Here is a 144,179-nt window from a genome sequence, read left to right on the forward strand (position 1 = left end):
TTCCTTCTCTTGTGTTTCCTGCCTAGAGAAGTTCCTTTAGCATTTGTTGTAGAGCTTGTTTGGTGGTGCTGAATTCTCTTAGCTTTTGCTTGTCTGTAAAACTTTTGATTTCTCCGTCGAATCTGAATGAGATCCTTGCCAGGTAGAGTAATCTTGGTTGTAGCTTCTTACCTTTCATCACTTTAAATATATCTTCCCACTCCCTTTTGGCTTATAGAGTTTCTGCTGAGAAATCAGCTGTTAACCTTATGGGAGTTCCCTTGTATGTTATTTGTCATTTTTCCCTTGTAGCTTTCAATAATTTTTCTTTGTCTTTAATTTTTGTCATTTTGATTACTATGTGTCACGGTGTGTTTCTCCTTGGGTTTATCCTGCCTGGGACCCTCTGCACTTCCTAGACTTGGGTGGCTATTTCCTTTCCCATGTTAGGGAAGTTTTTGACTATAATCTCTTCAAATATTTTCTCGGGTCCTTTCTCTCTCTCTTCTCCTTCTGGGACCCCTATAATGCGAATGTTGTTGTGTTTAATGTTGTCTCAGAGGTCTCTTAGGCTGTCTTCATTTCTTTTCATTCTTTTTTCTTTATTCTGTTCTGCGGCAGTGAATTCCACCATTCTGTCTTCCAGGTCACTTATCCGTTCTTCTGCCTCAGTTATTCTGCTATTGATTCCTTCTAGTGTAGTTTTCATTTCAGTTATTGTATTTTTCATCTCTGTTTATTTGTTCTTTAATTCTTCTAGGTGTTTGTTAAACATTTCTTGCATCTTCTCGATCTTTGCCTCCATTCTTTTTCTGAGGTCCTGGATCATCTTCACTACCATTATTCTGAATTCTTTTTCTGGAAGGTTGCCTGTCTCCACTTCATTTAGTTGTTTTTCTGGGGTTTTATCTTGTTCCTTCATTTGGTACAAAGTCCTCTGCCTTTTCATCTTGTCTATCTTTCTGTGAATGTGGTTTTCCTTCCACAGACTGAAGAATTGTAGTTCTTGCTTCTGCTGCCTGCCCTCTGGTGGATGAGGCTATCTAAGAGGCTTGTGCAAGGTTCCTGATGGGAGGGACTGGTGGTGGGTAGAGCTGGGTGTTGCTCTGGTGAGCAGAGCTCAGTAAAACTTTAATCTGCTTGTCTGCTGATGGGTGGGGCTGGGTTCCCTCCCTATTGGTTGTTTTCCCTGAGGCGACCCAGCACTGGAGCCTACCCAGCTCTTTGGTGGGGCTAATGGTGGACTCTGGGAGTGCTCATGCCAAGGAGAACATTCCAGAACTTCTGCTTCCAGTGTCCTTGTCCCTATGGTGAGCCACAGCCACCCCCACCTCTGCAGGAGACCCTCCAACACTAGCAGGTAAGTCTGGTTCAGTCTCCTATGGAGTCACTGCTCCTTCCCCTGGGTCCTGATGTGCACAATACTTTGTGTGTGCCTCCAAGAGTAGAGTCTGTTTACCCCAGTCCTGTCGAAGTCCTGCAATCAAATCCCACTAGCCTTCAAAGTCTGATTCTCTGGGAATTCCTCCTCCCGTTGCCAGACCCACAGGTTGGGAAGCATGACGTGGGGCTCAGAATCTTCACTCTAATGGGTGGACTTCTGTGATATAAGTGTTCTCCAGTTTGAGTCACCCAACCAGCAGTTATGGGATTTGATTTTATTGTGATTGCGCCCCTCCTACTGTCTCATTGTGGCTTCTCCTTTGTCTTTGGATGTGGGGTATCTTTTTTGGTGAGTTCCAGTGTCTTCCTGTCGATGATTGTTCAGCAGTTAGTTGTGATTCCGGTGCTCTTGCAAGAGGGAGTCTGGAGGTTTTTTTCTTACTTCACTTTTCTCAACTACTTGAATATCTTATAATAATCATATATCAATTTTATGAAAACAAACATCACTGTGCTACTGTGCTATTTTAAAGTGATGAGCAGCATATGAAAATAAAAGAAATAAAAGAAGTATTGCAATTAGCCAACAGGATTAAAAGGGAGGCCCTAACGGTTACAATCCCTCCTGGTAAGATCAAGCCTCTTCCAGACTTGCCACCTCTCTGGAAAAGATCAAAGGGGGACCCAGTGCTCTACATGCTCCTGGTGAGACCACCACTCCACCTCCCCCTATAATCTCCATTATCAACCACTATATACTACATAAGACACCATTTTCAAGAAGAGCCTACATTTAAAACTGACCATTTGTTCCCAGCCAAGAGATCATAGGGACTCATCATGCTCTAAATGCCTATTCATCTCAATCATCACAAAAAGTTCAAACCACCTAGATCATCCATTATCACTCACATTCTTTTTTTTAATATTTTTAAAATTTATTTTATTGCAGTATAGTTGATTTACAATGTTGTGTTAATTTCTGCTATACAGTAAAGTGTGTGTATATATGATAATATAATATAATATGAAAAAGAATGTATACGTATATATATTCTTTTTCATTATGGTTTATCACAGGATATTGAATATAGTTCCCTGTGCTATACAGGAGGACCTTGTTGTTTATCCAATCTATATATAATAGTTTACATCTGCTAATCCCAAACTCCAAACCCATCCCTCCCCCACCCTGCCCCCCTTTGGCAACCACAAGTCTATTCTCTCTACCTGATCACTCACATTCTTTTGCACATGGAAATGAATTCCTACATCCCCTAATCTGGCTCAATCTACCACCCCTCCCCAACACTCCCAAACCCTTCTCTCCTGTTCTCTGCAAAATCCCCAATGTCCTCAAATTCTCCAAAATCTCCCTTGAACTTCTTGCTTTATCAAAATCTTGGCTCCCCTCTGAGGATCCTGCTTCCTGTACAGCCTTCTCAAGTGGTGGCCATTTTTTCTCATGCCTGACATACAACTGAACACAGAGGTGGTGTATGTGTCCTTGCTCCTCCTTGGCACTTTCTGTCCGTGGGTCCTCCTTAAACCCCCTGACCAGCTCCTTTCAGTCAGTTTGCTATCAGACTCTAGCACCTACTACACCTCGTTATTGCAGTTACCTACCCTCCTCCTGTTCAAGTTCCCTTATTCATTGATGATTTTAGCTCATGGTTCACTGTCTTCCTCACAACTGCTCATGTCATCATTCTTGGAGATTTCAAAATCTATGTGGAGTCTACATACATATATTGTCTACATTGTAAACAATCCATGTAATACTCTGGCCTCTCAGTTGCTTGACTTCTACTCAAAGATCTTGTCCTCTTACCAATCCCAGCCACCCATGCCCACACTCATTTCCTAGCCCTTGTCATTACAAATTATCATATCACCTTTAAAATCTTAGTTTTAAGCACACCACTCTCCTCTCTCTATCTAATTCCCTCTAATAATACCACTCCAAAAATCCTCCCAACCATTTTTTTGCTCTCCACCACCTCCCTCATATCCTCATTTCCATGTTTATCCTACTTAGATTTCACAGTCCACTATTATAATCACTCCTAGCATCTATCCTCAACTCCCCAACTCCCTCTCCCACCATCATACTTACGTAGAAACACCTGAACTAAGGTTAAGTTCAACTCTCCATCTTCTCTACATCTGCATCCTGGCATCTGAACCTAGATGGAGTTAAGTTTCATTTTAAGCTTCATGACCTCAAATTGTAAGTGGGCTCTCATGCTCCCTAGAAATCACTCCCAAAACTTTGTCTCTTACTTGGAACTCTTTCCTGAATTCCACGCTCATATAGCTAACTACCTACTATACTGGACATCTTCACTTGAATGCCTAACAGGCATCTCAAATTTAATTTGTCCAAACTCAAACCATGATTTCCCCCTAAACTGACTCTTCTACATTCACCAGCTCAGTTGTTGCTAACTTCGTCCTTCCAGTTCCTCAAGCCAAACACCTTGGACTCATCTTTGATCCATTTCTTTATCTAGGCCTCACTCTCTATTCATCAGCAAAGCTTTTTTTCTTAACATCTTTATTGGAGTATAATTGCTTTATAATGGTGTGTTAGTTTCTGCTGTATAACAAAGTGAATCAGCTATACATATACATATATCCCCATATCTCCACCCTCTTGTGTCTCCCTCCCACCCTCCCTATCCCACCCCTCTAGGTGGACACAAAGCACCAAGCTGATCTCCCTGTGCTATGAGGCTTCAGCAAAGTTTTTGACTCTACCTTCAACATATATTCATAGCCAGATAACTTCTCACTACCACTACTGTTGCCACCCTGGCCCAAGCTCCAATTATCTCTTGCCTAGACTATCACAATATCCTCCCGTTATGAGTTAAATGTGTCCCCCCAAAAATGTCGAAGTCTCAACATTCACTACCTCAGAATGTGATCTTAGTTGAAAACAGAGTCATTGCAGATATAATTCGATAAGTTAAGATGAGGTCATACTGGAGCAAGATGGGCCCTTAATCCAATATGGCTGGTGTTCTCATAAGTAAAGGAGAGAGACACAGAGAGAAGGTGGCCATGTGAGGGTAGAGACATACAGGGAGAAAGCCATATGATGAGAGAGGCCCAGATGGAAGTGCTGCAGCTGCCAGGCAAGGAAATCCAAGGTTCAACAGCCACCACCAGAAGCTAGGAAGAGGCAAGAAAAGGTTCTAACCAGAGTATCAGAAGGAATATGGCCCTGCTGACACCTTGATTTCAGACTTCTAGCTTCCAGATCTGTGAAACAATAAATTTGTATTGTTTTAAGCCACCCAGTTTGTGGCACTTTTTAATAGCTCTAGGAAACTAATATGTCTCTTAACTGGTTTCCCTGTTTCTACCTTTGACTGCCCACTGTCTACTTTCAACCCAGTAGCTGGAACAATCCTACTAAACCTTTAAGTCAGATCATGTCTCTCATCTGTTCAAAACTCCGCAATGGCTGCACTTTTCATTCAGAGGAAAAGCCTATAAGTAAAAGGTCTATAATTTCCTATAAAATCTGGTCCTCTTCTATTAATTTGGTCCCTTCTCTTACTCTCCCCCTCATTCACTCACTTCAGCCACATGGGCCTACTTTGCTGCCCCTCAAACTTCTGCACAGGTTTCCATCAGGTCTTTTCACTCAGTGTTCTCTGTTGCATCAAGAGCACACACCCAGTGCAAGTTCTCAAAGGCTCTCCTAGCTTTAAGCTGAGTGTGGCCCATATACGCCTTTTGGCTTATCATTTATACAACTTTATATAAACAGATGTAGACAGGCTGGTATTGGGGGAAAAAACACAGTGTTACAAACTACCTATCTGGGAAGGCTATATAGTTTAACGGTTAAGTAAGTAAGACTTAGTGTCCAACAGACCTAAGTTAAGTGACCAAATCACTTAAAGGTGTAAAAAGAAAAACGACCAATCTTATTTTTAAAAATCACTCTCCCCTTGACCCCAGGCCTCTGTTCTCTTATCTGTAAAGTAGGACAAAAACAGTGTTAATCATACTGTTAAACCAGATGATGCATGCAAGGTGCTTGCTACATAGTAAGCATTCAGTATCAGATATTATTATTATTAACCAATGAAATTTAAAAGAAGCTTGACATATGAAAGGATGCTCAACATCACTAATCATTAGATAAATGCAAATCAAAACTACAATGAGGTATCACTTCACACCAGTCAGAATGGCCATCATCAAAAAATCTACAAACAATAAATGCTGGAGAGGGTGTGGAGAAAAGGGAACCCTCTTGCACTGCTGGTGGCAATGTAAATTGATACAACCACTACGGAGAACAGTATGGAGGTTCCTTAAAAAAGTAAAAATGGAACTACCATATGACCCAGCAATCCCACTCCTGGGCATATACCCTGAGAAAACCATAATTCAAAAAGAGTCATGTACCACAATGTTCACTGCAGCTCTATTTACAATAGCCAGGACATGGAAGCAACCTAAGTGTCCATCGACAGATGAATGGATAAAGAAGATGTGGCACATATATACAATGGAATATTAGCCATAAAAAGAAACAAAATTGAGTTATTTGTAGTGAGGTGGATGGACCTAGAGACTGTCATACAGAGTGAAGTAAGTCAGAAAGAGAAAAACAAATACCATATGCTAACACATATATATGGAATCTAAAAAAAAATGGTTCTGAAGAAACTAGGGGCAGGACAAGAATAAAGATGGAGATGTAGAGAATGGACTTGAGGACACAGGGAGGGGAAGGGTAAGCTGGGAAGAAGTGAGAGCGTGGCATGGACATATATACACTACCAAATGTAAAATAGATATCTAGTGGGAAGCAGCCACATAGCACAGGGAGATCAGCTTGGTGCTTTGTAACCACCTAGAGGGGTGGGATAGGGAGGGTGGGAGGGAGACGCAAGAGGGAGGAGATATGGGGATATATGTATATGTATAGCTGATTCACTTTGTTATACAGCAGAAACTAGCACACCACTGTAAAGCAATTATACTCCAATAAAGATGTTAAAATAAATAAATAAATAATAAAAGACGTTTGAGTACTGAGATACCAAGAGTAATTATGTTGAGGTAGAACCCAGAAGAAGCTAGCTTGACATTTGAGTGGACAAAGTTTCCTTTAGTACAAGTTTGGGCTTAAAACTTCTTAACAAAATTCACATCAAACATTTGTGCAGCCCTAGGATTTCACTAAATACAGACAGGAAATGATGTTGTTTGTTTAGGTCTCTCTCACTGCTAACACTCTCTGTGTCTCAGTGATGTATGCATCATAGCAACAGTGAACTGACTCAGTCTTGAGTCTGCAATGGGCTTGCTTCATGGGAAAAGTTCCCCTAGCAAGTACTGCCACCCCCAAACACCTCCTCAAATAAACCCAGATCCTGCCCACCTCCCACGCACCCCAAAATCAGGATTGATTTGGTTTTCAAAGGAAAAAACCTTTGCCTTTTTCTCAAAAACCATCAAACACACAAAAGAATATTTTTAATCTATAAAAATAAAAACTGGTCTCATAACTCCAAAGGGAGCATGACAGGACAAATGACAAGGGAGTTGTGACAATTTCATCTCTGTGGAAGTGTGAGAAAATTGTAGTGACAACCAACAGAGCCTCAGTAGGGTTCATGCTACTACCTAGGGCAAAGAGGTAGAATTAGTCTTAAATAGAAAAGCCAGAATTTTGACAGCCATGATGTAGACAACAGTAGATTCCACATCTTACAATTCTAAAAGTAAAGTAAACAGACATAAGATAAATGAAAAGGATACCAGGATACCATGTTGGTGTTTTAAAAAATGGTTGAAGGTTTATTTGATTTTTTATTATTATTTTTTTTAGATTTCAAAAAATGTTACAATATTTTATTTTCAGAACTTTGTATGGTCTTTGATAGGAGTGTGCCCTCTAGTGCCTACAGCAATGACTTGCAAGTGAACAGGGACCTAAGTCCAACACACTAACTGGAGGATTTTCAAATTTTCCTCTAAAGGTGAAAAAAAAGGAAATTGATCTATCTGATGTTAACCTTAAAAAATCACCCGCCTGAGGGACCTTCAAGATGGCAGAGGAGTTAAGACGTGGAGATCACCTTCCTCCGCACAAATACATCAAAAATACATCTACATGTGGAACAACTCCTACAGAACACGTACTGAACGCTGGCAGAAAACCTCAGACTTCCCAAAAGGCAAGAAACTCCCCCACTTACTTGGCCGTGTGGCTGACAGGGTCTTCGTGCTCCAGCCGGGTGTCAGGCCTGAGCCTCTGAGGTGGGAGAGCCAAGCTCAGGATATTAGACCACCGGAGACCTCCTGGCCCCACGTAATATCAATCAGGGAGAGCTCTCCCAGAGATCTCCGTCTCAACGCTAAGACCCAGCTCCACTCAACGACGAGCAAGCTACAGTGCTGGACACCTGATGCTAAACAACTAGCAAGACAGGAGCACAACCCCACCCATTAGCAGGAGAGGCTGCCTAAAATCATAATAAGGTCACAGACACCCCAAAACACACCACTGGGCGCAGTCCTTCCCACCAGAAAGACAAGATCCAACTTCATCCATGTGAACACAGGCAAGAGTCCCCTACACCAGGAAGCCTACACAACCCACTGAACCAAACTTAGCCACTGGGGACAGACACCAAAAACAACGGGAACTACAAACCTGAAGCCTGCAAAAAGGAGATCCCAAACACAGTAAGTTTAGCAAAATGAAAACACAGAGAAACACACAGCAGATGAAGGAGCAAGGTAAAAACCCACCAGACCAAACAAATGAACAGGAAATAGGCAGTCTCCCTGAAAAAGAATTCACAGTAATGAGAGTAAAGATGATCTAAAATCTTGGAAATAGAATGGAGAAAATATAAGGAACATTTAACAAGGACCTAGAAGAACTAAAGAGCAAACAAACAATGATGAACAACACAATAGATGAAATTAAAACTTATCTAGAAGGAATCAACAGCAGAATAACTGAGGCAGAAGAACGGATAAGTGACATGGAAGATAAAATAGTGGAAATAACTACTGCAGAGCAGAATAAAGAAAAAAGAATGAAAAGAATTGAGGACAATCTCAGAGACCTCTGGGACAACATTAAATCCATGAACATTCAAATTATAGGGGTCCCAGAAGAAGAAGAGAAAAAGAAAGGGACTGAGAAAATATTTGAAGAGATTATAGTTGAAAACTTCCCTAATATGGGAAAGGAAATAGTTAATCAAGTTCAGGAAGCACAGAGAGTCCCATACAGGATAAATCCAAGGAGAAACACACCAAGACACATATTAATCAAACTATCAAAAATTAAATACAAAGAAAAACTATTAAAAGCAGCAAGGGAAAAGCAACAAATAACATACAAGGGAATCCCCATAAGGTTAACAGCTGATCCTTCAGCAGAAACTGTGCAAGCAAAAAGGGAGTGGCAGGACATATTTAAAGTGATGAAAGGGAAAAACCTACAACCAAGATTACCCAGCAAGGATCTCATTCAGATTCGACGGAGAAATTAAAACCTTTACAGACAAGCAAAAGCTAAGAGAATTCAGCACCACCAAACCAGCTTTACAACAAATGCTAAAGGAACTTTTCTAGGCAGGAAACACAAGAGAAGGAAAAGACCTACAATAACAAACCCAAAACAATTAAGAAAATGGTAAGAGGAACATACATATTAATAATTACCTTAAACGTGAAAGGATTAAATGCTCCAACCAAAAGACATAGACTGGCTGAATGGATACAAAAACAAGACCCATATAAATGCTGTCTACAAGAGACCCACTTCAGACCTAGGGACACATACAGACTGAAAGTGAGGGGATGGAAAAAGACATTCCATGCAAATGGAAATCAAAAGAAAGCTGGAGTAGCAATTCTCATATCAGATAAATTAGACTTTAAAATAAAGACTATTACAAGAGACAAAGAAGGACACTACATAATGATCAAGGGATCAATCCAAGAAGAAGATATAACAACTGTAAATATTTATGCACCCAACATAGGAGCACCTCAATACATAAGGCTAATGCTAACAGCCATAAAACGGGAAAGCAACAATAACACAATCACAGTAGGGGACGTTAACACCCCACTTTCACCAATGTGCAGATCATCCAAAATGAAAATAAATAAGGAAACACAAGCTTTAAATGACACATTAAACAAGATGGACTTAATTGATATTTATAGGACATTCTATCCAAAAACAACAGAATACACTTTCTTCTCAAGTGCTCATGGAACATTCTCCAGGATAGATCATATCTTGGGTCACAAATCAACCTTGGTAAATTTAAGAAATTTGAAATTGTATCAAGTATCTTCCAACCACAATGCTATGAGACTAGATATCAATTACAGGAAAAAAAACTGTAAAAAATACAAACACGTGGAGGCTAAACAATATGCTACTAAATAACGAAGAGATCAGTGAAGAAATAAAAGAGGAAATCAAAAAATACCTAGAAACAAATGACAATGAAAATACAATGGCCCAAAACCTATGGGATGCAAGTCAGTTCTAAGAGGGAGGTTTATAGCACTACAGTCCTACCTCAAGAAACAAGAAACATCTCAAATAAACAACCTAACCTTACACCTAAAGCAATTAGAGAAAGAAGAACAAAATAAACCAAAGTTAGCAGAAGGAAAGAAATCAGAAAGATCAGAAATAAATGAAAAAGAAATGAAGAAAAAAATAGCAAAGATCAATAAAACTAAAATCTGGTTCTTTGAGAAGATAAACAAAATTGATAAACCATTAGCCAGACTCATTAAGGAAAAAAGGGGGGGGAGACTCAAATCAACAGAATTAGAAATGAAAAAGGCAAAGTAACAACTGACACTGCAGAAATATGAAGGCTCATAAGAGACTACCACAAGCAACTCTATGCCAATAAAATGGACAACCTGGAAGAAATGGACACATTCTTAGAAATGCACAACCTTCCAAGACTGAACCAGGAAGAAACAGAAAATATGAACAGACCAATCACAAGCACTGAAATTGAAACTGTGATTAAAAATCTTCCAACAAACAAAAGCCCAGGACCAGACTGGCTTCACAGGCGAGTTCTATCAAACATTTAGAGAAGTGCTAACACCTATCCTTCTCAAACTCTTCCAAAATATAGCAGAGGGAGGAACACTCCCAAACTCATTCTATGAGGCCACCATCACTCTGATACCAAAACCAGACAAAGATGTCACAAAGAAAGAAAACTACAGGCCACTATCACTGATGAACATAGATGCAAAAATCCTCAACAAAATACTAGCAAACAGAATCCAACAGCACATTAAAAGGATCATACACCATGATCAAGTGGGGTTTATCCTGGGAATGCAAGGATTCTTCAATATATGCAAATCAATCAATGTGATACACCATATTAACAACCTGAAAAAGAAAAACCATATGATCATCTCAATAGATGCAGAAAAAGCTTTTGACAAAATTCAACACCCATTTATGATAAAAACCCACCAGAAAGTAGGCATAGAGGGAACTTACCTCAACATAATAAAAGCCATATATGACCAACCCACAGCCAACATTGTTCTCAATGGTGAAAAACTGAAACCATTTCCTCTAAGATCAGGAACAAGACAAGGTTGCTCACTCTCAGAAGCCCGACACACCTCACAGATGCTCTCTTCGTCCTGCTTGGGCTCAGGCCCCCTCATCAAGCTTTCCCCTGCATAGATGCCCTCCTCACACTGCTAGGGATCTGACACCCCACACCATGCAACTCACATGTGTGGACACTCTCCTCACCTTGTTCCAGCTCTGACTCTCCATGCCGGGCCACCCACACACAAGAAGACCCTCCTCACCTTGTTTAGGCTCTGTAAAAGCTTGAGTTGTTCCTGCCACCCCGCCAAAAAAAAACATTAATTGAAGTCCTAGCCCATAGTACCTCAGAACATCACAGATATAATTAGTTAAGATGAAGCCATATTGGAGTAGGATGGGCTCCTAATCCAACATAACTGATGCCCTTATAAGAAGATGTCCATATAAATAGAGACACGTACAGGGAGGATGTCACGTGATGATGAAGGCAGAGATTGGAGTTATGCAGTTGAAAGCCAAGGAATATCATAAAGATTGCTGGCAAATCATCAGAAGGCAGGAAAAGACAGAGAAGGTTTCCCCTGCAGATTCAGAGGGAGCATGGCCCTACTGATACCTTGATTTCAGACTTCCTGCCTCCAGAACTGAGACAATAAACTTCTGTTTATTGTCTCCAGCCACATGGTTTTCAGAACTCTGTTAAGGCATTTCTAGAACACTAATACCAATTTGGGTATTGGGAAGTGGGGTACTGTACTGCTGTAACCAATACCTTAAAATGTGGAACTGTACCTTAAAATTTGGAATTGGGTAATGGGTAGACACTGGAAGGTACTTTTGGTGAGGTCCAAATAGAAATGAGAAAAAAAGTTGTTGGACACTAGAAGAAAGGTGACCCTTATTACAACGTGGCAAAGTACTTGGCTGAATTATCTTCTACTGTTGGGAAGAAAGTAGAACTTGTAAGCAATGAACTTAGATAGTTAGCTAAGGAAATTTCCAAGCAAAGTGTGGAAGGTACAGCCTGGTTTCTCCTTACTGCTTATACTAAGAAGAGAGAAGAAAGAGATAAATTAATGAATGAATTGTTAAGCAAAAAGGAACCAGAACTTGAAGATATGAAATATTCTCAGCCTAACTATATTGCAAAAAATGAGAAAGGTTGCTCTGGAGAGAACAACAAAGGTGTGGCTGGACAACCTTTAATAAAGAGCTTACAAGTATGACGTCAGGATCCAATCAACCATCTCAGCAGAAGCTAGGAATAGAGATGTAGTAATCCAGTAAAGATCTGTGGAGAGCCCTCTTTTCTAATGGCTTGGACTTCTGTGAATTGCAGGGACGCTTACAGAGTTTTTGAGAGTTTTACACCTCAGAAACACTACCAACCTGGACTGGAAGGAACAAACAGGGACAAAATGAAGGAAGAATAACTGGAAGAGCCATGGATGCAGACACCTGGGCCAAACTTGTGGTTTTAGAGGGCAGAGCCACCAGTTCCTTCTAGAGGCCAGAGCCACTGCCCAGGCATGAGTGCATAGGGCCATCATCAAGGCATGAGGATGTGGAGCTGCTACTCAGGGCTAGGGGACGGGGCCACCACCAGAATCCGAGTGGGGCTACCGTCAGGGTTCCAGAGGACAGGGTCACTGTGTAGGCCTGAGAGGGTGGGATCTCTGCCCAGAGATCAGGGGGCAAAGTTGCCACCCAGGATGGAGGCAGGCTGCCAGCCAGGGCCAATGGGACTGGCCATGTTCTGGGCTCCAGAGAGTAGGGCTCCCTCCTGAGTCCAGGCGTTGGGGTCTCTGGACAGGGCTAAGAGGTACAGACCTCCTCCTGTCCCGAGGGCAGAGCCTCCTTCTGGGTTCCAGAGGGAGGGGCTACCTCCTCTGATGCAGAGGGCAGCATAGCTGCCCAGGTCTGAGGGGGCAGAACTTCCACCCAGGGCTCAAGGACACCACCAAGAGCCAGAGGGCCAGGCCATCTCTACTGCCAGATGGTGGGGCTGAGGAGGTGGGCCAGTGGACAGAGCCACAGAGAATTATTCTAAAGCTATTAATCATAATGGAATTTGCCCTGTTGTGTTACAAACTGCTTTAAACCAGTGACAGCTTTTTTCTTTCCAGTTTCTCCCTTTGGGAATGGAAATGTTTATCCTATGTCTGCCTCACTATTATATCTTGAAAGCAGATAACTGTTTTCTAGGTTTCACAGATCCATAGCTGGAGAGGAATTTTGCCCCAGGATGGACCATGTCTTACCCATACCTAATTTAGATGATACTTACATGAGATTTGGGGCATAAGAGTTGATGCTAAAATGGGTTAAGACTTTGGGGGCTATTGGAATGGGGTAAATGTATTTTGCATGTGGGGAGGACGTGAATTTGGGGGGAAGGCAAAGGGCAGATCATTATTGGTTGAATTGCGTCCCCAGAAAAGTATATATTGAAGTCTTCACCCCCAGTGTCTCAGGATGTGACCTTACTTTGAAATAGCATCACTGCAGATACAATTAGTTAAAATAAGGTCATACTAGGGTAGAGTGGGTCCCTAATCCACTATGACTGGTGTCCTTATAAGAAGACAAGCACGTGAAGACAGAGACACGCCAGAATTCCATGTGACAATGAAAGCAGAGATTGGAGTTATGCTGCTGCAAGTCAAGGAACACCAAAGATTACCTACAAACATCAGAAGCTAGGAACAGTCAAGGAAGGATTCCTCTACAGGTTTCAGAGGGAGCATGGCCCCGCCAACCCTGTGATTTCAGGCTTGTAGCCCCTAAGACTCTGAGACAACAAATTTCTATTGTTTTAAGCCATCCAGTTCGTGGTACTTTGTTACAGCAGCCCAAGAAAACTAATACAGACTCTGATACTCCATGCTGTCCCACACATTGCTAATCCCCCATCCTACTCATGCTCTGAATCTCCATGCTAGATCACCCTTCCATGTAAATACCCTCATTGACCGGCTTGGCCTCTGACACTCCACACTGAGCTGCTTGTAAATTGCTCATAAATGTGGATGCCTTCCTCTCTCCTCCTGGATTCTGATTCTTTACACCAAACCAACCCCCACAGAAAAACAACCTTTTCACTCTTCTCAGGCTCTGACTCCACTCCAGGCTGCCTTCATCTGTGGTTTTCTACCTTACCACAGTTGAGTATCCCCACCCAGAGCCGCTCTTCTGCATGGACACCTACCTTGCTCTGTCCCATCTATTTACTTTAGGAATAAATTTTTATAGAAGAGATGGGAAGCGAAGGAAAGGAAGGGGTAAAAGAAGAGTCAGACTTGGTTTTAAGCAATAACATATGAAAGATGAAATCAAAGTCTCTTTCACATTCCTTCATGATCTCATTCACCTCCCTTTTTCCCCAGGGGACTACTATCCTAAATTTTTCTCTTTTTCATGCAGGATTTTATACTACTACTACATAACTGGTTATCCATAAACATGATTCAAACTTCAAATAAATTATATCATTCTGCAGCTTACTGAGTTTTGCTCAACATTATGTTTTTAAAGTACATGTTGTTAATATATGTAGTTCCGAGTCTTTCACTTAAGCTACTGTATAGGCATGAGTACAGCATAATTGTTATTTATCAAATCTCCTGTTGATAGGCATTTAGTAAGTCCCACATTATAACTGTGGATTTGTCTTTTTCTCCATTCATCTCTATCATTCTTGTTTCATGTATTTTGAGGCTCTGTTTTTTGGTACATGTACATTTTGGAATCATTATGTTTCCTGGTGGTTTGATCCTTTTATCATTATGTAATGTGCCTCTTTGTATCTAGCAAGTGAAGTCTAATTTATCTGATATAAATATGGGCACTCTTGCTTTTTTTTTTTTTTTTTTTGCAGTATGCGGGCCTCTCACTGTTGTGGCCTCTCCCGTTGCGGAGCACAGGCTTGGGATGCGCAGGCTCAGCGGCCATGGCTCACGGGCCCAGCCGCTCCGCGGCATGTGGGATCTTCCCGGACCGGGGCATGAACCCTTATCCCCTGCATCGGCAGGCGGACTCTCAACCATTGCGCCACCAGGGAAGCACCACTCTTGCTTTTTTTAAATTAATATTTGCTTCAATACTTTTTTCCATTATTGTATATTCAACCTACTTATGTCATTGTATTTGAAGTGCATCTCTTATAGACGGCATATAGTTGGACAATATTTTTAATCCACTCTGCCAATCTCTGTCTTTTAATTAGTTTATTTTTCTAGTTTTTTTACTGAAGTATAGTTGACATACTATATTAGCTTCAAGTGTACAATATAGTGATTCAACATTATATACATTGCAAATTGATTACCACATCCCTGTGATTATTTTACAATATTTTAAAATATTTTATTATTTTAAAATATCTTTTAAAATTAGTATCTTCATTTTCTTTGTATAAACACCAGAATTTGAATTGCTGGATCATATGGTAGTTCTACTTTTTTTTTTTAAATGTTCAGCCTTCTTTTTAATTTATTTATTTTTTTATTTTTGGCTGTGTTGAGTCTTCGTTTCTATGCGAGGGCTTTCTCTAGTTGTGGCAAGCGGGGGCCACTCTTCATCGCGGTGCGCGGGCCTCTCACTGTCGTGGCCTCTCTTGTTGCGGAGCACAGGCTCCAGACGCGCAGGCTCAGTAGTTGTGGCTCAAGGGCCTAGTTGCTCCGCGGCATGTGGGATCCTCCCAGACCAGGGCACGAACCCGTGTCCCCTGCATTGGCAGGCAGATTCTCAACCACTGCGCCACCAGGGAAGCCCCTGGTAGTTCTACTTTTAATTTTTTGAGGAACCTCCAAATTGTTTTCCATAGTGGCTGCACCAGTTTACATTCCCTCCAACAGTGCATGAAGGTTTCCTTTCCCCCACACCCTTGTGAACACTTGATTTTGTTGTCTTTTTGGTGATAGTCACTCTGACAGGTGTGAGGTGATATCTCATTGTGGTTTTGATTTGCATTTCCTGATGATTAACGATGTTGAGCATCTTTTCATGTGTCTTTTGGCTCTCTGTTTGTCTTCTTTGGAAGTGTCTATTCAGGTCCTCTGCCCATTTTTCATTAGATTGTTTGGGTTTTTTTAAATATTGAGTTGTGTGAGTTCTTTACATACTTTGGATACTGACCCCTTATCAGACATATCACTTGCAAATATCTTCTCCCATTCAGTAGGTTGCCTTTTCATTTTGTTGATGGTTTCCTTCACTATGAAAGAGTTTTTTTAATCCAGTCCACTTGTTTATTTTTGATTTTGTTTCCCTTGCCTGAGGAGACATATCCAAAGAAATATTGCTAAGACCAATGTCCAAGAGCATACTATACTGCCTATCTTTTCTTCTAGGGATTTTATGGTTTCAGGTCTTACATTTAAGTCTTTAATCCATTTTGAGTTCATTTTTGTATAATGATTTAAGCAAGTGGTCCAGTTTCATTGTTTTGTAGGTAACTGTCTGGTTTTCCCAACACCATCTATTGAGGAGACTGTTTTTTCCCTAATTACTATGTTTAGATCATTTATATTTAAGGTAATCATTGCTATGTTAGGGTTTAAGTCTGTTATTTTATTATTTGTTTTCTGTTTGTTTCCTCTGTTTCTCATTACTCTGTCTTCTATTGCCTTCTTGTGGGTTACTTGAACATTTTTAGGAGTCCATTTTGATTTATTTATAATGTTTTTAAATATGTCACTTTGTATACTTTTCTTAATGATTGCTCTAGGAACTACAATATACATAGGTAACTTACCAAAGCCTAATTTGAGTGAAGCATAGGAACCTTACTTCCATTTATGTCCCTTTACACTGCCCACTTTTTAAATATAACTGTCTTAAATAGTTCCTTTACATACATAACCACCACATCAGATGGTGTTATAATTTTTACTTTAACCATCAAATATGATTTAAGAAACTCATGAAAAATAGGATAGTCTATTATATTTATCCCTATTTTTACCCATTTTGATGTTCTTCTTTCCTTTCTAAAGTTCCAAGTCTTCTTCTAATTTCTTTTCTGATTAGAGAACTCCTTTAGCCATTCTTTAAGGATAAGTTTGCTAGCATAAAATTCTTAGTCTTACTTCATCTAAAAATGTCTTTTTCTTCATTCCTGAAGGATATTTTTACTAGCCATAGAATTCACAGTTAACAATTCATTTCTTTCAGCACTTGAAAAATGCTGTGCCACTTCCTCCCGCCCTCCGCGGTTTCAGATGATAAATACTCTGTCATGCACATTGGTGTTCCCCTATAAGTAATGTGCCATTTATCTCTGGCTGCGTTCAAGAATTTTCTTGTAATTAATTTTCATAAATTTAATTATGATGTGTTTTGGGTTTATCTTTGCGGGGGGGATTGCTCCACTTCTTGAATCCATAGGTTTATGTCTTTCACCAAATTTGGGATGTCTCCACCCAATATTTCTTTAAATATTCTATCAGCAACACTATCTTCCTCCTCTGATGGCATAAATGTTAGATCTTTTGTTATAGTACCACAGGTTCTTTGAGATCTGTTCATTTTTTTAAACTCTATTTTGTCTCTATGGTTCAGATTGGGTGAATTCTATTGATCTGTCTTTAAACTCACTGATTTTATCCTTTGTCATTTTCACTCTGTTATTGAGGCCATCCAACAAGTGGGTTTTTAAATTTTCCTGTTATCATATTTTTCAGTCAGTCCTATAATTTCCATTTAGTCCTTTTTTTTAGCTTCTATTTCTTTGCTGTGATTTTTCTATTTATTGTTTCTTTCAAGAAAATATGTAATGGCTTATTGAAGCATTTTTTGATGAATGCTTTAAAATTCTTATCAGATAATTCCAACATCTGATTCATCTCACTGTTGGCATCATATTCAAGTTGTGATTTTCCTGGTTCTCAGTATGATGAGAAATTTTCTATTTAAACCTGGACATTTTAAGTACTATAAGATCTGAATCCTGTTTATATCTTTTGCTTCCGGAGGTTTCCTCTGACACTGCTCTAGCAAGGGAATGGGGGTGAATGAGGGAGGGAGCACTGACTCATTAATGTCAGGGTTGGGTGGGGAGTGTCCTGAATGTCCACTAGGCCTCCCATGCCACCACTCCAGCAGAAAATGAGAAAAGTGCCTTGTTACTGCCAAGTGGTGGTGGAAGTCCACGTCTCCTATGTGGCCTCCACTGCCACTAAGGTGGAGGAAGAGGAGGTTAAGGGGGAAGAGGGAAAGAAGATTGTTACTGCCCAGTGAGGGTAAAAGTCCCAGCTCCTGAGTCAGCTTCTCTGACATGACCGCAGCAGTGAGGGCTGTGACAATATATTACAGTCTGTCAAGGGGGAATGCTAGGTGCTCCACTCAGCCTTAGCTGCTGTGGGTAGGGATGAAACCAGAGATTTGTCTGTGGTGTTTGGGTGTTAGTTATTGTCAAAAAGTTTTCTGTCTTGCTAGGCTGCCCCTTTCCTGGTCTTGGCTGAAGAAAGTAGGATTTTCTTGAGACTTTTTTTGTTTGTACCCATTGGCATTTCTGGGCTGCTGGTTTCTCCAGTATTCAGTTTGGGACATTTGAAGCAAAAAGGAAACCCAGGGAACTCACCTCAGGTTTCAGGTCTTTAGCAGGTCTTCCTTCTTCTCTATCAGAGAAGATCATTTAGAGTCTTCTTGTGTTTGTTTTATATATAAGGTACAAGGATTTTAGCTATACTTAGTGGGAAGAATGGGGAAAAGTATATCTATTCTACCTTTCCAGTAGTGGAAATCTTCATTTCTGCTACTGATTCCTAGTTTATTTCCACTATGGTCTGTATTAGGTTCCTAGGGCTGCCATAACAATGTACCAAAAATTGTGTGGTTTAAAACAACAGAAACTTGTCATATCACAGTTCTGGAGGCTAGAAGCCTGAAATCAAGGTGCCAACATTGCCACGCTCCCTCTAAAGCCTATAGGGGAAAATCCTTCCTTGCCTCTTCATAGCTCCTGGTGGTTGCTGGCAATCCTTCACATTCCTCGGTTTGCAGCTGCCGCACTTCAGTCTCTGCCTCTGTTGTCACATGGTATTCTCCCTTCATATGTCTCCTGTGTCTCCTTAGAAGGACATCAACCATATTTGATTAAGGGTACCCAACTCCAGGATGACCTCATCTTAACTAATTACATCTGCAATGATCCTACTTCCAAATTCTGTCACATTCTAAGGTATGACTTCAGCATATGTCTTGGGAGAACACAATTCAACCAATAACATTATCGAAGACCACACTTTTATCATTTAAATGCTTTTAAATTCAAGACTTGTTTTATGGCCCAGAATATGGTCTGTCTGTCTTGGCCTATATTCCATGGGCACTTGAAAAGAATGTGTGTTTGGGGGCTGTTGGGTGAAGTGTTGTATAAATGTCACTTTAGTTATGCTGGTTGACAGTTTAGTTCAGGTCTCCTATGTCCTTTACTGATTTTCTGTCTACTTGTTCTATCACTTACTGAGAGAGGAGTGTTGAACTCCCCACATATAACTGTGGATCTATCTATTGCTTTTCTCATGTCTATCGGGTTTTGCTTCATGTATTTTGAAGCTCTGTTTTCATTTCTTGTTACATCGTTTCTATTTTTTTGCCTTTCTGTGGGTTACTTGCACATGATTTTAGGATTCCATCTTGACTTATTTAATAAGTTCCACCAGGACCACCAACATATTCTTAGCTGTGAAGTCACAAAAAGCGTAATAACCCAGAGGCTCCAGCTTTCCTCCTCTCCACCAATTCCCCCACCACTGTCTCACTTCACTGACTAAACATGCTTAGCTTCTCAAATGTCCCTGAAAACTCCTATTTGTCCACCCATGCTAGCACTTCAGCATGGTTCTTAGTGACGGTTTCTCACATCTTCTGACTCTCCAACTAACCCTTCCAAAGTTGTGTAAAGTCTAATGTTATTTCACAAAACATGTAGTGGCTCTGCCACTTCCCTGGCTGAATACTGAAGGAGGATAAAAGAGCATGTGGAGAGAGGGGGCCCAGACATCCCAGCTATTCCAACCTTCGTAGCCAACGTCCCACATACATGAGTAAAGCCATCTTAGACCACTGAAATTGGTACTTAAAAGTAACGTACTATTGTAAAAAAAAAAAAAAGGAAAGAAAAGAAAAGAAAAAAACTAAAACAGGTGCATTAACTTTGGGACCGAGTGGTGGGTAGAGGCTAGAAAAGCAGCAAAGAAAATGGCTGGGAAATGGGTGAACAAAGTAGAAGCTCTAAAAGTGATGAGGAAACTGTAATAGAAAGTTGGAAAATGACATCTCATGTCATATAGTAACAAAACAATTGGCAAAACTGTCACCTGCAGGGCTTCCCTGGTGGCACAGTGGTTGAGTCCGCCTGCCAATGCAGGGGACACAGATTTGTGCCCCGGTCCAGGAAGATCCCACATGCCGCGGAGCGGCTGCACCCGTGAGCCATGGCCGCTGAGCCTGCATGTCCGGAGCCTGTGCTCCGCAACGGGAGAGGCCACAACAGTGAGAGGCCCGCGTACCGCAAAAACAAACAACAACAAAAAAAACTGTCACCTGCAGTAATGTGGAAGATGGAAAAAAATGTACCTAATGAACTTGTGTATCTAGTTAAGGAGAATATCTAGTCATGAAGAATGTTGAGAGTGTCATTTGACATTTAGCTGCACATCATAATGTACAGAAAGACAGAGGTGAGCTTAACAGAATTTACAAAAAGAATTTTAGAGGAAATATCGAAAAGCAAAGATTTTCTGGGTCAGAAAATGAAACTGTTTCACATTTTGAGTTTTCCAAGCCAGCAAAGATTAAGAGTGTAACTGTAAGATCCTTTGTGAAGACACCAGAAAGATATAAGCTGGTGCCTAAGAGACACTTTCAAATAGAAAAAAGCCATTGTATGTAGGCAGAACACTCTTTGACATAAATCATAGCAATATATTTTTGGATCTGTCTCCTAAGGGAAAAGAAACAAAAGCAAAAATAAACAAATGGGACCTAATTAAACTTAAAAGCTTTTGCACAGCAAAGGAAACCATCAACAAAACAAAAAGACAACCTACTGAATGGGAGAAAATATTTACAAATGATATGACTAATAAGGGGTTAATATTCAAAATATATAAACAGCTCATACAAATCAACATCAAAAAAACAAACAACCCAATTAAAAATGGGCAGAAGAACTGAATAGACATTTTTCCAAAGAAGACATACAGATGGCCAACAGGCAGATGAAAAGATGCTCAACATGGCTAATCATCAGAGAAATGCAAGTCAAAACCTCAATTAGATACCACCTCACACCTGTCAGAATGGTTATTATCAAAAAGACTACAAATAACAAATGTTAACAAGGATGTGAAGAAAAGGGAACCATAGTACATTGTTGGTAGGAATGTAAATTGATGCAGCCACTATGGAAAACAGTATGGAGGTTCCTAAAAAAACTGAAAATAGAAATACCATATGATCCAGCAATTCCAATCATGGGCACATATCCAACAAAAACACTAATTCAAAAAGATACATGCACCTCAATGTTTATAGCAGCAATATTTATTGATTCAATAGTAAAGATATGGAAGCAATCTAAGTGTCCATCCAACAGACGAATGGATAAAGAAGATGCTTCTTTATGGAAGCACCTTGGAATATTATTATTTATATTATTATAAATAATATTATTTATATTATTTATATAATAATATGTATATAATATTATTAATATTATAAATTATATTATTTATATTATTATAAATAATAATGGAATATTATTCGGCCATAAAAATAGAATGAAATTTTGCCATTTACAACAGCATGGATGGACCCAGAGGGTATTATTCTTAGTGAATCTTAAGTCAAACAAAGAAAGACAAATACTGTATGTTATCACTTATATGTGGAATCTAAAAAATAAAACAAATGAATAATATAACAAAACAGAAACAGACTTACAGATATAGAGAACAAGCTAGTAGTTACCAGTGGGAAGAGGGAAGAGGAGAGGGACAAGATAGAGGTAGGGGATTAAGAAGTACAAACTATTATGTATAAAATAAATAATCTACAGGAATATATTGTACAGCACAAGGAATATAGCCAATATTTTATAATGATTTTAAATGGAGTATAATCTATAAAAATATTGAATCACTATGCTGTACACCTGAAACTAAGATAATATTGTAAATCAACTATACTTCAATTTAAAAAGAAAAAGGGCATTGTCCCACAGCCCTTAACATGCTACCCAAAGTAGAGAGAAGCCCGTCTCAAAAAGTGTTGTGGGTATAACTTCTGTTCAGTGGAGTCAGATTCATATGAACTCACATTTTTAAGAGAGCTGAACTAGCAAAATACCTTCAAATAGATCTAAGAGAGCCTAGATTGCTCAATTTGCAAATTCCGACTGGGCCCCCAGCTTTCCGTGGGCAGGGAGGGGGAAGGCTGAGAAAGCCACTAAGTTGTAAACACAGGCCATTTCTTATATAAAAGTATGACCCATGGGGCCAAGTCAAGAGCCCAGAGGATGAGAATAAGAGCTATGGATAACAGTGAACTAGAAAGCCACTCCCAGGGAATATAATCAGGATCTAGTCAAGGATATCTCTGCTCCAAGAAAAGGGGGACCTGGCAACATGTACCCAGGTGGATTCCATAGTTGCTATGGGTCAGTGACTCCTTTGTACCTCTATTTTCAAATGGGAGTGTTTATTTACTGTAGTTATCTTTTCCTTGTATCACCACTGTTGGTTAGAGGGTGGTACAGAAAACTTGTGTGGCAGATTGTATTTTTCCAAAGATGGTCACATCAATATATAGACTATCCCACATGCTGTTCTCACAATGTGACATTGACAGCTCTTCATCAAGATGGTGGCATCCATGTTCTTTTCCCTTGAACTTGGGTGGACTTTTGTAACTGCCTCAACCAATAAAATGTAATGAAAGTGATGCTGCATGACTTCTGAGGCTAGGTCATGAAAGGCAACAGAGCTTTCGCCTGGCACCCTCTCTCACGTGCTCTTGCTCTAGCTCTCTCTCTCCCCTTGCCCTTGCAATGCAGTGCTATGTTGTGAGGAAGCCCAGTCAATACAAAGAGTTTAGTGTGTGTGTTCTGGCTGACAACCCCAGACAGGCTCCTAGCCAACAGCTACAAGCCACACATGTGAGTGAACAAAGTCTTAAGGTGCTGCCAGCCTTCACCTTCAGCTGAAAGGGCCTTCCAACTGAAGCCCCAGACATCATGGAACAGAGACAAACTATACTCTCTGATGCCCTGTCTGAAACAGAAGCCAAGGAAGTAATAAATGATTTTGTATTGTTTTAAGCCACTAAATATAGGGGTAACTTGTCACATGGCAATAGATAACTAATGCAAATTGCTTTACAGTTCGTAAATCTCTGGAATAACAAGAAGCTACCTCTGGGTATGACTGTAGATGACAAAATCCTGAACTTTGAGCTGATGCTATAATTGGATGAAACTTTTGGGGTCTTGGGAGAGGTAAGTATATTTTGCCTATAGGAGGAACAGGAATCACAGGGACCAGAGGAAGCCAGTGCTATATTGTCATATTAATCACCAAAGATAAATGACACCTCTCTGTATCCATGCCCTTGGTTAATCCTCCGCTATATTGACTGGGCTTGTCTGTGTGACTTGCTTTGGTCAAGGTGATGCAAGCCAAATCTTGAAAGTAGTTGCACTTCGGGGCTTGCCCTTTCTTGCTGCTGGGAACCCTAAGACCACCATGTGAAGAAGCATGGCCTTAGCTCCTAGAGCATGAAAAACTCACGGAGAGAGAGCCCAATTACCCCAGTCATTCCAGTTGAGGCCCCAGAATTAGCCAGGCAAAGAAGGGGCATAGTCATGCAAGGCAGAGGGGACAGCATGAGCAAAGGCACAGAGTCACGAACCAGCAGGTTGTGTGCAGTTCTATCTTACTGTTGGGTCAAGTTTGAGAGATGGTATTGCAGTAGTGTCTTGGAGAGGTAGACAGGGACCAAGTCACAAAAAACGTTTTATGCTTTGTTTTCATTCTTTCTTCCTTAGGATCATTAGGGGTTTTAAGCAGGGGAGAAACATGATCTGTTAGCAGTTTAGAAAGATCATGTTGGTGGCAGGATGAAAGATGGATTAGAGAGTGAAAGGTGAGAGATATTAGGAGGTTGTGATAATGGTGTGGACAAGAAGTGATGAGTGGCTTAATTGGAGCAGTGGTAGAAGAAGTGGCAAGGATAGGAAAAATAGAGGAAATATTTAGGAGGTAAACACAGCAGGACTTAAGGATGGATTGAATGTCAAGGTCGTGGGGAAAGAGAGGCATCTAGGAGCATTCTCCAGTTTCTGGCTTCAGTAGAACTAGTAAGAGTCACTGACAGAGGAAATACAGAAGGAATAATTAGGTCTTTTTTGGTTCTGTTTCACTGAGGAGAGGTTGAGTTGAGTGTTGAGTATGTCAATTTCAGTTGCTTGTCAGACATCCGTGTAGAAATGTTTGGCTGGCAGTAGTGTATATAACCAGGCTAGAGTTTTAAATGCAGGAGTTGTAATCATATATGTGGAATTAAAACAAGAACACATATAAGAGTACAGTGTATTGATTAAGAATATAGCTTTTGGAGTCAGCTAACTTGGATTCAAATCTCAGCCCCATCACAAATTATCCATTGTCATTGTGAACAGTCTTCATCTACAGAGATGGAGTAAATATAGATGGGGTTGTTGTGAGGATTAAACGAGGCAAGGTTTAGCACAGAATCTAAAATTAATAAGTTCTCAATAAGTGATAGGTATTGTTACTAAATGACCAAGATATAACAAAGAAGTAGACCAAAAATATGGAGACAAGAAATGTCCAAAAGGCACATGAAAAGATGCTTGACATCACTAATCATCAGAGAAATGCAAATCTAAAGTACAATAAGATATCACCTCACACCCATTAGGAGAGCTAGAGGAAGGAAGAAAGGAAGGAAGGAAGGAAGGAAGGAAGGGAGGAAGAAAATAAGTGTTGGCAATGATGTGGAGAAATTGAAACCCTTGTGTACTGTTGATGGGATTGTAAAATGGCATAACCACCATGGAAAACAGTAGAGATCCTCAAGAAGTTAAAAATACAATTACCATATCATCCAGAAATCCCACTTCTAGGTATATATCCAAAAAATTTTGAAGTAGGGTCTCAAAGAGACATTTGCACACCCATGTTCATAGCAGTACTATTCATAATAGCCAAGAGGTAGAAGCAACCTAAGTGTCCATTAATGGTTGAATGGATAAAGAAAATGTGATATATACATATAACAGAATATTATTCACCCTTTAAAAGGGAAGAAACCATACCACATGCTACCACACGTATGAACCTTGAAGTCATTATACTAAGTGAAACAAGCCAATCACAAAAGACAAATACTCCTTGATTCCACTCACTTATAATAAGGTATCTGAAGTATCCCAATTCATAGAAACAGAAAGCAGAATGGTGGCTACCAGTGGCTGGGGGGAAGGGAGGAAAGGAGAACTGTTTAATGGGTATAGCGTTTCAGTTTTGCAAAATGAATAAGTTCTGGAGATCTGTTGCATAACAATTTGAATATATGTAATACTACTGAACTGTACACTTAAAAATGGTTAAGATGGTAAATTTTATGTTATGCACTTTTAGCACAATAAAAAGATGCATGAAAGAACAGGGAGACAAAGTACAAATTCCCAACAAACCAAGTGCAGCCTCGGCTCTCAATGTATTTACCCGGGCGACCACTGTCTTGGCTGCCCAGACTGGATGTGGGCGTGGCGCGGGAAAGGTGTGCGTGAAGAGAAGAAAGGAAGACTGCTTGCTGCGCCCCAGCCCCCAGCCCCCTGGGGGCTGACGTATGGCCAGGGATCTGTATGTACCTCAGCAACTGCTATAACACTGCCCAAGCCGCCGCCGCTAAGGCGGCTGCCAGCAACCTAACTGCCGACAGGGGGCAGTGCGACTCCGTGAGTGGCGGCCAGTCGGTCCTCCTCCGGGATCCGGGGCTGGTCTCGGAAGGGAAGGAGGGCGGTCAGATGGAAGAGGGGGAGATCTCAGCAGAGGTGGGAATGGGTCTTTGACGCTTGGCTTCCGGCTCCCAGGCCCCCGGCAGTTAGTGCCTAGCGCTGCCTCTGGCCTGGATTAGCTCTGAACGGTGCTCAGAGATAGGGTTGGTGACCAGGGTAAACTGGGAGGCCTTCCAGGTTGTCAGCAGGACGGGTTCTTTCAACCCTGAGTGTGTGATTCTTTGGTTTATTTGGAGGTATTAGCCTATTGAAGTTTAAGTAGATTGGTCTAAACTAAAAGAATAGTTCTAGAAAGAAAGAAACTTTCTAATTATATCTGACAGAGCTCTCAAAAAAAAACCATTCCAGAGGTGGGAGCTGCTCATCTATTGAATCTTCCTCTTGGGGTCAAGCTGCCTACAAATTTAAGTGAAAAGGTAAACTAACTTTTAATAGTGCTGAAGTGATTTTCTTGACTGTTTTCAGCTTGCTATTAAACTTGAAACACTGCTATGATTCTGCTTTGAGTCAACTTCAATTTCACACACCAAGTGAAGTTAAAATGAGTTGAAGTGTTCAGTGTCTGAACCTCACTTTAATGATAGAAGCCCCCATGATATGCCTCAGCCACCCAATTCAGCTTTATCTCCAACCCAGAGCCTCAACTCTGAAAGGTCGGGGTTTTTTCTGCCTACCCACACGTACCATGCTAATTCCTACTTCTGTGCCTTTGTTCTTCTGGCTCCTGAAACCTGGCATGCACTCCTCCCCTTCCTGACCTTCAATTTGAGCCATCTTTCAAGAGCTACTATATGAAGCCTTTCCCCAGTGTCCCAACCCCCAATTGTCTCATTCTTCCTTAGAATTTACATTGCCCTTGGCCTGCACTATCTCACTCAGCACTGAAAGTACTATTACTGGTTCAGAGTGCTGCACTCACATTTTTACACATTTTTAAGTCCTCTGCCTAACACTCCGCACACTGTCCTTAGCTTTAGGCCAAGCCTGAAGGAGGTTGAGAACTCTCTGGTTGAGTGTGTGCTTTGATCACAATAGCAAAAGGTTCTACAGGAATATTTATGACATCCTTACCCTTCCACTCTCTAGGGTGTCATCAAGGATGAGTACAGGGCTCCTTGGTATTTCAGACATTTGTCTAATATATATGATTTTTTAAAGTTTTATTGCTGGAAAACAATATAATTTCTATTTTCAAACCCAATATGTTCTACCCACTCCCATGAATTAGCATTCCTAAAACATACTCAAAGCCTATTTCACTACTAGCGATAACACTCCTTTTTACTTTGTAAATGTAGCCCTCTCTGTTGGTTTCTTTCTCAAATATCTTTTTTTAAAATATTTATTTATTTATTTTTGGCTGTGTTGGGTCTTCGTTTCTGTGCGAGGGCTTTCTCTAGTTGTGGCAAGCGGGGGCCACTCTTCATCGCAGTGCGCGGGCCTCTCACTGTCACGGCCTCTCTTGTTGCAGAGCACAGGCTCCAGACGCGCAGGCTCAGTAGTTGTGGCTCACGGGCCTAGCTGCTCTGTGGCATGTGGGATCTTCCCAGACCAGGGCTCGAACTCGTGTCCCCTGCATTGGCAGGCAGATTCTCAACCACTGCGTCACGAGGGAAGCCCTCTCAAATATCTTTTATTTGCCATATTTATATTGTGTTATTCTGTTATTCACTTGTTAGCTACTTCTTATTTCCTGATTTTTTTCCATACTTAATTATACTGATTTGCTCTATATTATACTGATTCCCCCAAAACGTATGCTTTTATTTTTTTACATATAATTCATTTTATTTATTTATTTTTGGCTGAGTTGGTCTTCGTTGTTGCGCGCCGGCTTTCTCTAGTTGCAGCGAGTGGGGGCTACTCTTCTTTGTGCCGCGCGGGCTTCTCATTGCAGTGGCTTCTCTTGTTGTGGAGCACGGGCTCTAGGCATGCAGGCTTCAGTAGTTGTGGCTCGTGGGCTCAGTAGTTGTGGCTCGCAGGCTCTAGAGCATAGGCTCAGTAGTTGTGGCGCACAGGCTTAGTTGCTCCGTGGCATGTGGGATCTTCCCAGACCAGGAATCAAACCCGTGTCCCCTGCATTGGCAGGCAGATTCTTAACCACTGCACCACCAGGGAAGCCCAAAACGTATGCATTTAATCATGGTCAGGTACTATATTCAACTCCTGTAAAGACTAACTTAGTGGGATCCTTCTTTGTCTTTTGGCAAGATCTCCTCAAGGAAGTAAGACTTTATATTTACACATTTAGTTGTTTTTTTTTTCAACTTAACTTTACCCTCATGACCACCTTTTAAGGTGAAGCTATGACAGGTAGATGGTGGCAGAGTTTAGACCAGAACCACAGTCTCCTGATTTCTTAGGCCATGCTCCTTCACCTGACCTTGCTGCTTCCTGAACTGCAAACCACTTTAGCAGAGTGCTACAGAAATGTAATTTAAAGGTCTTTCATATTATTTTGAATGCAAGTGTAAGGGAAATTATAGTATTCTACTGTCTTCTTTTCAATAAGATTAAAATATAACAATGTAATGTACCTGTCTAGCTATTCATTAATCCAAACCTGACAACTGATCCTATTACTTCAACATTTTTAATTGAAGTATAGTTGATGTACAATATTATATGTTACAGGTGTACAACATAGTGATCCACAGTTTTTAAAGGTTATACTCCATTTATAGTTATTATAAAATACTGGCTATAGTCCTTCAACATTTGATAGTAAACTTCTTCTCAAGTAATTTATCTATAAATTAATTTGCTTATTAGTATACTATACTTGAGTAGCACCTATTCACAAACTCCTTAAATTGGTTTTACCATAAAGTAAATAGTAAATACTTTGCCAATTAACCTTGACACTTTGCTTTCAGGAAAAGATACCACGTTAAGTGAAAAGAACAATTTGCCTACTTTTAAAAGTCTGCCCTATGGTCTCCCACCGGCAGGTAGTGATGACATAATAAATTCTTCTGTTCAGGGAAACCAATTATTTTGATTGACAATAGAAAGCTTACCCTGGCCTTAATGAATGGATTTGTTCTTTCCTGATAGGTCAGTAGCCAAGGTTTGGTCAACACATGCCATCACCAACAAAAGTCAACATCTAAAAGAAGCAATAATCAACCCACTAACTGCAGCACTGTTTCAATTGCCATCACTGCTGATTGTTTCTCTTCTAGGAAAGATATGGGCTTCCTGTTTAGTTTCACTGTAAATTAAATCATTGCCCAGAAGGATGTCTCTCTTTGCCTTTTTAAGAAGACATTGGTAGTCAGGGAATCCAGCTTCCTTATATAGGTCCCTTGGGAGAGACAAGAGGCTGGCATCAATCAAGTAGTCAGAAACTTACAAAAGAAGCTTTTCAAGGGAAAAACAAAGCTAGAACCCATCATGCCCCTTCCTGTCTGCTCCTCTGCTCATATTTAGTATCCTACCTACCTTACAGGAACATTTAGGGCCATATCTCAGTGTCCAGGAATGGGATTGAGGCTGAGGCTGCCACCTCCAGCCTAAAGTCAGCTCTGATAGAGAGGAAGAGAAAGGCATTAGATTTACCCAAATCAGCCTCACTTCAGATTCCCTCTGAAGGAGGGAGTATTCCCTCACTTCAGATTCTTCTTGCATGTTTTATTTTCAACAAACAGCCTAATCACTTCAACAAATTGAGGTTTAAAAGTGTGCTTTCATTCATTTTACACATAGTACTTTTGAATCTGTGTGTTTGCAGCTTTATCAACCTTCTTATGACTTTAACCTGACTGATTCTTATTGTCAACTTTTGGAAACAAGCTATAAAAGCCTGCATGATCCACATTTAAAAATATACTATAGGCGAAAGGATATCCTGAGGAGATTAAAGAAAGGCGGCTATGTCACCAGCAATAATAAGGTGGGTTGAATCCTGCTTCCTGTTAACCAGCAAAAACCTATGGACTTGATAGATGCTTGCTTCTGTACTTCACTGGGAGCCTGTGTCAACTTTTAATTGAGCAATAAAGAATACCTAACAGAAAACTCAATGAATTACTCAGTATTTGAGTAAAGAGAAATCAGGCGGCTGTTTCTAAATAAAATTGTTCCCACTTGATCTTTTTTCTTTGATAAAAGCAAAAGATAAGCACCAAATGATTTGAATATGTAAAGACATATACATACACATTTATTTATTTATGTATTTTCTCTCAGCTGTATTATTAGTGCCTTTCCTCTGGCTCTAAAAGTAATAATGGCACTGTATACCTGTCAAGGAATATTTCCTATACCCTTTGAGAAGACTAGAGACAAAATGGAAACCTAGCAGAATACAGCTTGATAGAATAAATTCTTCTGAAAGTTAACATCATTATTATACTGGTGTTTTAATAACAAATTCATTAAGCATAGTAAATTCTTGATTATGATGTGAACCATATTATTGAAATAATATTATTTAGGTAGAAATTTCCTGGTGATAAACCACTATAGAGAGATATTGCCTTCCAAATTATTACCAAAATATGCTATCACTACCCTTGATCCCAAAATTGTTACTAAAATGAATGTTCTTATGACTCTCTTCTCTGGGAAGTTTCATGATTGTTACAACTTTCTATTTATATATTTGGTTTTTGGTTTTTGTTTTTATAGGTTGTATGTACCTTGAAGGAATTGAATAAGTACAGGCAGTATCTCACCAGTTTAAAACTAGACTTTGAAAGAAACTATATAAGAGAACAAGTAAGTTAAACACTTAAATTTGTTTTATTTGAGGCCTGTAAGAAAGTTTTTATGTAGGTTGTAGAAAAAAGGTTTGGTCTTATACAGAATATTTTCTTATGATATCCTGACCTAGAAGCATTAAGGTAACAAATCAAAAAATATCTCTAAATATCTATGAGATAAAAATGAGACCTCTGCCTTTCACTTACAGAGAAATTTTCACTTATCTGGAGTGGAGCCACACTAGACTTAAATGCAGGTTAATTAACCATTTGTAAACTATAGGAAGTTTACCAAGCCCTAAACATAAGAAGGCATATCAAAGGACAGGGTTATTTCTGGCCAATATAAAAACTTTTAATTCTTTTTTCTCTCTCAGAAAATGATTGAAAAACAAGTAAATAAGTTGTATGAAACCAAGAGAGCCTGTGACAATTATGACAATACACAGTTCCGAGACTGGCTGTTACAGGAAAGTATACAAACAACTCCAGACCAAGAGCTGTTAATAAAGCAGAGGTATGACCAAAGTTAATGCATTTTTTTGCGGACATATTGTGGACCCCAGAAAGTTGTAAAAGTACTAGAAATAATTGAAAGCAGAATGAAAAAAGTATTAGACACTATTTAATCTCCTGTAGTCTTCAATGTGGAGAGAAAGGAAAGGAGATTAAGAGGTAACAGGGATTGGGAACCTTGGTACCATGGCTAGGGAGGAGAGTTTCTACCTGAGAAACTGGAGTCACTAGGGAGCCCAAGAGGTAAGACAAACTGATATTTGAAGAACAATTCCAAAGTACAGATCCCTGACCTTGGGAAACCCAAGTCCATAGTAACAGAGGAAAGAAGGTGTCATTAGCACATTTCAAACTTAAGTTTAAGGAAATTACTGCAAGATCAAAAAGAGAGAGTTGCTGTAACTTCATCTGATGATAATATAAACAGGTGTTATTCCCCAACCAACTGTGTATGTTCATTCAGCTATTACCCACACACATTCAATGTTACCATTCAGCGGCCAAGCCCATGCCCCAGGAGGCAAAGCGATGAATTATATATAGTTCCTCCTCTTTCTCCTTTATCAGGGATGGGGGCCAGTTCTCCATCACCTGGCTCTTATATTTCATGGATTCATATCATGACATGCCAGAATATATACTGATTCACCAGAGTGGCAGACTAGTAGTCTACAGACCTATCTATACATGAGAGGTTGTTCAAGAACTTGGGAATTACAGAGAGGCCAGTACCCACTTATTTTTTAAAGGAAATTCAAATCTACTTGTTTTTTGAAGTCAGTGCTTAAGTTGATTTCAGCTGTCTTTGGAAACTCATGTTCCCAGAACTCCTGAGTTATGACTAATCCCCGTGTAAAATGCTTTTAATCACTCTGTTCTATATTTTGCCATTGTCCCAGCCACAACAACAGAGTCTGATAAAATTAGTACATCATGGTGAGTTGGTGGATCTGACTAGCTTAAAAGTCCCTGAAAATCTCTACGTTTCCTGTAGTTCAAGAAATAAAAAGCAACCCAGAAGGTGGTTTGGGAATGTCAGAATAGATAATACCATCATAAGGGAAACACCCAATTTATCTTCACTTATATTTACACTTTTACTTAGATATTTAGATATGATTAGTAGGGAATTAAACAAGCTTGAACACATGGCAGAAAAGCAGAACATACTCCAGATAAAGGAAGAAGAAAGAGGACATTGGGACCACATTCTAAGAAAACTTAGTCTCCGTAGATAAATTGAAGAGGTGAGAAACACCAAATTTTAAATGTTGATGGGAAAATTGTGCATGATTATTTTATTTATAAACATTTTTAACAGTCCCACCATATTACCTGAAGTTATTTCAGGTCTAAAAAGTAAACCACTGTTTATAATTTTTTTAAATAATAAACTGCTATTAATCTTGTATCACTGTTATAACAGACAAGTTTTTAGTTAATACAGTGAGACTGATACCACACATTATATATCCATCACAGTACAGTCACACTTCATCTACTCTTAAAGTTTTAGAATTTAACTCTAGTGAAAAATAACCATGCCTGTACTCTCACTCCTCAACATTCAGACAAGGCTACTTGTTTAGGTTCTCTGTCAAAATACATTTAAGGTCAACAGATCACATATGATAACCCCCCAAATCCATAAGAGAAAGTCCCCTTGCCAGCATCTTTTTAGATCCATCTTTGGAGCCGGGCTTATGTTTGAATTGTTTCCAGTAAGAAAATAATTTCCTTCCTTTTGCCATTCTGTTGCATCCACCAATATATTCTGAATAAAAAAGCAGTTAGATAAGCCCATTCTAAAGCCAATGTAAGATTTTCATTATGGTTGTCCAAATTTCTGTAAGGCCCTTGATTTGACCTAATTCACCTACTGACAAAGACAAAACAAAACAAAAAAAGATTATGAAAGAGAACCCCTGCTGACTACCATGACATTGTGCTCCTTAGGAATGGAAAACAAAAGAAATGTTACTTCTGGGCTTCCCTGGTGGTGCAGTGGTTGAGAGTCTGCCTGCCGATGCAGGGGACACGGGTTCGTGCCCTGGTCCGGGAAGATCCCACATGCCGCGGAGCGGCTGGGCCCGTGAGCCATGGCCGCTGAGCCTGCGCGTCCGGAGCCTGTGCTCCGCAACGGGAGAGGCCACAACAGTGAGAGGCCCGCGTACCGCAAAAACAAACAAAAAACAGGAAATGTTACTTCTAACAAAGATTGGAGAAGAAGTAAAAAGAGAAGCAAGAGTTGAGGAACAACATAGAAAAGTCAAAGAAGAAGCTCACCAGAAGGTAGAGTGAGCTTTGACCAATAATTTGGGCTATTTTGAGGACAGGCTTTTGCCAATTTTGATATTTTAAAGTGTGAATTTTCAGAAGTGGCCTAAACTCACAAGGATATCTATTGATGGAGAGAGCGAGTCTGGTCTGAACCTGGACTTCAAGGGCTGGTCTGAAATGCGACCAGTCTCCAGAAAGTAGGAAATGAGTTAAATTAGATCTAGTTATTAAAATATATTCTTCATGCTGGACAACAAAAGGAAACTTACCCTTATTACCTTCCTAGCCTTGTACTCTTTGTGACTTTAGAAATCTCAAGACAGGAATGAGGGCTCCCTTCAAATGTACCATCATATTTGAAGTATTTGTTTTGCATTTCCAGTGGCAAGTTGATATTAAATTTTTAAACATAAAAATTATGCACCACAACTACAGAGCCCATGCACTCTGGAGTCCACGCACCACAATCAGAGAGAGAAAACCCACACACCACAACGAGAGAGAAGCTCACACACCACAACGAAGAGTCTGAGCACCAAAATGAAATTGAGCTATTTGTAATGAGGTGGATAGACCTAGAGTCTGTCACACAGAGTGAAGTAAGTCAGAAAGAGAAAGACAAATACTGTATGCTAACACATATATATGGAATTTAAGGGAAAAAATGTCATGAAGAACCTAGGGGTAAGACAGGAATAAAGACACAGACCTACTAGAGAACGGGCTTGAGGATATGGGGAGGGGGAAGGGTAAGCTGTGACAAAGCGAGAGAGTGGCATGGACATATATACACTACCAAACGTAAGGTAGATAGCTAGTGGGAAGTAGCCACATAGCACGGGAAGATCAGCTTGGTGCTTTGTGACCGCCTGGAGGGGTGGGATAGGGAGGGTGGGAGGGAGGGAGATGCAAGAGGGAAGAGATATGGGAACATATGTATATGTATAACTGATTCACTTTGTTATAAAGCAGAAACTAACACACCATTGTAAAGCAATTATACTCCAATAAAGATGTAAAAAATATGTATATATTTTTAAAAAATGTCTCCAGACATGTCCAAATTCCATTATCCCCTGGGATACAAAATTGCCTCCCATTGAGACCCACTACCTATCCTCTCTAATTCCTCCCCACAACCCCATATACAGATTAGGCTATGGTTCCCTCCTGTTGGGCATGAAAGGATAAATAAAATCTATCTTGAATAACTTTGTCATCAGCACTATTAAAAATAAATATTACTGTGTTTTTTTAAGCTTCTTATCCAAAGATCAAGGAAATGAGTATCACTGCCGGTCACCAGAAATTACACCAAGGACAAAAACGTAATTGTAATATTATGATTAGAAATACTAAAATAGTAATTTGTGTAAAGACTGGATTTGGTACTGATTGCTTCTGCTTATAAGATGGATAAATCCTCTGTTCTCTGTTATAAATGATGGATTTTGAGTAATGCTTACCAACAATGCTACAGCCGCTCTTGCGGTCCTAATTACTCAGTTGGAGTCACTGTCTCCACACGCCTCTGAACAGGACAGCCCACATTTTGCAGCTGACAACTCTGCAAGCCCAGTGCAGAGCCCTGTCCCCTCCACACACAGCCCCTGCTCCTGATCTCATTTCTGTACTTTTCCATTCCCAAAAAGATCCCAAAGCATTTTTTTACGCTGTGCTTCACTGACTGCTGCCACCACAGCTCCCATACCTTGCTCAGCAGTTCTGCCTCCTAGTGAAGCTCATTGGTTTCACCTGGAGCATCATCCTTGCAAATTGCTCACTGGAGGTGCTTGCTACTGATGTTTCTGAAGCCTATGGCCCTAAAGACCTCGTGAGGATCAAGACCTGGACCAGTGCTTTCTCTCAAAACCCTGCCGTTCCTTAGGCTTTGGACTTTTCAGGCCTGAAGTAACTTGTCACTTTACTAGCAGAAGTATTTCATTCTGCCACATATTTTTCTGCAGCAGTGGAGTGTGCAATCAGTGTCACCACTCTTTTTTTTTTTGCGGTACACGGGCCTCTCACTGTTGTGGCCTCTCCCGTTGCGGAGCACAGGCCCCGGACGCGCAGGCTCAGCGGCCATGGCTCACGGGCCCAGCCGCTCCGCGGCATGTGGGATCTTCCCGGACCGGGGCACAAACCCGTGTCCCCTGCATCGGCAGGCAGACTCTCAACCACTGCACCACCAGGGAAGCCCCAGTGTCACCACTCTTATTCCCCTGTTCCTTTTAGAACTGCCCAACTGAGTAGTAGCTGTTGCCATTTTAACATTTCAACCTACTTCTTGAGTTGGCTTCTTTAGCACATGTAGGGCTAGCACTATTTGCTGGATCTAAGTGCCTTCCTTCCTTTTGTTTTCTGGCTCAGTCATTGATTTTTCTAACATACTCCTCTAGATTCTGCCTTTGTGGGGTCCCCAAAATGGCTCAGACCTTCAGAGAGCCTCCCCACTTTTCTGCTTCTTTCCGAAAGATGTTGTCTGGGGCAAGGGGTGTGGCTTATGTTCTTACTCCTTTAAGTGTTAGCAGTATGGGCATCACCAGGGCGCTTATTAGAAATGCAGATTCTCAGGCCCCACCCCAGACCTACTGAGTCAGAATCTGCATTTTCATAAGATCCCCAGTGTATTATATGCACATTAAATTTTGGGAAACACTGGCTTCCATGACCTCGTGGAGGTGGAATAAAGTAAGGGGGCTTGGATGACTTTTTTGTCCTCTGCCTTCTCTGGTCTTCAGAGAGATGCCCTTATCTCCACTGAGATAGTCCTTGGCCTGTTGTCATTCACAGCTGATTTGGCCATCACTGCCATGACTCATGGTCTAGTCTCGCTGGGCTTAGTAGAATCCTCTAGCTTTCCCATTCCACCTCAGCTCTGGCTGGCTGCTCCACTAACACTCGGGATGGAGCCCTCTTACCCCCAGCCTAGTGACTCCCCATGGCAAGCTTCCCAACTAGATTCTCAGCCCTTTCTGGGCCATGTGTATACCACATGGGAACCAAGAGTGGCTTAAGAAAGCAAAACCTCAAGGGGAAATAGGGAGAGGTTGGTAAAAGGGTACAAATTTTCAGCTATAAGATGAATAAGCTCTGAGGAGCCGGTGTATAACATGGCAACTATAGTTGAAAACACTGTTTTGTATAATTAAAATTTGCTAAGAGAGTAGAACTTAAATGTTTTCAACAACAACAACAAATGTAAATATGTGAGGTGATGGATGTGCTAATTAACTAAATGGGGGGAATCCTTTCACAGTATACATATATATCAAATCACCACAATGTATACTTCAACTATCTTACAATTTTATGTCAGTTGTAAGATAGTTAAAGCAAAACTTCAGAGAGAGCCTTGCTCTGCCTGACCACACTGTATTGCAACGTTTCTGGGTCATGCCCCAGGTGAGGAGGAGGCGGCAGGGGCGGGGGTAGCCGAAAAAATCTCTTTCTAGAGTCCAAAACAGAGAGCAGAACAATAGCTCTTCTTTTCTCTCCATATTAACCTCAGTTATCTGAAGCACCAAGGCCCAAATGTGAAGCCCCATCTTTGCTCTCCAGCCTCTCCCACCACCTTTCCATTTTCCCACCATCTCTGAGCTGCTAAAGGAGTGGACTTTTTTCCCCCTAACTTTTCTTAAGTCATATCCCTTCTTTCTGAGCCCAGATAACTGTTATTGGTGGGCTTAGGGTATCTCCAGTACACTAAAGGAGAATTTTCTAAGTATTCCAGGCTCTTGCTACACAAAAAAGAAGATAAAATTTAGGGAAATTCTTGAGACAATTGCATGGCTTGCAGGTCATACTGTCTTGGCTGTGTCATCGTATTTTGGGATGACAGGTGCTGAATATTACCTGGGTGTTTATCGTGGCATTCCTCCTGTTAAAAATTCTAACCTCCCCTCCCCTAGTTCCACCCCCAGGCAGGTGGATATCCGCCTATGGAAGACTAGGGTAGAGGTCTTGTACTTAGAGAGTCAAAAATGAAAAAAATAATATACAATTTAAAAAATAGCCCTGTTGCATAATGGCTGTTTCGCATCTGTCAAGCCCCAAAAGTGAGCACAGCAAAAGATGGTCTCCAGACCTACATGTAGAAGGCATGATCACTGTAAAAAGTGTAAAATATAGAAAAACATGCAATATATGTAATGTGACAACCGAATAAACTTGGGCAAAAAGCATGAACAACCATTTTACTGAAGACGTACAGATGGCAAATAAGCACACAAAAAACTGTTTAACGTTATTAGTCATTAGGGAAATATAAACCAAACCACAGTGAGATAACATTATACACCCTGTAAAATGTCTAGAATTTAAGTAACTGACCATACCAAGTATTTGCAAGGACGTGAAGCAACTAGAACTCTCTGACATTGCAGGTGGGAATGTAAAATGGTACAACCACTGTGGAAAACATTTTGGCAGCCTGAGTCAAACTTACATCTACCACATGATTCAGTCATTCCACTCCTAGGTATGTGCCCACAAGAAATGAAAATATATGTCCACATAAAGACTTGTACATCCATGTCCATAGCAACGTTATTCATAATAGCCAAAAAACTGGAAACAACCCAAATGTCCTTCAGCAGGCAAATGGATAAACTGTACTGCATCCATACCATGGGATACTACTCAGTAACAAAAAGGAAAAAACTATTAATACAGGCAACAATATTGATGAATCTCAAAATAATTATGCTGAATGAAGGAAGCCAGATCACCCCCCCCAAAAAAATGATTAGTTCATCCGGTTTGATTCCATTTATAGCAAACTCTAGAAAATGCAAACTAATTTATAGTGAAACAGATCAGTGATTTCCTGGGGGACAGGAGTAGAGAGAGGGATGAACTATAAGGCGGCACAAGGAAACTTTTGGGGGTGATGTAAATGTTTATCTTGATTGTGGTGATGGTTTCATAGGTTTATATACATGTCAAAACTGAACAAATGGTACATTTTAAATATGTTCAGTTTATTGTACTTCAATTATAATTCAATAAAGTTTAAAAATTAAATGATTTCTCTTTCATTTGCTATAGGACCATCTCACCATTTGTATAGTCCTGTAAATATTCCTGAAAAAACATCACCCTCATTATCTTCTCCTCATGATGTACAGAGTAACACAACAGAACAAAAGGTAGAAAGCTGTATGTCTCGGGTGCTTTGTATTGATCATTTATTTATCTGGTTAACTTTCCTGTCTATGGGATAGCCCCTTCACTGGCATGGTACTGATTGGTTAGAAATAATGGGGTTCTACACAGGTCTGGACCCTCTCCTTGGTAGAGAAGGTTCTGAGTCAGCTTCATGCTAAATGTACCATGTAGTTGAGCAGAAACTAACAAATATTCGATGATGATGATAGCTAACATTGATTGAGAACCTGCTGTGGGCCAGGTCCTGTGCTAAGCTAGAAGGAAGGAAAAGGGGGGAAAGTAGGTGACATAGGATACAAAGATGGAAAAGACATCATCACTGCTCTTGAGGACTCATCTTCCAGGGATCAGACACACATAAACAGAAGTCCTTACACTCAAAGGAGTGAAGAGTTTTGATTTGTACAAAATGTAGAAGCACATAAGATTTACAGAATAGTCCTGCCAAGAGAAATCTAAAAATGCTTTATAAAAGGAGGGCTTAATTGAATTAGGTCTTGAAACATGAGTGGGAAGTTTCCAGATGAGTAGATGTGAGGATATGGTGAGGCCGTATTACAGACAGGCTTAAAGTGTTAAGTGAAGGCATGAAAGTTCAAGCCAGCAAAACCATGGCACAGGAGGAAAGCAGACTAAAAAGGTAGGTTGAAGACAGAACTTAGTATACCTTGCTGAGGTATGAATTTATTCTCTCAGTAGTAGGGAGCCGATGCAGGTTTTTGAGTAGGGGTGTGAAATAAGAATGATTTGGGTTTAAAAAGATAATCTGGTTGCAGTGTGTGATATAGATACATAGAGAAAAGAGATTAGAAGCAAGATAGTTTTGAGTCTATTGGGATAGTCCAGATAAAAGTGATAAAGGCCCAAACTAAAGCAGTGACAATGAGGGTAAACAAGAGGCCACAGACTTAAGATATTTCAGAATCAGACTATGTCAGGATTTGGTGACTCAACAGATGAGTAGAACCAGAGAAAGGGAGACGACAATGATGATGATGATGATGATGATGATGATGATTTAATTTTTGTGTACGGGTTTTCTGTGCTCCCATAGTGCTGAGGCTTACCTCTATCTCAGAACTCATTATACTCCATCATATATGCCTGTCCTTTCTACTGGATGATAAACTTCTTGAGGTCGGGAATTATGTACCTTATTTCAGTTACAAGCCGTGTACTCAATAAGCAACAGATTGGATTAAACTAGCCTTATCTGAAATAAACGGAACAATTCTAAGCTTTCTGGAATGGAGCACTGGATGGATTGTTAGGCCTTTAACCAGACTATGGAAGACAGAGAAGTAGCAAGTTTGGAAAGATGGGAGTACCTGAGTACACGATAAGCTTCATTTTAAACTAGTTAAGTTTAGGTACCTGTAAAAGATATCCAGTAAGAGGTTAATAATAGATATTAGCATTGACACCAGAGCTTAGGAGAGAAGTAGGGGATGAGGGGAAAGGGGTATTAATTTGATTGCTCTAGAGTCAGCAAAAGTCTCTTTTAGAAGGCTTTTAGAAGGCTGAGTACTAATTAATTTTTTGTCTTGAATGTTAAACCATACAGAAAGATAGAGAAACAATTAAGACATCATATCCTTTAAATGATGGAGGTAAGAAAATGAACAATATTTGCAATTGCTCTGATATCTTCCAGTTAGTTTTATCATATAGTTTTCCAAGTTATGCTTTTTACCCTGATTATAAAATCTATGATTAATTTCATAAAGGAAGATATAAAAATTATTCATGATTGTAAATATTAGTATCACATATTTTTGAGTGATTGCTAGGTGAACAGGCCCTTTGGAATTGGCAAAGAAAGCGTGGGGAAGTTAGACCCTCTGCTGTGGCTGCCTATATAAATTCCCAACATACTGCCATTAGGGAGTCCTAGTACAGAGAATTCTCCCCATGAAGGTCTCTACCCTCTAATGCCATTTTTCTCCCCAGACATAAAAATACATCCTGTTTCCCATCTCCCAGGACTGGACTAGAGGTTAGCTAAGTCTTTGTTAGTCTCTGCAAAAGATTCCCACGCATATCCTGCACACTCACCAAGAGCACTAGGACACTCCACCTGGGCAGCCCACAAGCACCTCAGATCCAATATGTGTAAAACCAAATTCATCATCTTCTAGTCACCCCCAAACCCATTCTCTGATTCTCTTAATTTTATTCAGGCACAAGACCTGAGTCATCTTTGACTCTTTCCTACTGCTCATATCCTACATCCAAAAGTTGCCACCTTCTGTCCAATCCACCACCTTAAATTCTCTCATAATCTTCCCTTCCTTTCCATTCGTGCCACCCATGCCCTTAAGTACTGCAATAATTTGCCTCCAATCTCTTCTTCCTCTTAATCTATCCTACATTTTGCTGTGAATGTAATCTTCCTGAAATACAGCTTTGGACATATAATTCCTCGACCAAAAAGTCCTCGGTGGTTCCCCCTTGCCTACTCAGTGAAGTGCAAAACAGTTCATTCTAGGGCAGGGGAGTGGTGGGAGATTTAGCAGGCAAAGTAATTTAGGGCCAGAAGTTAGGGAGTTCAGGCTTGTCCCTGATGGCAGTGGTGGGCCACTGGAAGCTAGTAAGCAGGGGACTTCAAAAAAAGGCCTTTTATACTTAGAGATACTGCCTTAACTTCCATAAATAAATACATCGTTGACTATGGTAATTCTAGACATTATGGCAGCCCGACAAGGAGAACGATATCATTTTTTCTTATTTAAAGGTACCTCTTCTTTCCCCCAGAAATTACAAGTACTTCACTTCAAACTCCAGGTGTTTCTGCAAAAACAGCAAGTGTCTATAGACACTCTCTACAGGATACTTCAAAACAAGAGGCAAGTAATATTTCTTCTGTCCCAGATACAGACAGAACAAATGACATATGAAATTATGATCAAGATTGGCATAACACAGTTTCATGTATTAAATGACAATTCAGAACAGCCTTATTCCCTGAAATTAACCACCCTATAGTAAGATTTTATAAAAATTGAAATGTGAACCCACAGGAATAATCCTGTGCTACTTCAGACTTCCAGCACTCATGGTTATCAGTTATGTTAATGTTGCCATACTCTAAGTGTAGGGAATATCAGTAACAAGCTGTAAGCTGACAAAAGAAAAATGGTGAGCCTGAGAGTTTAAATGTGTTAAATAGATCCAAAATTTGAATATTTGTCTCAATTCTTAATAGAGATTTACCAGAAACAACTTGAGTGTTCCCACTTAGCCCTTAGGTTACAGTCTTCCTAAATGATGAGCTTCAAGAGCTTCAAGGTCCATACCTATGCCCTGCAGAAGAATCAATATATTGGGCTTTTGTGAATCATTTCTCTTCTAGTGCTGATGGGTTGTGCAGAGACAGCCATACTGCCTCGCCCTATCCCCTTTGTGACCAGTGATCACTCATCTGATTGCAGGAAGTTGGCCACAGACATTCAGGGTACCTGGTCACAACATATATTACCTCTGTGGGTTGCCAATTTGTCATTCATTATAAGAATCAAATGTACCTCCTTGGCTCCGTTAGCACTGCATTAACTGGCTCACCTGTTCTAAAAAGTTAACATATTTTGCCATATTCTGTGTTAAATGCATAGAAAGTGACAGACCCGATTACATATCTCTTCAAATGTAGCATGTTAGCCACAATATGCTTCTCTATATAAACACATATTTATAAAACACCTGCTGTGTCTAGGGCACTGTGCTACTGTGCTAACATCCATAATCTGTATGCTTAGTATCTAATTAAAGAATCTTAACTACTTTAAGATAGTTTAGTAGTTGCACATCAGGAATTAATAACTTTTTTCACTAGCCTCACTATACAGTCAAAAAAAAAGTATTCTCTGAGTGTAGCATGGACGGCAAACTTAGTACTACATATGTTATCAAAAAAACCCAATAAACGAATTTAGACCATCTGTTTTTAAAGAAGGCTTTAAAATACATTGGACAATATGCATAAATCAAATGGTCACAAATACCTAATTTATTTTGAGAAATAGCATGACCACTTTTATTACAATAGAATCCAATGCTATTTTCCAGCTTATTTCACCCATCCCATCAGTGTCAGGAAATGTACTTCTGGTGGCTTGTGTTCAGCTCTCAGGCCTGGAAAACAAATAAAGTCTACTCTGTTGCATTTATCTTCCTGTATAATTACCTAAGCACGTAGAGCTCTTGGCCAAATCAAAGAGTCACATCCCTTGTGTGCAGAAAACCTGCTCTGTGCTTTCCAGCTCTCTCAAAACATTTTCCCTATAGTTAACTTTCTTTAAAAACCACACATACTCTTTTTAGCTATTCAACTGATTACCTTCCATGCTGATCAGTGCATTCCTCAGTTAGTTAATTTTAGTAGATTAATGAATTCTATAAGCCTTTGAATTCTGTAAGTAATGTACGTAATGTAAACCAAATGAAACACGTGTATATTATAAATGGACTTTTTAAATCACTTTATTAAATTTCTGTGAGAAATAGATGATGTTCAAATTCTTTGAAAACTCATTCGAGGATTTTCTTTGTTTTTTCTTGTGGCATGTATAGGTGACATATGCTGATGTGAATGGGGAAAAGGCCAAGAAATCAAGCTTAAACTATGAGTCAGGTAAACATTAACAATAACTATTAAGGAAATCCTGCAATCCATTAATGCATTCATTCAACTAACATTTATTGAGCTTTTGCTACATGCCATGCACTATGCTAATTATTGAACACATGAAGTAGAGAAGCCATGGTCCCTATCCTGGATTTTACAGTTTAGTGTAGAACAGTCATGCCAGTAATCACAATCACAATATAATAAGCCCAATAAAGGAGGTATATAAACAAAGTCCACTCTCCATAGGGAAGCCAAGGAAGCTTTTACAGAAGGTGCCACAATTGAGCTGAGACATGAAGGATGAGAAAGAATTTTCTAAGCAGACAAATGGAAAGAGAACCTTCCAGGAGAAGGGAATACATCTATCAAGATATACACATTAGAGCATAGTGGGTTTGTGGAAATAGTTTTTTTTCAGAATTGCTTTAACTAAAAGTTCAAGTTAGAGAATTACAGATGAAGCTTGACTGGTAGATAAGGGTTAGATCATTAAGATTCTGGTAAGCTGTGCCAGGAAATCTACCTTTTATCCTGTTATCGAAGGGCAACTATTGAAGAATATTCGCAGGAGCATAATATGGTCAGACTTTGCCTTTTCTGCTCACAGACATAGAAAACAAACATACGGTTACCAAAGGGGAGAGTGGGGGGGGGGTAAATTAGGAGTTTGGGATTAACAGGTACACACTATTATATATAAAATAAATAAAATACAAGGACCTACTATATAGCACAGGGAACTATATTCAATATCTTGTAATAACCTATAATGGAAAAGAATCTGGAAAAGAATCTGAATCACTTTCCTGTACACCTGTAACACAACATTGTAAATTAACTAGACTTCAAAAAATGACCAAAAAAAAGAAAGAAAAAAAAGAATTTGCCTTTTATAAAAAAGGAAAGTGGAAGTAGACGTGAAGAGACTGGAGGCAATGAGACAATAAAAATAACAGTTAGCATATTGAACACTTACTATGTACCAGGAACTATACTAAACTATATTCTCTCATTTAACCCTCCCAACAATAAAAGTATTTTTATCTAACATTTTACACATAAGTAAACTAAGTCTCAGAGTGGTAAATTATCATGCCCAAGATTTCACATAATATGTGGCAAAGCCAGGGTTTTAACCTAGGTCTATCTTGCTCAACCAATCCTAACTGCAATACCATACTGCCCCTTATTACAATTAAGAGGCTATTACAATAGTGAAGGCTAGAAATGAGTCCTGAACAAAGTCAGTGGCAGTGAGGATGAAGAGCTGGGCACAGATTGGACTCAGACTAAGAGGGTCAAATGGATGAGATTTGGTTACTGATTGAATATGGGGGAAGAATGAATTGAAGACAACTCCCAGATTTCTAGTCTGAGCCACTTAATGGATAGTGAATAGTGATGCCATTCAGTTGACAGGCAATACATTAAGATGAACAAGTTTGGAAGAGAAAAAATAAGTTCAGCTTTGAATATGTTGAGTTTGAGATGCCTGAGGGCATCCAAGTGGGACATCTAAATGGAATAGTCAAGGGGGCAGTTGTAGATATTGGTCTGGGATGCATGGGAGAAGCAGTGAAAAGAACACCTTATATCAAAACCTATGGGAAATAATAAAAGCTGTTCCCATAGGTTTGATATAAAGTGTTCTTTTTAAGGTAGATTATACTTTCTCCTTTTTATTCCCTCTTTGACCTAAGAGTTATCCATAAGTATGTTTCTTAATTATCATGAAATTAATATTTTCGGCCACATTTTTAAAGTTAGGTTCAGAGAATGTAGCCTGTAGATCTTTAACACATTGAAGTTGTTAACGTTTTCTTTGTGGCCAAATATGTGACTGATATTTGAAAGTGTTCCATGGACATACAAAAAAATGTATAATTCTTTATTTAAAGGATGTAAGGCTCTAAATGAATTTTAAATTATATTTATTGATTATATTATTCAATTATTATATGTCTTTCCTGATTTTTTTGTCTACTAGACTCTTTTCTTACTGCCTGCTAGATGTATCCAGCCATCAAAGAGGTGTATGGAAGTTCTACACTATAATTGTATTTTTATCAAATTCCCATTGCATTTCTAATAGGTTTTACACAGTTAGGCTCTTTAGGATATTTAATGCACCATGTTGCTAGAAACCATAGAAGAGTTCCTTATTCTTTTAACCGCGCCATTATTTATCTATTGCTGAATAACCAAAAAAAAAAAACCCTAAAACCTGGCAGCTTAAAAAAATCATCTCACAGTTTCTGTGGTTAGGAATACAGAAGCAACTTAGCTGGATGGTTCTGATTCAGGGTCTCTCATGAGGTTATGGTCAAGATGTCATCCAGGGCTGCTGCAGTCATCCTAAAGGCTTGACTGCGACTGGAAGATTCACTTCTAAGGTTTCTCACTCACATGACTGTTGGCAGGAAGTCTCAGTTCCTCACCATGTGGGCATCTCCATACATCTCTTGAGCATCCTCATGATATGGCATCTGGCTTCCCCCAGAGTGAGCAATCCAAGAGAAAGGGGCTGAAGCCACACTATATTTTACAACCTAGTCTCAGAAGTTATACACCATCACTTCCACTACATATTCATTAGAAGCAAGTCACTAAGTCCAACCCACACTTAGGAGAAAAGAATTAACCTCCACCACAGGAGGGAGTATTATGAAAGAATTTGTAGACATATTTCAAAAACACCACAACAGTATTATCTTCACACTTTTTTTCAGGTTTGTTCACTATTAATTCCAGCTCCTTCCTTTCCAAAACTGTACACACTCAAAAACATACTCATACACAAAGAAACTCAAGAAGGTACATAAAATTTAAGTAAAACTTCTATGCAGATCGTTGGAATTTACTGGTTATTCACAATACACTTTACATTTATTGGGAGAAAAATAAATAGATATTCACCTTGACTTTGAACTGGCTTTAATTGGTAATACTACCAATACTTTCTAATACTTTCTATTATTCAAAGTATTCTGTTTGTTTAAGACTGTTTAGTCATGATTGTGCACAACTGACATACACCATCCCAGTATTCCTATGGATGTATTCCACATGAAGACTTGCTTTAGTATCATTATCCAGAAATAGTTACTGAAATCCACTTATGGAACTTTGCTAGATGGCATACAAAGCATGTTAGACAGTATTTGAGTGGGAAGAGATTAATGACAGGCAGACTAATGAACAAACATTGAGCCAACGCGTGTGTTAAAGAATTAATTCAAGGGACTTCCCTGGAGGTCCAGTGGTTAAGACTGTGTGCTTCCACTGCAGGGGGTGCGAGTTTGATCCCTGGTTGGGGAACTAAGATCCTGCATGCCACGTGGCGCAGCCAAAAAAAAAAGAAGAATTAATTCAACAAATAAATGTTCTTGAGTGCTTAGTATATGCCAGGCACTGTAATCTAGTACTCACAATACAGCATAGTAAGTCCTATAACAGAAGGATGTATAGGGTGCTTCAGGAGCATTGACAGAGAATGCGTCTATCTAGGCAGATATCAAGGAAGGCTCTCTGAAGGAGGTGACACAAGCTGAATGAGTCCTAAAAATGAGAAATTTAAGAGGGACACTAGAGTTACAAGGGAAATAGTGAGGGCAGAGGCAAAGGGAACTGAGTGTTGTTCAGTATCTCTGGAGCATAGAATATATGTAGAATGGTGACCAGAGATGAGGCTGGTGAGGAAGGCAATCATCCCAGACCTTAAGGTGTATTTGAGGCCTGACTGGTAGTCCCTGGAGGGTTTAAACAGAGCATTGACAGCAGGGAATAAAAGACCTATTAAGATATGTTAATTACCATTTTACAAGTAGCCCATGAAGGATACCAATAAATAGTAATTTTCTTTTTCTCTCTGAAAATTCACCTGCAGCTCCCGGAATCTTCTTTTCTCACGACTCATCAATTAAGTAAATATCTAAGAAAACTTAATAAAGTAATGTGTTGCTTTAAATTAATATTTAAATAATTACACAGGAGTGCTGTTTGAATCCTCCATTCTTGTAGTTTTACTTGTCTGTAGTAAAACTCTACCCTTTTGCAACCTCTCAGGACTAAGCTAAAATTGTAAAGTAGGCAAAGCTAGCTGTTCGCGCTCTTCCACCTCCTTCTCTCTTTGTTCTCCCTTTAGTCCTGTGCCCCCCTGATAGACAGTACTTTCACTCCCCTTTCAGGGAGCACTACTTCTGGGATCTGGATCTATTCTTTTCCCCTGTCCCCACTCAAAAATGCTGCATTACTTTTGCCTTTTGAGGTTACTGGTTTTCTAATGATGATACATTAGTTTACTATATATTTATTTATTTATTTTTAACATCTTTATTGGTGTATAATTGCTTTACAATGATGTGTTATATATATAGTATTAATGACTTAATCTGTTACCCCCCTAAGGATATTTGCACTGTAATCCGAAGTAATCAGTCTCTCATGATGCAAAATAAAGGCCAGTGGAGAACTTTTCTTTGGCCTGGGAGCCTTTCACCCCTCAAACCTTGGTGGCCACCCATTCTGCTGATGTCCTATTCCCCTCAAACTTGAATAATAGTTCATGCACATAAAATAACTCCTGATGGAACACACATACCCAACACCATCATCTTTTAAACACTCAACAAACCAAATGAGGTTCAGGATAGTTTTTATAAATCCCAAACTCTGATGCAAATGGTTGGGTAAAGTGAAGTAGTGTGTGGTGGTAAATGGTGTTGATGTTCAGACCAAGGTTTTTAGAAAAGGATTTGGGGGTAGGAGTGATAGCAGTCAGCTTGTCTGATTTGCTGAGGGCTCATGGGATACAAGGATGCTGAAGGAAGGAAACTGACTAGCTCAGTATCAAGGTAGTTTCAAGAAATAAAAGTGAGAGAATAATGATTATGTGTAGTTTTATACAGTGTTAATTCCTGGCTCCCTCTTCCTCCTGACCAACTCCCACCCTAGACTACAGAATCACTTGAGTCTTTTCAATAGCAAATGCTCTGGATACCCTTTTATTAAAAATCAGCTAAGATGAAGAACTCTGTATATGACCTGGAGCTTCTCTCCCATTCCTTTCAAATACACAGGGTTAGAATACCTTTAGCTATACCTAGGACAATTCCAGGACACAGCACAAGAAAACCTAGCTACAACACATCTGGTATGGCTCTGCCCATTGCACCCACGTCACATTCCTTTACCTTACAGAAAAGAACCCAGGTTCAAGGCCTTTGGCTTAGCCCTCTTGTTCTGATGCAGCTCTTTGCTTCCCAAGACTCAACTGTGGACGCATCATGTCTGTTCCACCATTTACCTCCTCTCTCTTCTCTTCCTCCAACTCCTTGGTTCTCTGTTTTTTCTAATGCTAACGTAAAGGACATACACAGTAAGCTTAATAAAATAGAATTAGGAACCAAAGAAGTCAGGACAGGAGGAAGCAAATGTGATAAGATAGCGATGTGGTGAACAGTTGTAATTATTAAGCTTTGCATTTAGATACTGAGTATGTTCTGATGATTGGGATAGAAGATGAGAGGAGAAACAGAGTAAAGAAGGCAGTGAGTCTGTTGCCCTGAAGACTGTGCTCAGAAGTTTGTATTTCACTCATTGAGTGACAGTCTAAGGTTTTGAGGAGAGATGTAATATTATCAAATCAGTAACTTTGCTGAACACCCCTGATAGCATCATATACGACAAATTGAAGACAGACACTTCTTCTCTGCAGAAGTCCATTAATGATTTGTAGCCTGCACAGTGGCCTTCATTTGTACACATAGAGCTAAAATATGTTAAATGGAAATTTATTTACCAAACTTTCTTGAGAATCTACTATGTTCAAAGTATAGTGCTGGTTATTAGACAGATACCAAGATGAATAAAGCACTGCCCCTGACCTCATTTGTGCTTCACAAAGCACGAGGAGAAAAGACAGGGAGACATGAGCAATACCAGAGAGTGAATTGAGGGCAGGACAGTGGATAAAATGTTAGGCAAAGGGAGGGCCACCCATGGAACTACCCAGTTTTTGGCTTATCAGATTGGACCACTGATGTTAGGATACAGAGGTGCTGCTTTTAAATCCCATTCAACCACTGGAATGAGTAAATGGATTTGGCAATAGAATGGACTACATGTATATATGATCAGGAGGTATGAGACATCACTCCAAAGCTGTGGGCCTGAGGTACCAGTAGAGGACCACCAGTTACATTAAAACTTAGATATTCAGAAGGATTAGGCAGACAGACTAAAATTCAGTCTTGTCACATTAATCTTCAAGGGGTGGTTGGCCAGTTATCTTTTGGACTAAAGTGAGGTTGTATGGAGGAGAAGGTTAGGAAGAGAAAGGTTATATTTATAGTTTTATGACATAACAAGTTAAACGGTAAAAAACTGTGCCTTATCTTTGGGGCTTCTAAACTAATTATCATTAATATCACTGCCCTCTTTATTTAAGAAGTAGAGAGTTGGCAGTACAAATGACCTAAACCTTAGACGATTTAGTAGCATCAACCTATTAGGGAAAACCACCTAAGACTAGGGAAAAGTGGATGGAATATTATAGCACTCCTAGAATTGTTGTGGAACTTTCCAACATAACAGTGAGTTCATTTGCATGTTTCTGCTCAATTGACTCCAAAGAGAAACTGATAATTCATTGCAAATTGCAGATTTGTATCCAATATTACAACTAGTTTCTAGTGGTCTTATATAAGGCTTTTCTGATCTATATGATTAGTTTTGTTCTTAGTTCTGTGCTATTTCCTTTTATCTAAATGCATGCCTTTGGGACAGAAAGTCTGTGGGGAGAAGTAGAAACATACACAGGACTCCACTTGCTGCCTGTGGTGTAAGATAGGGAGAGCAGAAAAAAAGAATCTGGGTGCATTGGATTGCCGAGGATCTCCAAAAAAGAAATTGTGCTGGAGTTGGCCTAAGAAACTGGGTCTTAGAAAAATGAATGAAGCCAAAGGATAGGAATTATGTCACTGATGTGAGCATTCATGTTCTAGGTTCTATATTGCAAAAAGGTATTAGTCTGTGGATGGGCTATTGATGCCTAACCCTAACTGAGACCTTTTCCTGCTAGGATTTAGGTTGTAATTTCACAGTCTGACTGTATGTCTCAAAATTAAATTGTTAGGCCTTGGAGGAAAAAGTAAATTTGATAACATAAAGGCAGGACAAGTAAAAATGAAAATAGAAGCATCATGTTTCCTTTAAGAAGGTCAAGAAGAAGAGAGGCAAGGGATCCATGGAGGCAGAAAAATATGAAAGTAAATCATAATTAGTCTTAGGCCTTGATTTTTTAAAACTTTTTGTTATTATTCTATAATTTATATGATTTTGTTGTTCTCTTGCTACAATTTAGTAAAATATAATTTTGGTTCCATGTAGTAGGTCATAACAAATAATTCTGATTAGAACACAGAATAGAATATTGTGATACCTAGAAAAGGGCTCCATCTAATTTGGTATTGCATATGATCTGAAACCCGTTATTTTAATCTATCATTGTCAGTGGATCATCCATAGATCTTTTCCTACTGTGGGGCAAGGAGAGGAGATTAGGAATTTTGAGGAGGTGGGTAGAAAGTGAATTATCAGAAAGCTCTGATCAAGCAGGACAGGCAGAAAGGACTAGCCCATCCCCTCTCTCGCCAACCCCATCCATGCTCTTCTCAACTCACTACAGAACAAACATGGCTAAGGTGGATCAACAGTGGTAATATCAGATAGGTGTTAGTTTACTCAGCACCTATTATTCTACTCTTTATGCAGCAATTATTCTACTCCTCTGAGTAATTAATAGAGCATGTCCTATACCCAGGGGCCAATTTCTAAATAAGAGGCTAAATAGGAGGGTTAGATAAAAAAATAAAGCTTATTCTTCTCTGTGAATTGCTGGGGAGGAAAAAAAACTCCCAAGCACAAAGCGGGTAATCTGATTCAATGATTAGGAATTTGGAGGAAAGTTACATAAATTATTAACCATACGAAATAAAATCAATCTCTTTTTACTTTTTCAGGCAACAAGACTACCATCAAAATCACTGTCAAGAAAAAGTATGTACGATGAAACTCACTGATAAAGCAATTAACTATATTTTCTAATATGTTATTAGAGAAAAATCTGTGAATCAGACAACCAGCAAAATCATCTGCTGATATTAGTCAGTTTCCCTCTTGGCCGTTTTCTCTTCCTTGCCTTTCACTCTCAGTTAATCTTGAGTTTTGCAGAGGTCCAAAATTATTGTTAAAAGAGTTATTGTTAAGGGGGGTACAAAGTTACTGTTATTGGCCTTTTGCCCAGGGGGCTCAGGAGGGTAGATTGGGGGAGGCTTAGGAGGTTTAATCATCACGGGGAAAGCATCAAATACCACAAACCCACTCCATAATGGGAAGACATTAAGGGAAATACCTTTGCAGACCGCTGCAGATCTGGCTCAGGGCTGAGCATCCTGCCCCTCAGGCAGGTGAGCCAGGATGCCTAGATCTGTCTCTTAATTCTCCTGGGAGTAAGAAGAGTCTTACGATAGCCACTCCATCAAAAGAAGGGACCTGGTCACAAGAGAGCTGCAACTTGGGCCTGGCAGAGAAGAGGGTAAATTTGATAAGCCCCAACTCTGGGGCTAGACAGAGGAATCATGAACAAGAAAGGGGTTCAGGGGAGTAGCACACTCACACACTCTTTCAAACATACACCTGATCAATTCATAGGATGTGCAACAAACACAAAGGCTGAGACATACTGGCACCAAAACGATATTTCTTGGTTTAATAGTATAGTGAAAATGAGCTGAATAATCAGATTCTACTTATCGCATTTCGCTTCATTAAAAACTTGATGAATGTTCCAATTTTATATGTCAAAGTTGGACATGCTTCTTCTAAGCTACCCTACGAGTAGTAATGTAGGTCTGCTGTACATTATCTCTGGTGATAAGAAAATAATATATATTGAAATTCTTAGCTCATATGTATTGGAACGGATTTAGATCAATTTAGACCAAGAAGGTGAGTAACTTACTTATTAATGTTTAAACATTATTCTTAGAAGTGTTTGATTTAGGACATTTTACATAAGTAAAACAAGTCTTTTTCAACCATATGCTGTCATTTCAAACTATGTTTTTCAAACTCAGTAGCCATTTTCTGGTCTGCACGATAGGTGAAAAAAAATACATTACGAGAGCTAGATAGTAGTGATGTTTGTGCAACATTGTCAATGTACCTAATGCTGCTGAACTATACACTTTAAAATGGTAAATTTTATGTTATGTGTATTTTATCACAATAAAAAATGCATTAGGAGATTTGGGAAATGGACTCGAATAAAACAGCTTTTCCTTGAAGCGTCCCTCAAACCTTCTCTAATGGGTCAGGAGAGAATATGCTACATACGGCAAGGTGTTAACTTTGATTGTTGGCCTAAACCTGAACAATCTGGGGCTACCTTTGGAGATAATTCTGAGGCAACAACAACATTATAGGGAATCGGGTGCCCAAATGCCAGGATATCAAACAATGCACAGCTAAAATGCCAGGCATCCAGCCTTTGCTGCCACTGACTTGTAGCCACAGCCTTGAAAAGTAGAGTTCCTGTGGAAGGTTCACACTCCTGGTCTGGCTGTCTTGAGGATAACAACTTTAAAAAGAATACTGTTTTATTATAGGCAAAAGGATTTTTATGATCCCAAAATATATCTGCAATAAGTACACATACATAAACAGTTATAGAGTTTGGCAGGTGCACTTTGCATCTGCCCCTGGTCCAGTCTAAGCTGTAATAGTGAGCATAATTAACCATGAGGAAATGGCCATTCAAGTCTGGTCCCTGGGTTTCTACTTCAGCTCATACTAAAAGAGCCCCAACTTCCCTCCACTGCTTGGCCTTCTGGCCCTTTGAGTACGAGTTCTGGCTCAACCTTCTTTCCTTCCGAAATTAATGTGTTTCTTTATTTCTTGAGCTGTCCTCTGCCTCCCAATCCAAGACAGTTTGCACTGATAATCTTTCGTTGGACCTAAGCCTGTTCATTTCCCTTAAATCATCAGTGCTAACCGCTGCCCATTGATTAAACTTTAACAACTAGCTGTAGTCATTTGCATATATAAACACAGTCAATTGACAGAGGAAGGCAGCAATAGGCCAGCCACAGAACCCACAGGCTGATTCCTCCACTATGGGGCTTCATTTTTTACCCTCATCTCCTAGCTAAACAGATGCCTAAGTAAAAGGAGGCTATATCCACAAAGGCACATAAATGTTTGAACTGCAAATTTGTTTCATGAAATAGTTTGTTAGAGGTAACCTGGTTTGTATTTTTAAGAAATATTGCTTGGGTCATAAACACAGTCTTACTTCTTGCCAGGGCATTTGTTTTCTACGAGCCTAGACACCCACTTGGCTGTTTTTTTTTTTTTAACCAGGAAGCCATTTATCCTCAGCAATAAACTTTTATAGTTCCAAGGGATTTGGGGGGTTTTTTCTGCTTTATTTTATTTTAATGGGTGTACTATTTTATTAATATTTAAATTTCACCAACAATGAGCTCAAGTATATGCTAGCCCTATGTTCAGATTTTTGAAACAAAGATAAAATGGACAGACAGCTTTAAGGGTGCAATGTATTTAACACTACACAATATATTCAACAATTAGACAATCTAGGTGGTGGTATAACTATACACTTAGGAGCACAAGTATAGGGTCCAAGGGATTTTGAATCAAAGAAAATCTTATTCAAAAAATAGATCACAGCCACAGAGAATAAACCAACTTGAAACTAATCTGGTGTTCTAAATAGATTTCCTATGTTCTCTCTATACACCGTGGCTGGATTGTAGCTATGCATTGTTTGATAAAAGGAATTAAAGTCCCTGTCCCTAAAATAGAGTAAATTCATATGTGATTTCCCTTGTATCCCCACTCACCTCCTTTCCAGATAACTTCTGAAGAATTGAACAGTATAATTCAAAATATAATGACCTGCGTTGTGGCTGCAGTGACTAGTGTATTATATCCAGCCATCACAAAATATGAAGAAAGGTCACGAAATATTATATACCCAATGCCTGATGACTCTACCCTCTCTTCTGATAGTGAGAATTGCTGTAGCACATGCCGTGAAACATTTCTATATGAAACAAGTAAGATAGATGGTTCAGGCAGAGCCCTGTGCAGAGGCAGCTGACAAGTCAATAGGGCAACCAGTGGCACCGTCAAAATCATCTTCTGCCCATAAAGAAAGAACACATGTAGAAAGAATATATCATAGGAAAGAACACTCAGAAAAGAAACCTAAAACCCCCGAACCTAAATATAATGAGAAATCTGAACCCCCCAAGCTTAAAACCTGTAAATCCAATAGTCACCTTGTTGCACTGATTGAAACAGGCACAAGGAAATGTAAAGATGCTACCACTGAAACAGATGGCTTAGAACGCCCACTGTCTCCTGATGAAAAAGCAAAAGCTGTAAATGAGATGCAGGAGTTAAATGATGTTTTACTTAACTTTAAATATCACCTAAAAAAGGAAACTGAGTTGATTTTAGAAAACATTTTTCATGAAATGGTGTCTGAATTAACCCAGACCATCCCCACCCTTTCCTTTGTTACGGCCGAAGCTTTGGTTGACCAAACTGACACTGACAAAGGAGACTTGCTCTCCAGTGTTGATATTTCCTCAGCAGCTGCTGAAATTATGGAAAATGTGCTTGAGAAGCTACAGTCTGCAGTTGAGAAAAAATGTACCAAGGAATTTTCACAAGAAAATGTATCCGTTCACTTTAAATCAAACTTAGTCAGTGGAGAACATTTCATTTCTCCAAAAGAAAAAACTTCAAAAGCTTCACTGCCCTATGCTTTGGAAAACATGAATGATATTGCAGAGAATATGGTTCATGCGATTTTAGAAAAGCTGACGGCTCTTGCATTCTCTAAGCAAAGTGAACTTTTTCATCTTGAAATCACAACTGAACTGGCATATCAGCAACACAGGGAAGATCGAACATATACATTCCTTCAAAGAGCCAGCAAAAGGAAATCCAGTGTTGAACCTGATGCTGCCAATTTGATTGGCAAGGAAGAAATACAAAATTCAGTGTCAAATATTTTTTCCCAGTCCTCTCTGGTTGGTTATATAGAGGAAGCAATCAGCACTATACTAGGCTATATACAAATTGGACTTAATAATGAAAGGCTCATTGCAACTGAAGAAACAGTGATCATCCTTCAGCTACTTGATGATATCTTGGCTCAGCTACATCAGACACCAGTGAAAACAGATGTCCAAAAGAGTAGACACTCCAGAATGAGCAGTCCTTCTGGCACTGAAGAAGACAACAGACTCACCAGCACTAGAGTAACTAATGCTCCTAGGTATGTGTGCCTATTTCCACCTATTAATGTTCCTGGTATGGTCCTTTACTCTGAAGACAAAAATGAAGAAATAGACAAAATTGTAGAAAATGTATTGATTTCATCTATCAAAGATGAAAAAGCAAAATTACAAGAACAGGTTCCTGATCACTGGTTAACAAAGGAAAATGCTGGTTTTAAACACAAAAGCAATATGAACTTACCTACAAAGCCTGCTTATCAAGACAAAGTAGTATTTCACGATCAGGGATTAAATACTGACCTTCCAACTTTTAATAATAAGGGCCTTTTTAAGGACAAGCCTGGTGTGAATAAAGACATTTTACTTTTCAGCCAAGATGAAACGTATCAAATACAAAAAGCTTTAGAAAATATAGTTAGAAGTATTTTAGCACAGATGCTCAAAGATATATCTTCTGGGCTCTCTGAACACTTAGACTATAAAAATGGTAGAGAGGCTTCACTTCTTACCTCAGGAAAACCACAAGATCTGTCACATCAAGAATGGATGGACCAGATGTTCTCTGTGTCAGAAATCCATACGGTAGCTCAAGATATTATAGATGCTGTGTTAAAAATACTTCACATGGCTTCTAGTCACATTATCGGACATTCTTCATCAGTACATCAAACTTCTCTAGATAATACTGACATACCAAATAAAGAGCCATTAGCAACATGGTTTGACAGTAAACAGAAGAAATTTTTATCTGCACTTGGTGTAGACTCTACAAAACATACCTGGTTAGAATCTGGAGCAAGTGGCTCGACATCTGAACCTGTAGATCACATTAATGATAAGATCATTAACACGATTTTTAAGAAGTTGAACTCATTTGTTTGTCCAAAATTACAAAACTGCTTCAAACCAGAAAGCCATGCTGCCCATTCAAAGCCTGCGCCTGACAAGAAATCTTTGTCTCGATCTCACCTTAGTGTTTACACAATTAAAGTGATAAAAATTGTTTTGGATGCTATCCAGGAAGGACTACAATACAATAAGAAAAATCTAAATCTTAGCAGGGGTAGCCCTCCCAAGAATTTTAGAGGTAGAGGATTTTTCACTGACACTGAAAATGAATTAGACTCTGTTGTCACAAAGCTAAGTAATGACATTATGACAAGTTCATTAGCAACTTGCATTTGTGAGGTGTTAAGTGGAAACACAGATAAAAGCAATATTTTACTCCCTTCAGATAAACTAAGGTCTAAAATCTCATATGGAACTGGTGGCATTGATCAACAAAAACTTTTGCCTTCTCATTGCCAGCACATGCAGGAGGAAGTTCACCAATGTACTAGATTGCAAGTGTTAGATAGAATTGGAGATACCTTATATGACATGTTATGCAAGCTCATAGGAGACCATCCACAGTCTCCCCTACCTGATGAGCAAAATACAGAGAGGATCAATGAGAAGTTGAGAACAACCAGTACATTGCAGTCCAATCTTAAGCTAATTTCTCATACAATTCTACAAGGTATTGTTTCAAAATTATGTGGTGTTGAGATAGATTGCATTTTCAAAAATTCAGAATTTAAAGCTATCTCAGAGTATATTGACACTGACAGCCTGTCATTTGCTTTGCTTCTTGAGGAAATGAGCAGAGCCTCTGACATAATCTTCAGCATGGTGCCCAATGTGACCTGGCCAGGTAGCCAAGAGGTGACTAACAAAAAGGGAAAAACTACTGCCCCCAAAACAGGAACCACAAAAGAAAAGCATCTAAATAAACTGAAAATCATGGCTTCAGATATCCTTAAAATGGTTTTTGCTAAATTGGAAGGGTTTGCCAATGGAAATTTAGAAACTCTGGACGCTATAATCAGTGGAAATAAAAAGAACAGCAGGACATACTGGGAAAGTGAAAATACCAACATTTGTGCTAACACACGTGAAAAACGATTGCAGTCGACTTTATACATGCATGCAAAGAAAGTGTCAAGTACTATTTTGAAAGCTATTCAAACTGAATTAAACGTGAGCTTGCCAGATTTGGAAACATGTATAAGCAAGCCACTACAAGAGAAACAAACACTTAAGAACTTAGTCAATTTCATTTTGGATGCAATTTCTCCAGATATCTTTAATGAAACTGAACCAGAAGAGAGAGGCATTGAAAATTATAGATACAGGCCAACCTATGGAAATTTTCTTCCTGGAGGAGCTGACCCAGAGTCATATCTAGAAGACCCTGCAGAAACAGAAAGAAAGTGCTGAAGAGGAAAGACCAACAGAAGAAGAAACTAAATCAGATTCTCTTAAGCAACAGGAACTCGAAAGAACATTAAAAAAATTTGAAGTAGAATTCAAAGAGCTACAAAAGTCCCCAGTCGTGCCCATTATAAGAAATATTTTGAATGAAATTTTTCAGAATGATTTAATTGATCAACCAAATGTGCTTCCTCTTCCCCAGTCCCATTTATGTGACATTCCTCATGCTGGTGATGAGCCACTTGCTCAAACATCTGTTCAACCCCTGGATAAAACAATGGGCCCTTTAGTGTCTGAAGCGGATGTAACCATTGTTGCAGATAATATTGTTAGAACCATATTTCAAAAACTTTATTCTGCTGCTATGACAGATAGAAATGAAAATTAAAATAGGTATAATACTATCACCTTTCCAGCAAATATCTCTTTTACTGAACATACCAGTGGAGGAAAGTCCCCTGTTTATTCTACCATACTGGACAGAAATCCATGTACACTTCAGTCCACACTCAATATTGGTAAACTGACCAAAATAAATGTAGTTGAAGATATTATACAGTCAGTATTAACAAATTTAGAAACATTTGCTAGTACCAAAGTAAAAGCCCTCTTTGTCCTCTTATCAATTTCACAGTTCCAATGGCTTTACCTTTACAGCAGGATGAGACTGCTTCAAGCCAACCATGCTTATCAACCAAAGATTCATATTCTGATGACCAATTTTCTTGTTGCTCAGTGGATCATAATAAATCAGGAAAGACCACCTCAATATGTCAACTGAGTGCCTCTAAATTAAATATATATGCAACAGAAGTGGCTACACAAATTTTACAAGGAATCAAACGTAAGTTAGATAAAGAAATAAAAACTCCATTCTTAACTCATAATGTTGTGGCTTCTGAAAGTATTCCAAGTCAGGTTGTTAACACAATGTTAGATATTGTGTCTACTAAAGGCAAATATGAAAAGAATATATTTGACAGAGAGACTGATCCAGGTCGGCCAGAAGATATTGTTGAAAAGCTGTTCAATAAAAGTGATTATCGGGAAAAACTTCAATGTCAAATACTAGATACCATTGAAGGTATCTTAATTGACATCTGTGAGAAAACAATAGATGAGAATAATCTCCCATTTGCTGTATCCACTCTTAAGTGTAATGTAAGTGGGAGACATTTAGAAACAAACTCTGAAAGGGATCCCAAGTATGCAAATAAGGCTATTCTTAGGCTTTTAGTTCCTAAGGAGTATGTTGCTATGATTTCCAATGTATGGTGGATATTGTTCTTCAAAATCTCACTTCTGCTATCATGCTTGCAGTAAATGCAAAGGATTCTATTTCTCCAAGACTGCCTCTGATATTTTCTGACGCATTTCCCATAGCAGAGGTCAACAATCTCCTGTTATAGACTCAATGAATGAAAGGAAAAGGGAGAGATTTCCATTTGCAAGAAATGAAAGAGATGTACAGCTGAAATCAGCTTATTCTGATGATAATCAGACAGCTGTACTTAAGAAACAAGATGCCGGACTTCCCTGGTGGCGCAGTGGTTAAGAATCCGCCTGCCAATGCAGGGGACATGGGTTCGAGCCCTGGTCGGGGAAGATCCCACATGCCGCAGAGGAACTAAGCCAATGTGCCACAACTACCGAAGCCCGGGCACCTAAAGCCCGTGCTCCGCAACAAGAGAAGCCACTGCAATGAGAAGCCCGCGCACCGCACGGAAGAGCAGCCCCTGCTCGCCACAACTAGAGAAAGACCGCGTGCAGCAGTGAAGACCCAACACAGCCAAAAAATAATAATAAAATAAAATTTTTTTAAAAAAAAGAAAGAAACAAGATGCCAAGAAATCTGCTCCTGAGCCATGTGAGGAAAATGCTCATTTCATTACTAAAACTATTTTGAATAGATTAAAATCTTTTGCCACAGAAAGAATAGATTTGCTACTTATTCCTCATACGGAGATTAGAGAAAAACCATATGTTGGATCAGAATTTACAAACTGTAAACAAGATGACAGCGTATTTCTTGAATCAAACCAAATGCCATTAGATATGAATATCCTGAAAATATCAACAGCTAAAACCGTTCTCAGTCAACAAGTCACAAATTACATATTTGCTAATTTCAGAGAAAAACATGGGACCTGCAATTCATGTATCACAAGCTAGTCTTAAGGAATATGCTGACATAATCGCCAGTACCATTTTTTTTTTTTTTTTGCATTACGCGGGCCTCTCACTGTTGTGGCCTCTCCCATTGCAGAGCACAGGCTCCAGAGGCGCAGGCTCAGCGGCCATGGCTCACGGGCCCAGCCGCTCCGCGGCATGCGGGATCCTCCCGGACCGGGGCACGAACCCGCGTCCCCTGCATCGGCAGGCGGACTCCCAACCACTGCGCCACCAGGGAAGCCCGCCAGTACCATTTTGACACATAAAAAATGACATATACCTAGAAATCCAAAAGATGTATACATATCAAAACAATACTTCATTCCAAGAAAACATCATTGCAAGTGAAACTGTCAACAACATCTTAAAGAGTTTACATGATAAAATATCTTTAAAGGCAAGTAGCTTTTACTCAAAGCAGGACCCTGGTCTTTTTACACAATTAACTGTACAAAATGAAATATTGAGGAAGGCGGAAGATGGCGGAAGAGTAAGACGCGGAGATCACCTTCCTCCCCACAGATACACCAGAAATACATCTACACGTAGAACAACTCCTACAGAACACCTACTGAAGGCTGGCAGAAGACCTCAGACCTCCCAAAAGGCAAGAAACTCCCCACGTACCTGGGTAGGGCAAAAGAAAAAACAGAGACAAAAGAATAGGGACGGGACCTGCACCAGTGGGAGGGAGCGGTGAAGGAGGAAAAGTTTCCACACTCTAGGAAGCCCCTTCGCGGGCGGAGACTGCGGGAGGCGGAGGGGGGAGCTTCGAAGCTGCGGAGGAGAGCACAGCCACAGGGGTGCGGAGGGCAAAGCGGGGATATTCCCGCACAGAGGATCGGTGCCGACCGGCACTCACCAGCCCGAGAGGCTTGTCTGCTCACCCGCCGGGGCGGGCGGGGCTTCGAGCTGAGGCCGGAGCGCAGGGAGAGGACTGGGGTTGGCGGCTTGAACATAGCCTGAAGGGGTTAGTGCACCACAGCTAGTCGGGAGGGAGTCCGGGGAAAAGCCTGCACCTGCAGAAGAGGCAGGAGACTTTTCCTTCCCTCTTTGTTTCCTGGGGCGTGAGGAGAGGGGTTTAAGAACGCTGCTTAAAGGAATTCCAGAGACGGGCGCGAGCCGCGGCTAAAAGCGCGAACCCCAGAGACGGGCGCGAGCCGCGGCTGAAAGCGCGGACCCCAGAGACGGGCGCGAGCCGCGGCTGAAAGCGCGGAATTCAGAGACGGGCGCGAGCCGCGGCTGAAAGCGCGGAATCCAGAGACGGGCGCGAGCCGCGGCTGAAAGCGCGGAATCCAGAGACGGGCGCGAGCCGCGGCTGAAAGCGCGGAATTCAGAGACGGGCGCAAGCCGTGGCTAAAAGCGCGGACCCCAGAGGCGGGCGGGAGACGTTAAGGCTGCTGCTGCCGCCACCGAGGGGCCTGTGTGCGAGCACAGGTCACTCTCCACACCCCTCTTCCGCGGAGCCTGTGCAGCCCGCCACTGCCGGGTTCCCGGGATCCAGGGACAACTTCCCCGGGAGAGCGCACAGCGCGCCTCAGGCTGGTGCAAAGTCACGCCGGCCTTTGCCACCGCAGGCCCGCCCCGCACTCTGTGCCCCTCCGTCCCCGCCGGCCTGAGTGCGCCAGAGCCCCCAATCAGCGGCTCTTTTAACCCCATCCTGTCTGAGCAAAAAACAGACGCCCTCCAGCGATCTACACGCAGTGGCAGGGCCAAATCCAAAGCTTAGCCCTGGGAGCTGTGAGAACAAAGAAGAGAAAGGGAAATCTCTCCCAGCAGCCTCAGAAGCAGCGGATTAAAGCTCCACAATCAACTTGATGTACCCTGCATCTGTGGAATACCTGAATAGACAACCAATCATCCCAAATTAAGGAAGTGGACTTTAGGAGCAAGATCTATGATTTTTTCCCCTTTCCTCTTTTTGTGAATGTGTATGTGTATGCTTCTGTGTGAGATCTTGTCTGTATAGTCTTGCTTCCACCATTTGTCCTAGGGTTCTATCCGTCCATGTTTTTTTTTAAATTTTTTTTCTTAATAATTAATTTTAATAACCTTATTATACTTTACCTTCGTTCTTTCTTTCTTTCCGTCCTTCCTTCCCTCCTTTAGACAACGAATCATCCCAAATTGAGGAGGTGGTCTCTGACAGCAAGATTTAGGATTTTTCCCCATTTACCTCTTTTAGTGAGGGTGTATGTGTATGCTTCTGTGTAAGATTTTGTCTGTATAGCTTTGCTTCCAACATTTGTCCTAAGGTTCTTTCCGTCCCTTTTTTTTTTCCTAAATAAGAAGTTTTTAATTCAATAACTTTATTATACTTTATTTTATTTTTACTGTATCTTCTTTCTTTCTGTCTTTTTTCCTTCCTTCCTTCCTCCCTCCCTCCTTTCTTTCCTTCTTGCCTTCTTGCCTTCTTTGCTTCTTTCTTTCTTTCTTCCTTCCTTCCTACCCTCCTTTCCTTCTTTCTTTCCTCATACTTCTACTAATTCCCTCTACTTTTTCTCCCTTTTATCCTGAGCCTGTGGATGAAAAGCTTTTGGTGCTCCAGCCAGGAGGCAGGGCTCTGCCTCTGAGGTAGGACAGCCAACTTCAGGACGCTGATCAACAAGAGACCTCCCAGCTCCACATAATATCAAACGGCGAAAATCTCCCAGAGACCTTCATCTTAACACCAGCACCCAGCTTCACTCAACGACCAGCAAGCCACAGTGCTGGAAAACCTATGCCAAACAACTAGCAAAACAGGAACACAACCCCACCCATTAGCAGAGAGGCTGCCTAAAATCATAATAAGGCCACAGACGCCCCCAAACACACCACCAGACGTGAACCTGCCCACTAGAGAGACAAGATCCAGCCTCATCCACCACAACACAGGCACTAGCCCCCTCCACCAGGAAGCCTACACAACCCACTGAACCAACCTTAGCCACTGGAGACAGACATCAAAAACAGGAGGAACTACAAACCTGCAGCCTGCAAAAAGGAGACCCCAAACACAGTAAGATAAGCAAAATGAGAAGACAGAAAAACACACAGCAGATAAAGGAGCAAGATAAAAATGCACCAGACCTAACAAATGAAGAGGAAATAGGCAGTCTACCTGAAAGAGAATTCAGAATAATGATAGTAAGGTTGATCCGAAATCTTGGAGATAGAATGGACAATAGATTGGACAAAATGCAAGAATCAGTTAACAAGGACCTAGAAGAACTAAAGATGAAACAAGCAACGATGAACAACACAATAAATGAAATTAAAAGTACTCTAGATGGGATCAATAGCAGAATAACTGAGGCAGAAGAACGGATAAGTGACCTGGAAGATAAAATAGTGGAAATAACTACTGCAGAGCAGAATAAAGAAAAAAGAATGAAAAGAACTGAGGACAGTCTCAGAGACCTCTGGGACAACATTAAACGCACCAACATTCGAATTATAGGGGTTCCAGAAGAAGAAGAGAAAAAGAAAGGGACTGAGAAAATATTTGAAGAGATTATAGTTGAAAACTTCCCTAATATGGGAAAGGAAATAGTTAATCAAGTCCAGGAAGCACAGAGAGTCCCATACAAGATAAATACAAGGAGAAATACGCCAAGACACATATTAATCAAACTGTCAAAAATTAAATACAAAGAAAGCATATTAAAAGCAGCAAGGGAAAAACAACAAATAACACATAAGGGAATCCCCATAAGGTTAACAGCTGATCTCTCAGCAGAAACCCTACAAGCCAGAAGGGAGTGGCAGGACATACTGAAAGTGATGAAGGAGAAAAACATGCAGCCAAGACTACTCTACCCAGCAAGGATCTCATTCAGATTTGATGGAGAAATTAAAACCTTTACAGACAAGCAAAAGCTGAGAGAGTTCAGCACCACCAAACCAGCTTTACAACAAATGCTAAAGGATCTTCTCTAGGCAAGAAACACAAGAGAAGGAAAAGACCTATAATAACGAACCCAAAACAATTTAGAAAATGGGAATAGGAACATACATATCGATAATTACCTTAAATGTAAATGGACTAAATGCTCCCACCAAAAGACACAGATTAGCTGAATGGATACAAAAACAAGACCCTTATATATGCTGTCTACAAGAGACCCACTTCAGACCTAGAGACACATACAGACTGAAAGTGAGGGGATGGAAAAAGATATTCCATGCAAATGGAAGCCAAAAGAAAGCTGGAGTAGCAATTCTCATATCAGACAAAATAGACTTTAAAATAAGGACTATTAAAAGAGACAAAGAAGGACACTACATAATGATCAAGGGATCGATCCAAGAAGAAGATATAACAATTGTAAATATTTATGCACCCAACATAGGAGCACCTCAATACATTAGGCAAATACTAACAGCCATAAAAGGGGAAATCAACAGTAACACATTCATAGTAGGGGACTTAAACACCCCACTTTCACCCATGGACAGATCATCCAAAATGAAAATAAATAAGGAAACACAAGCTTTAAATGATACATTAAACAAGATGGACTTAATTGATATTTATAGGACACTCCATCCAAAAACAACAGAATACACATTTTTCTCAAGTGCTCATGGAACATTCTCCAGGATAGATCATATCTTAGGTCACAAATCAAGCCTTGGTAAATTTAAGAAAATTGAAATTGTATCAAGTATCTTTTCTGACCACAACGCCATGAGACTAGATATCAATTACAGGAAAAGATCTGTAAAAAATACAAACACATGGAGGCTAAACAATACACTACTTAATAATGAAGAGATCACTGAAGAAATCAAAGAGGAAATCAAAAAATACCTAGAAACAAATGACAATGGAGATACAACGACCCAAAACCTGTGGGATGCAGCAAAAGCAGTTCTAAGGGGGAAGTTTATAGCAATACAAGCCCACCTTAAGAAGCAGGAAACATCTCGAATAAACAACCTAACCTTGCACCTCAAGCAATTAGAGAAAGAAGAACAAAAAAACCCCAAAGCTAGCAGAAGGAAAGAAATCATAAAAATCAGATCAGAAATAAATGAAAAAGAAATGAAAGAAACAATAGCAAAGATCAATAAAACTAAAAGCTGGTTCTTTGAGAAGATAAACAAAATAGATAAACCACTAGCCAGACTCATCAAGAAAAAAAGGGAGAAGACTCAAATCAATAGAATTAGAAATGAAAAAGGAGAGGTAACAACTGACACTGCAGAGATAAAAGAGATCATGAGAGATTACTACAAGCAACTCTATGCCAATAAAATGGACAACCTGGAAGAAATGGACAAATTCTTAGAAATGCACAACCTGCCAAGACTGAATCAGGAAGAAATAGAAAATATGAACAGACCAATCACAAGCACTGAAATTGAAACTGTGATTAAAAATCTTCCAACAAAGAAAAGCCCAGGACCAGATGGCTTCACAGGCGAATTCTATCAAACATTTAGAGAAGAGCTAACACCTATCCTTCTCAAACTCTTCCAAAATATAGCAGAGGGAGGACCACTCCCTAACTCCTTCTACGAGGCCACCATCACCTTGATACCAAAACCAGACAAGGATGTCACAAAGAAAGAAAACTACAGGCCAATATCACTGATGAACATAGATGCAAAAATCCTCAACAAAATACTAGCAAACAGAATCCAACAGCACATTAAAAGGATCATACACCATGATCAAGTGGGGTTTATTCCAGGAATGCAAGGATTCTTCAATATACACAAATCTATCAATGTGATAAACCATATTAACAAATTGAAGGAGAAAAACCATATGATCATCTCAATAGATGCAGAGAAAGCTTTTGACAAAATTCAACACCCATTTATGATAAAAACCCTGCAGAAAGTAGGCATAGAGGGAACTTTCCTCAACATAATAAAGGCCATATATGACAAGCCCACAGCAAACATCATCCTCAATGGTGAAAAACTGAAAGCATTTCCACTAAGATCAGGAACAAGACAAGGTTGCCCACTCTCACCACTATTATTCAACATTGTTTTGGAAGTTTTAGCCACAGCAATCAGAGAAGAAAAGGAAATAAAAGGAATCCAAATTGGAAAAGAAGAAGTAAAGCTGTCACTGTTTGCAGATGACATGATCCTATACATAGAGAACCCTAAAGATGCTACCAGAAAACTACTAGAGCTAATCAATGAATTTGGTAAAGTGGCAGGATACAAAATTAATGCACAGAAATCTCTGGCATTCCTATATACTAATGATGAAAAATCTGAAAGTGAAATCAAGAAAACACTCCCATTTACCATTGCAACAAAAAGAATAAAATATCTAGGAATAAACCTACCTAAGGAGACAAAAGACCTGTATGCAGAAAATTATAAGACACTGATGAAAGAAATTAAAGATGATATAAATAGATGGAGAGATATACCATGTTCTTGGATTGGAAGAATCAACATTGTGAAAATGACTCTACTACCCAAAGCAATCTATAGATTCAATGCAATCCCTATCAAACTACCACTGGCATTTTTCACAGAACTAGAACAAAAAATTTCACAATTTGTATGGAAACACAAAAGACCCCGAATAGCCAAAGCAATCTTGAGAACGAAAGAAGGAACTGGAGGAATCAGGCTCCCTGACTTCAGACTATACTACAAAGCTACAGTAATCAAGACAGTATGGTACTGGCAGAAAAACAGAAAGATAGATCAATGGAACAGGATAGAAAGCCCAGAGATAAACCCATGCACATATGGACACCTTATCTTTGATAAAGGTGGCAGTAATGTACAATGGAGAAAGGACAGCCTCTTCAATAAGTGGTGCTGGGAAAACTGGACAGGTACATGTAAAAGTATGAGATTAGATCACTCCCTAACACCACACACAAAAATAAGCTCAAAATGGATTAAAGACCTAAATGTAAGGCCAGAAACTATCAAACTCTTAGAGGAAAACATAGGCAGAACACTCTATGACATAAATCAAAGCAAGATCCTTTCTGACCCACCTCCTAGAGTAATGGGAATAAAAACAAAAATAAACAAATGGGACCTAATGAAACTTCAAAGCTTTTGCACAGTAAAGGAAACCATAAACAAGACCAAAAGACAACCCTCAGAATGGGAGAAAATATTTGCAAATGAAGCAACCGACAAAGGATTAATCTCCAAAATTTACAAGCAGCTCATGCAGCTCAATAACAAGAAAACAAACAACCCAATCCAAAAATGGGCAGAAGACCTAAATAGACATTTCTCCAAAGAAGATATACAGACTGCCAACAAACACATGAAAGAATGCTCAACATCACTAATCATTAGAGAAATGCAAATCAAAACTACAATGAGATATCATCTCACACCAGTCAGAATGGCCATCATCAAAAAATCTAGAAACAGTAAATGCTGGAGAGGGTGTGGAGAAAAGGGAACCCTCTTACACTGTTGGTGGGAATGTAAATTGATACAGCCACTGTGGAGAACAGTATGGAGGTTCCTTAAAAAGCTACAAATAGAACTACCATATGACCCAGCAATCCCACTACTGGGCATATACCCTGAGAAAACCATAATTCAAAAAGAGACATGTACCAAAATGTTCATTGCAGCTCTATTTACAATAGCCCGGAGATGGAAACAACCTAAATGCCCGTCATCGGATGAATGGATAAAGAAGATGTGGCACATATATACAATGGAATATTACTCAGCCATAAAAAGAAACGAAATTGAGCTATTTGTAATGAGGTGGATAGACCTAGAGTCTGTCATACAGAGTGAAGTAAGTCAGAAAGAGAGAGACAAATACCGTATGCTAACACATATATATGGAATTTAAGGAAAAAAAATGTCATGAAAAACCTAGGGGTAAAGCAGGAATAAAGACGCAGACCTCTTAGAGAACGGACTTGAGGTTATGGGGAGGGGGAAGGCTGAGCTGTGACAGGGCGAGAGAGAGTCATGGGCATATACACACTAACAAACGCAGTAAGGTAGATAGCTAGTGGGAAGCAGCTGCATGGCACAGGGATATTGGCTCGGTGCTTTGTGACAGCCTGGAGGGGTGGGATGGGGAGGGTGGGAGGGAGGGAGACGCAACAGGGAAGACATATGGGAACATATGTTTATGTATGACTGATTCACTTTGTTATAAAGCAGAAACTAACACACCATTGTAAAGCAATTATACCCCAATAAAGATGTAAAAAAATAAAAAAAATAAAAAAAAATTAAAAAAAAATGAAATATTGCCTGGTCAAAGAAAAATGGAAGACAACACTGAACTGCCTCTCTTTTCAAAATGCTCAGATCAAAACCAAATTATATCAGAAGGAGAAAACCAAAGAAGGACTTTGGAAGAAATATTTAGAAATGGAGAATATGGACAGGAAAAAATAACTTCTTTGTTAAGTGTAGTTAAGGATATTTTAAAGAAGGTATATCAAAGGGTAATGGAAGATACAGACCATTGGCCTCCATTTAATGAACTCCCCCACTTTACATCTGATTCTAAAATTAAAACATCAGCACACAAAAAAGCTTTCCAGTCACATATAAACAGTGTCGCAAATGACATAGTTGAAAGTGTTTTCAGAAAAATGTTCTCAATAATTATGACATCTTTATATGAAAACAGTGAGACCAGGGGAGAATTGGAAGCGTCTGGCAATGAAGAACTGATGATGAATCCATCGTGCTTTAGAGAATTGAAACAAGCAGAAAAAAGAAGTGTTCCCCCTGAACCTGTGATACCGCAAGTTTATCCTTACACAGGTATTGGAAGTGTCACTTCATTGGAAAACATTGTATTGCAATTTTCTCCATTGCGACTGGGTGAACAATTGGTCCAAAAGGTTCTCAAAAAGAACACAGATTTTGCTTTGCTGAATCTAGAAGAGAGTTCATCCCTTAAAGGTCAATCTGATGAAATTCGATATCTGAGGCCATGCAGTTCTAAAGCTAGCCCCAAGGGCAGCCCTAAGGCAAGTTTCAAAACAAATTTTAAAACAAAATCAAAAGTTACCTCTTTGGCTAAATTTGGAACAAAGCCACAGCTAGGACCTGGTGGAGCTAAAGCCAAAAGCAAAACCAAGTTAGGTCTTAGAAGACTCTAAAAGGCAACCAGTCCAAGACTTCCATGGGGCTACCAGGCCTGCTATCCACAGGGGATGCCAAAAATCTCTCAGTGAGAGCAAAACTCCCCACTGTGGAGGTAAAAGTGTATTCCAGGGATATAGTAAGTAATATTCTGGAAACAACTGTGAATGAATTTCAAGAGGTGAGGCAAAATAGAGCAATGGTAAATGTAAATACTTTACCTTCTGATCAAATTGAGATAGCAAGTGAAATAGTTGATGCAGTTTTGCAAGGATTATACGCTACAAAGAATAATTTGGCCCATCCAATAAAAGGCTCATACTCAGATGATCTCAAACTTTCACAGGGATATTTTAGTACAATCTCTTTTGCAAATCCAGAAGCCTATTTCTCTTCGGAGAATGTTTCTTCACAACTAGAAAAAAATCTTTCCTAAAGAAAATATTTTTAAACAAATGTTTGATAAATGGCAAACAGAACCAAGTGACGTGGATAACGAAAAATATAAGCTATCGACGATAGCTGAGGCTGCTTTGAATGAAATTTCAATGAAAGCAAAAGAATTAGAACAATCTGTTTCACTTTTAAGTTTGTCAGTTCTTGAGCCTTGTGAAAGCAGGCACCATAATTTTAAAAGAGCTGCTTCTAGAGTTGAGGATTCCCAAACACAAATTAATACATTTGGCCAGGAAATTGTTGAAAAACTATTCGAAAAATTAGAGTTGTGCTTCTTGACTCAGATGTTCACAACAGATAGTAAAGAAACCCTAGAAAGCAAGAAAGAAACTGCTGCTACAAGTAAACGTAGTTCCTTGAGAACAAACAATCTCAATTATGTACCATGTTATAACACAAAGTTATATTTGCTCAAGAGATAAATTGCTCAAGAGATCTTGGAAGGGGTTCTGAACACCTTAGAGTCATTTGTAGACCTACAGTTTAAACATGTCTCTACATATGCTTTTTCCGAAATTGTGAGAACACCTATTGAAAACTTTTTTGCTGTGCAAAGGAAACCATTAATGAAAATAATATTGCCCAAGTTACAAACACTGAATAAATTTCCTGATGAATCTAAATCAAGTAGTACGATTTCCCAGGAAAACATACAGAATACCCTTCAACAGCTTTACTCATTCCACTCAGAATTGCTTACTTATACTGTTAATACTGTCAGTGACATGCTTAGTATAATTAAGAACAAACTAGACAAAGAAAAATGCCATGAGGAACCATCTTCAATTAGCATGTTTGAAGAAAACATTGTAGCAAGTCAGATCATCAGCACACTGATGGACCAGTGCACTTATTTCTATGAGCTGATGAGCCAAAGCCACCCAAAGGAAAATCTGCTCCAAGGAGCTAAAAATGCCTGCACTGCTAATTGGTCCAGATTTGCAACTGGAATGGGAATGTCCACTTCAAAGTCAAAGGGAATTAGCTTCCGGGATGATCCTCCACAAATCCCTGCCTTGCCTTATTCAGAGAAAGATATGAAAATAAAGGACAAGACTTCCTCAAATATACCTTCAGATGTCAGATACTCTGCAGGAAATTCAACTAAAACCACAGAGCCAATGGAAGGGCTCGAATCTGACCTTAAACCATCATCTTCTAGAAGTGAAGCTCAAGTCTTCAGCCATTTTGATCAAGCTGTGAAAGGATACTGCTCTCTCCTCGAAGGCACTGTCTTACAAAAGCCATCTCAGAAATCTAGTGACTCTGCACAAGCAGCACTAGAGCACCCCATGTCCTTCAGAGAAATGGGAGAAGGTAAAAATCAAAGAATGCTTCACTATGATCCCCCCAAACCAGTTGTTAATCCAAACCAAATACAGACAACCATTTCTCCACTCAAAATATGTTTAGCTGAAGAAAATATTGTCAATACCATGCTGTTGAGTTATGGCCTTTCAAGTCAAACCCCACACACTAACGAAAGTATGAAAACTATGAAGCCATTTTTTGTATCAAAGGAAAGGCCTTTCTCTGTAATGTGTGAAGAACAAAAGGATGCGAAAAGCTTGCTTAAAATATGGGGGAAAAGAAGCAGCTATGAAATTGAAGAAGAAAACAAAAGCTTTGTGGCAAGTGGAGAAGATTACACTTTACTGGAAAAGTGGAAAAATAAGTACCCAAAGTTAGAGAAAATAGCAACTCTCGAAGAGGCTGAGGTCATTGCTTTTGCAGATCAGGAACTGGGACCACATGAAATCCATCTAGTAGCAAGATATGTTACTATATCTGTGGTCACACATTTCAAGAACTTCGAAACCAGAGGTGAGTGAGGACTGACTTATAAAGAGTTGGCATCATTTTAGGGAAAAAAAAGTCATTGATAATTTTAAGGGTTTTATTTTTAAACCTCACACGCAAGAAGCTACATTCACTGCTTCTCTGAAAATAGCCTTAGATTTGGGGTGGCTGTTTATTTACTTGTGTGTTTTCAACTGGTCAGTATGATAAAAGAAAAAATGTTACCCATTTACATAATTTTTATATGGAGGAGTGTTTTTCAGTTTTCCCTATCTACAGATGAGATTAAATGGGCATAATTTAAGGTGGGATATTTTGGTTGGGCATGAGGTATGGCTATGAAATGATGTTTTGCTTGGGACATACAACTGCTCTAAAGGCAATTTCCAAACAGAAGTTCCAAGAGGGTTTTTTTAAAGTTCTTTAAAAAAAGACTTCTTACGTTATAGTCAGACCTCATGCATAGTTAATTGACTGTAATGATCCAACTTCTTTTTGAGGTATACAGTTAAAGTCTTTACAATTATTGATGATAGTTTATAAGAACAGTGGCGTTAAACTTCTTGTTCTGTTCATGTTCCAGTGTTCTGACCTAAATCCTTTTTAGGTATAATACTCTAAACCCATGCTTACGAGTATGATATCTGCACTCCCTTTCTATGAATGCTTACATGCATATATTGGGTTGAACCATATGAAATAGCCATTTTTATATGTCAAACATCAGCAGTTTCATTCTGTTCTATTTATTATATACTATTTAGTCCCAAATGGGATAATTAGCTGAAGAGCCAAAAATGTTTTCAAGAATTATATGAGACCTCTAGATATCACTGGAATCACTCTAGGGCCTTGTAACACTAAAAGCTAGAAATCATTTCTCTGCCCCAGGATTTCAGCTTCTTAAAGCAACATAGCTATCCAAGGAAGAAACCAGCAATTAGAGATTTGAATTCTAAATGGGCTGCCCAGCAGAAGTAAAGATTCCACAGGTGGGAAACAGAGATTTGAAGAAAACCCAGTTCCTTTCTTGACTAGTTTTTCCTATTTCTTGAGTGAGGTACACCCAAAGTGAAATTCATATGTAAAATATTGCCAGTATTTTGAATGGTCAACATTTTTCCTTAATGCATGTTAATAATACCAATGTTTTCTGTTTCAAGGTCCTCTTGATGAAAAAGTGTCTATTATTTCCATGCTGTTAAGCAAAAAATACAAATCAAAACAGCCTCTAAGAAGCATAAACAGTGATTCTTCACTTAATTAACTTTGTGAACATCTCACTGAATTGGTTATTTCCTATATAATTTCAAGCATTTCTGATTGCACCAAAGATGGTGGAACAATACAGAAATCACTGGAAAACCAAGATGCAACTTTTAGCAAGGTTATTTTAGTTCATTCCCAAGTGTTTGAGAGTCGGTCAAGTTCTATCAGAGAACTTGCTTTAAGCATTTCTGAAATCATTATTCGAAGCCTTTTAAATAGTGACATTTTAAAGGCAGACGTTACACAAGTGGTTTCTGTAAAAGCAAAATATATTTATTGCCCAAAACCAGCTGTGGCTGACTTCAGCGATCTCTTTCAGGATCTCTTAATAGGAGTAACCCATGTTCTGTCCAAAGAAATAGGAATAAATCATCACCTTGACAGCAAAGGAAGAAACAAATCACCGTCCACACCTAAAAGCCATAGTTTTCCCATTTGCAACAAAACCAAAACTATGAAAAGACAGATAGGTGCCAGAGGTTGGAAATCAGCTCCTACTCACCAAATTAATCAACTAGCACAGAAAAATAAACTAAATTCTCTAGCATGTAAGTTAGACATTCTGGTTGGCAGCCTAAGAACTCATGAATTCAAAGAAGTAGTCAACAAAATTTTCAATATTTTTTTCAATTTGAAATTTGACCCAATTTTGAAAACAAATTTTCAATTTGTTTTTGCCAGATGAATGCCCAAATTGTGATACAGATTCTGGTAAAATAGCAAGAGAAATGTTCCTATCTTCAAATAACCAGCAATGTCATAGAATTCCTAGAAATAACCTAGGGCTCTCCCCCAAATCAGCTTTTCTTCTGAATGTTGTGTGTGAGAAACTTATTAGAATACTCTTGGAAGAATGCACAACCAACAACTTCCTTACAGATGGTCCTCTTTCTGATGAAATATCAACAGAATGTCAACTGTTCAACATACTTCAAAATGTAGAGGATTATTGCAGGGGAACAATGGACTATGGCTTACCAGTTGAAGGATATGACATATCAGACCTTTTGGAAAATCTGGCAGAAATAGATCAAGAATCTATGCTTAGTATTATTTCCCATAGCTTGGTAAAATCCTTAATGGAAAAATTGTCATGCAGTATACAGCAACCTCCCAGAAGTCTACCACTTAGAAACAAGCATTTAGCATATAGGACAAGAGAGAGACCTCCTAGTTTCCCAAAAGCAAAAAGGCCAGAATTAAAAGAATCAGGACAGGGTAAAGACTCTGTGAGATTCATGAGTTATGACAGCAAGCCTCTGACAGGACCATTGAATAATCGTAGGGTGATTCATTCCAAAATGCAAACCCCATTCCGTAAGCAATTTTCAGGAAAATTCCCTTCTCTACCTCCTCTTCGAAGACCAGGTAAAAAGGAATTGAATGCAACAGCCTTTCTTAACATGTGATATCCAGGAGGCATGAACACAGGAGTGTACTCTGCCACGTTTCTGGAGGAAATAATTGCAGACATTTTTCTTAATCTCACCACCTCGGTGCAGGGCAAAAATGTAAATATCACTGAAGCCCAGCTCAACGAGATGAATATATTAGATGTCAACTCTGTGGTGAATGAGTTTAATAATGCTCAAGTCACTGTTTTACAGGATGTTGAAGAAAGGATATGTTTTCCACCAATCTATAAAGAAACTGTTAGTAAGATTGTTGACTCTGTTTATAATGATGTATTGTGGGACTATGCATTTCAAGTTACCTGTGGCAATCATCTGGCACATGCTGCCACGTCAGTAGCAGAACAGATAACTAATGGCATATTGAAAGAGAGTATAGACTACCAACTCCCACTGTACTTTGTTGGAAAGCTCATGCCTAATTCATATTACCCTCTCAAAGCTGAAAATATACTACAGAAACTTCAAAACAACCTGAGTGAACTTAATTACCAAGGTCAACATTCAACAGGCTATACTACCATCCTAACATTCAACAGGCTATACTACCATCCTAACACACGCATTTTTAGAAGATGTCATCAGAAGACTATTATCTCAGCTCATTCCCCTACCCAGCGAGGCTTCATGCTTGGGAAAGAAATACTTAGTGACTTTGGATTTTAATGAGATGGCCACCTATATAATAAATAAGGTTTTGTTAGCCATTTCAAAGCATAAGATTTGGCTCACTAAATACGATTGTCAATATCTATATACAGAAAAAAACCTTCAAAATATGCTGGAGTCTGTTTATAATAATATTTTGCAGATGTCTGGCTTGATTGCATCAATACAGAAAAGTATAGAAACCTAATAATGGTTGACCGAATGGCCAGTCTTATTATTCAAGAGATTATTGAAAATCATCTTCAACCCTTTTTGTGTGAAGAGGGCTTACCTCATTCAACGACTCTATTGGATGAAATACCAAATATGGTTAAAGAGGTTCTCAGTGAAGTCACAGGGTCACACAGACCCCAGAAGCCATCATCACTAGGTATGGACTTTTTTTAAAAATTTTTTTTAAAACTAGATCCTTACTCTATCTACAGTTTCCCCTTTCTTCTTTGCCTTTAATATTTATTTATTTATTTTTGGCTGTGTTGGGTCTTGGTTTCTGTGCGAGGGCTTTCTCTAGTTGCGGCAAGAGGGGGCCACTCTTCATCGCGGTGTGCAGGCCTCTCACTATCGCGGCCTCTCTTGTTGCGGAGCACAGGCTCCAGACGCGCAGGCTCAGTAGTTGTGGCTCACGGGCCTAGGTGCTCCGCGGCATGTGGGATCCTCCCAGACCAGGGCTCGAACCCATGTCCCCTGCATTGGCAGGCAGATTCTCAACCACTGCACCACCAGGGAAGCCCCACTAGGTATGGACTTTTATCCTAATGCATTTGTAGAAGAAATTGTTGCCAGACTATTTGCAAAGCTCTTCGATCCAAAATATAACACTGAGTGTGATTTGGATAAAGTGACCCAAAAAATAGTAAACTCAATAAACAACCATTTTAACAAAGCTAAAATCTGCATTCTTCATGATGACCAAGAGCAGCCATTCCCCACTGTAGATACAGACACTGCGGATGAACTTGTCAATCCAGTTTATGAAAATGTTCTGAAACAGCATGGGCTGGCCCCTGAGGTTGATAATAAAGAACTCAAAGACAGTGATATTTTTGTGGAAAACATTACCAATTTAATCATAGCAGATATTTCTGATTATCTTTTCATCCACTGTTTTCTGGGGATTTGTCGGCTTCTTCCTATGCTACTTTAACAGCAGAAAACATTATTCAGAACATCTTTAGTGGCATCACTGAACCTACCCAGCCAAGCCAGCATTTATCTCCATATAACACCTTGCTGCCATACACATTTTAGAAGACATAATCAGAATATTATTATCTAGAATCTTTCCTTCTTCATCTAACATAGTTCTATACAGTGAAACTCCAAGATAGATCAGGAATTAATCACAGTGAAATCTCTTCAAAGTTTATCAGTGATATTAGGATGAAAATTTCCCAACGTGAAATTCGATTTTCAAAAGATGAAGATGAAACCGAATCTGTTTATTCAAAGGATGATGCTCAGCGTCTCGTTGATTCCACATTCAGAAATATCTTGCAAAACTCTGGGTCTCAAGAAGCAGTTGAGCACGATAACACAAGCAGTGACAATGTTCTTATTGATAGAATAGCAGGTTTTATCATTAAAAATATCTGTCAACAACATCTTCATCCATTTGTGTATGGAAAGTTGTCATTTCCCTCATCATATGCATACTTTGATAGTATGAGAAGAAGGCAATGTTTTTTTGCCAGTGTTTACTCCTCAGCCTTTTTGGAAGATGTGATCTCTGGGGTTTTAAGCAAAATATTCCACAGGGTATTAGGTATTGTGCAAACAAAATCACTAAGAGATTCAGAAAAAGAACTGTTGGAAACAGCTGGAAAACTCATATATTTGATAATGGAAGAATTCTCAAAAGTTCAAGTTAGCATCCTAGAAAATGCTAAGGAACAATTGTGCTTGCCCCTAGTAGATAGAGACATAGTGATAAAAATTATTGACACGGCATATAGCAAAGTTTTACAAGAATGTGAACTGGAACCTAATAAAGACCTTCTCGGTGACACCAAGACACTGGCGGAGAGGGTAACTAAAATTATCCTGGCTGAAGTTTGTGATTTCCGAATTCCTCCACATTTCATAGCAAAGCTGCCTTTTAAATCATACTCAAAACTCAATGCTGATGTTTTGATAAAGAGAGTTCATTATGCGATCAGTAAATCAAGACTCCGAAGACAGACTTGTACAATATATACCACCATATTATCATATACACATTTGGAAAATATAGTCACTCGGGTTTTATCTCAGATATGTCCATTGAACTGCAGTGCAGAAGACCCATGCCTTTCGCAGTCACACTTCAGCAACACAGTTGTGAGAATGATCGATGAGATCATGTCAATAATTTCTAAACATGCAACATGCATTATTAAAGATGGAAGTGAAAAACAAAACGTGATTTCAGAAAAGATATCCAGGCTATGGTTGATGCCATTTATAATGACATTTCTAATTCAAATCTATACCAGTCTCTTTCAAAAGATAAAAAAGGCATAAGTAATATACCTGTTACAAAAATAGCAAGTTATATAAGGGAGATATTTAACCATCATCTTGAGTCATTCTTTTTTTTTGCGGTACGCGGGCCTCTCACTGCTGTGGCCTCTCCCGTTGCGGAGCACAGGCTCCGGACGCACAGGCCCAGCGGCCATGGCTCACGGGCCCAGCTGCTCCGCAGCATGTGGGATCTTCCCAGACCGGGACACGAACCCGTGTCCCCCACATCGGCAGGCGGACTCTCAACCACTGCACCACCAGGGAAGCCCCCATCTTGAGTCATTCTTATCTGGAGATAAAACTCTTCCTTCAGGTACAGTGGATCAAACTTATCAACAGAGAGCAATAGATCCTAAACAAAGAGAATTATCTTTCATTGTGAATTCAGCCGTCTTTTTGGAGGAAGTAATTTCTGAGCTTTTATGCAAAATCCTTCATGTATTCTCACATAATGTCCTGGCTGCCGAAAACCCATGTAAAGCAAAAGCCAATGTTACTGATATTGTTACAAGATTAGTAAAATCAATTGTGCTGGAGTTCACCAGATCACAAATTTTAGTTGCAGATCACTTGGATGAAATCTGTATTTTTCAGAAGGATATAAAGAAATGGTTAAAAAACTATCAACATTATTTATGAAAAAATATTAGATGATTATCGATCTCTGGTTCATGTTTATAGAGCTATACAAAATGATGCTGTCAATGTGGGGGAAAAATGTATTATTTGCTGTTAGGAGAATTTTATGATTATCAGGTGGAGTCATTAGTTACAGGAGAATTAGCAACTTCTTCCTATTCCTCCCTCCAAGAGGAGAACATCATCAGAAATGTACTTGACACCATCAACGATGATAGCCATGACTTGCCATCATGCATCACTGTATTGCTTTGTTCCCTTTTAGAAGATATGATTTACAAGCTTCTAGCACATATGTTCCCTTCATCTGAGACTGAAACAGAACCAAATGAGGAAGAGGTGCCACCAGATTATGAGTTTGTGAACAGTGCTTCAAAACTAACTGATGATATCATAACAGAAATTTCTGAACATGAGATTAGACTTGCCAAGGCAGAGGAGCATGTGGAGAGTTGGCAATTAGGGGTAATCAATAACTTCGTTGACTCCATATGTAACAATATTATTTAAAAAATTAAGTTTGAAGATGAAGTACAGAAAGATACATGCAAAAGAGGAGGCTCATTCCTCAGGAGAATAGCTGGTTTCATTATGGAGGTAATTGTGGACCACCATCCGCAGCTATTTTTATGTGAGGAAGAATCATTTCCCAGTGACTTACCCCAAAATGACCATGTCACTGAACTCTTGAATCCCATGAAAGAAAAAATACAGTCCTTCCCACAGGTTTCTGTATACTCTGCTGCATTTTTGGAAGATGTTGTAATTGACCTTGTTCGCAAATTTTATACTCTACCAAGAATTGCTGAAAATCCTAAGGACAAAGAGATATCATGGGTCTAGCTATAAAATTTGCAAATGCCCTGATAGGGGAATTTAGGAAAAGTGAAATTAAAGTTCTAGCGAATGCTGAAAAAATGTTTTCATTTCCACCTATAGATAAAGAGACAAGTCGATAAAGTATCTGATTCTGTGTATGATGAGGTCATAGACATATATGGATCTAAAAATGTTCAGAAACATGATAGAAGTAACATTGTTATAGAGATGATTGCTGTTTTGGCCAAGAAGGCAATCTCTGCTTTCCAGATTCAACCACTTTTTTCGGGAAGCTGGTCTTCCACCTTCTTTTCATTTCTAGATGTGGATAGCATCATCCAAAGAGTTCAACAACTACCATATAAAACCTTTACAAAGATAAAGAGAAGCTTGAAGGAGAGCCCAGTTTCTTCACTAGAACAATTATCTACACTTATTCCTCTAACCTCAGACCTGAAAGACAAAATGGACACTTCGGAAATAGATGGAAGAGCACTTAACGGAAAAGAGAACTTCAAAAAGGAGAAGACATCAATGAAAACAGGCAGCATCCAGAAGCCAGTATGTACCAATATACATAGCATTATGAAGAGCGAAGTAACTACCCTAGCATCAGGGTGAGGTGGAGGTGTGCCAAAGAAAAAGAAAGAGGATGAAAAGAAAAAGGAAAGTTCAATTGGAAAAGATAATGAGAAGGTATCGAAACTCACTTCAACAACAACCAGTGTGAAAAGTAAAGATACTCAGGGGCCAGATTTGGGTACAGAACTTACAAAGAATGAAATCAAGAAGAAAGACCGTTTGGCTAGAAAAGATGAGAAAGGGTGAGGTGATGAGGTATACCAAAATCTTTCACCAGGTATCGATGATACAAAAAACAAGGTTGTCCTGGAACCAGATTTTAAAATAGATGATAAAAAGAAGAGTGACAAGAAAAAAGAAAGTTCATTAGGAAAAGGGGACAAACCTTTTGAATTACCATCTCTGAAATCCAAGGTGAGATATAGAGAGATCCAAAAGAAGAGAAGAGATTCTCCAGCTTATGCAGTTACAGATGACAAACAGATCTTGCATTCTAAACATGCCCAAAATGTCACTGGAATCATTTACAGAAATGTTTTAGAAATATCTTCTTTCCAAGGACCAGTGGATGACTCAAAATCCCCAAATCCTGTAGGTGATAAAGCAGCATATGTAACTCAAGTGGATGGCAAGGATTTTGCAAAACCTGCTTCAATGAATTCAGCTAAACAGAATGCTCCTGCAAAAGAGGAAGAGAATGAGAAAAGTAAAGATAAAGAGATTAAAAGTACACCTAGTAAACGGGACAATCCTCAGAACCCACCAGAATATAAACCCGGGATTTTCCCTGCTAACTTTTTAGAAGATGTTATCTCTGAAATAGTTAACAAATTGATTTTTTCTTCCTCATCGGATACAGATGATGCATGTCAAAATGTAAGCAGGGTGTAAATCAAGCTGAGCTCTATGACACGGCTATGAAACTGATTGATTCCCTGTTAAAGGAGTTTTCAGATGCTCAAATTAAAATATTAAACCCAGATCAAGGAAGTAGGTTCCTACCATCTGAAGATAACATTTCATCAGTTCATAAAGTACCTCTCAGGTAAAAAGAACTGTCTGTGGAAAAAAGACCTCCCAAGAAAAAGATAATTATGGATAATATACCACCCATGCATAACACGGCACCTGCAACTAAAATACCTTCTTCAGATCAGGCATCTTTTATAGCTAAAATACCATCAATCAATAAAATTTTGGTCAATAAGATTGTTCACTCCTCTATATGCAATATTTTGCAGGAATATAGATCTCAAGACTCTATTTGCGAGGACATAAAGAGTAATGTTGAAAAATTAGCAAGAAGGCTAGCTAATGCAGTAATAGAAGAAACTTTTCAGTATCAGCTAAACTTGCTACTTTATGATGAGACTCCAGATTCAGTATGTTTGCCTCTAGAATCTAAGGAGGTTATGAAAAATGTCCATAAGGTGGCCCAGACAGCCTGCAAAGAATGTTAGACATCATCGCTATATACCATAATGCTGCTTTATGAATTTTTAGAAAGGATAATTTCTTCTCTTCTTTCAAAAATTTTCTCAACAGTAGCCAATGCTAAAACAGAAATATCTGAGGATAATTTGTACACAGAATTGGACTTCCTTCAAATGAAATTAGCAAGTATAGTTATAACAGAGATCTCCAAAAATGAAGATATGATTATACATTATGTAGAATCTTTACATCCTAATGATGATGAAATTATTCAATTAGTGGTTAAGACTATTTATAATAATCTTTTGCAACAATTTGGATCTCAAGAGAGCATACAAAAGTGTGTCAGCAGTGGTTGCAAAATCCTTTCAGAAGGCATAGTTAATTTAGTTGTACAAGAAGTGACCAGAAATCACCTACAGAACTATTTTTCTGGAGAACTAATGCCACTGTAAAGAAGTTGACAGTGTTGTTGAAAATATCCTTAAAGATGTTATCCAAACCACTGAAATTCCCCAGCCTCAGCCATCACAGGCTTACAAACTACCTTTTAACATAATAAAAGAAATTGCTATAAATTTTTTGTCAAAGCTTCTATTTAAGTTTCCAAAAGCGGATAAGGAACAAAACAATTCTCTAAATGCTGAAATGCAAAAAAATAAGCTCAAAAATCTTAAATTCATTCCAAGAATATATCTCTAAAAGTCAGATTACAATAGTACCACAGGTCAAAGAATCATCCACTGTATCTTTAGCAGACAGTGCGACTATTGAAAAAGTAGTTAATTCTGTTTATAACACTGTTTTAAAGCACTCTGGCTCCCATATTTCAGTATATAAAGATTTAACAGGTAAGAACAATGTCCTCTCTGATATAATAGGATTTTTAATGGTGAAGGAAATTTCCAATTCAGAATTTCATCCTCAAGTAGAGGAAGAAACATCAAGTTCAGAGTTAGCTCTGGAAGCTGTCAAAATTTTGGAAAAGATGGTTAAGATTACTGATGATCTTAAGTCAAAGAAAAAACCTTCATCCAAAAAAGAGGCTGTATTAGATGCCAGGTTTTTAGAGGAAACACTTGCCTTGTTCTTGGCTAAACTAGTAAAGTTGCCAAGTGCCTCAAGCAAAGATGCTAAAAACTTATCAAAGCCTGAGTTAAATAAAATTGCATCTCAATTGACAAAATCCGTGACAACTGAAATTTCCAGAAAAAACATTAGCATTGTAGCTGCTAATCCTGAAGAAAAATTTTTAAATCCAGAAAGTATAGAAATTATTTCTTAGATGGCCGATTCTGTTTATAATCATGTACTACAACAATCTGGAACACATGAAGAACTTTATCATGACATGAAAGGTACAAACCACATCTTTCCTAAAGAGGTGGCTTCTTTAATAATCAGGAAAGTTTCCAATTGTCCATTAGAAACAATTAGCCCAGAAGATTCACATGCTAATCTCTTTGGCGATCTGGACATTGGTCAAATTGTTGAAAAGGCACATGAGCATGCTGTCAAAATGGAACCTGAGCTACAGCAAAAAGGGTTACATCAAGGTTTAAGGCAAGAGGAGCTTTCAGTTAGGATAATTCTTCACCGTGGGAAACAACCCATCAATATTGATCCAGACATTGTTACAGAACACTTAGGGGTCATTTCTATAAAAACTCAATCGCTTAAGAAGCTGCAGGTGGAGTGTTTAGCTAGAACTGGACACAGCATTGAAACACTGAGAAGAGGGTCAATAAGTGGGAAGAGTTACTCAACTGATACACCTGATACAAGAAAGAGAAAGACAAATGCATCTCTTTGGATCAGGCGGGACGACTGAACATAAAGCTGTTAGAGGTAAGTGCAAAAGGCACTAGTGAAAAGAAATGAGCAGTCAGTGAGACCTGGCTGTCCTTCTGTGATTTCCTTCCTCAGGTAGGTCTACAGGAATGCATTTGTAAAATATGGTCAATTTTCTCTTGTGCATCCCAGTAGAACCGAGGACTCCGATTCCTCCAATACAATCCTCTGCTTTCCTGGGACTAACCCCATCAGCAATGTGGCTCAGTGTAAAGGTGGCAGGCTAGTTTCCATTAGCCAGTCAAACTGAACTGCCATTTTCTGAAGAACAGGAGTACAGAGAAATACCCTTAACAGCAAACAAGACTGATTGGAATTGTAGTCCTCATTTGGCAACTCAGAGGAAATGCAGTTTTTACAATCACCACAGTTCTTTTTAATGGATATACATTATCATAGTACTATATGGATCTAGAAGGACCAGTTAGAATATCAGCTAAACTAGCCTCTATTAGAGATTGAAATCCTCAAACTTAATTTAAGGTTCCACAGTAGTATTGTTTTTATTTAGCAACATTCATCAACAAACATTAGACTGCAAGCTCTTTAGAGTTCGTTTCTCCTTATTTCACTTTTGTTACATAACACCTTCCCAGTTCTCCATATTCTTACATCCTCAGGATGTACTCGGTTTCTTTCCTCTTCTACCCTTGTCCTAGACCCAGTTGTCTTCATGCTGCTATTTTTATGAACTAGTTTCTCTGCAGTCCCATATTTGGGCTCCAAATGTACTTCAATAACGGGGACCTGAAATGCAGAAATGCTGTCCCTGGTACAACGCATCTATTGAAAAAGTAGTTAGTTCTGTTTACTGATCTTAGGGATGATGTTGCCAGGAGATGGAGTTACACCGATCCAGCCCAATATTCTCATTTAACGCCAAAGCTCCTAGGTAAAAACTTTGCAAACGGAGCAAAGTTCTATGGGACCAGCCTGCCTGAAGCCTAGGCCTAGGAGTATGTTTTCATTACCATTATTTTCCAACTCACTGAACTAAGTCTAAGAGCTGGTGAGTACATTGATGGATACTTGTTTTGTCTCAAATACTGAGACTTTCATAGACACTGATGGAATCGCCTTGGTCCTTAGTTTCTTGGACTAGATGAAGGTCTTTTCTAGCTCTAAAATGTCCTTTTCTCTCTGGGTTCTCAAAGTTATATTAGCATTTACTTAGTAGTCTTCATTTATATGTAAGTAACTCCGTGGGCACAAAATCTGTTTGTCTAAACTGTAGAACATTACTCCCAAGTCATTACTTCTTAACCATGTGCAGAAATATCTATCAGTTCTTCTTTTTGGCAACCTGCTTTCTTCTCTTACATCCTTTATCAGTACTTTAACTATCTCTTTATAGCCTAGAGGAACTTGGAAGAGAATAGCTAATCCCAAACAACTACCCCTGCTAATCTTAAGGGAAGCAAAAGCTGTCTTAAGGAAACTAGACGTAGATGGTGCAGCAAGTTTCAGCCATGTTTTGATGCTATCTGGATAGCAGTGCCATCCATCCCCAGCATGAGGATGAGGGTTGCAGAAAGAACAGATCAGTTTAGGGAACCCAGACAACTCCCGGGCTATTGCTCAGTCAGAAATCCACAAGCAGGGTTTCATTTGCTATTTGGAGGTACCAAAACTTCCCAATACACCAGACACATGCCTATTAAAGGCTCATACAGTGTTACATTCCAAAGCCATATAGAATGATTTTTGATTTTTTGAACCACTTTCCTTCCACCAGCACAAATAACCAAATTTGATTGTGTTTCCATTTCTTACAGAAGTTCTTTAATTTTGTATTGCACAAAAGATATTCCTTTAAGGCAGCATTTATCTGAAAATCTGGTTTGCAGTGTTGCAAAGAGATCTAAGATTGATAACTCAAATTAACTTAAAAGTTCTGTGGCATCATCAAAAGGCTACAGAAATGGGAGAAGTCATTTGTTTAATTAAAACTGTCTCTTCCTTGATCTGTCTTTAACATTGCAAAATGGAAAGTGACACTTGACTAGGGAGGTGAGGAGAATGAAGATTTGCTCTTTGAAGCTTCCTTTAGAAAATACATTCAAAGGATTAGGGTGTGGAGGGGTGAGGAGTGAACATTCAAAGTCCTTCACAATTTTGGCTATTACTCATCATTTTAAAAAATCCAAGTCAGCCAATACTTTGTCTTTTTTCATGAAAATTTCTGTATTTAGTTGGTCTATTAGTTCCCTACTAAGAAGTTTAGAAAAACATTTAATCATGTCTAAATCTGTTAAAAAACTTTCAAGACAAGTGATGAAAACAGTGTAATTAAAGTATTTGTGCATTTTGCACCTCTTGGCGAGTAAAAGGTAAAATTTGAAGCAAGAGAAAGAACCTTAGGGTTTCTTCTTTGAACTGGAGTGATAATCTTGAATGCAAAACAAATTATAGAAATGAGCAAATATTGCTTGTGATCTTCATTTATTTCTTCTTTTAAATATATCACTAATATATAAGTAAAAGCACTTGAAGATAAATAATTTTACTAAATTGAAACTAGATACCATGTGAAAGTTGCCTTATTACAATAGAACCACAGCAAAAAAGACTGAGGCGATTGTTTTTAATATTCATTGTCTCTTTAATTCCAGACTGCTAGTAGGAATTCATTTCAGAGTTTAATAAAGCCTGACATCACCAAAGTGGAGCTTTTAAAAGATGTCCAAAGCAAAAAAGATCTTATCATTCGGTTGATAACTCATGATATTAATCAAGAAGTTTTACAAAAGAAAGCAGAAGAGAGCTTTACTTCTGATGAAGATGAAGTTGTTTTACAAGAGGTTGTAAAAGAAGAATTTCCAGAAGGCCCACCTGAAAATCAAATAAAAGAAGACATGAAGCCCACTGCCAGCACAGGGGCTTTTCCCAAGCCACTGATGAGCAAAAGCAATCTGAAAAAATTTTTGTCACTAGGAAAATGTTGTCAGCCAAAATCCAGTGTAACTACAATTACTGAAGCATCACCAGCTCAAAAGACAGAATCTAAACAGACACAAATAAGAACTGTTTCTAAAGTTGATGTAACTACCTCAAAATTCTCGACTGACACAAACTCTTCCTCTTGGGAGAAAAAGACACAACTGAGCGTAAGTGTGAGAACTTTAAGTATCAGTGACTGGGTTTCTATAGAAAGGGTAGAGAGTTTCACAAACTTAGTACAAGTAATATACACTGGGTAGGAAGACAAGGGCACAAACTAGATCTAGGCAGTCTCTCCCACCTCTGACGATATTTACAACAAAAGGGAAATGATTAACAGATGAAGCCAGGAGCTTCAGTTGAAGAAAAACAGATCATGGAAAGAGTCCTAGGCTAGTTAGAAGGACAAGAAAAACAGAAAATGGAAACCAGTTAGGAGAAATACAAGCTAATTATTTAAAATGATAGATTGCATTCTTTTTTTGTACTCTTAACTATAAATATTCATTGGAAGTTTTGTGCATACAAACTCCATGCCAGTGGGCAGGACCAGAAGATGGGCTTGGAGGGGAGTAAAAAGATTCATGCAAATTCAGCCTATCTGGGTTTGAATTCTGACTTTGCCACTTAGTAGCTATGTGACCTTTGGGCAAGTTACTTAACCAACTATTTTCTTAAAAATTACTTACCCGGCTTGTTGAAACATAGCAAGTTAGTTGAATATGTTGAATGTTCCTCCTGTAATCAGCCCATAAACTCCATTATCACTTTCACACACAGCTCTTGTCCCTGGTTCTGTATCCTTCTAGTGATGGTCTGGGCCTCACTGACCTCTTGGGTTGGCCCTACCCCCAAAATTGTATCTTATCATGTGTATGGAGATTACATATGATTTAGAATTTCCTGGTAAGACAATTCCCTGGATTATCCATTTGCAGTGATTCCCACTTAACCCAGAAGCTGCACTAAACCAGAGAAAATAAAACACAGGGATACAATTCTGGCCAGTTCAGGAGCTCATCAGGTAAATAGCCTTAACACAGACTCTAATCTATTTATTGGGATCTATTTATTTACTGGGAAGCCATGTGAAATTTCAGGACCAAACAAAGTGTGCTTGGTCAGAAATGCTGGCAGTATATGTTACAGTATATTTTATTTGATTTGTTGTAAACTCTCCTTTGTGTTTTACCTGACTTGTACTTTTCCAGGGAATAGAAATGAAATCTAGCACCAAACCGACACATTACTTCATACATAGAATTATGAGTTCATCCTCATATAATGAAGAGGATCTGCCTTCATTTTCTCGGTACAGTCAGTTAAAGCAATACTAGTTGACTAAGGAAATAGAAATCTGAAATGAAGATTATGCTGATCGAAGAATGGGCCACTCAAGTAAACCTGTGAGGAAGCCAGTGTTTAGCCCTTCAACCTCCCCTCACTCCTTCCCCTAACTCCCCTCTGTGGTTACTTCCTGGGCCTTCCCTTCCCATCTTCTCTCCCATTCCTATTTATCTGGTCTCTACTTCTCCTGGGACCTACTTTCTAGTATAGTGATCTACAGTATGGTTAGATTAAGTCTTTAACTAATGTGTTAGGTTCTTGAACCCGGGAGACAGGCCCTGAGTCAATAGTCCCCATTCTAATGGCCCACCTAAAGGAGTTCATATTTAGTTCCCATATGTCCCTAAATGCTCAACCGGGTGGCACTGTCAGAAGAATCCCAAGAATGGAGGGGGCGGTGTAAGTTGGAGCATTCAGGGAAGAATTCTCAAAAGCAGTGGAGTTTGAGTTGGGCCTTAAAAGATGGATAAGATTTAGATAAGACCATCCAGGTTGGAGAAGACTACAAGAGAAAGGCTGGACTATGCAGTACCTATAGGGACAGGGCAGAACAAAGTACACTGCAGACTTGAAGTCTGATTAATACTTTTTCTAGAATAGCTAAAACGTGTCTAAAATCGTTCTTGTGTTTATAAGAATATTCACAAACTGGGAACAGTAGCACTTTGTATCATGGGAGAAATAGGGCATAGGAGAAAAATCAACCTTGTTCTAACTATATTCTTTTCCACCTGGCACTATGAAATTAAGTTTTCTTTTTGACCTGATGCCATTTTAGGACATCGCTCCTGGCCTACCACTGGCCCTATCTCCCGTCACGATTGTTTTAACATAAATAATTAGTAATGCAGGCAAATCTCAATTATTTGTATCATTGCATAAGAAAAGGGCAAACATATAAAACCAAATAAAGTCAATGTAGCAATCATTTTTCATTATTTCACAATAATCATTTTATCATTTTTACTTGAGAACTCAGAGACATACCATTCCAGGTTTGCATCTATATGAATAATGACTTTGACAGGTTGTTCTTTAACTAGTATTCCTTTAACAAGTATAAAATACAAAGAAAATGAAATGTTTTTTACCTTTTTCTTTTAGTGGTGATGACGAGCATCCCTCAGATCCAACTGCCAAAATAACAGAAGGTTGAATTGATTATTTTTTCATTCAAATTAGATAGTATTTAAAAAAGAGACTTTGTTCATTGAATTGATGAATTTTCCTGTCAAACCTAAAGTTAATACTGAGCCTTCCGGTAGGTTGATCTACATTGGGGGAGTACTGGGTCAGATAACTAGTTAACATGAGCCAACTAGTTTGCTTTTTCTGAAACACTAATAATATTTCATTAATAATTTTGGTGGAAGGTATGTGGTGTGACTATAATTATGAGTTTACAATTACCAGGCTCCTGTGGGAAATATCTAGGAAATAAGGGTTTATCACATCTATATGTGGACTACAGCCCATGCTACTAGGATTTAATCATCTCTTTAACAGTGTATGTTTGTATTTAAAGTGATGAAATGGAAAAACCTACAAGCAAGATTACTCTTCCCAGCAAGGATCTCATTCAGATTCGACGGAGAAATTAAAACCTTTACAGACAAGCAAAAACTAAGAGAATTCAGCACCACCAAACCAGCTTTACAACAAATGCTAAAGGAACTCCTCTAAGCAGGAAACACAAGAGAAGGAAAAGACTTACAATAAGAAATCCAAAACAATTAAGAAAATAGTAAGAGGAACATACATATCAATAATTACCTTAAACATGAATGGATTAAATGCTCCAACCAAAAGACATAGACTGGCTGAAAGGATACAAAAACAAGACCCATATATATGCTGTCTACAAGACACCCACTTCAGACCTAGGGACACATACAGACTGAAAGTGAGGGGATGGAAAAAGATATTCCATGCAAGTGGAAATCAAAAGAAAGCTGGAGTAGCAATTCTCATATCAGACAAAATAGACTTTAAAATAAAGACTGTTAGAAGAGACAAAGAAGGGCACTACATAATGATCAAGGGATCAATCCAAGAAGAAGATATAACAATTGGAAATATTTATGAACCCAACATAGGAGCACCTCAATACATAAGGCAAATGCTAACAGCCATAAAAGGGGAAATCAACAGTAACACAATCATAGTAGGGGACTTTAACACCCCACTTTCACCAATGGACAGATCATCCAAAATGAAAATAAATAAGGAAACACAAGCTTTAAATGATACATTAAACAAGATGGACTTAATTGATATTTATAGGACATTCTATCCAAAAACAACAGAATACACTTTCTTCTCAAGTGCTCATGGAACATTCTCCAGGATAGATCATATCTTGGGTCACAAATCAACCCTTGGTAAATTTAAGAAATTTGAAACCGTGTCAAGCATCTTTTCCGACCATAACGCTGTGAGACTAGGTATCAATTACAGGAAAAAATCTGTAAAAAATACAAATACATGGAAGCTAAACAATACACTACTAAATAACCAAGAGATCACTGAAGAAATCAAAGAGGAAATCGGAAAATACCTAGAAACAAATGACAATGAAAACACGATGACCCAAAACCTATGGGATGCAGCAAAAGCAGTTCTAAGAGGAAAGTTTATAGCACTACAATCCTACCTCAAGAAACAAGAAACATCTCAAATAAACAATCTAACCTTACACCTAAAGCAATTAGAGAAAGAAGAACAAAAAAACCCAAAGTTAGCAGAAGGAAAGAAATCATAAAGATCTGATCAAAACTCCTGTATTCAAAATGACATAATTGAGAGCTTTATTATAAAATGATAAATATGTTGTACATGAAGTGCCATCTTTTGAAGAATATAGGCTGGCCAGGGCACTTTCGCATTGATAGAAGGTGATAAACTACATCTCAGAATTGCATCTCAGAATTGAGCAGTGACCAAGGACAGCCTGCAGAGTTCAGTGGCAAGTAGAAAAGATCCCATCTAGGTTTCTAACTAGCATGTCCAATCAAAGAGTAAAATCATTCTTCTGTGCCTTTAGTTTGACAGGGACACCTCCTCCCAACCCCTGCATTCGGCATATTACAGGAACTCACTGGGAAGCAGTTATAAATTCAAATAACATACTTTTGCTCTGATAAGGGCTTTTGGAGGAAGAAATGCAGAAATGGCCACCTTGTGCTAAGATGCTCAAAGTAGTAAAAGCCCCATAGAGGATAATTTATTAGAAATTACAATGATGCCTGTTTATGAAAACTCACAAAAAAGGGGGGACTTCTGGACCAACACATGCCCATTATAGCTTATGGTGTATTTTTTACATAGAGGGTTTTATTGGGAATCTAAATCAGTTCATGGTGTGAAGTGTCATTCTATAGCACTTGGCATGCATCACGGCCCATCCACTTTTGCCATAAACACCCCAGACATGTCTCTCTCTTCAGAGTGACCAGTACCAACCAGGTCTCTTCAGAGTGACCACAGTGCTGCCCACAAGCTGATCTAAGCAGCATCAGGGTGTCTTGAAGGAGAGCTGGTCTCACCAACCTTGCTCCATTTTGACATATGTAACTCCTACTTCCAATACACTGAGAATGCCACACCTACTACTTGATTTCTCTTTTCAGCAGCTTTGCTTTGAAAGGAATATGACTTGTTAGCCAAAGGGTTCATTGTGCCCCTAGGGATGAACTTTGTGTGTGCTGTTATTCTAGCCAGTGCCCATCTTGAACAATATGCAGAATCTATTAGTGACTGCAAACTAGGGGCAGTGTCTCAAAGTGTCATTCAGAGACTGCTTGCACCAGCATCACCCAGGATGCTTATTTGCAGAATCCTGGCCCTTCTCCAGACCTGCACAGTCAGTATTCTCAGGGAAATCATGTCCAGGCATCTGCATTTTTAACAAGACCCACAAATTGCAAAAACAAAGCTTCATTTTTCCCCTCAACATTTTCAGAATGTGGCTTTGCGGTACATATCTCAATCCTGTAACTGTCTTTGTCTTGCTTTTTCAGAGATCTCTCCATTCAAGCCTTTATCTTTCCCTCTGCAGATTTTGGCTTTTTCCTTATTAATTTCTTCATTGTTCTTATTTTGTTTAAACTACCAGCACATTCCAGTACTGCATTATTAATCTGAAAACCTGAACTATTTTCCCCCTTATTTGGGGGTAAATTTGCTATCTGCTACCTTAGTTTTAATCATAGATCCTTGAAGTTCCTAAGGTTATACTGCTAGAGAAGATAAAAACTAGGGAACTGCAAGAGGTATAGGAGAACTTTGTCTTTTACTAGAAATAAGAAGGTATGTGCTTTATTGCCCTGTGTCTTTTCATGACATCCTGTCATGATGCATCCGCAACATAGATAACTGCTCATTTCTGTCCTTACAGATACAACAATCATTTCATTAACATAAACTATGATATACTTTAAATAAGAGCCCGTTGCATAAAACAAGTGGTGCAGAAAAATTGGTCTAAATGGAGACTCTTATTGGCCACATAAGTCCTTTATAGCTCACACAACAAACAGATCACTTGGGGTTAGTCAACTGAAAATTTACCCAAAGTGAGTGAGAAACGATAGCCTTTTTAAATGCACTGCTGCTTCTGCCTGGATATTTTGAAATGGACACCAGTACTGTTGAGAGTTGAAAGTTACCTTTTCATGTGGAATTAGCTCAGCAGGCTTTTTTGGATAGTTATCTGCTAGCACGAGGGAGGCAAGGCACTGCTGAGCTGGCTCAAGAAGCATCAGGGTGCAGGGAGTGAAGAGCTGGCCTGCACATCAGAAAGCCTTGGCCCTAGGGCAAATCTGGCCACTTTCTACCCACATGACCTTAGATGAGGCATCTGACCTCACTGAATTTCTCCTGCTTCCTTCCCAGGGTTGTCAGAAGGAGAAAAATACTCTTTGTGAAAGCACTTTAAAAACCAAAAGCTATTATATAAATACTTCTTTCTGAATCCAAAATTATCACTCCCCTTGCCTGACAGCCTCAATTGGAAAGGCTGATAACTGACCACATTTCTCTTTTGGTTTGTTCACAGACTCTGATAAGCCCAGTACTTCCAAACAGGGGTCTGAAATGATGAGGAAGGTATCATCAGCTCTCTCCAAAGTGTTTTCAAGATCTAATGCCAATGTTCCCAAATCTTCCTCACCCTAACCCCCTCACCAAGACACAAGCTGACACTGCTACACCTGATATCAATTAGCATGTTGACCTTCCTCAAAAAATAAATGGTTTTTGAAGCATGACGTTGTGTCCTACATGCTGATTTTTATACATACTGAAAACAAGAGCAAAGAAAAAAAAAGGCAGCTGGAGAAAAGGAAGGCTTGATAAATGCTTTTGATAAGCATTTTGGGATGAAAAGAGAAGCTGTGCCTCACATATAGATGCATCTAACAGGCAGTGTGGGGTTTAAGTTCTGCTCGAGGGCCCTGCAGCCTTGCTGGGAAGATGAGACTAACTTAGAAGCAAAAGTGTAACACCAATAAAACAACGTGTCATCACACATTTCAGGTGCCATAGGGGTTCAAAGAAGGGAGTCATCGCTGTGACCTGGAGTGGTAAGGATAAGTTTCCTGAAGGAACTAGAATTGAGGCAATCCTCAAAGGACCAGTAGGATTAGACAGGCCTGGAAAGCACCAAGGCCTTCCCCTTAGGTCACATAGCTGCATACAGTGCTGCCATGCCTGAATGATTTAGTTAGCACTGTCTGATACGATGTTCTACGATGATAGAAATGGTCTATATCTGCTCAGTCTGATATAGGAGGCACTAGCCCCACGTGGCTATTGTCACTAGTATGATTGAGGAACTCAGTTTTTCATTTTGATTTATTTCAATTTAAATAGCCACATGGGGCTATTGGTTCCCTTATTGGACAGTGCAAGTCTAATTGGTACATGGCCTCAGGGCCACCAGCCAATTCTGATTAGATTGAGGGATTCCCTGGAAGTTCACTTCCAAAGTCTATCCTCAAACACCTAAAGCAGTGTAGAGATCTGACTCCTCGGCGGGGGGGGGGGGGGGGGGGGGTTTGAAGCCTCTAGGCATCCTCTTGGTCCCTTTAAGAGACACGAACCACCAATGTGGCCAGAGGGAAGCTCATGGTTCCCAATCATATTTGTGCCCCTGCACTTGCCAAAACTCAACTGATAGAGAAAGGATAGGCCCCATTGAGAACACCAAAGTCAAGGAATCACAAATAGCAAATTGGAACCTCACCTGCCAGCTGGCCTCAAACACTGCTTGGCTAAAAACTGCTTCCATGGGACAGAAACGTATGACGAAGATCACTCACTAGTCATTCTCATACCAAGGCTTTATCCAGGAATTTAGGCCAGTGGAAGGACTCAGATTTATACAAAATGCCCAAGGGAAATATTTCAAGGCAAGTAAATGTCTCTTATGCTGTACCTGTAGTCCATAAATGTTATGTTAACTGAACTTTAGTAAACAGAATGGCAGGCACTTCTGCCCAAATATCACATATACCCAAATTTGGCTGCCTTCACCTACTCACTCATTTCTGCCCTTACATACTGAAGTTCATCACAGGCAGCAGCATAAGTTTTAAAGTTAGTTTGTAAAGGTTCACAATAATGACCAACGCTGATCTTACATATGGCTTTGTTTTTGTTAAAAAGTAATACCAATCCAGTTTGGAATTCAAAAGTTACAAAAGGTACAGTGCAAAGTAAGGCTCCTTCCCTCTCCTTTCCCAAATGCTACCTGGTTCTCCTCTCCAGAAGCAATTTCTATTACCAATGGATAGAGTATCCTTCTCGAGATAGTCTATGGATAACAAGTGTATTATCGTATGACTTTAGAAAGAATTCTAATTGAACATCCTCCCTCAAAAAGGCAGAAAACAGAGAAAGAGGAAGAGAGGGAGGGAGGTGAGAATGAAGGAGAGAGAGAATGTGCACATGCTATCTGGCAGCTACTATGTCCTGATGTCACTGCTTGGGTCTGTTTCAATGGCTGCATTTGTAGCTTCAAATAAAGTCAGTCCTCATTTTTTAAAATGCTCTTTTGTCTAATGAACTAAAGGTCAAAAGGTGAGCAGCAGAATAGTAAGAAAGGCACCTACCATAGCTGTTCAAAGCCTGCTGGCCAAAATACATTAAGAATGTATGAGCTTGCAGCTCAATATCAAAAAAACAAACAACCCAATCCAAAAATGGGCAGAAGACCTAAATAGACATTTCTCCAAAGAAGATATACAGACTGCCAACAAACACATGAAACAATGCTCAACTTCATTAATCATTAGAGAAATGCAAATCAAAACTACAATGAGATATCATCTCACAACAGTCAGAATGGCCATCATCAAAAAATCTAGAAACAATAAATGCTGGAGAGGGTGTGGAGAAAAGGGAACCCTCTTGCACTGTTGGTGGGAATGTAAATTGATACAGCCACTGTGGAGAACAGTATGTAGGTTCCTTAAAAAACTACAAATAGAACTACCATATGACCCAGCAATCCCACTACTGGACATATACCCTGAGAAAACCATAATTCAAGAAGAGTCATGTACCAAAATGTTCATTGCAGCTCTATTTACAATAGCCAGGACATGGAAGCAACCTAAGTGTCCATCATCGGATGAATGGATAAAGAAGATGTGGCACATATATACAATGGAATATTACTCAGCCATAAAAAGAAATTGAGCTATCTGTAATGAGGTGGATGGACCTAGAGTCTGTCATACAGAGTGAAGTAAGTCAGAAAGAGAAAGACAAATACCGTATGCTAACACATATATATGGAATTTAAGAAAAAAAATGTCATGAAGAACCTAGGGGTAAGACAGGAATAAAGACACAGACCTCCTAGGGAATGGACTTGAGGATATGGGGAGGGGGAAGGGTAAGCTGTGACAAAGCAAGAGAGAGGCATGGACATATATACACTACCAAACGTAAGGTAGATAGCTAGTGGGAAGTAGCCGCATAGCACAGGGAGATCAGCTCGGTGCTTTGTGACTGCCTGGAGGGGTGGGATAGGGAGCGTGGGAGGGAGGGAGACGTAAGAGGGAAGAGATATGGGAACATATGTATAACTGATTCACTTTGTTATAAAGCAGAAACTAACACACCATTGTAAAGCAATTATACTCCAATAAAGATGTAAAAAAAAAATTATACTAAGTGAAAGTCACCGAACACAAAAGGCCACATGTTATATGATTCCACTTATATGAAATGTCCAGAATAGGTAAATCTACAGAAATGGAAAGCAGACTGGTGGTTGCCAGGGACAAGGAGGAAGAGGAAATGGAGAGTAGCTGCTCAATGGGTACAGGGTTTCATTTTGGGATGATTAAAGTTTTGGAACTAGATAGGGTTGGTGGTTTTACAACACTGTGAATGCACCAAATGCCGCTGAACATTCCCTTTAAAATGGCTAATTTTATGTTAATTTCTTCTCAATAAAATAAAGTTGTAAGGAAAAGATGTGAAGACATATCAACCAAAACAAAACAAAAAAAAAACGTCTAAAATTTCAAAAAAGGGGGAGGGGAGGGGAGGTGGGAAGGGAGCAGGCTGATGTTAAGAATCCTTACCACATTCACCACAAGCTGTCTGAGCCTAGTGAAGCCACACTTCTCTACTCTATGGTTATACCTGCTAACTGGAAAGGTTACTGCAAGGGTTTTAAATATCTCACGAAGACTGGAATTCTAGAATTGCCTTCCTGGCCATTTCATCATAAATTGGGGTCACAAATTCAAGGGCCATATTTATGAACCCAAATTTAGGATACATACTCTGGTTAAGTACCAAAAGTACCAAGTATACTCCCAGGGACAATGGATTTTGCTCAAAAATCCAGGACATTTAGCTGTTAAAAACTACAGCTCTCTCAATGATTCTAACACTCAAGGGATTAAAAGAACTCATCCTCAGATATTTTACATATAGAAATAGTAAAAGCATAACTGAATTTCACTGCATTTTAAAAACACAGCTCAGGGGCTTCCCTGGTGGCGCAGTGGTTGAGAGTCCGCCTGCCGATGCAGGGGACGCAGGTTTGTGCCCTGGTCCGGGAAGATCCCACATGCCGCAGAGCGGCTGGGCCCGTGAGCCATGACCGCTGAGCCTGCGCGTCTGGAGCCTGTGCTCCACAACGGGAGAGGCCACAACAGTGAGAGGTGCGCGTACAGAGAAAAGAAAAACAAAAACAAAAAGAAAACACAGTTTATTTCCAATTCTACCATGCAGCTGAACAGGCTGTGGCTTCAGTGATGCCTGTGGTCACTAGGATTAGAGGACTCCTGGTCCCGGGAGTGCCGGGCCCTTTTATGCCTGTGAGATTTATCTTGACTCCTACTTCTACTTCTGTGACTACGCCCCTCAGAGCGCCCACTGTGCCAGCTGCAATGTGCGTCTGAGCTTCGACCTCTGTCTCTATCTCTGTTCTTGTCTTCTCTCTCTTCCCTCCTGCTTGATGACTTGTGTTCGTGCTTGGGCTTCTCCTTCCTCAGCTCCCTCTCTCGGTCCTCTGTTCCACCACAGCAGGTGGCCCTGATCTCAGGGGAGCTGGGGTGGGGCTTCCACACCTCCCTGGACTCTGACTTCTGACCCCTCTCTGAGTTCTTGCCACTGTGCTTTTTAGAGCCAGGGTCATCCTTTTCCTTTATCATCTTGCTTCTGGGCGATGAAGAGGAGGCTGGCTGCTCTGCCTGTACCTCCTGGTCAGTCTTCTCTTTTTCTTTCTTTCTTTTCTTTTTTTCCTTTCTGTCTGGAGGAAAAGAAGGGCAAAATAAGAAAAGGAAGATGGAAAAGATGGAGGACATGCAAAAGGAAAGCATCCTTGGCAGCAGCGTGAAGCAGTCACAGTCTCTACTTCCAGAAACGTGCCCCCGAGAAGCCAAGCTGGATGTCTGTCACCCTTGATATGTCGAGTTGCTGTATAAGGCAACCCCCACTCTTAATTACTTCTTTAAAGACCCTACCTCCAAATACAGTCACATTCTGAGTTACTGGGTGGGGGGGGCGGTTAGGACTTCAACATATGTATTTTGGTCACAGAATTCAGCCCATACCATTAGCCTTCTGCTGATACCTCTCCTTTCCCAATTAAAGTAAGCTTCCCCACACCTTCCCCCTTCACACTTAAGAACTGATTACCAACTCTCAGTGAATGCTAAGAAGAGCAAACACTAAGCCTACCCAGAATCTTCTCTTGGGCCTTAATGCTTTACCTTTTTTGTGTTTTTTGGTGGGTTTGCCATCTTCAGAGCCCTCAGATGAATTCAGTGAGGGAGTGTGAGCCCCGCAGCCCCTCTCCTGCAGCTCTCTGGTCACATCATCCATTTCTTCTGAGTCCTTAGGAGCCCGATAGTTAGACACATGATCCACTCGGATAGTTCTTCCTTTGATCTAAGACAGACAGGCAATGCTTCAGCAAAGACAGCCCTCCTATCTAACTATTTGAACCCAGCTGCAGAAATCCATGGTTTGAACCATACCCATTACCCTCCCGCTATTCTACTTCTCGGGAAATCTTGAAAGCAGACCTGCCCAACTGGTGTGTCACAGCACATATCCCTACACATTAATTCGCTCAGCCCTTGGGGCAGCCAGGTGGGGCCTGGCGCAGCTGGAGCCCCCAGGGCAGTTGTACTAGGCAGCCTCATCAGTTTACCCCAGAGTGCCAAACTAATATCTTCACGTTCTACGTGTGCCATGAAGTGAAAAGAGCCTGGGAAGTACTGCCCCAAAGCACAAGCAGCACGGAAAACTGTAAGAGTTCAGACGCACAAACAATGAATTACCCTCAATCTGTAACACCCACAGTGAAACACACCATGAAAAAGCCTGGCAGCAAGAGGGAATTCCTGAAATTGAGCTCACTGCTACAGCTGCTTTCCCGACACAGCAATTAGGACAAGGCCAAAGCAGACCAATAGTTGGGAGGGGGGAAGGAATCTAGAAAGGACTACTTTTTTTTTTCTTAAGCCCTCACACCTTGCTCTACCCCCACCATACAACTGGCTCACGCTGATACTATCGCTGCAAAGCACAACTCTCCAGGTGAACAACAAAAAATTGACCCCTTACTTAAAACAAAAACATTCAGGCAGATACAGACTTATTCTATAGACAAAGCCATCTGAAATTTGAAATGTCTGGCTTTTACTGTTCCATTCAAGAGCAAGTTTTTACTCTTACCTTTAAGCCTGAGCACTTTCTATCATCAATCTTATTCCCCATTTCAAAACATTTTTGAAAACCTTCCCTTTATGGTGACTCCCTTTGACTGCCGGCTCTCTTAAAAATCAAGCCTAGAACCTTTTTCCACCCTGTCCTATAATCTCCAGTTGTTCCACACTGGTGCAGTCAGTGACAAACTCTCCAAGTCAAGAGTTACCCCTCTGACCTGTGACAATGCTCGTTCAACGGCAATGCTTTTCCTAAACAAGCATAGGGACCACGTGGAGCACAGATAAGCCTGACTTGCCCCATCCCCTTCTCTTAGCCAAACGTCTCACTTACAAGGGTGGAAGAGAGAGGGGATCAGAGGAGAGAAAACTTCAGAATGAGTTACTTTTGTAGAATTTGTCATCAGATTTTAACTAGAGAATTTCCAGGGCCCAGTACTGCTAAGTCAGTGGAGACATATGACAGACATACATGGCTATGTTCTCAGCCATGAAACCATGATGGAGCCCCAAATTTCCTGACACAGGACAGCATGGAAGAGCAGCATTTGCTAGTCTCTTTGTTCTCCAGTATACCAGAAATGAGACTGGAGTGTGAGGAGGGAAAGGTGAGAAATAGAGGCCTGGTTGGGTGCCGGGTGAAGGGGAGTGGGGGGTCATGGTACCTATGCTCCTGAGGAGATGGTTTGCTAAGAGATGGGTAAAAGGAACAAGTGCTGGCAGAGTCATGAGCCAATGGAATTATTTTCTGGGATCATTTCCTGGTCAATATGTCCCCAAACCTCTGCAACCCTCACAACATACCCAGCTGACCAGTACTGCCCTTGAGCCTGTGGCTATCAGGTGGGAAATGAAACTGAAGCCCTACATGAAGGAAAAGTTCTGCTTAGTAAGCATACTCACCTTGATCCCATTAAAATTGTCAACAGCCAGAATTGTGCTCCTCTGGTCTTCATAGCAGAGGAAACAGAATCCTTTGGATTTCCCAGTCTTCTTGTCCCGTACCAAATTAATGTTAACAATTTCGCCATATCTATTTATTTTATAAAAGAGTAAGACACTATTGATTTAAAATGCAAAAACTTTCAGATTGGATGACAAAACAAAATTCAAATAATATAGTCTGTACAGGAGACACATCTAGAACAAGATGACAACGAAAGGTTAAAAATAAAAAGTTAGACAAAGATATATCAAGAACACCCAATTAAGAAATGGGTGGTAGTATTAAGATCAAAGATGACTTCAAGGCCAACAGAAAAAAACATTTACATGTGACTAAGAGGGCTCTTTTGCTCTGAAAAAGGTCCTAATACATAACAAAAGTCATGAAATTTTATGCATAAATCAACAAATCAAAAATTATAATTAAAAATAGGATGAGCAAGTAAGAGTGAAAGTATGAGAGATTTTAACACACCACTTTGAGTTCATAACACATAAAATTGACAAAAATAGGCCAGAGGAATTAATATAAAATTATATAATATAAATACAAATAAACATATAACTAATAATATAACAATTATATTGTTAAAAATATTAACATCAGACTAGTATATGTACAGATATATTTGATTGTACAAAAAGATGAGTTTCTTCTCAAGAATCCATGAAACACATATTAAAATTGACTGTAGACTAGGTCTCAAAGTAAACCTCAATCATCTCCAAAAACAGCACAGACCATATTCTCCAACCACAATGTTAAACTGCTGGAAATAATATTTTAAAACAAAAAATACCCTACCTAGAACTTGAAACCTATTCTCCAAGCTAACAACTGGATGAAAGAGAAAGTAAAACAAAATAAAGGAAAGAAATCAATGGCAGACTCTTTAGAAAATAACAAAAATGGGAATATATACCAAAATTTATGGGATGTGGCTAAAACCACACTCAGGAAAATCTGTAGACTGTACATCCCCTAAAAAGTCAATGTTACCATAACATAATTTAAACATATGAATAAATGAATGCATAAAAATTTAAAAAAATAATTTTGCATAGCAAAAAGATCACAATAAGCAAAGTCAAAAGTGAAATGACAAACTAGGAGAAAACGTTTGCAATTTATATCACAGATTAAGGACTAGAAAGCCATTTTTTTCCTTTTGCTATAAAAGACATTATCAGGACAACTGGTGGAGTTGAATAAAGTCTATAAGATTAGATAATAATACTGCAACAGTGTTGATTTCCTGAATTTGATCACTATACTGAGGTTAAACAAGAGAATGTACTTGTATTTTGGGAAATACACATTGAAGAATTTAGGAGTAAATGGGCATCATGTCTGCAACTGACTCTCAAAAGGTTAAAAAAAATATGTATAGGTGGCAAGAAATAATAACAAAGCATATGTGGTAAAATGCTAACATCTGGGGACTCCCAGTGAAGGGGGTACAGGTATACTTTATACTATTTTATAACTTGCCTGTTTTAAGCCAGAAATTATTTCAAAATAAAAAGTAAAAGAAAAAAGAATACAGGAGTTGGCTTGAAGGGACTACTACAGACCAAACTGGGACAATTTGAGCATCAAGAAATAAGAATAACAGCAATGTAGTGTAACACATCAAATAAAAAAAAAGTCCACAGCAATACAATACATGATAAAGTGTTACAACAATAAGTTAATACCCTTAACACATGAACAGCTCTTGTAAAATCAGTAAGAAAATGAGGAATACAGTAATAGGGAAAAAATAGGCAAATGATATTAATAGACAATTTACAAAGAAAAAGAAATAATAAGGGCCTGTAAATCTATGAAAGGATGTTCAACCTCCCTGATGATGAAATAAAGGCAAAGTAAAATAATACTGAGAGGCTGTATTGCAAATATTTTTTTAAATAACGATTACTGATTTGGATTCAGAAAAATGACCATTCTAGTGAGAGTGGAAATTGATACCACCTTTTCAGTGGAAACTGAAACAACCTTTTCAGAGAGTAATCTGGCAATGTTTATAAAACATCTTAAAAATGCTACCATACTGATCCAGTAATTTCACTAAGGAAACCATCAGGGATGCATACAAAGATGTATACACTACAATGTATATTGCAGTATAATTTATAACAGCAAAATATTAGAAATAATGCCCAACTTTGAAAAGAGGACAATAAAGAAAAACACCAAGATGTTAACAGCTTTTCCTTAAAGTACATTCTATTTTCTTCTTTATACTTTTTCTTTTTGCCAAATGTTCTTTTTTTTTATAACTATAAATTTTTTTTAAACATCTTTATTGGAGGACAATTGCCCCACAATGGTGTGTTAGCCTCCACCCTACAACAAAGTGAATCAGCTACACACACACACAACACACACACACACACACACACACACACACACACATCCCCCCCCCCGCATCTCCCTCCCTCCCACACTCCCTAACCCACCCCTCTAGGTGGTCACAAAGCACCAAGCTGATCTCCCTGTGCTATGCGGCTACTTCCCATTAGCTATCTATTTTACTTTTGGTAGTGTATACATGTCCATGCCACTCTCTCACTTTGTCACAGCTTACCCTTCCCCCTCCCCATATCCTTAAGTCCATTCTCTAGTAGGTCTGCGTCTTTATTCCCATCTTGCCCCTAGGTTCTTCATGACCTTTTTTTTTTTTAGATTCCATATATGTGTTAGCATATGGTATTTGTTTTTCTCTTTCTGACTTACTTCACTCTGTATGACAGACTCTAGGTCCATCCACCTCACTGCAGGTAACTCAATTTCGTTTCTTTTTACAGCTGAGTAATATTCCATTGTATATATGTGCCACATCTTCTTTATCCATTCATCTGTTGATGGACACTTAGGTTGCTTCCATGTCCTGGCTATTGTAAACAGAGCTGCAATGAACATTTCGGTACATGACTCTTCTTGAACTATGGTTTTCTCAGGGTATTGCCAAATGTTCTATAATGACTATACATTACTCTGATAATCAGAAAACAAAATACTTTTTGAAAGCCACTGTTATCAATCGCAAAGGCAATCTTCATGGAGAGCAACGTGTATAGCCAGAACAGAGAACTGGAATAAACACACACACTAGCTGTGTGATATAAACACACTCAATGCAAATAAGACAAAAACAGCTCCCAGATGGAAGGCTGGATCAGGGAGAGGTATCACAAAGGAGTGGAAATTATAGGCTGTACCTGCTGTGAACTTCCCAATAACCAGGAGTTGGAGGAAGCAGCCTCTGTCCCTCTCAGGGCCTTCTACCATGGCCGCCTTCTTGTTGTTGTTGTTGTTGTTTTGCTTTTTGTTTGTTTGTTTGTTTTGCGGTACGCGGGCTTCTCACTGTTGTGGCCTCTCCTGTTGCGGAGCACAGGCTCCAGACGCACAGGCTCAGCGGCCATGGCTCACAGGCCCAGCCGCTCTGCGTCATGTGGGATCTTCCCGGACCAGGGCACAAACCCGTGTCCCCTGCATCGGCAGGCGGACTCTCAACCACTGCACCACCAGGGAAGCCCCATGGCCTTCTTCTTGCCCAATTTCTTTCCCATGGCCTTCTGCCCTATATGCTGCCCAACCATTCTGCCAGAACCTGCTGCCCCCTAAGTTGCCCAACCACTCAGCCAGGGCCCTCTGCCCACTGGAAGGCCCAACCATGCCCTGCCATGGCAATGACTCTGCCAGGGTGTGCTAGCCGTGTTTGCTTGCCCAACCTCTTTTACCATGGTCCTCTTCCCCTGAGGGCTACACAGCCCAGGGGTCATGGCCCTCTGCTCCTGTGAGCTGCCAAGGCCCTCTGGCCCTATGGACTAACTACTCTATGTAGCTCTGGGGTTGTGCCCAACCCCTCTCCTACCAGCTGCCACTACTAGTGTGAGCTGCCAAGACCCTCTCCCACCCAGTGCTGCTGCTATCATCCCATAGCAGAATGAAGAATATAAGGTTCTCCTAGACATTCTTATTCCTCAGCAGCCTGTGATTCTCAGCCTCCGGTTAGAGACTGGCTCTGCTCACTTACCTTACCCTAATCTAGAAACAAAGCAAGCAAACTATTGCCTAAACCTGTTGCTTTTTTCCCAATTTCTCTGTGCTTTGCCCTAATCCTACAATGCCACACAGGTGTGGGCCCAGAAGGGCCCCGTGATCATGAGTTACCACGGGTTTGTAGGAGCCCGAAGAGATGGGCCAACACAGTACCTTCCTGGGAGTTCCAGCCTGTTCCAGTGTAGGCCTCACTGAAAAAGTAATAAAAATAGACCAGAATCCCCAAGACAGCCTCCTAAATCATCCAACTTCTTGGATCTTCCACATTGGGAGAGTACCAGCACCATGTCCTGGGACTGATCTAAACTAGAGCAGAAGCTCCAGCCCTCCCTGTGCAGGGAGGCCGGTCAGCCTAGAATTAAAATAAATGGTTTTTGTGATGCCATAAAATGCATTATGGAAGCAAACTATGCTCATGACTGAGAAGGCAGAAAATGAAAGGGGACTTACTGTGAGAACACACAGATGATGTCCCCTTCAGTCAGCTCATAAGGAAGCCCTCCTAGAAGAAAAAAACACATTTCAGTTCAGCAAACATTTACCAAGTGTCTACTATGTGCCATGCATGCTTCCAGCTAGGCACTGGGGGTGCAAAGAAGAGTAAACAACAGGGCCTGCCCTCCAAGAACTCACAGTCTGATGCAATCACAGAAACACATAGAAGATGTAGCAGTAGTACAGAAAAAACAGTGATTAACTTTGAGTGGAAAGATCAGGGCCACCCCTAACCAAACTAGTCCTCCTCACACCCAAAATCTTCTGGACAAAGCAGATAGTTTCCAGCACAAAACTTGGATTCCATAAACATATCTTGAACTCATGTGCTCTTTATCTACAAATTCAACAGCTAAGATCCAAAATCAGTTTAAATATGCAAATATTAACCCCAACTCACACAGACTAAGGATTATAAAGTCAATTGTTAAGCATTTCATAGGAAATAAATTCCCCTGCAAATGTTTCCTTCCTCATCAGTAGAATGGGGATATTAGTACTTTCTTCACAGAATTTGTATAAGAATTAAATAAAACAATGTTTATAAAATGCTTAGCACAATGTCTGGTGCAATAACCTCTTTGAATAACCTGTCAAATTACTGGATGTGACACAAGTGAATACAGAGATGGTGATATGACCATGGATAGAAGGCAGGAGCTAATTAGATGAGGAAAATAAATTCTGAGGGAAGGGGAATGGGGCGGGAGGGAGTTGGCAGTAATATGGGATAGGGGCTAAGACCATGAGTTCTAAAATCCCATAGTTCTGGCTGTTTCACTTACTAGCTATTGGAAGAAAGTCTATTAACTTCTCTGCACCTCAGTTTCCTTAGCTGTATAAATGGGGGGACGGGGGTGATAAAAATGGTCTCTGAGGGCTTCCCTGGTGGCGCAGTGGTTGAGAGTCCGCCTGCCGATGCAGGGGACACGGGCTCATGCCCCGGTCCGGGAAGATCCCACATGCCGCGGAGCGGCTGGGCCTGTGAGCCATGGACGCTGAGCCTGCGCGTCCGGAGCCTGTGCTCCGCAACGGGAGAGGCCACAACAGTAAGAGGCCCGCGTACCGCAAAAAAAAAAAAAAAAAAAAAAAAAATGGTCTCTGAGAAACCAAGTGGCACGATTCTTAGCATAGTGGATGACAAGCAGTACCTATCATGAGCACTGACTTGGCAGAGAGAGAAAACTAGAAATGGGGGAGAGAAAAGACATGGAAAACGGATTCACAGGCAGAGAGCGGAAGGAAATAAAAGTGAGTGATGAATGTCGGGAGGACTGAAGGGCGGGAACGCTGAAATGTTAGGGAGCAGGTCAGGAGAGAATGAGGAGCCCTACGGGAGAAAGATGTGGGCCTCACCCAAGAAGATCCAGGCGCTGTCCTTGTACTCGGAGTGCCAAGACACCTTCTCCGCTACCCCCAGCTGGACCTCACGCTCATTCAGCTCGTTGATCAGCTTAACCTTAGTTAAAGGGCTGCACAGGGCGCGAAAAAGCGCACAAGTAAGCGCGGCCCGGCCTGAGGTAAAGGAGAGCAAAACTGGGGGACTAATTTTCTAGTCTCCCCGCCTCTCCCGCCCCTCAGCCCCGGTAGGCCACCTCCGGCTGCCCGTCCCCGACACCTCCCCTCAGAGGGAAGCTCTGGGGCCTTACTTCATCTCTGCAGGTTCACGCTCAGAAGCTAGGAACAGCCTTCACGCTCAGAACCTAGGAAGAGACTTCCGGGAGAAGCCGTAAGACACATGCGCAGCCCCAGCGCCGCGCGCCCATTGGTCTCCGCGGAGCTTGCGCCGTGACGGAAGAACGCAGCCGTGTGCCCATTGGTCTTCGCGGAGCTTGCGCCGTGCCGGAAGAACGCAGCCGCGCTCCCATTGGTCTCCGCGGAGCTTGCGCCGCGCCGGAAGAGCGCAGCCGCGCTGCGGGCGCGGCGCCTGCGCACTAGGTCGAGAAGCCGCATTCCTGGTCTGGTGAACTTGTTCCGTCAGAGTTTTTCTCTGGTCCCTCCCTTCCTTCCTCTGTGAAATTGGGCGAGAGTGTGAGCCTGGTCTGTTACAGGATTCCTAGCTCTTGGACGACGCCTGGCATTGATTGGGTTAGCTATAAATGTTTGCTGAATTAAGACTGAAAAAGGTGCCTGATACGGCGACTTGAGTCCCAGCCTTCGCTCCCAGGGCTAATTCCCACTCCATCCTTCACTCCAGCCGATTACTCACACGCACACCCCCATCAAATCATCCCTGTTCAGGAGTGATGGCAGAAAAGTGAAGAAGATACGTGAGGGGGTAAATCTTTTTTGTCTCTCAAATCCCAATGCATAGGCAACTGACAAGTGTGCCTCCATAGGCTGAATTGAATACCCAGATTTGTGTGAAAGCTGCTACCCCTTTTCCGTAGTCACTTTCCTACTCAAGCGGGAGGTAGAAATTCATATTGTTAAATTAATAGCTAACAGTTGAGCAGAAAATGCTAGATTGTGTGCTAATCAATTTACATGCGTTGGCCCTCTATCCTCGTAACAACCCCGTGAAGTCTACAGATACTATTATGGTCCCCATTTTATAGAAGAAACTGAGGTTTAAAGGAGTTAAAGAGCTTGAAAGGTACTCTCTCTCTACCCATCAGGTCTGGCTGATTCATCAATCCTTACTGAGCATCTGTATTTGTCCTGTATAGAAAGTCTGTAGACAGGATTGTAAGGTTGGGTTCCCTGCCTTCAAAGAGCTATAATATCATCGAGGGGACAGGGTATATTTGCTTGATAGATTTTACTCCAGAAATAATCAGGAACATGTAGAAGAGGTGGTGGCATATAATGTGTGAATAAACCATACTGAAGACTTGAATCCATCTTGCATATGTGGACATCAGTATCTGGTCTCAGATCATGCATGGTCTAAAAGTGAAATTCCAGAGCTGTGTAGTTCTCTGTGTAGGCCTAGCTCAGAGCCCCAGAAACTAGGCACTTCATAAAAGTACTTTGATGACGATGGTGATGATGACAACTGTACCCTCAGTGGTTCACGATGTACTCTTGCCAAGAAGCAGAACAGAGGCTGCCCATAAATGACAGTTTCTCTTCATTCATTCTGTGTCTTTTCCCCTCCCCTACTCCAACCCAGCTATTCATTAACTTTGTAGAATTACCTTGGCAATGAAAACTAAACAGTGACAGATTGCATATGGGTTTTATCTGCTCCTAGAAACCTTAGGTTGCTTAGTTGTAGGGTTGAAGTAGTCACTGCAAAGTGGTAAACTAGCATGCAGTATTATCTGGCTGGATTCTTCAGGCAACTGTGAAATGAGAGAATTGGAGCAATACCTGGGCCTTAGTCATCAGAGTTCAAAAAGAAGATGAAGCAAAAGAGGAGAATAAGATGAACGAAATAATAGCCAGCTTGGATGGCAAACGCTGGTCCTCCTCTCAGACATTAAATTCAGAGGGTCCTCTGGATTCCCATCCCCTTTCCACTCAGACTTATGGAAATCTCTAGGCATCATCTTACCTACCAATTCCTACCAAGTGGAAGCACATTCATGGAGATGTCCCAGGTAAACTAGGAAGATTTTTAGCTTTCCCAGCTTCTACTCCTTTCTCCACCAATAACATTCATTTAGCACCCATTGTATGCAGAGCTCACTTTTAGGTTCAGTGGGTAATGCTAAGGAAACTGAAGGCAGTCCCCACATTCAAGGAAAAGCTGAACAATATGTCTAGACAAATTCATCTCTCCACTTCCCACCACCACACCACATCCCAATGTTATCACCATTTTCCTGGTTGCCCAGGTTCAAAAACAGGGATGTCATGTGTCAGTCTTCCCTATTACTCACCCAAAAATATATATCCAGGGCTTCCCTGGTGACGCAGTGGTTGAGAGTCCGCCTGCCAATGCGGGGGACACGGGTTCGTGCCCCAGTCCGGGAAGATCCCACATGCCGCGGAGCGGCTGGGCCCGTGAGCCATGGCTGCTGAGCCTGTGCGTCTGGAGCCTGTGCTCCACAACGGGAGAGGCCACAACAGTGAGAGGCCCGTGTACCACAAAAAATATATATATATATACATATATATATGTATATATATATCCAATCACCAATTCCTAATAATTGTGTCACTGCAGTGTCTATAAAACACATCCGTCTACTCTGTGGTGTTTTGAGTCATTGTCACATGCCTCCCAGCTCTTTCAGTACTCTTATAACTGCCCCAGCCCCTATTCTCCAGTCTTTTCTCCCACTGCGCCTCACCATGAAGCCTCAACTTCAGCCAGGTTCCACTTCTATCCATTCCCTCAAGGGCCCCTTTCATTATCCAATCCAGATACCTCTTCTGAGAGAGCCCCATATCCCTGGGCCACTCGCCTCTCTCTAACTGAAACCTGCCCAAGCTCCAAACTCTCATCAAGGCATCTCTCATACAGGAAACCTTTCCTGACCTTGCCAGCCTGCAGTGATGGCTCTCACTTCTGAACTCTGCAGCACTTTGCTGCTCTTTTATGCTCTCCCCCCAAAAAGACTGTGAGATCCCAGAAGGTAAAGACTGCATCTTTAAGCTCTCAGCACCTCAAACCTCAAACACTTTCCTGCACACATAGCAAGCACACAATACACTTATTGGTTAATGAAACTGAAAACACAACTATGGTTACCTTTAGGGAAACAGATGAAGGTAGGGGGAAAGAGGCTTTTATTTTCCCTTTGTCCCTTTCTATACTGTTAGAACTTTCTTACCATTATCCAGCTATCTTACCTTTATCACACTTTTTTATTGCCATGTTATGATCTTAATTTTCTTGCTTTTGTCTTTTATTCATTCAACAAATATTTATTGAGCAACTATTATATGCTAGACACTGTTCTAAGTGCTGGGGTTATAACAGTAAACAAGGCAAGTGGAATTCCTGTCCTTATGGAGTTTACATTCTTGTTGGGAAAGAAGGAAAACAGACATATAAATATACATTTGATGTTGATAAATGCTATGAAGGAAAAATAAAGCAGCATTAGGGGGCAGAGAGTGAGAGAGTATTGGTATTTTATAAAGGGTGTCAGTCAAAGAAGCCCCCCCGATAAAGTGACATGGAGGTGGAGATCTGCAAGCCATGGGGGTATCTGGGGAGCAAGCCATGGGGGTATCTGGGAGAAGACTGTTCTAGGTAGCAGGAACAGTACGTGCAAAGGTCCTGAGACAGGAGTGTGTTTGAGAAACAACAAGGAGGCCAGAGTGACTGGAGAGGAGCAGGCAAGGGAAAGAATGACAAATTTTTGTTTATTTAACAAAATCCAATTTAATACCCACCATGTTCCAGACATTGTTTTAGGTACTTTACACATATTAATTCATTTACTTCTGACAACAGCTCTATGAAGGAGATACTGTAATCCCCATGTTGCCGATGAGGAAACTGAGGCACAGAGAGGTTAAGTCACTTACCCTAGGTCACACAATGGGAGAGCCAGGATAGTGTGGCTTCAAAGTCTGTACCCTTAGCCACTATGCACAGGATAAGCGGGGTTCAGGGGAGCAAATCAGGCATGGCCATGTTGGGTGGCAACTTCGGATTTTACTCAATGTGAGGTGAGAAGCCACTGAAGGATTTTAGTCTGACTTACATTTTAGCAGGATCACTTTGGCCACAGATTGGAGGTGGCCAGGGGCGGGGAAGTGGGAGGGGGAATGCCTAAGGTAGAAGCAGGAAGACTAGTTAGAAAGCTCTGCAATAATTCAGGCAAAAGATGTTGGTGGTTTATCTCAGGGTGACAGCAAAGGAGGTGGTATTCCATGCTGGTATCTTTTTAAGCTAAAAAATATATTTAAAAAAATAAATAAGAACACATCTAACACCAACATAAAGTCATATCCTGTGTTTGCGAGTGTTTAGGTGCTGGGCTAGATGCTGGGGATACTACAGTGAACAAGACCATAAGACACCAGCTCACAATGTTGCCAGACAATTACATATGTGAATAAATATAACACAAAAGGATGAGTGTCAAAATGAAGACATGAGTGAACTGCTATTGGAACTAGATAAGGAATCAGTTAATTCTGATTGCTTGGGGTCAGAGGGAGCTGGGGATGGAAAGCAGATTGTCATGTAAAGATACAGAAAGGCAGGTAACAGTTGAGCTGGATCTTGAAGGCAATCACCATGCAGGTGGAAGATAGGGGATGGGTGCCATGCAGAAAGAGCGTTTCAAGCAGAGGAACCAGCAGAAGAAGAACCACCAAAGGCAAAAGCATCAAAGTGTATGGTGTACTTACAATGCCAAGACATGGAAGCAACCTAAGGGTCCATCAACAGATGAATGGATAAAGAAGATGTGGTATATATATATATATATATATATATATATATATATATATACACATACATACACACACACACACACACACACACATACACACACACACAATGGAATACTACTCAGCCATTAATAGAATGAAATAATTCCAAGTGCAGCAACATGGATGGACCTAGAGATTTTCATACTAAGGGAAGTAATCCAGAAAGAGAAAGACAAATATTATATAGGTAAACAACAAGGACCTACTGTATAGCACAGGGAACTATATTCAATATCTTGTAATAACCTATAATGGAAAAGAATCTGAAAAAGAATATATATATATATTTATATCACTAACTTTGCTGTACACCTGAAACTAACACAACACTGTAAATTAACTATACTTCAATTTTTTTAAAGTGTATAGTGTGACCAGGGGATGGAATGGGGGGCAGGACATCCTATGAAGATGGAAGAGTTCAGGCCATTTTGTGAAGGGCCTTGTAGACGAAGCCAAGAAAGTCAGATTCCATTCTTTTACATGTAGCTATCCAGTTTTCTCAGCACCACTTATTGAAGAGGCTGTCTTTTCTCCATTGTATATTCTTGCCTCCTTTATCAAAGATAAGATGACCATATGTGCGTGGGTTTATCTCTGGGTTTTCCATTCTGTTCCATTGATCTATATTTCTGTTTTTGTGCCAGTACTATATTGTCTTGATTACTGTAGCTTTGTAGTATAGTCTGAAGTCAGGGAGCCTGATTCCTCCAGCTCCATTTTTCTTTCTCAAGATTGCTTTGGCTATTCGGGGTCTTTTGTGTTTCCATACAAATTGTGAAATTTTTTGTTCTAGTTCTGTGAAAATGCTGTCCATCGACAGATGAATGGATAAAGAAGATGTGGCACATATGTACAATGGAATATTACTCAGCCATAAAAAGAAACGAAATTGAGTCATTTGTAGTAAGGTGGATGGACCTAGAGTCTGTCATACAGAGTGAAGTAAGTCAGAAAGAGAAAAACAAATACCGTATGCTAACACATATATATGGAATCTAAAAAAGAAAAATGGTTCTGAAGAACCTAAGGGCAGGACAGGAATTAAGATGCAGAGGACATAGAGAATGGACTTGAGGACACGGGGAGGGGGAAGGGTAAGCTGGGACGAAGTGAGAGAGTGGCATGGACATATATACACTACCAAATATAAAATAGCTAGCTAGTGGAAAGCATATAGCACAGGGAGATCAGCTCGGTGATTTGTGTCCACCTAGAGGGGTGGGATAGGGAGGGTGGGAGGGAGACACAAGAGAGAGGAGTTACGGGGATATATGTATACGTATAGCTGATTCACTTTGTTATACAGCAGAAACTAACACACCATTGTAAAGCAATTATACTCCAATAAAGATGTTTTTAAAAAAGTCAGATTCCAGCCTGTAGGCAATGAGAGGTGATCATATGGCTCAGTCATTCAGTCATTCAGCCAACCAACAAGGCAGCTGCTTTTATTGAGGACCTGCTATACGCAGATACTGCATTAGGTACTGAGAATACAAAGGGGAACATGCTCAGTCTCAAGGGAAAACATATATGTGGGGGGAAAAATATAATCCTGGCATTCTCCCTTAACCCTGGGAATGAAATTGTCAATTTTATTTTAGATCACCTTGGAACCACTATGGAGAATAGACTGAAGGTGCACGAGTTCTTATGTTGGGAGAGCAGTTGGCTGTGATGGGCAGGACCAAAGTCAACAGACTTCAGTGGCACAATATGTTGATTGAAGTAAATGTGGGTGGTGAGGAAACATCTAGGGATGACGCTTAGGTTTCTGGTTCAAGACTAGCTGGGTAATGACATTCTGCCGAGGCAAGAAAGGCAGAGAGGAAGACTGGTTTGGGAGAAAGATTATGAATTCATTGGTAAACTGTTGAGTCAAAGTGCCTGAGGAGCCAACAAAGGAAATGAGGAGGAGGATGACAGATGAAGATGAAGCAGCAGGAGAAAGTAGGATTCAAGAAGAGTGAAAGGTGATCAACATTGTCAGACACTACAGAAAAGGTCTCTTGGTAGAAGCACCTTTAATTTTTCAGTGTTTTCATCCACTTATTTCAATTGATCCAAAAACAATGTCACCATCAGGAAGGCTGACTCAAGAGGACCCATAAATCTAAGCAGCATGCCATCCTGTACTTACCTGCTCCCACACTGGAGACTTAGGGGCAATGCTGCTTGATGGAAGCAAAACAGAAGCCTAAAACAATGGATGCAGGCCACACTTTACTTGAGTTAAAGAAAGCTGTTTAAATGTATTTGTTTCAAAGATCTGGTCCTGATTTGTAGGTTTCCTGGAGGACTAAAGGGAATAAGAAATGATACATTGTGTTAACAGAGGATCTTATCATCTCTTCCTGGGACATTAGCTTGAATCCATGCGTGGGCTTCAGGGAGTCTATGAAGACCCTGAATTTGTTTGTATGATGTGTATGTACATGAACATGTGCATTTTTTAGAGGGAGGTCCACAGCTTCCATCAGATTTTTAAAGGGTTCTATGATTCAAAAACAACAGCTAGGAGAGAGTATGAAGAAAAGGGAACCCTCCTACACTGTGGGTGGGAATGTAAATTGGTGCAGTCACTATGGAGAACAGTATGGAAGTTCCTTAAAAAGCTAAAAACAGAGTTACCATATGATCCTGCAATCCCACTCCTGGGCATGTACATCCGGAGAAAACCGTAATTCAAAAAGATACATGCACCCCAATGTTCATTGCAGCACTGTTTACAATAGCCAAGACATGGAAGCAATCTAAATTTCCATCGACAGATGAATGGATAAAGAAGATGTGGTACATACATACAATGAAATACTACTCAACCATGAAAAAAGAATGAAATAATGCCGTTTGTAGCAACATGGATGGACCTAGAGATTATTATACTAAGTGAAGTAAGTCAGACAGAGAAAGACAAATATCATGTATCACTTATGTGTGGAATCTAAAAAATGATACAAATGAACTTATTTACAAAACAGAAATAGACTCACAGACATAGAAAACAAATTTACCTTTACCAAAGGGGATAGGTGGGTGGGGAGATAAATTAGGAGTTTGGGATTAACATATACACACTGCTATATACAAAATAGGTAAACAACAAGGACCTACTGTATGGCACAGGGAACTGTACTCAATATTTTGTAATAACTTAGAAAAGAATCTGGAAAAGATTATATATATGTATAAATATATGTATGTATGTATAACTGAATCACTGTGCTGTACAATTGAAACTAACACAACATTGTAAATCAACTATACTTCAGTTTTTAAAAAATACCACAATAACAGCTAAGGATAACTGCCTTAGATAAGCACCTTTGATTATCTGTGAATACTGTCATCCACAGATAATTGAGAGCAGTCTGCAAAGCTTAGCAAGAAGGTGTTGCAGGAGAACTGGCATGAGTTATGTGAGTCAGGTATTGGTGAACTGGAAGCACAACTGCACCCCTATGGGCTCCCTGCCAGGCTCAGCACAACTGTTGGTCCCTGGCAATCTGATGCTTTAGGTAGAATCCCAAGTAACTGGACGGAGAATCCCGAACTCTTGAGGAGCAAGAGGCCAAGTTGCTTCCAGGGGTGAGTTTGCCTTCTAGAAGACACACAACAGATGTCCTTTTACCACCTGGCTGTCATTTTCCCCTTCCTCCACTGCCCAGAGCAGCAGCTTTCTACACGTCAAGCATCACAAATTTCAGAAGCAGCCAAGATTTCTGATAAGCTGACTTTGAAAGCAGAATCCAGTTCCAGAGAAGAAAGTGAGAGAGTAAAGAAGAAATTGCTGGGGGAGTAAATGGCTCTGATCCAAGAGGAGCCTCCTGTAATCACAAATCACATTTACTCTAAATCCATGATGTTAAATCCCCATTGGCATGCAGGCCTATGGAGTGTGTGTGCTGAACTGAACTGAATGGGACAATCATACCAGATGGGGTGAGGAACAGAGCTGGGCCAATCCAACTGGAGCTGAATGGAAAAGCAATTTTTTTTTTTTTTTTTTTTTTTTTTTGCGGTACGTGGGCCTCTCACTGCTGTGGCCTCTCCCATTGCGGAGCACAGGCTCCGGACGCGCAGGCTCAGTGGCCATGGCTCACGGGCCCAGCCGCTCCGCGGCACGTGGGATCTTCCCGGACCGGGGCACGAACTCGTGTCCCCTGCATCGGCAGGCGGACTCTCAACCACTGCGCCACCAGGGAAACCCGGAAAAGCATTTTTGAGGGATGACAGGAGCCTGCCTACTCAGGTCAATCTCCAACCCAATGACTAGTGCTCTACTCCCTATTCTCCAAAATGTTCCCTGCATGATCAGCTTTTACTGTCCTCATTTTCACTATTTGAGCCAGACTTTTTCTGGGGTGTTCTGTTGCTGAGCCATATCACAGAATGACATATAGAGACCAAGGTGAAGAAGCTAGTTAGCAGGAATGATCCAGAAACACTGATCCAGAGAGTAGGAGACAGTCTGCAGATTAGGGAAAGGAGTGGGTGGGCCACAGGGCAGAGAAGCCAGATCACTGAGACACATCATTGAAAAGACTAGATCAGATGGGCGATCAGAGAGACAAGCTGAGGGGCAAGAAAAGCCCTCAGAAAAGAAGCACAGGACGGGCCTGTCTTGGCTCAAGTCACAATGACATTGCATGTAGGCTGGCAGCATTCTTCTTGTATGTGGTGAGGGCTAGCATCCTTCATGAGGCTGGGCACAGGTTTTCAAAGCCTTCAGATGATGCCACACAGCTTTCACCCTTTCTCTGGTCAGCAATTTACATTTCTGTAATAACATTACAATTCTGAAGAGACCAGCTGACAGAGTTAGAAGAATATAGACTCTGAGGCTTGGCAGACCTGGGTTCAAACCCCAGTTCCACCCCTTGCTAGCTGTGGAACCCTGAGCAGTTTAATTAGCTTCAATGAACTTCCATGTGCGTTGGTGGTAATATCATTTCACGTGGATATTGTGAGGAATAAATGAGATCACACATGTAAAGTGTGTGTGATAAAATGTAGGTATTACTAATATTAACAATAATCTTCTCAGATTCTACATACCCCCAGGCATTGTTACAATCCCCCACCCCTTCTGCAGCCCCCAAATCTTACCCCCAGATCTTCCTCAGGAAACAGTTGGAAATGGCTGTCTGAGAATGTGTGTGTGTGCATTTCTGTATAGTCCGAAAAAGGCCTTTGCAAACTAGTGCCTGAGTTGGAATAGGAAGGGGGAGTTTTGAGGAGGTTTTTTCTTTTGAAATTACATGAATACATCCTCACTGTGAGAATATATAACAAGTAAGAAGTATTCAAAGTAAATCATGATGGTCTCTCTTCACCCCCCATCAATCCCACTGCCCACCTCACAGTTATTCACTCACTGTTAACAATCTCCTCTCTATACATTTAGCTGAGGTTTGGGGTTTTATTTTCATAAGTGGGTTCAGACTCTACATATTGATGTGTGACTTGATTTATCAACCAACAACATGTCTTGGAGGTCTCTCTGTGTCAGGACATATAAACCCATCCCATTCTTTTCACACCACTGCATAATATTTCACAGTAATGGATGTACCAGTCTACTCATTCAGGAAGAGATATTAAAGTCCTGGGAAAGATGCAGCTAAACCATCACTGGCAGATGGCTGGTCTAGGCACCATGAGAAATCAGGTGTAACTTGTCTTGAATATCTTCCTAGAGTTCGTCTCCCACGAGCCTGGCTCCAAAGCCAGGCTCTGTTGAAGCCTGGCATCTCCTGCACTCCCATTCCAGCTGAAACCTGTGGCCCTTTGTCCCATTCCCTAGGGGTGGATGAAGCGCCCTGTTGCATCCTTGGTGACAGCTCATGTGACCAGCCTTTAATGCATTCGTTATAGAATAGTTTGACCGGAGATTAAGCCCTTTCATTCTTCCCTTTCTCAACCCCAGCTTGTTTGCCTTGTCAATGCTCCACACTGGAGACTCAGAGTCCTCAGTCTGCTCCAGGACTGTAAAGACCAGCAACCAACCTCCCAGGAAGGAGCCATGTTCTCTGTGGCTATGATCTAGGACACACAGCTGAGACCAGGTGGTGGTGTGGGAAAGGGGGTAGAAAATACCAAGGGAAACACAGAGATGGGGGTAGCTAAGAATGAAGGGAGAGAGCTAAGGGAGACTCTTGGAGGCCCATCAAAAACAGATTGTGTAGGGAGTGAAAGACAATTCAGTGGGAATAATGATGTTTTGCACCACTGCAGAATCTCCTTCTAAGGCCCTCCTGACAGGTGGGCATTCATCGTTTACTTGCATACTTCCAATGACAGAGAGCTCACTATTTTCCAAGGATGCCTAAATTAGTTTGAATCTGCGTGTGGGTTCCTGAGACAGAAAACAGGGAAGTGTTAACGGCTAAAAGAAAACAAATAACAGTCTAGGATATGAGCAAAGGAAAAGTAGACTGAGAAGAGCATCTGTTGGGGATGGAGGGAAAAGAGACCTGGGCAGCAGAGAATACTGGTGCAATAGGCAGAATAATGGTCCCCACACCACCAAACATGTGCACATCCTAATCCCCAGAACCTATGAGTATTTTACCTTACATGACAAAAGGCACTTTGCAGATGTGATTAAGGATCTTAATATGGGGAGGATATCATGGATAGCCGGGTAGACTCAAAGTAATCACAGGGTCCTTTAAAAGAGGGAGGCAGAAGGGTAAGAGTCAGAGGAGGAGATGTGATTATGGAAGCAGAGGTCTGAGGATGTGCCATGAGCCAAGGAATGTGCTCAGCTTCTAAAAGCTGAAAAAGACAAGGAAATTATTCCCCGCTAGAGGCTCCCGAAGGAATGCAGCCCTACCAACACCTTGATTTGAGCCTGTGGGACCAGTTTGGGACTTCTGATCTTGAGAACTAAGATAATAAATTTGTGTGATTTAAACCGCTGTGTTTATGGTAGTTTGTTACAGCAGCAAAATGAAACTAATACAACCAGGCACCTGACAGTAGGAGAGAGGAAAGGACAACTTTACCATGCCTACAGATCACCTGGAGATCTTGTTCAAATGCAGACTCTGCATCAGTAAGTCTTGGGCAGGGCCTGAGATTTGCATTTCTACCAAGCTGTCAGGTCATACCAATGTTCCTGATCTGATACACCCTTTGATTAACAAGAGGATAGAAGAAAATCAAGAAAAATACCTGTGTAACATTTTACTGTTCATAAAGCCTTTTTGCATCCATCATATCTCATTTTTATCATACCCACAACACTGAGAGGTAGGTATTATTGCCCCCATGTCACACATGAGGAAGCCAAAGCTAAATCAGAGAGGTGAAGTCATTTGTCCACACAAAAGCACAGAAATAGCGTCAGGCTGGCCCCCAGGTGCCCTGACTCCAGAGCCTGTGCTTCTGCCATTTGACAGTGGTTCCCACCCCTGGCTGAATATTAGAATCACCTGCAGACCTTTTAAAACTCCAGATGCAGAGGTCAAATCCCAGACTAATGACATCAGAATCCCTTGGTGTGTGACCCAAACATCACTAGTTTTGGAATCAACAAGTGATTCCACTGCACAGCGAAGGCTAAGAACTGTTTCACTAGAGCATTTCACTAGAGCAGCATCAGCATCAGCATCACCTGGGAACTTGTTAGAAATGCAGATTCTTGGGCCCACCCCAGAACTAACACATTCAAAACTCTGGAGGTGAGGCTCAAGAATCTGGGTGTTAACCAGCCCTCCAGGGGATTCTGATGCACTCTTGAGTTTTAGCATGGGTTTGAAAAGGGCCACCTTGACTCCACGCATAGAGTCAAGGGCTGGGGAAACAAAAGCACACCTTAGATCCAGGTATAAAATTAGGCCAGGTGCTAAGCGACTGAAACCAGCCTCCTAATGGATGTACCAAAGAATAAAAACAGTTCTCAGGTTGGCAACCAGAATACCAAGTCCCCACGCCACAACCTTTCTGATCCTTTGTAAGAGAGACATCTGCCAAAGGCCCTCTCAGACTGTCAAAACATCCTGGAATATAATATTTGCTTCCAACTCTGCACCTTGCTCTTCACTCCCTCACTTAAAACACTAACCTTTCCCATTTGTGCTCTGACCTGAACTGAGTAAACAAGCTTCTCACCACTCTTCTCCCCACCCCTCTCTTGGTATCCAAGATGAGAGTAGCAGGCAAAAGGTTAGTTCTAATGTACCTGAGCAAATGGATATACAATCTAAAATAGCAGTGAGTTACACAGCCGCCCTCCCTGGGCCCATCTCACCTGCCTCAGCAACACTGCCGCCCTTTGGCCTAACTCTATCCCAGGAAAATGGAAAATTCCACAACCAAACATTAGAGTAGATACTTTCCAGAATGGAGCTCACCCTCCCTTCTCCTGTCCCAGAGATACCTCAAGTCTACAGGATCAAGAAAAACAAGGCTAATATGATCCTGCAATCACACTCCTGGGCATATATTCAGAGAAAACTCTAATTCGAAAAGATACATGGACCCCAATGTTCACTGCAGCACCATTTACAATAGCCAGGACACGGAAGCAACCTAAATGTCCATCGACACATGAATGGATAAAGAAGCTGTGGTACATACATACAATGGAATATTACTCAGCCATAAAAAAGAATCAAATAATGCCATTTGCAACAACATGGATGGACCTAGGGATTATCACACTAAGTGAAGTATGTCAGAAAGAGAAAGACAAATACCATATGATATCACTTATATGTGGAATCTAAAATATGACACAAATGAACTTATCTAGAAAACAGAAACAGACTCACAGACATAAAGAACAGACTTGTGGTTGCTAAGGGGGAGGGAAGGTGGGGAAGGGAGGGATTGGGAGTTTGGGATTAGCAGGTGCAAACTATTATGTATAGGATGGATAAACAAGGTCCTACCATACAGCATAGGGAAATATATTCAATACCCTGCAATAAACCATAATGGAAAAGAATATGAAAAACAACATGTATATATGTATAACTGAATCAATTTGCTGTACTGTAGAAATTAACACAACATTGTAAATCAACTATACTTCAATAAAGTAATTTTTTTTTAAAAAAAGAAAGGCAAAGCTACAGGATCGAGAAAGTAGAAGGCAGGGAATTTCCTGGCGGTCCAGTGGTTAGGACTCCACACTTCCACTTCAGGGGGCATGGGTTCAATCCCTGGTCAGGGATCCTGCATGCCTCACGGTGTGGCCTGAAATAAAAAAAAAAAAAAAGAAAGAAAGAAAGTACAAGACTGGCAGCCACAACTCATGACCAGAGACATGGTCCAACATAGTGCAGAACAAGTTCTCAGTGAGTATACCCAATAGACAGCAGCTCTCAACAGGGAGTAGGCTCTATTCTAAACTGAATGACAGCTAGTAACAATTCTGTTTTGCTTTTCCTGCCCTTCTGAATCCTCACCTAATCAAGTTCTGAGGGATGAGAAATAGGGGACCAGCACACCCTATTTGAAAGAATTAGAATCTGAGGTGTTAGGAAACAACAGGTATAGCTGATTCACTTTGTTATAAAGCAGAAACTAACACACCATTGTAAAGCAATTATACTCCAATAAAGATGTAAATATATATATATATATATATATATATATATATATATATATATATATATATACATACACTACCAAATGTAAAATAGATAGCTAGTGGGAAGCAGCCGCATAGCACAGGGAGATCAGCTCGGTGCTTTGTGACCACCTAGAGGGGTGGGATAGGGAGGGTGGGAGGGAGGGAGACACAAGAGGGAAGAGATATGGGGATAGATGTATATGTATAGCTGATTCACTTTGTTATAAAGCAGAAACTAACACACCATTGTAAAGCAATTATACTCCAATAAAGATGTTAAAAAGAAAAAAAAAGAAACAGCCTAAGCGTGTGGTAACTCCCCTGAAAGTATGCTAGACCCTAAAATAGCTTGTCTGCCCCGCTTCCCACTTCAACTGATTATGATCATCTTGCTTGATTAAAAGCAGACATAATAGTAACTGAGAATTTGTTATTAAGCAAATGCTTAATTAAACTGAGATTAGTTGTTAAGCCAGAACTTGAGGCTTAGGAAGAAAAGAAGTGGACATCTAAGATCAAGCTATGGAGAAAGAAAAAGTGTGATTAGAATCAATTATATATCCTGCCAGACGGAAGACCTGATGAATGTCCGAGTCTCTCCAAAGTCCTTGAAACATCAGTGAAGGGAGGGAGCCTGGTGAGACAATGGGCAGCAGGTACTTGGGAGTTGTCTAGTAACTTGGTGGTGGGAGGAGGGACTAGCTCAGGACCCAGGGAAACGTCTGCGCTGGGATTGCTGCCTTCAGAGAGTTGGAGAGGCAAGAGGCTGAGGACTGAAAACGAGATGGGGAGTGATTCTCAGTGACCAGCAGTATCCCAAAGAAAGGAAGCTGCCGGCCTGGACTGCCAGCGATGGCCGGCACTGCGTTGCAGCTCTGAACCCACCGCTCTGCCTCCCCACCATGAGAATTTGAGCTGGAGAGCCAGCATGCCCTGGTAAGTGGAAATACTGCCACTTCAAGACATGGAGTCATCTTTCTCATTTGGAGTGATCCTTGCTATCCTGGCCTCCCTCATTATTGCTGCTAATGCCCTAGTGGTCATGGCTGTGCTGTCGTTGATCCACAAGAATGATGGTGTCGGTCTCAGCTTCACCTTGAATCTGGCTGTGGCTGACACCTCGCTTGGCCTGGCCATCTCTGGCCTAGTCACAGACCAGCTCTCCAGCGCGGCTCGGCCCACACAGAAGACCCTGTGCAGCCTTCAGATGGCATTTGTCACTTCTTCTGCAGCTGCCTCTGTCCTCACGGTCATGCTGATTGCCTTTGACAGGTACCTTGCCATCAAGCAGCCCCTCCGCTATTTCCAGATCATGAACGGGCTCATGGCCGGGGCCTGCATTGCCGGGCTGTGGTTGGTGTCTTACCTCATTGGCTTCCTCCCACTCGGGGTCCGCGTATTCCAGCAGACCGCCTACAAGGGGCCCTGCAGCTTCTTCGCTGTGTTTCACCCGCGCTTCGTGCTGACCCTCTCCTGCGTTGGCTTCTTCCCAGCCCTGCTCCTCTTTGTCTTCTTCTACTGTGACATACTCAAGATTGCTTCCATGCACAGCCAGCAGATCCGCAAGACAGAGCATGCAGGAGCCCCAGCCGGGGCTCACCGGCCCCCACGGACCCCCAGTGACTTCAAGGCTGTCCGCACTGTGGCCGTTCTCATTGGCAGCTTCACTCTGTCCTGGACCCCGTTCCTTATCACTAGCATTGTGCAGGTGGCCTGCCAGGAGTGCCACCTCTACCCAGTGCTGGAACGGTACCTGTGGCTGCTTGGTGTGGGCAACTCCCTGCTCAACCCACTCATCTATGCCTATTGGCAGAAGGAGATACGGCAACAGTTCTCCCAGATGGCCCTGGGAATGAAGAAGGGGCTCGCCGCATTCCTCCTCCTTCTCTCAGCCAGGGATGGTGGCCCACAGGGGCCCAGGGAAAGTGCCCGTCACATCACCACCATCTCCCACTCAGAGCTTGATGGCTAAAATGGTAAGGGCAGACAAGTTTCAAAGTGCCCCTCTCTCCCTTCTCAGAGCCCCAGCTAGGAGACCAGGTGGAGCTAGGGAAAAGAGAGCACTTGCTTCCAGCAACTGACCACCCCCTGCACCTCCTTACCTCAAACTGAGAGGTAACTAAGGCAGGGTGCTGACTTCACTCTATAATCAGCTTCCCCATTTGCAAATCTCCATTCCTCCCTGCCCTTCTTTTGCAATGAGTCTGTTTCTCCTGTAGAGGTATACTTACTCAAAGCAAGAAGTGTACTACTGGAAAGATGCTTAAACTCAAATCTTATTTTTGAATACACTAGAGCAGCACTGTCTAATAGAAGTCTAATGCAAGCCACCTATGTAATCTTAAATGTTCTAGTAGTCATGTTAAAAAGGTAAAAAAAAAAGCAGGCGAAAATAATGTTTCATTTAACTCAATATATCTAAAACATTAATTCAACGTGTAATCAATATAAAAGATTATTACCCTATTTTTTTCATGCCAAATCTTTGAAGTCTGGTGTGTATTTTACCCTTATAGAATACCTCAATTCAAACTAGCCATGTGCCAATGCTCAAGAGCTACACGTGGCCAGTGGCTATCATATTAGAAAGCACAGCACTAGAGAAATGAGGTTCTGTTCTTTTTAACTGTGTACTACAGTGATTGCTTTGGTGAAATGAGGGGTCCTGCCCTCCCTGATGTAAATCAGACATTTTATGTAGTGAGGTTGTACGAATGTAGGAACCTGAATTAGATACTAAAGCTTGTCTTTTTCCACACTTCACGGTGTTCAAAACAGTGTTTCTTTGGCGAATCGCCTGTCTTGTAATTATTTCTGCTGTTACCCCTCCAACCCACCACCTTCCTAACTCTGTGGTGCCCCTTCCCCTCAGTTGGCCTCTTATGTCACTTGTAGCTACTTGCTGATGACGATGCCAAACCACAGATTCTGAGACATTGAAAGGAAAGAAAGGGAAAAAAGGGGTAGGTACCAAAAAAGGCACTGCCAAGCCCTCCACACTGGACCCACTTTGCTCCTCAGAGACTGACCTTCTTCCATTTACTCCCAAATTTGCATTTTCCTAAGAAACTCAGTTGCATAAGAGGATGTCTCCAAAATGGCCCAGGAGACCAGCCTTATCCTGCTTTCTTGCAGGTACAGAAAATGACTGTTGGCAACTGGGAATTATACTCAGGCTCCCCCTGGGCAACCCTGGCAGCAGAAACTACAAGAATAGAGTGGGGAAGAAACCCAGGAACCACGCTCAGCCTTCCTGAGCTTTCCTGTAACCCTTTCCACAACCTCCTGGTCTCCACAGTACATTCCTAGAGAGTTTGTCTCTTAAGACCCTCAACTAGATTATCTCCCTAGAAAGCTGCTGAGTGGACAACAAAAAAGGGCAGAAGAAACCAAAACAGTATGAATTGATTTGTCTGGGATTTGGTACCAAACACAAACACAAATAGTAACTGGGTTTGGGGACAAAATTGAAAGCAGGCTCAAATCAATGCCCTCCTTACTGGTGGTTCAAAGCTTAATTTCCTGGCCTTGCTGCAAAGGACTGATCTTCCCAAGGTAACACAAGCAAAGTGGAATGGAAGCTAGTTACAGGAGAAAGGCAGGAGCTAAGGGGAGGCCAGCTGATTGTTGTGTTATGAGGTTCAGTCTAAAACACCCTGCTATTCCTGGGAGTCAGTGTGAGCAGTGGGAAAATCACAGGCTTTGAAGTCCAACAGACCAGTGTTCAAATTATGATTCAGTCATTTAAATTCTCAAGGCCACAGTTTCCTCATTTGTAAAATTGGGATGATAATGCCTACCTTATTTGGCTATAGTGACGATTAATTCAGACAATGCATATGAAAATGCCTAGTACACCACAGCACATTTCATTGTTAGTACTCAGAAAATGTTCTCTTCCTCTTCCTTAAAAAACCTAAAGAATAAAACATCCAGCTGACCAATTTAAGGGAATCCGTCACATCTGCAGACATTAGGAAAAATGAGTGATGAGAGGTGACTCAGGCTGGAAAAGACAAACATAAATCTAATACTTTAGCAGGATCAAGACAGAGCAGATATAAACAAGGCACTGTTATCATATTCTTGGGTTTAAGAGTAACCGCAATTAAGAACACTGTGTTTAATAAGCCACCAAGAGCAGAGATACAGAATGCTATGCTAAAGAGTCTAATGGCTTTCTTTGACGCAGGCTCCTGCACAGATAAGGGAATGCACTGGAGTGGAGACATTTAGATTTCATTCACACATCCAATGTTGTCTCCTGATGGACTTGCAGAGAAGCCAGATCCTGTTCAGCAATTTGATCAAAATAGCCAAAAAGATATTAAGACCTTATAGGACAGAATGTAGATCAATTGGTCCCATCTATAATTTCCATGAAAAGCTTATTGTGAATCCATTAAAAAACATTGTGACATGACTAAGTTTTATACTAATTCCTTGGGTAGCTAATGTTATGTACAGCATACCTCCGTTTCAGAGGACTACCCTCAAGAACAGTACACACAGCCCTCTGGACAGGGTCATTTTGAGTGGTTTCACAAATGTTAGAGGCAGGTTGCCCTGATCCACCAACACTCTCCTGCTTGTCCACATGACCAAAAAGCCCATCTCTGAGAGTTGGCCAGCCAGAGGTAGCCTTGGGATATCTTCTTCCTATATGGTGAAGTGTTTACTGGTTCACATGGGAAATGAACTTGTGACTCACATGCTCAGTCACTGGCCAAACTAAACAGAGACCAGTGAAAACAGCAGGCTCGAGAGATACTTCAAGGACACACAGAACAAGAGGAAACATGGTGTTGACAGCTGGGCAATGAGAACAGCAATGGGCCCAAGGCCAGACCCAACCCCTTGCTGCCATCAGCCACTCACTTATTTTGTGACTCCTTCAGTACCTTCCATGTCATCCTTCAAATGGCTGACTGGTCTGGAATCTTCTCCTTTTAATTAATAAATCTTCATTTGTTATTTCTTGCAATCATATAAACTCAACGATGGTACCTACAAGTGTCAGCTGGCATTCATTCATTCATCTGTCCATCCATCTACCTACCCCACAAGCATTTATTGAGGGCTAGGTGCTAAAACTACTCCAGCTTTCCTGGATTTCTTTTAGAGCTATATATTGATGTATACATGATGTTCATTATTTTTTTTTCTGATTATAAAAGCAATTTTTTTCATTTTAGAAATTTTTGAATATACAGAAAATCATAAAGTTACCCATAATTATACCACCCAGAGATGATCACTGTTATTTTCCTTCATCTGTTTTCTTCACTTAATATTATATTGTGCTATTTTCCTATGTCATTAAGCTTTCTTCAAAAATATGAGTTCTAAGGGTTGCATGTTTTTCAACATGAGTATATAATATTTTAACCATTTTTCTATAGTTGTACATTTGTGTTATTTCCAATTTCTCACTGTTATAATACCACTGTAAATACCCTTGTATATAAATCTTTGACATGTCTGTTTAATCCCCTAAGATAAAATTCTCCAAAGTAGTATTACTAGGTCAAGGAGCATTAAACACTTATAAGAATTTTGATTCATACTTTTGCTGGCCTTTCTTGAAAGGTAATGTTTCCCTAGGATATTTGCTATGAGAAGTCAAAAGTGAGCCATAAATGAACAGACCACAGTGATATGAATATCTCAAAGGAATAAAAGTGCATGGCTTCCTGAAAGCATAAACCATACCAAGGGGGCTGACCAGTTTTTTTTTTAACAAAAGGAAACCTGTTGCTATGCCCTACTGCTAGAGTTAATCTGAAAATCCAGAATTCTGGACTAATGGGACACAGCAGTCTAACAACACCCCTCACAGGACAACTGCATCATTGATACAGCATCGTGTGATATACAGATACCAATTTCAGTGTGTTTTCACTCTTAAAATCTTCTGATAGTGGCTTTGTGCAATACCATGAAATGCTAAATAGGCACGAGAATATGAAAATATGATCACATGGAGCCAGGAGCCAGGTCTTGATGCAGCTGAAGCCTCGAAGCCATGGTCTCGCAGCCTTGCTGACCAGGAAAGATGTGCTCCACCTAATGGATCCACTGTGGCAGGGTGAAGTGTGGGAGAGCTTAACATGCTACTAGCCAGCCATATGTTCACTGGATTTACAAGCTGTTGGGACCATAAGCAGCCACTGAGCTCAAAGAGCCCTCTCATGAGGAGTCCTAGAAACAACTAATGCAGCTGCTAAGGGTCTCAGAGTCTGTTTTAATGCACAAAGCAGCTCCTGTTTCTTTCAAAATGCCTTCTACACAATGGCACGGGCAGAATTCATTTGCTCCAAAGCTCCAGAGGGACTAAAATCAGACCAAGAACCTGGGGGCTGGGGGGTTCTCTAATTTTTTAGGTTTCTTTTCATTTGGTGGATGTTACCCAATAGTTCCATGATTGAATTATATTTCCCATTTAATATAATAAATCCATATTGGTTCCAGTTCTATCTCAACTGAGTTGACATTATGGCACTAAAAAGATGATGAACATGCTGAGATAACAGTCATTGGCCCAGTAAAATGCCATGCTGTCTTACAAAACTGTTCATTGTGCTTTTACCACTCATAATAGTTCTGCGGATTTGCCCACTGAGCCATTCGACAAATACTAAAGCACATCCTATGGAAGAGCAAACTGATGTCATCTCAGTCATCTCTGTCATCTCAGAGGTGGTTTAAAAAGTAAGAAAACTGAACCAAGAAATTAGAGCTGAATGGCTGTGGGGTTATTTCAAATGTGGAAAACGGGCTCATGATCCAAAATTCCAACTACCACTTTAAGATTACCAGGTCCCTTAGTAATCTTATGCAATGATGTGTTAAATTGTTTTTCTTATTTGCTAAATAAACGGGAGAGCCAAGGATGCATGAAGAGTGTTTATAATGAGTTAGGCACAGCCCCTAATACAACTGAATTCTGATGCTGATCTGAGACACTGGATAGACAGAAGAGATATCCTTTACTGAAACCTCAGGAATTAAGATTAATGCGAGTGGCCATGCTAACTGAGAAGATATGAAGATCAAAAATATTATCCCTTAAGGGATATGTTTTAGTGAATAGAAAAGAAGTATTTATAATCAGGTTCTTAGAAGTTTAATCATTCCTCCCATAAATTTGTAAGCCTAACAACAGCCTTCTTTGCACAGGAGGAAAGAGGGTGAGAAGTCTAGTCCCATGTTCAAATTACTCAATTTGAAATTAGTGAGACCTGGGACTTCCCTGGCAGTCCAGTGGTTAAGACTTCACCTTCCAATGCAGGGGGTGCGGGCCAGGGAGCTAAGATCCCACATGCCTCGGGGCCAAAAAACAAAACATAAAACAGAAGCAATATTGTAACAAATTCAATAAAGACTTTAAAAAAAAGAAATCAGTGACATCTGTTCTCCAATAAATAGTATTACATACAACAAGAACAAACTCCTGTGTGTATGGTATGCTCACTTAGACTGGGGAGGAAGAGGGGGATAGTGAGGAAGGAGGTCATGGAGAAGAAAGGCCAACAAAGGAAACATAAGGAAGCAGTAGAAAGTGGAGAATAAGAAGAAAATGATATATTTGCAGTCACAGGTCTCCAGGAAAGTAATTTAAATCTAGTCTTACAGTTAAGTGTCAAAGAGTGATCAACCACAACGACCATTGACCTTCTTTCTCCCAGGGTGCTAGAAAGACAGGGGAACTAATGAAATCAGTATTCTTTACTGCTCACCTGCCATAAATTTTAAGTGACCCTGGACAAGGCTAAGTCAGTACACCTCTAGCATGGTGATTATAAGCATGGGCTCATGACCCAGATGGCCTGGGTTAGAATCCTGGTTCTGCCATTTCCTAGGAATGAAGTTTTTACCTTTCTGTGCCTCAGTTCCTCACCTGAAAAATAAGAATAGTACCTATCTCATAGGATCGTTGAAAGGATGTAAACAGTTTTATAAACATAATACACTTAAAACAGTATCTGGCACATAAAAGCTTTATAAGCCACTTTGGAAGATAGTTTAGCAGTTTCTTACAAAACTAAACATATGCTTACCATACAATCCAGCAATTGCACTCCTTGGTATTTAACCAAATGAGCTGAAAACTTGTGTCCACATAAACGCCTGCAAATGAATATTTATAACAGCTTTATTCATAACTGCCAAAACTTGGAAGCAACCAAGACGTCCTTCCGTAGGTGAATGGATAAATATACTGTGGTACATTCAGAAAGAAAAAAGAGAAAATGAGCTATAAAGCCATGAAAAGACATGGAGGAATCTTAAGTATATATTACTAAGTGATATATACTTATATATAGTATAGCCCATATAAGCCTAAGAAGGCTACATACTGTTTGATTCCAACTATATGACACTCTGGAAAAAGCAAAACCATAGAGACAGTAAAATGATCAGTGGATTCTGGGGGTTTAGGGGAGAGGGAAGACTGAATAGGCAGAGCACAGAGGATTTTTAGGATAGTGAAACTATTCTGTATGATACTATAATGGTGCATACATGTCATTATACATTTGTCAAAACCCACAGGATGTATAACACTGAGAGTGAACCCTAATATAAATGATGGATGTGAACTGATAATGATGTGCCAATGTAGGTTCATTGACTGTAACAAATTAATCACCCTGGGTGAGGAATTTTGATCAAGGGGAAGCTGCATGTATGCGGGGGTAGGAGGTACACGGGAAATCTCTGTATCTTCCACACAATTTTGCTACGAATCTAAAACTTCTCTAAAAAATTAAGTCTATTAAAATTTATTTTGAAAAGGTAGTACTTTAGATTGACAATTAAGAAGACACTGTGGGGTGGTAGAATGAGACAGAGAAGGAACCTGATAACTATGTGCTGGCCTCAAATCTGCCATAATCAGGCTATGTGACTTAGGACAAATTTTCTTAGCTTTTCTGGACCCTATTTTGTCTACCTGTACAAAAAGGGGAGTAAAGCTCAGTGGGGCTTAACCTTGTTTGGGTTGCTCCCTTCCAGGCTACCCTCCACACAAGGATTATCTTCCTAAAAAATAAAAGCTGGTTATATTATTCCCTATTTTAAACTTCCTTTGCCTGGCCCCTCCCTCCAGGATAAAAGCCAAACTCTTTCTTAGGATATATAGAGACCCTTCACAATTTGACCCTTTTGGCCACACTATTCTAATTTCCTTTCATTCTAGTCCATATTTCTTTTTTTAAAATTAACATTACTTTTCTGTTTTCAAATCACCTTACTTTTAAAAAATATTTATTTAGGCTGCACCAGATCTTTTTTTTAATTAATTAATCTATTTATTTATTTTTGGTTGCGTTGGGTCTTTGTTGCTGCGCACGGGCTTTCTCTAGTTACGGCGAGTGGGGCTACTCTTGGTTGTGGTGTGCGGGCTTCTCATTGTAGTGGTTTCTCTTGTTGCAGAGCACGGGCTTTAGGCGCGTGGACTTCAGTAGTTGTGGCACGTGGGCTCGGTAGTTGTGGCGCACAGGCTTAGTTGCTCCGTGGCATATGGGATCTTCCTGAACCAGGGCTCGAACCCGTGTCCCCTGCATTGGCAGGCGGATTCTTAACCACTGCGCCACCAGGGAAGCCCTGCACCAGGGCTTAGTTGCAGCACGTGGGCTCTTAGTTGTGGCATATGGACTTCTTAGTTGTGGCATACATGCGGGATCTAGTTCCCCGACCAGGGATCGAACCCAGACCCCCTGCATTGGGAGGGCGGAGCCTTAGCTACTGGACCACCAGGGAAGTCCCTAGCCCATATTTCTTTACAAGTGCTTCTCAAAGTGTAATCTAAGGATCACCCTCCATCAAGTGCCTATGACAAAAGCAAATGCCTTTGCCCCAAATAAGGTTAGGATCTCAGGTGACAGGGTGCAAGAATCTACATTTCCACAAGATCTCCAGGTGATTCTGCCTCAGGTGGTATTTGAAAACCATAACCCTTTATTTCAGCCATGTTGAAATTTCCCCCATTCCCCTGCCTGGAATGTCCTTCCCTGCCTTATCTACCTGGTAACATCTGCTTTTTAGCACAACTGTCACCTCCACTATGAAGCCTTTGGCCAATCCCCTAGGTAATTGTCTGTTTCCTCCTCTGTGCTTCTACAGCACTTAGTTCATCTCTCAGACAGTACTTAGTACCTACTGTACTGTACTTAGTACCTACTTACATGTCTGTTTCTCCTACTATAATGTGACCTTGAAATCAGAGACTATGTTTTAATTTATTTTTACATCCCCAGCATCTAAGACATAATAGATAACAATAAATGTTTGTTGAACAAATGAATGAATGGATAAAGATGAAGAACTAAAGTATTCATCTCACAAATATTTGAGTGCCTACAATGTGGTAGGCACTATTCTGGTACAAGAAAGTAGCCAGAACTTTTTGCCTGTAAGACAATTAGAACCCTGCACACAGGGTTCTATCTTAAGCCTCTTTCAGCATTTTATCTGTGGAAACTTCCAAATGAGCCCCTTGTTTGTTTATGCATTCTTTAGGATAGAACCACTTGTCTGATGTTTACAAGTGGCCTTATGACAATGAATGGCAATGGGAAAGCACAATGTACTTAGTCCATTCCCATAAATGTGCTTTGGGAGTCCAGACTCAACTTCATAGTCACCTTCTCTTTATTGCTTTCTGGAGAATATAATATAAAGATTTGGCAAATGAGAAAACAGTAAATGAAGACAAAGCCAAAGTTATTCTGCCAATAAATACTTTAATGAGAACCGAGGTCTGTAACATAAATAGCAGTAACTGCCCTGGCCTATGCCTTCTGCTCTAGCCCAAGTCTGGGGCTAACAAACTACATTTAACCCACATTTGAAGAGAAGGTCATTTTGAGTGTCATCTATCAGTATCCATCTTCACAGAAGATACCAATCTGGGGCCAGAGTCTCAGTGTTAATACTCCCTCTCAGGGAAAAGTTCACATGGCAACACAAACACATGAGCAATTTTGAACCATCCTATCGTTCTTCCATCAGGAGGGCCTTGGGAGACCAATGATTCAGTAAACACTTACAACTTTGTCAAAATACATTAGAACACAGAAAAAGGGAAAAGAAGAGTAGAAAGGTTGGCAGGGCTTGACTCACATATATTCAGTCCTTAGATTTGAAGCCTCTTGAGCTGCTCGTATGTAATAAAAAACTGAAGAGTAAGTCATGGAAGATCACTGGGATGATACTGAAAGTCAAACCCGGTTCTAAAATTGTGCATTGCATTCTCTTAAATTGAGGTACTTAGTCTGTGCTACTCTAAGTTGCATTTGTTTTAAAAGTCTTTTTTAAAACAATATCTAGCAAATCAAGCATGTGTTGAGTGCCCACCATGTGCCAATTTTGATTGCTGGCATTTAGCAATATAAACATATTAAAATTCTAACATATTTATATCCTTCAGGGGCAAACAGGCCATACACACACACACACACACACACACACACACACACACACACACAAATATCCAAGAACATCAACGACATATAATTCAGTGCTAGAGTAACTGTTAAAGACATTAGACGATCAGAGGAATCCCAAGGAGGGAGGGAGATACTATCTCCATTAACCTATAGACTCCACAAGGGCAAGGATTACTTTTCAACCCTGAAGTGCTCACCACTGTACAAACACCACCACACACACTATCCAACTCATGGCTCTTCCCATAGGAGGCACTCAAACACAGCTAAAGGAAGGAGGGTCATCCATGAGGAAAGAGCCCTGCTTCGCTCTGGATTCTTTTGCTCTATGAGTGTTTTCTGTCTTATTATTTCCCCAGCTATTTTAGTCATACACTTAGGGGTAGGAAATATGGATTACCTCAGCATGGACCTTCCTGTGGACATCTCCTAGCAGGGTTTCCCAAAACTTCCTAGCCCCTTCCAGATTTGGCTGTGTTTGTTGTTGTTGTTTGTTTTAAAGAGGAAAAGAAACTTTGGCATTTCTTTTCTAATCCCTTTAGTTTGTATTAGACTCCAACTGAAAGCCATTTCTGTACTTAGTTCCACCCGCAGTGGTCACCATTAGAATGCTTGAGTAGATTCTCACTTGCCTAAAGGCTTCAATAATCAAATTTTCCTTCCTATAGCCTAGAATTATCTGGGAGCTTGAAGCATGTACTTCCATTCTCATGTTCCAAAAGGATACAATGATGTTCCAGGGTCCAAGTCGAAGCCAGTTTGGCCAAAATCCTTTATAGAGTGCAAAAAAGCCCTCATGTTTCCACATCTGACGGAAAGATACAATAAAAAAATGAGTGAATTCTCCTTACATTTTACATCTGACAATTATTTTTATTTTAGTACTCATCTTCCATGCCCCTCCCCAACAACTTAGAATCCATGAATGGTCCTTTTTCTAAAGACATACATTTTGTGTTCTAAATCCACCCACCCACTCATTCAACAAGTATTTACTAAGGACCTACAATATGCAAAGTACTCTTCTCCATGTTGGGATAATAGTAATAATAGTAAACAAGAGAGAAAGTGTCTGTGTTAGCCAGCCTCCAAGATGGCCCCCGATGAAAGCCAACTCCAGTTATTCACACCCTTGTGTAGTCCCTCCCACAACATATCAGGATTGGTCTGTGTCACCAATAGAGTATGGCAGTAGTGAACGTACGTCACCGCCAATGCTATGCTATAAACGTTTTGTATATAATAAGGTTTTGCCTTGTTCTGTCTTTGATCATTTACTCTGGAGGAAGCCAGATGCCATGTCATGAAGAGAAGCCCATGTGGTGAGAGACTAAGCCCTCCAGCCAACAGCCAGAGAGGAACAAAGCCTTCCTGCTGACAACTACATGAGTGATCCTTGAAGCAGATGTCCCAGCCCCAGTCAAGCCTTCAGATGATTTCAACCCTAGCTGACATCCGGACTATTACCTCATGAGAGAGCCTAAGCTGAAATCATTCAGCTAAGCTGCCTCTGAATTCCTAACCCACAGAAACTGTGACATAATAAATGCATGTTGTATTAAGGCACTGAGTTTTGGAGTAATTTGTTACACAGCCACAGATAACATACATTCCCTGCCCTCATGGAGTGCATACTCTAGTGGACCTGACAAACGAATACATAAATTGATATATATTATATTCACAAATAATAAGTACTAATAAGACAACTAAAGCAGAGTAGGGGAAGAGGAGTTGGGCAAGTCACTGTCCTTCTCTGAATCTGTTTCATCACTGTAAATTCTGTGTATGTAATGCCATGGATGACCTCATGTGAATGACCAGAGGATTAGATGAGGAATAGTGTAAAATGCTTTGAGTTTAAGTTTTCTGTTTTATACACTGTAGGTCCTACATACGCCAACTGAGTGGTTATCAGAATTAAATGACACAGAGATTGGTTCAAGATGGCAAAATAGAAGGACATGCGCTCACTCCCTCTTGTGAAAGCACCAGAATCACAACTAACTGCTGAACAATCATAGACAGGAGACACTGGAACTCACTAAAAAAGATACCCCACATCCAAAGACAAAGGAGAAGCCGCAATGAGATGGTAGGAGGGGTGCAATCACAATAAAATCAAATCCCATAACTGCTGGGTGGGTAACTCACAAACTGGAGAACATTTATATCACATAAGTCCACCCATTGGAGTGAAGGTTCTGAGCCCCACGTCATTTCCCAACCTGGGGATCCGGCAACGGGAGAAGGAATTCCTAGACAATCAGACTTTGAAGCCTAGCGGGATTTGATTGCAGGACTTTGACAGGACTGGGGGAATCATAGAGACTCCACTCTTGGAGGGCACACACAAAGTAGCGTGCGCATCAGGGTCCAGGGGAAGGAGCAGTGGCCCCATAGTAGACTGAACCAGACCTACCTGCTACTGTTGGAGGGTCTCCTGCAGAGGCGGGGAGTGGCTGTGGCTCACCGTGGGGACAAGGACACTGGCAGCAGAACTTCTGGGAAGTACTCCTTGGCGTGAGCCCTCCCAGAGTCCACCATTAGCCCAACCAAAGAGCCGGGTAGGCTCCAGTGCTGGGTCGACTCAGGTCAAACAACCAACAGGGAGGGAACCCAACCCCACCCATCAGTAGACAAGTGGATTAAAGTTTTACTGAGCTCTGCCCACCAGAGGAACAGCCAGCTCTACCCACCACCAGTCCTTCCCATCAGGAAGCTTGCACAAGCCTCTTAGATAGCCTCATCCACCAGAGGGAAGACAGCAGAAGCAAGAAGAACTACAATTCTGCAGCCTGTGGAAGGAAAACCACATTCACAGAAAGATAGACAAAATGAAAAGGCAGAGGACTTTGTACCAGATGAAGGAATAAGACAAAACCCCAGAAAAACAACTAAAAGAAGTGGAGATAGGCAACCTTCCAGAAAAAGAATTCAGAATAATGATAGTGAAGATGATCCAGGACCTCGGAAAAAGAATGGAGGCAAAGATCGAGAAGATGCAAGAAAAGTTTAACAAACACCTAGAAGAATTAAAGAACAAACAAAGAGAGATGAACAATACAATAACTGAAATGAAAAATACACTAGAAGGAATCAAGAGCAGAATAACTGAGGCAGAAGAATGGATAAGTGACCTAGAAGACAGAAATGGTGGAATTCACTGCTGTGGACCAGAATAAAGAAAAAGAATGAAAAGAAATGAAGACAGCCTAAGAGACCTCTGAGACAACATTAAACACAACAACATTTGCATTATAGGGGTCCCAGAAGGAGAAGAGAGAGAGAAAGGATCCGGGAAAATATTTGAAGAGATTATAGTCAAAAAATTCCCTAACATGGGAAAGGAAATAGCCACTCAAGTCCAGGAAGCGCAGAGAGTCCCAGGCAGGGTAAACCCAAGGAGAAACAGGCCGAGACACATAATAATCAAACTGAAAAAAATTAAAGACAAACAAAACTTATTGAAAGCAACAAGGGAAAAATGACAAATAACATACAAGGGAACTCCCATAAGGTTAACAGCTGATTTCTCAGCAGAAGCTCTACAAGCCAGAAGGGAGTGGCACGGTATATTTAAAGTGATGAAAGGGAAGAAACTACAACAAAGATTACTCTACCTGGCAAGGATCTCATTCAGATTTGATGGAGAAATCAAAAGCTTTACAGACAAGCAAAAGCTAAGAGATTCAGCATCACCAAACCAGCTCTACAACAAAAGCTAAAGGAACTTCTCTAAGTGGAAAACACAATAGAAGAAAAGGAACTACAAAAAAGAACCCATATAGCACAGGGAGATTAGCTCGGTGCTTTGTGAACACCTAGAGGGGTGGGATAGTGAGGGTGGGAGGGTGACGCAAGAGGGAGGAGATACGGGGATATATGTATACGTATAGCTAATTCATTTTGTTACAAAGCAAACTAACACCATTGTAAAGCAATTTTACTCCAATAAAGATGTTAAAAAAACAAACCAATAACAATTAAGAAAATGGTAATAGGAACATACATATCGATAATTACCTTAAACGTGAATGGATTAAATTCTCCAACCTAAAGACACAGGCTAGCTGAATGGATACAAAAACAAGACCCATATATATACTGTCTACAAGAGACCCACTTCAGATCTAGGGACAAATACAGACTGAAACTGAGGGGATAGAAAAAGATATTCCATGCAAATGGAAATCAAAAGAAAGCTGGAGTAGCAATACTCATATCAGATAAAATAGACTTTAAAATAAAGAATGTTACAAGAGACAAGGAAGGACACTACATAATGATCAAGGGATCAATCCAAGAAGAAGATATAACAATTATAAATATACATGCACCCAACATAGGAGCACCTCAATACATAAGGCAACTGCTAACAGCTATAAAAGAGGAAATCGACAGTAACACAATCATAGTGGGGGACTTTAACACCTCACTTACACCAATGTTCAGATCATCCAGACAGAAAATTAATAAGGAAACACAAGCTTTAAATGACACAACAGACCAGATAAATTTAATTGATATTTATAGGACATTCCACCCAAAAACAGCAGATTACACTCTCTTCTCAACTGCACATGGAATATTCTGAAGGATAGATCACATCCTGGGTCACAAATCAACCCTTGGTAAATTTAAGAAAACTGAAATCATATCAAGCATCTTTTCCGACCACAAAGCTATGAGATTAGAAATCAATTACAGGGAAAAAAACGTAAAAAACACAAACACATGGAGGCTAAACAATATGCTACTAAATAACCAAGAGATCACTGAAGAAATCAAAGAGGAAATAAAAAAAATACCTAGAAACAAATGACAAGGATAACACGATGACCCAAAACTTATGGGATGCAGCAAAAGCAGTTCTAACAGGGAAGTTTATAGCAATACAATCCTACCTCAGGAAACAAGAAAAATCTCAAATAAGCAACCTAAACTTACACCTAAAGCAATTAGAGACAGAAGAACAAAAAACCCCTTAAGTTAGCAGAAGGAAAGAAATCATAAAGATCAGACCAGAAATAAATTAAAAAGAAATGAAGGAAACAATAGTAAAGATCAATAAAACTAAAAGCTGGTTATTTGAGATGCTAAACAAAATTGATAAACCTTTAACCAGACTCATCAAGAAAAAGGGAGAGGACTCAAATCAGTAGAATTAGAAATGAAAAAGGAGAAGTTACAACAGACACCGCAGAAATACAAAGCATCATAAGAGACTACTACAAGCAACTCTATGCCAATAAAATGGACAACCTGGAAGAAATGGACAAATTCTTAGAAAGATATCACCTTCCAAGACTGAACCAGGAAGAAACAGAAAATATGAGCAGACCAATCACAAGTAATGAAATTGAAACTGTGATTGAAAATCATCCAACAAAGAAAAGTCCAGGACCCGATGGCTTCACAGGTGAATTCTATCAAACATTTAGAGAAGAGCTAACACCCATCCTTCTCAAACTCTTCCAAAAAATTGCAGGAACACTCCCAAACTCATCCTATGAGGCCACCATCACCCTGATACCAAAACCAGACAAAAATGCTACAAAAAAAAGAAAGTTACAGGCCAATATCACTCATGAATATAGATGCAAAAATACTCAACAAAATACTAGCAAACAGAATCCAACAGCACATTAAAAGGATCATACACCATGATCAAGTGGGATTTATCCCAGGGATGCGAGGATTCTTCAATATATGGAAATCAATCAATGTGATACACCATATTAACAAACTGAAAAATAAAAACCATATGTTCATCTCAATAGATGCAGAAAAAGCTTCTGACAAAATTCAACACCCATTTTTGATAAAAACTCTCCAGAAAGTGGGCATAGAGGGAAACTACCTCAACGTGATAAAGGCCATATATGACAAACCCACAGCAAAGATCATTCTCAATGGTGAAAAACTGAAAGCATTTCCTCTAAGATCAGGAAAAAGACAGGGATGTACACTCTCGCCACTATTATTCAACACAGTTTTGGACGTCCTAGCCACGGCAATCAGAGAAGAAAAAATAAAAGGAATACAGATTGGAAAAGAAGAAGTAAAACCGTCACTGCTTGCAGATGACATGATACTATACATACAGACTCCTAAAGATGCCACTAGAAAACTACTAGAGCTAATCAATGAATCTGGTAAAGTTGCAGGATACAAAATGAATGCACAGAAATCTCTTGCATTCCTATGCACTAATGAAAAATCTGAAAGAGAAATTAAGGAAACATTCCCATTTACCACTGCAACAAAAATTATAAAATACCTAGGAATAAACCTACCTAAGGAGACAAAAACCTGTATGCAGAAAACTATAAGACACTGGTGAAAGAAATTAAAGATGATACCAACAGATGGAGAGATATACCATGTTCTTGGATTGGAAGAATCAATATTGTGAAAATGACTATACTACCCAAAGCAATCTACAGATTCAATGCAATCCCTATCAAATTACCACTGGCATTTTTTACAGAACTACAACAAAAAATCTTAAAACTTGTATGGAGACACAAAAGACCCCGAATAGCCAAAGCAGTCTTGAGGGAAAAAAATGGAGCTGGAGGAATCAGACTCCCTGACTTCAGACTATACTACAAAGCTAGAGTAATCAAGACAATATGGTACCAGCACAAAAACAGAAAGATCAATGGAACAGGATAGAAACCCCAGAGATAAACCCATGCACCTACGGTCAACTAATCTATGACAAAGGACGCAAGGATATACAGTGGAGAAAAGACGATTTCTTCAATAAGTGGTGCTGGGAAAACTGGACAGCTATATGCAAAAGAAGGAAATTAGAACACTCCCTAAAACCATACACAAAAATAAACTCAAAATGGATTAAAGAGCTAAATGTAAGACCAGACACTATAAAACTCTTAGAGGAAAACATAGGAAGAACACTCTTTGACATAAATCACAGCAAGATCGGTTTTGATCCACCTCCTAGACTAATGGAAATAAAAACAAAAATAAACAAATGGGACCTAATGAAACTTAAAAGCTTTTGAACAGTAAAGGAAACTACAAACAAGATGAAAAGACAACCCTCAGAATGGGAGAAAATATTTGCAAACAAATCAACGGACAAAGCCTTAATCTCCAAAATATATAAACAGCTCATGCAGCTCAATATTAAAACAACAAACAACCCAATCCAAAAATGGGCAGAAGACCTAAACAGACATTTCTCCAAAGAAGACATACAGATCTCCAAGAAGCACATGAAAAGCTGCTAACATCACTAATTATTAGAGAAATGCAAATCAAAACTACAATGAGGTATCACCTCACACCATTTAGAATGGGCATCATCAGAAAATCTACCAACAACAAATGCTGGAGAGGGTGTGGAGAAAAGGAAACCCCCGGGCTTCCCTGGTGGCACAGTGGCTGAGAGTCCGCCTGCCAATGAAGGGGACACGGGTTCATGCCCCGGTCCAGGAAGATCCCACATGGCACAGAGCGGCTGGGCCCGTGAGCCATGGCCACTGAGCCTTCGCGTCCGGAGCCTGTGCTCCACAACGGGAGAGGCCACAACAGTGAGAGGCCCACATACCGCAAAAAAATAAAAATAAAAATAAATAAATGGACCCATGCAGTTCAAACTCATGTTGCTCAAGGGTCAACTATACAATAAAATGTAACAAATGTGATACAGCCATACCACAGAATATTACCCAACCATAAAAAGGAACAAAGTACAGGCATACCTCATTTTATTGCACTTCACTTTACTACACTTTGCAGATAGTGGATTTTTAACAAATTGAAGGTTTGTGGCAACCCTGCATGGAGCAAGTCTATCAGCACCATTTTTCCAACAGCACTTGCTCATTTTGTATCTCTCTGTCACTTTTGGTAATTCTCGTCATATTTCAAACTTCTTCATTATATTATATTTGTTATCATGATCTGTAATCTTTGATGTTACTCTTGCAAAGAAATGACTCACTGAAGGCTCAGATGATGGTTAACATTTTTTAGCAAATCAAGGTATGTACATTGTTTTTTTTAAGACAATACTATTGCACACTTCATAGACTACTGTATAGTGTAAACATAATTTTTACATGCACTGGGAAACCAAAAAGTTCATGTGACTTGCTTTATTGTGACATTTGCTTTATTGCGGTGGTCTGGAAGCACACCTCTGAGGTATGCCTGTACTGATACATGCTACAGCATGGATGAACCTTGAAACATTATGATAAGTGAAATGAGCCAGTCAAAAAGCTCACATAGGGCTTCCCTGGTGGCGCAGTGGTTGAGAGTCCACCTGCCAATGCAGGGGACACGGGTTCATGCCCCGGTCCGGGGGGATGCCGCATGCCGTGGAGCGGCTGGGCCCGTGAGCTGTGGCCGCTGGGCCCGCGCGTCCGGAGCCTGTGCTCCGCAACGGGAGAGGCCACAACAGTGAAAGGCCTGCATAACGCAAAAAAAAAAAAAAATGCTCACATATTGTATGGTTCCATTTATATAAGATATCCAGAATAGGCAAATCTACAGAGATAAAAGTACATTAGTAGTTTCTTAGGGCTGGAAGACAGGGAGGTAATAGCTAAAGGGCACAGGGTTTCTTTTTGAGGTCATGAAAATGTTCTAAAATTGACTGTGGTGATGATGGTTGCACATATCCGTGAATATACCAAAAGCCTATTCACTCTGAATAGGTGAATTTTATGAATTCTATGAAGTTAAAGAAACATCAAAAAAGATGTTTTTTTAATTCAAAAAGAGTCATGTACCAAAATGTTCATTGCAGCTCTATTTACAATAGCCTGGAGATGGGAACAACCTAAGTGCCCATCATCGGATGAATGGATAAAGAAGATGTGGCACATATATACAATGGAATATTACTCAGCCATAAAAAGAAATGAAATTGAGCTATCTGTAATGAGGTGGATGGACCTAGAGTCTGTCATACAGAGTGAAGTGAGTCAGAAAGAGAAAGACAAATACCGTATGCTAACACATATATATAGAATTTAAGAAAAAAAATGTCATGAAGAACCTAGGGGTAAGACAGGAATAAAGACACAGACCTACTAGAGAACGGGCTTGAGGATATGGGGAGGGGGAAGGGTGAGCTGTGACAAAGCGAGAGAGAGGCATGGACATATATACACTACCAAACATAAGGTAGATAGCTAGTGGGAAGCAGCCACATAGCACAGGGAGATCAGCTCAGTGCTTTGTGACTGCCTGGAGGGGTGGGATAGGGAGGGTGGGAGGGAGGGAGACGCAAGAGGGAAGAGATATGGGAACATATGTATATGTATAACTGATTCACTTTGTTGTAAAGCAGAAACTAACACACCATTGTAAAGCAATTATACCCCAATAAAGATGTTTAAAAAAAGATGTTTTTTAAAATATATTAAATGCTATGACAGAGCAAGTATACAGAACTACATACACATACACAGTTTAATGGTCAGGGAAGGCCTTTATGAAAAAATAATGCAATCTGAAGAATGAGTAGAAGCTAGCCGTCTAACAAAGTATATGGCATGGGTGAAAGCTTGGGAATGAAAGAAAAGTCTGGTACTAGAACTTGTTCAGTATGTCTGGAATACAGAATAAAGGTAGCAAAGATAAGGCTGTAGAGGTAAAAAGGGGTCAAGTCATATGGACCTTGCATCAAAGAGAAGCCATTCAAGGGTTTTAATATAGAGGTAACAGGATGAGATTTGCAGCTGCTCATTTCTACATCAGAGATGAATGCATAATTCCATTCACCAAAGTGTTATGGCACTCTTATAGATAAAATAAAAATGTATGATGACAATAAAGAGCAAAGTTGTTTTAAAGAATTTTAATAGCAAGTAAGTGAATGAGTGAGTAAATATAAGTACTTAAAGGTTACTGTCAACATGAAAATATGTTTCTGACAATATCATACAGCATAGTGGTTACAAGTATAAACCCTGGAATCAAACAAACCCTGATTTAAATCTCAGATCTGCCACTTATTAGGTATATAATCTTGGGTAAATACTTAGCTACTCTGAACCTGAGTTCTCTCCTATATAAAATGACAAAGATATTATCCACTCTATAGGGTTGCTGAGAGTTAAAGGATATACTCTAGTGTGTGGTACATAATAAGCATTCAATAAATGCTATTACTATATTACTATACCCTCTATTTCCTCTTAGCCAACCTTCTTGAAAGAGTATTTTATACTTGTCTACTCATCCTCACTTCCTATGTGTTTATCTGTCTCTTCCTATTAGAATTAAAATGTCATGAAGGCCAGGACTTATTTGTTCACCAACCTAGAACAGTACCTAGCACAGAAGACACAAACATTTTTGTAATGAATGAATGAATGATTAAACACACTCTTCAATGCACAGCAATCTGACTTTTACAAACACCAATCCAGCAAACCTCCTCTAGAAAATATTAAATCCAGCAGACACTTTGCAGTCCTTATACTGGATCTCTCTATTCCATTTAGCATTAAATAACTGCTCATCCCTTCTTGAAGCTCATTACTCCCTTGGCTTCTGTGACACTACTCGCTTGTAAGTTTCCTCGTATCTTCTGAACTGTTATCTTTTTTTCTTCTTTTTTTTTTTTTTGGCCGCACCACATAGCTTGTGGGATTTTAGTTCCCCAACAGTGGACTGAACCCGCACCCTCAGCAGTGAAAGTGCAGAGTCCTAACCACTAGACCGCCAGGGAATTCCCTGAAGTGTTACCTTTTGGTGTCTCTCCTGGGTTCCTCATCTGCCAAGCCCTTAAAAGTTGGTATTTCCCCAGAGTTCTTTCCTTGGTCCCACTTCTCTCTATACCAGTGACTGTCAAGTGGAAGGGTGAGCATGTCAGAAATAGAAAGGGGGTCTTTTGCCAAACTCTACTCCCCAGGGTATGAGAATCACTGCTTCTGTGAATCACTGTTAATGAATGGAAGGAGTTTTATAATACTCCAGTGTGCTAGGAAAGCAAAAAAGCTGTGAACTCCTCTACCTGCTCTCCTTGGCCTCCCCCTCCAGTTATGTAACACCTGTACACTACTGCTTCCCCAGGTTCTTATCTACACCCCTGAACTCTCCCCCAAGTTAAGACTAAGATATCCAAATATATTCACTGGGTGTTCCTCAAAATATCCAAAACTGTGATGTCTCCCACAAAACCTGCTCCTCTTCCTGTAATGCCTCTGTCAATGAATGTCACTACATGGTCACCAAGGCCAAAAACTGGGAAGTTATCTTTTTTTTTTTTTGGGAAGTTATCTTTGACATCTTCTTTCTCCCACACCTCTCCACATCAAGTCAACAAAATCCTGTTGACTTTATCAACTAAATTATTCTCAACTCTATCCCCACTATTCATGCTCAAGTTCAGGCTCTCATCATCTCTTGCTCAGACTACTATAAGAGCCTTCTAATCAGTTTCCCTATCTCTAGGTCAGTGGTTCTCAAAGTGTGGTCCCAGACTAGGAGCATCAGTACTGCCTGGGAACTGGTTAGAAATGCAAATTCCCAGGTTCTTCTCCAAACTTACTGAATCAGAATCTGGTGATGGGGCCCAGCCACCTGCATTTTAACAAGCCTTCCAGGGGGTTCAGATGCATGTTAAAGTTTTAAGAACCACTGTTCCAGGCTTATCCCCTTAGATTAATGGTTTTCAACCTTGGGCGAACATTGCAATCACCTGAGGAGTTTTCAAAATACTGATAACCTGGCTCCCACCCCAGGCATTCTGAGGTCATTGGTTTAAGGTGGGTGCAGAGCTGTGAATGTTCCCCAGGTGATTGCAGTGTGCATCTAAGATTGAGAACAACTGTCTCCACAAAGCCAGCGTGATCTATTTAAAACGTAGATCTGACCTGATTAAAATCTTTCAATAGCTCCTCATCAAGTAAAAGAATAAGTCCAAGCATCTCAGCATAGCATTCAATATCCTTTATAACCTAACTAACCCTCATCCACCAACATGAGGAAGGCACCACAGTGTGAAGAATGTTGGGTTGAAGCCAATGGTCTAAGTTGAAATCCCAGCTCTCCCACTTACTAGCTGTGAAACCTTGGGCAGGTTAGTTAATCTCTTAGCACTTCAGTATGCTGTACTGGTGAGGATTAAATGAATGAATACATGTAAGTCTCATTAGGACAGTTCCCGATACACAGTAAAGCACTCAACAGATGTGAGTTACTATTATTTTAGACGTTCCATCTACAGGAAACCTATCCCAAACTTCCAAATTGGACTAAAATTTCCTCCCATAGACCCCTGAGTTTATCACTTGACAAGATGTGTTGATTATCTGTTTGTATACATGTGGTACACTGTAATTTCTCTGTACGTACTAAAATGGTGCCTGATAGATAATAGTTGTTAACTAAACTGAGAAACCATATGACAATATCATATTTTAGCTCCAAATTTGTTTTTTGTAGAAGTATTATCATGAATGATTATATAATATATAATACATGTATGATATTCAGCTTCCTACAAACATAACATAGCAGAAACTTTCAAAGCCAAACCGTGAACAATAGTACAATGCTGAATGGAAACCAAGTACCAGATTTTCTATTATAGCATCTCTGCCTTGTCTGAAATGGGCAAATGTGGGATAATGTTAAGTCCTTTCTATCAGTAATTCTACATGGTGCTATTGATAAAAGTATCCTGCAGTCTTAAGCATTCAAACTGGAATAATAATATTAAGGACCACTGTGCATCAGCAGATTGCCAAGGAGACAGCTTTCCTACCTAGGAATTACTCTGAGAGGCTACTAAAAATAGACATAATGATTCTTCCACCTTCAGAATGAAATGCAGCAACTAAGAATAAAGACTGCAAGAAGGTCTGAGACATCAAAGAAAATTAAAAATACAATCCAAGTTCACAGTGTGCGTACCTTTAAAATACCATCCAAAGTGCCTTTGTAGAGGTCCACATGTCCCACAATTGCCCTCTGGTTCATCATGCGAGTTCGAACCACATCAACTGGATTGGAAGCCAGAGCCCCAGCCAAGCCGCATGTAAAGCTGGAACTAAAGATAAAAACTTTAAGAAGACAGACTGCCCCACTTCCACCTCTGCCCGCTTAAACTGAAATTAGTCCAAATATAAATGTACAATGAGTCAGACTTATCAGATAAAACCTGGCACTTGCCCTTTCATTACAATCTAAAAAGAAAGGAAATATTTACTAATCTTTACATTATTCAAAAGTTGTCCCCT

At 40.2% G+C, this 144,179-nt stretch overlaps 4 protein-coding genes across 6 annotated transcripts in view; 2 read left to right on the top strand and 2 right to left on the bottom strand.

The window, feature by feature from the left end:
• The first annotated feature begins 25,868 nt into the window (after positions 1-25,868).
• On the top strand, positions 25,869-92,052 carry LOC132513057 (fibrous sheath-interacting protein 2-like). The gene is given in 46 exon segments (XM_060137273.1): positions 25,869-26,057; positions 29,755-29,916; positions 30,654-30,743; positions 31,147-31,244; positions 32,349-32,490; positions 33,200-33,223; positions 33,461-33,535; positions 33,620-33,720; positions 41,427-41,538; positions 43,262-43,322; positions 49,627-49,643; positions 54,256-54,465; positions 54,467-57,906; positions 57,908-58,518; positions 58,521-59,174; positions 59,177-59,298; positions 59,301-59,432; positions 59,741-60,046; positions 60,048-60,124; positions 60,341-60,546; positions 68,291-68,953; positions 68,999-69,139; positions 69,142-69,557; positions 69,559-71,416; positions 72,556-73,282; positions 73,320-74,560; positions 74,595-74,915; positions 74,918-75,098; positions 75,466-75,833; positions 75,836-75,985; positions 75,988-76,060; positions 76,062-77,146; positions 77,149-77,302; positions 77,508-77,815; positions 77,818-77,859; positions 77,862-77,942; positions 77,945-78,697; positions 78,700-78,830; positions 78,832-80,161; positions 80,164-81,163; positions 81,165-81,369; positions 81,371-82,514; positions 82,517-82,563; positions 85,179-85,673; positions 86,718-86,823; positions 91,910-92,052. Coding segments are annotated over 46 exon segments (19,992 nt in total).
• A 4,018-nt stretch (positions 92,053-96,070) lies between these two features.
• Positions 96,071-105,314, bottom strand: RBMX2 (RNA binding motif protein X-linked 2). Its single transcript, XM_060137047.1, has 6 exons — positions 105,210-105,314; positions 104,917-105,032; positions 103,516-103,567; positions 98,955-99,084; positions 97,092-97,269; positions 96,071-96,628 (listed from the first exon to the last, which is right to left on the bottom strand). The coding sequence occupies exons 1-6, from the start codon at positions 105,212-105,214 to the stop codon at positions 96,126-96,128; spliced, it is 984 nt and encodes a 327-aa protein (XP_059993030.1). The 5' UTR covers positions 105,215-105,314; the 3' UTR covers positions 96,071-96,125.
• Positions 105,315-120,455: 15,141 nt separating this feature from the next.
• Positions 120,456-121,463, top strand: GPR119 (G protein-coupled receptor 119). The gene has a single exon (XM_060138784.1). It carries the CDS (start codon positions 120,456-120,458, stop codon positions 121,461-121,463), a length of 1,008 nt encoding a protein of 335 aa, XP_059994767.1.
• An 8,755-nt stretch (positions 121,464-130,218) lies between these two features.
• Positions 130,219-144,179, bottom strand: part of SLC25A14 (solute carrier family 25 member 14) — a 34,388-nt gene continuing 20,427 nt past the window's right edge. For all 3 annotated transcript variants that reach the window (XM_060137067.1, XM_060137068.1, XM_060137069.1), the window contains 3 exons: positions 143,854-143,989; positions 131,672-131,752; positions 130,219-130,673 (listed from right to left, as the gene is read on the bottom strand). In XM_060137067.1, the coding sequence (XP_059993050.1) occupies positions 130,632-130,673; positions 131,672-131,752; positions 143,854-143,989 (259 nt within the window). In that variant the 3' untranslated portion in view covers positions 130,219-130,631. The remainder of the gene's footprint in view (positions 130,674-131,671; positions 131,753-143,853; positions 143,990-144,179) is intronic.

Source organism: Lagenorhynchus albirostris, chromosome X (assembly GCF_949774975.1).
Source record: "Lagenorhynchus albirostris chromosome X, mLagAlb1.1, whole genome shotgun sequence".
NCBI classification, from domain to species: domain Eukaryota; kingdom Metazoa; phylum Chordata; class Mammalia; order Artiodactyla; family Delphinidae; genus Lagenorhynchus; species Lagenorhynchus albirostris.

What these genes read in the sequence shown, in the direction of transcription:
- RBMX2 (XM_060137047.1), bottom strand. An exon ending in CAGCGCCTGGATCTTCTTGG is followed by an intron (nt 103,568 to 104,916) that starts GTGAGGCCCACA and finishes TTTTTCTTCTAG; the next exon opens with GAGGGCTTCCTTATGAGCTG. An exon ending in ATCATCTGTGTGTTCTCACA is followed by an intron (nt 99,085 to 103,515) that starts GTAAGTCCCCTT and finishes TAAAATAAATAG; the next exon opens with ATATGGCGAAATTGTTAACA.
- GPR119 (XM_060138784.1), top strand. Translation starts at nt 120,456, where the DNA reads ATGGAGTCATCTTTCTCATTTGGAGTGATCCTTGCTATCCTGGCCTCC.